This window comes from Aquarana catesbeiana, linkage group LG05 (genome assembly GCF_042186555.1).
Source record: "Aquarana catesbeiana isolate 2022-GZ linkage group LG05, ASM4218655v1, whole genome shotgun sequence".
In the NCBI taxonomy this organism is placed as follows: domain Eukaryota; kingdom Metazoa; phylum Chordata; class Amphibia; order Anura; family Ranidae; genus Aquarana; species Aquarana catesbeiana.
The window spans coordinates 91,499,932-91,626,260 of record NC_133328.1 but is presented as its reverse complement, the minus strand read 5'-3'; the positions used below and the strand labels follow the sequence as shown (position 1 = coordinate 91,626,260).

At 42.6% G+C, this 126,329-nt stretch overlaps 1 protein-coding gene across 1 annotated transcript; it reads right to left on the bottom strand.

Annotated features, from left to right (window-relative positions):
* Positions 1-4,720: 4,720 nt before the first annotated feature.
* PAXIP1 (PAX interacting protein 1) lies at positions 4,721-89,082 on the bottom strand. The gene is made up of 21 exons (XM_073629962.1): positions 88,685-89,082; positions 70,688-70,822; positions 60,817-60,860; positions 57,789-57,852; positions 54,293-54,406; positions 51,837-52,493; positions 42,966-44,664; positions 40,408-40,502; positions 33,106-33,201; positions 32,666-32,803; positions 28,544-28,665; positions 28,023-28,207; positions 26,880-26,923; positions 25,190-25,251; positions 22,793-22,895; positions 22,452-22,620; positions 19,219-19,319; positions 14,019-14,153; positions 10,688-10,763; positions 10,544-10,603; positions 4,721-5,107 (listed from the first exon to the last, which is right to left on the bottom strand). Exons 1-21 carry the CDS (start codon positions 88,763-88,765, stop codon positions 5,091-5,093), a joined length of 4,197 nt encoding a protein of 1,398 aa, XP_073486063.1. The 5' UTR covers positions 88,766-89,082; the 3' UTR covers positions 4,721-5,090.
* Positions 89,083-126,329: the final 37,247 nt, after the last annotated feature.

Here is a 126,329-nt window from a genome sequence, read left to right as displayed (position 1 = left end):
TCTAGTCTTTTCTATTAGAATTCGATTTCATTCTATTTCATTCCGTTTCTGTATAACCATTTTCAGAAATTCAAATTTCGTATAGAATGATTTCGCATTCAAATAGAAAAGATTAGAATAAAATAGAAAAGAATAGAAAAGAATAGAAAAACAATAGACCAGCATAGAAAAAAATAAAATAAAAAAAATAAAAAAAATAAATAAATAAAATATATATATATATATATATATATATATATATATATATATATATATATATATTTATTTATTTATTTTATTTTTTTTATTTTATTTTTTTCTATGCTGGTCTATTGTTTTTCTATTCTTTTCTATTCTTTTCTATTTTATTCTAATCTTTTCTATTTGAATGCGAAATCATTCTATACGAAATTTGAATTTCTGAAAATGGTTATACAGAAACGGAATGAAATAGAATGAAATCGAATTCTAATAGAAAAGACTAGAACAGAAAAACAATAGAACAGAATAGAAAAAAATGTTATATATATATATATATATATATATATATATATATATATATATATATATATATATATATCTATATCTCTATCTCTAAAACCATCTTCCGAAATTGGAATTTGGACAGAATGAATGCAAATAGAAAAGATTAGAATAGAACAGAAAATAATATAAAAGAATAGCATAGAACAGAATAGAAAAAAATATAATAAAAAAAAAAAAAAAAATATATATAACCATCTTCCAAAATTTGAATTTCTTATAAAATGAATTGGAATAGAAAAGATTAGAATAGAGTAGAAGAGAAAAGACTAGAAAAACAATAGAACAGAATAGAATAAAATATATATATTATATTTTATTCTGTTCTGTTCTATTGTTTGTCTAGTCTATTATTTTCTATTCTAATCTTTTCTATTCAAATTCATTCTATATGAAATTCCACTTTCAGAAGCCATCTTCCGAAATTCGAATTTCGTATAGAATGAATTCAAATTCTAATAGAAAAGTTTAGAATAGAATAGAAAAGAATAGCATAAAAAAACAATGAAACAGAATAGAAAAAATGTGTATAATATAATATATATATATATATATATATATATATATATATATATATATATATATATATATATATATATATATAAAAACATCTTCCAAAATTCGAATTTCATATAGACCGAAATCAAATTTGAATATAAAAGATTAGAATAGAAAAGAATAGACTAGAAAAACAATAGAACAGAATAGAAGAAAATATAATATATATATTATATTTTCTTCTATTCTGTTCTATTGTTTTTCTAGTCTATTCTTTTCTATTATTTTCTGTTCTAATCTTTTCTATTCAAATTCGAATTCATTCTATACGAAATGCAAACTTCAGAAGCCATGTTCCGAAATTCGAATTTCGTACAGAATTAATTTGAATTGAAAAGACTATTATAGAATATAAAATAATAGAAAAGAAAAGCATAAAAAAAAACAATAGAAGAGAATAAAAAAAATTATTATATATATATATATATATATATATATATATATATATATATATATATATATATATATATATATATATATACATATACACACACACACACATATATATATATATATATTTATTTATTTCTATTGCTTTATTATTTTATATTCTATCTTGTTTTTTTTAGAAAAACGTTTTCTATTTTTTTCGAATATGTTTTCGAATTTCGTTCATTTTTTTTCGGATTCATTTAAATTCTTTACTTTTGTAATTTGGAAATTCGGATGCATCCGAATTTCCGAATAATGAAAAATTCGTCCGAATTTCGATTTGGAATGAAACGGGATGCACATGCCTAGTCACCAGTGTCACCAAGTGCAAATGGCTTAACCACTTCAGCCCGGAAGATTTGGCTGCGGAATAACCAGGCCATTTTTTGCGATTCAGCACTGCGTCGCTTTAACTGACAATTGCGCGGTCGTGAGACACTGCACCCAAACAAAATTGGCGGGGGTTTTTTTTGCCACAAATAGAGCTTTCTTTTGGCGGCATTTAATAGCCTCTGCGGTTTTTATTTTTTGTGCTATAAAACAAAAAAAAACCATCGATTTTGACAAAAAAAAAAAAAAAAATATTTTGTACTTTTTGCTATAATAAATATCACCATTTAAAAAAAAATAAAAAAAAAAAAGTTTATTTTTTTCTGTTTAGGCCGATATGTATTCTACATATTTTTGGAAAAAACATAAAAAAAAAAAAAATAGCAATAAGCATATATTGATTGGTTTGCGCAAAAGTTATAGCGTCTACAAAATAGGGGATAGATTTATAGCATTTTTATTATTTATTTTTTTTACTAGTAATGGCGGCGATCTGCGATTTTTAATCACGACTGCGACATTATGGCGGACACATCGGACACTTTTGACACATTTTTGGGACCATTGGCATTTATACAGCAATCAGTGCTATAAAAATGCACGGATTACTGTAAAAATGTCACTGGCAGGGAAGGGGTTAACACTAGGGGTGATCAAGGGGTTAACTGTGTTCCCTGCTATGTGTTTCTAACTGAAGGGGGAGGGGACTGACTAGTCAGTCCCCTCCCCCTTCAGTTCTGCCTCTCGTGCTCGCTTGTGGCCGGCAGTCATCTCGACCGCCGGCCACGAGCATCGGCATCCCCGCAGTGCAGCTGGCACGTACGCGCGCATTAAGAATTTATCAGGTAATGTATCAAGCTGAAGATGTGTGTAGCGCCCTCCTCTGGTGAAGCTGTTGGGTAGATTTTTTTTTTTTTGGCTTCATTGTGGTGAATGGAGTAGTGATTGATTGTATTGGTCTGCACAGGGTTTCCTGGGCCTGGTTTGATTACTCCCATCTGCCTCTGGAAGACGTTTCCAGAACATATGGCCAGGAGATTCAAATGATCAGTTGAACATGCATTATGCCACAGCCAATCCCTGGAAGGAGGCATCCAGGTGGTGGCTGGGGAGATGATAAAGTTGCAGGAGGCCCGAGTAGAGGGTTCTTTACCCTCCAGGGAAGGTTGCGGTTCTCTTGGGGCTGCTACCTTTGAAGGCAGGCCGCTATGCTGAGGGCTTGGGGACAATTGCCTGAGGATTACATTTACTGGAAGGCACTGCGCTGAAGTAATTTCCACTTAGAATCTACCTGTGGATCCTGGGTGGCAGACAGCTCCTGGGACATGGAGTAAAGACCTTGCTGGGGACTGTTAGCTGTGCAAGTGCCAAAAGAGAACCAAGGTCCGGAGGTTGCAATATATACTGCTGCAGTAGGATCCTAGATATACTGGCCATTCCCTACTTCTACCTCTAGACTGCTGCTATTAAAAAATTAAAGAGAAGTTTGTCCTCCTTCCGCTGTTACTGATCATTTTGGAGTATCCTGTGACCCTAAAGCCCTCTCCTGTCAAAGTTATCCAGCAAAATATACTAAGACACCCACTAGACTGAGCCTGAATTGTCGGTGTGCGTGGGACTGCGCTTGTCTTGTGTGACTGGCAGCCTCTGTACTACTTGTGAGAACCTATTGTTACCAGACCTTCAGGGTGAGCACTACAATTCGTATGTAAAATGACAGATGCCTATAAGTGCGTACTGCACTGCAAGCGACCCACAACTGTACGTGACTTCCTCAATCATGCCAGGATCTCTCTCTTAGCTAAGCTTACATATGTTTGGTTTCTGCGTGCCATGTTTGCACAGGCACAACAGCCTATTTGAATTCATTGTCATCTCCTGCGCACAAAAACATGCATCATTTTCAGATGTGTCGGGATGCCATTAGGAACTAATTGCACCCCAGCTATATAGCACCACATTTTGCCCGTGGGTACGGGAATTAATGCGATTTACACATTCTAGCATCCGCATATTTAAGAACCTAGCTTTATATCTAATGGAAGAAGTACTAGAAAAAACATTTTCCAACTGGTGTAAAAGGTTACGATTTTGCTCAAGAAGGCACTGGAAGCACACTGACAGTATGATATCCAATAACAGGATTTTTTTTTTTTTTTTAGTTCATTGAGGGACATGGGAAGTTATTACCTGTATACTGCCTTTAATAGAACAATTAGAAAACAGCACAAAATTGTAGGTCAGACCAGGATAGCCCCTCTTATCCCCAAGCATGCCTCATAGCAAGCAGGACCAAGTGCAGGATCATAAACAAGAGGGGTGGGACCTGTGTCACTCAATGGATGCGAAGAAATTTTACATTGAGTACATGAGGGACACAAGCGGTCATTAACCATTGGCCCAAAAATGCTGACAGGACCACCGAATAATACAGAACTGGGGACTGCCAGCAGCTCAGAGAACTACCTGGAGGACCGTATGCCTGACTGTGGCATCAGATGTGGCCTGGCAGAACATGTAAAACGTGTGAACAGAAAACCAGGTGGCAGCCTTGCAGATCTGGGAAACAGTAAATGGATGCTGAAAAACCCAAGAAGCACTCACAGATCTAATAGTGAATGGCTTGACAGGAAAGGGGTCGAACTCGATCCTTGACAATATACACTTGGATGATGGTCTGTCTGTGATCCACCAAGAGATGCTGGAACAAGAACCTTCATGGGGACCATCTGGAGCAACAAAGTGGAAGAGCACTAGTCCCAACACTTTTTTTTTTTTAAATATCCTTAGGGCAAAGGAAAACTCAGGCACACAAATACTACAACTAAAGCACATTTAATAGAAATTTTGAAAACGGCAATATAAAAATGAACTCTGGTTTAGAAATATAAAATACAAAAGGTTTATTTTCCTCAGTTATTTAACAAACATTTGCCTCTTGACAAAAATAGTTTAGGTACCTTCATTATTTTACATTACAAACAAAACATGAAAATAATTTTTATAAACCCTTTAGACGGGCTTTAAAACCATATTATAATACAACATAATTATTTATGCTTCCTTTTAAGAAAATTCACATCCTAAGAAAAGATGCAGATAAACTTTTCTTCCTTGTTCACCGAAGAACAGCCATCAAGGAAATCTTTACATGAAGATAGTGAAAGACTATTTTTGTGGCCTTTCAGCATGACCAATACACTGCAGCATCCAAAAGATCCATGGGGGCCTTGTGTAGTTATAAACATTCATGTAAACTTATATGTGTGCTGGTTAAGGAAAACAGTGCAAGGAAAAGAAAACAAACCCTGTAGCGCAACATTTTTTGAAAAGATGAACAGATTCTGACCTCAGTTGTGGGTCTACTTATGATGTAGCTGAGTCAGGGCAAAGCCAAAGAAATTAAAAACTAATGCCATCACTGATATCAGCCAACATGACATGTAATAAACTGGTGCAGATATTACAAAACAGCTTGTCAAGCTACATATGTTACAGAAAAACTGCAACTGATCGCACACAGGACACCGACTCACTGAGACCACAATGAAACCAGGTAATGAAAGATGGCTTCAGCTCTGCTCACCACTTTGAGAGGTTCCTCAGATGCATTTCTCCCCTAGAGGACTTAATTGTTGAGGTCAGCCTCAACAATTAAGCCCACTAAGTCACGAAACGCATCTGAGGGACCTTTTCTGCGGGTGGAGAGCAAAGCCGAAGCCATCTTACATTACCTGGTTTCATTTTGGTCACAGGGAGTCGGCATCCTGTGTGCGATCGGTTGCTATTTTTCTAGGGCAAAAGGCAAGATTTGAGGGGAGACCGGGAACAGACCTTCATTAGAACATATAAGTTTTTTTTTGTTCCCAGAAATGATGTCTGATAAATCTTTCCTACTCCACTGCAGTCTTCATCCTATCAGTACCCTATTAGTTAAGTTACATATTACCCGACCTGTATTTGAAGGGAGGGCTGCCCTTATAACCATCGGAGGGGATGGGGTAATTTTTTAGGAATAACCGTCCACCTAGGGGTGGCATGTATAACAGGTTCAATTCGAGAGGAGGGTATCACCCTAACCAATATTCACAATCTGGATGGAGGGATGATCCCTACATGGAAGCTCCTATTCCTGTAGCCAATCTTTTTCAGCCCTTATGCAATAGACAAGAGCAGGCTGGCGATTTTTTAGGGAGCCCCAACCCCCAATGATAGGGCCCAACAGCTCATTCACCTTCAGGAAACAAACCTGGGGAGAGAAAAAAAACTGAGAGGAAGACACGCAGGGAGGAGAAAAAAAAGGTATAAGTGGCTCAGTTCTTTCTGAGGACGAACTTAAGAGTCCTTGACAAGGCTCTCAAGTTTGCGCCAGTAGGTAATTTTAGTCAATTTCATACATGTCAACCTTCAAAAATTTGTTAGGAATTTGAACATTAAAAAGCATTTTCTAACCAAGCCTGCAGAAAGGGCCTCCTTAGTCCCTTCGGGGACGCACTCTAATTTGGATAATAAATCTGTTTTCAATCCTCTTAATGTTAACACGAAACATATAGATGTATTCAGGAATATGGTAATAAGTGATTTAGAAAATATGAAGGTAAAGAACGTTAAGAGATCCTTCTTTTATAAAAAAAAGGGCATTTCCTCATTGAAACCTAAAAAAGAATTAGTGATCCGCCCTGCAGATAAGGGGGGCGGACTAGTGGTAATGAGTAAATCCTTTTACAAGGATGAAATGCAACGACTGTTGGGAGACCGTAACATACCAAATGCTGAAGAGCGATCCGATTTTTCAGCATAAAGAGAAGTTATCTATATTGGCCCATACGGGTTTGAAACATAAGCTTCTTGCTAAGAAGTAAGCTATCTATTTAGATCCAAGTGTGTGTAGGACACCGATAATTTATCGCCTACCTAATATTCACAAGGATGCCCAGTCTCCCCCTGGGAGTTCCTTTGTTAATGGCATTGAATCGGTGTCCTCCTGCCTTGGAGAATATAGATTTTTTTTTTCTAAAACTCTTAGTATGCGACACTCCAGCCTCTTAGAGATACTAAGCACATCAAACAGACTACAGACACTATTATTGGCCATCGGGAGGCTATAGCTTCTGTTAGATGGGCTTTAAATAATTTGACTCTTAATGGCATGCATAAGAAGTTTTTTGCTCCAGTGTTTAGAATTTTGCCTCACCAAAAACTATTTCTGGTATGATGGGCAGTTTTTCCTCCAAATCATGGGCATAGCCATGGGGGGCTAAATTTGCCCTGGTGTAGCAAACTTATTTATGGCTCTGTGGGAGGAGTCGTCTATTTTTCATGACTGTCCTGGGTAACGAGTTTTCTACAAACGCTACATTGATGACTTGATTATGGTTTGGGATGGTGACTTGCACAGTCTTGAAGCAATTTTGCTTAGGCTGAATAATAACACCAAAAATATTTTTCTCCCTTGGAGCATTGACACCGAGCACATGGTGTTCTTAGATTTGGAAATTTTTAAGGAGGGAGATCATTATAAAACACGCAATTACTTTAAGCCCACAGATAGGAATGGGTACATCCCACTTAACAGCTGTCATCATAGCACTTGGTTGTGTAACATCCCTAGGGTCCAATTTATTCACCTATGGCGCAATTGTGCCTTGGATTCGGATTATCAGGATCAATCACAAATCCTGGCGAATAAGTTCCCCCAAAAGGGTTATCAAATTGAGCAGGTCAACTCAGACAGGTATAAGATAGGGAGTCTTGACAGACAAGCACTAGTTGCAGATTCCAATGCAGGGAAGTATAAAAATAAACCTGAACGTAAAATTGTTCTTGATTACAATGTGCAATTTAGGCAGTTTGAGCGGATTGTTTTAAAACATTGGGAGGTTCTTAGGAAAGATAGGGTGTTGGGTGCAGTTCTTCCCAATCGTCCCCAATTTATCTATAGATGAGCACTGATATTAAGAGATGTCATTGCTCCTGGAGTGATTGATCCACCTATCATTAGGGAAAATAGGATTTGTTTTCATTCCGGTCTGGTTTTTATGCCTGTGGTAAGTGTCCAGCATGCAAACAATGTAAATGCAACATTAAAAAAAAAAAGTTTGTTTCCACCTCTACCAGTCAGAAGTATCAGATAAAATGTTTTATAACATGTAGCACACAAGGGGTAGTGTATATATATGCTGGAGTGCAATTGTGGACTCCAGTATATTGGTAGAACATCTAGGTCCCTTAGTGTGCGCATTGGGGAACATGTGAATAACATAAAAAAGGGATTAAGATACCATAGTGTTTTGAAACATTTCAGAGTTTGTCATGATAGGGATTAGAGGTGCGCATCTTCACTAATCTCACGATTTGATTACGATTATCTGGTCAACGATTCGATTCCGCGATGCATCACAATTACTAACGATGGTTTCCATAAAAAAAAAATCCGAGCATTTAGAAGAACTCCATTTTAAAAATTTTATCTGCTTTTTTTTTAAAAAGAAACGGGACACTCCCTGCATATAGCAGGACAAGGACATGGAAGAGTCCAGGATATGGGGGAGGGGTAGGAACTGAAGGATGAAAGAATCCATGAATAAGAAAGGAAGGATGGAAGAGTCTGGGGATGGGGGAATCCATGGATAGAGAATGGGAGGAGTCTGGAGATAGGAACTGAATGATGGAAAAAGCATGGGGATGGAGGAATCCATAGATAAGAACAGAAGGATGGAAAAGTCTGGGGATGGAGATGGAGGAATCCATTGATAGGAACAGAAGGATGGAAGAGTGCAAAGATAAAAATGGTGGTGGTGAGGGGGGGGACTGAAGGATGGAAGAGTCGAAAGGAGGAATGTTAAGACTGATATGCGTTGCACCCCTCTTTATACAACATTCCATTAGTGGCAGCTCTGTTCCACTCCTATCTGTTGCCTTATCCTCCTCACTATGAAGCAGGGCCACACTCCGACCTATAGTACTGCAATCAGCAAAGCTTGCACTATGTGCTAATTGGAGAGCTCTGGATGTGCAGGGGGCATGTCAGGCATCTGCAGAAAAACCACTGCTTCCACACATGGAGCAAGGGTCTTTTCTCTGTAGCACAATGGAAGGGGAAAAATGTTTCTACTAAGGCTGTGGCTGCTTTCTAAAGACAAACAATACTAAGATTTTGTACAACTCTTGTTTTGATGTACCTGGAAAGTACTTAGCCAATTTAAACAAAGTTCAATTGAGATCTAAAGCTTAACCACTTATGGACCGAGCCTGTTTTTCAGACTTGGTGTTTACAAGTTATAAACAAGCTTTTTTGCTAGAAAATTACTTCGAACTCCCCAAACATTATACATTTTTTTCTAACACCCTAGAGAAATAAATGGCGGTCATTGCAATACTTTTTGTCACACCGTATTTGCGCAGTGGTCTTACAAGCGCACCTTTTTTGGAAAAAATTCACTTTTTTTTAATAAAAAAAAGACAAAAGTAAAGTTTTTTTTTTATATTGTGAAAGATAATGTTACACCAAGTAAATTGATACCCAACATGTCACGCTTCAATATTGCGCCCGCTCGTGGAATGGCGTGAAACTTTTTCCCTTAAAAATCTCCAGGCGACGTTTAAAAAAATTCTACAGGTTGCAGGTTTTGAATTACAGAGGAGGTCTAGGGCTAGAATTATTGCTCTCGCTCTAACGATCACGGCGATACCTCACGTGTGGTTTGAACACCGTTTTCATATGCGGGCGCTGCTCACCTATGCGCTCGCTTCTGCGTGTGAGCTCGTCGGGACGGGGCGCTTTAAAAAAAAAAAAATTTTCTTATTTTATCGATTTAAAAAAAAAAAATTGGGTCACTTTTATTCCTATTACAAGGGATGTAAACATCCCTTGTAATAGAAAAAAAGCATGATAGGTCTTTTTAAATATGAAATCTGGGGTCAAAAAGACCTCCGATCTCATATTTGGACTTAAATACAATAAAAAAAAAAAAATTATCATTTGAATAAATGACAAAAAAAAAAAAAAAAGTCCCTTTAAGAGGTATCGGTGGAAGTGACGTTTTGACGTCACTTCCGCCCTGCTATGGTATGGAGATGGGTGGGGGCCATCTTGCCCTCACCCCTATCCATACTCAGCTAGAAAGAGGACCCGATCGTCTCTGCCGCTACCGACGACTTCGGTAAGTGGCAGAGGGCGCGGGAGGGGGGGAGCCCCTCTCCCGCCGCCGATAACGGTGATCTCGCGGCGAATCCGCTGCAGTCACCACCATTATTGTAAACCGGACCGCCCACTGATGAGATGGATATCTCAGTTATGGCAGCAGCTGCTGCAGTTACCGAGAAATTTATGTGCCGACGGACATATACAGTGGGCGGTCCGGAAGTGGTTACGGGGCCCCCAATTGCTGGTATTGGGTGGAAGAAAAAAAAAGCCCCATCTAAATGCTGTTTTTACTTACCTAATTCCACAGTGCCATGATGCTTCAGTCTTGGGTCTTTTCTTCTGTTTACAGGAGGTAGATTCCTTTTACATAAACAGCAAATTGCTGGGACTACCCAGCACACCTGCATCACTGGATTACTGGTCCTATAGGGCCAGCGAGGGACAGGGACCACCCATATAGCAGACCTGGAGAGTATAACGTGCTTAAGAAGTTGATTTAATTTTTTCATGCAGATGGGCTTTAAGCTAATTTTCACATTATTTTAGAAGGATATGACTCATAATCCAATGTCTGTGTCAGAACTCCAGTGAGAACAAATTCCGCATTATGGACATCTATAAAAGATAGAAACAACAATCATCAGACCTCAAAAAAGATCAGTAAGACTAACACTAAACTACCCAAATGAGAATATTTACCTATACTACCAGCAAAATACTCTCTGCAAAGATGAAGATCATTTTCACATGAAATCAAGATAATTTCTGCCAAGCTCTATAAAAAAAAAAAAAAAAAAAGAAAAAGTTATTTAATGAAACCATATTATTCTCTTGTAATATGTTAAGGTGTTCAAGAAAAGGATAACATATCATTCTAAAAGATTCCTTAACGAATATAAAAAAAAAAAAGGGGGGGGGGGGGGGGTTGCAGCTTAAAAGGCTACATTCACCTTTTAAAAAAAAAATTTATGAATGCGCATCTTTTTGCGGGTAAAAAAGTATGCATGCACAAAATGTGATTAGCAGATTGTAGGTGCAATGCTTAAATTCTGCTCTCAGTACACGGTCTGCCCGTACCTCCAATACATGCAGGCAGTTATTGAATAGCAGGAAGAATCAATGGACTACAAGAGTGCTCATCAGTACCTTCGTAGTTCATTGAGAACTGCAAGCAGGAATCAATTGGCCCTAGACCAGCGGTTTTCAACCTGGCGGTCGATTGCCGATTTGCCAGGGGGTCGCGAATGCTGGACGAGACAGACCTGAAGTTATTACTGTGTTACGCCGGAGTCTGTCCGTCTCGGCCAGCGAGATGTCGTTTCGGGAGAGAAGAGAGACCGCACGGAAGTGACGTTCCGTCACCACCATCTTGGTACTCTCGTCCGCAGTTAGGCTACACTTAAGTAGTCGGCAAGTGGACATCTTTTTACACCCACTGAAGTCCGCTTGCTGAGGACGAGTCTAACCAAGATGGTGGCGACGAAACGTCACTTCCAGTTAACACAGACTGCTTGCTGATTCCGACAGAACACCAGTGACTTTGGCAAGTCAGAGATACTAATAAAAGCATTTTTGTACATCAAACACAGCCACTGTGCCAAACGCCGCCACTGTGCCCATCAAACGCCGCCACTGTGCCCATCAAACGCCGCCACTGTGCCCATCAAACGCCGCCACTGTGCCCATCAAACGCCGCCACTGTGCCCATCAATTGCCGCCACTGTGCCATATCAAATGCTGCCCCCGTACCATATCAATGCTCCCACTGTGGCACCCCCCCCACCCGGCACTTACCCTGTCTCTCGGTGGGGCATTTTATTCATTTGTAACTTATATGTTAACTTTAAATAAATATTATGCGCTGTATATGACAGATTGTTTTTGTGATTGATTACTACGCTTTAAGATGTTAAATTTGTAAGAATGAAAATACATCCTGCATATCAGATATTTATATTTCGATTCATAACAGTCACAAAATTACAGCAATGAAATGACCAACGAAAATAATTTTACTGTTAGGGGTCCCCACAACTTGGGAAAATTTTATCAAGGGGTCACGGCACTAGAAAGGTGGAGAACCACTACCCTAACAAATAATATTAGTACAGAAAACTTGAATAATAAATGATGAGCTCAAAAATACTACAAGCAGTCCTCTATTATGACATGTGATGTCTATAAACAGAGTAACTTGGACGCGTGATGTCCAAAAAAGAAAAAAAAGTCAGTGACAAGCTTCAGTCATGTGTGATGATAATCCTCAACCACATGTGGATATAATATAGTGACAGTCTTTAACTTCAAATATGTATGATGTAATAACAGTTAATAGTGGGTCCACCACCAAAGACACCAGAAGCTGCTTACCAGAGGGATTGAACTCAAATAGGTGTACACCTAGTGAGTCAATCAAGCTTTGTGGTATAATATACCAAGGGGATCAGATGCTCTATCCAGATATGACCTCCAGATGGACCTCCGAACAAGTGTAAGGTATGGATGGACTCAGTAGATATAGGCAGTCAGCCCCATAATTAAAAGAAAGAGGAAGGCATATAGTGTAACTCCGTATGGAAATTTTAATACATAAAAAGCAAAGGAAATACACTCACGTGTTAAGCAGTAAAATCAAGCGCTTGTATAAAAGAAGACAGTGGTCTCAGCATATCCTTCCGACGCGTTTCGACTTAGAAGTCATCATGGGGCTGACTGCCTATATCTACTGAGTCCATCCATACCTTACACTTGTTCGGAGGTCCATCTGGAGGTCATATCTGGATAGAGCATCTGATCCCCTTGGTATATTATACCACAAAGCTTGATTGACTCACTAGGTGTACACCTATTTGAGTTCAATCCCTCTGGTAAGCAGCTTCTGGTGTCTTTGGTGGTGGACCCACTATTAACTGTTATTACATCATACATATTTGAAGTTAAAGACTGTCACTATACTATATCCACATGTGGTTGAGGATTATCATCACACATGACTGAAGCTTGTCACTGACTTTTTTCTTTTTTGGACATCACACGTCCAAGTTACTCTGTTTATAGACATCACATGTCATAATAGAGGACTGCTTGGAGTATTTTTGAGCACATCATTTATTATTCAAGTTTTCTGTACTAATATTATTTGTTATGGTTTATATGATCACATAAGCGCTGCACATTTCACCCTATTTGTCATTTTTGCAACTTTATCCACTGCTGTGCTGGCTGCTTTAGTTTTTTTTTTTTTTTTTGAGACAGCGCGGTATATATTTGTTTATAACCACTACCCTAGACACAGACTGCCTGCGTTCAGGGCTGATCACTTACATGTGACTATTGCTTGAATGATTACATGCAAGTGGGCGCAATTAGCTGTAAGAGCCGTCAGCCTCCCATTGCCTTCAATAGGACTGCCTACTTGCAGCTAATCGGGGGAACCGCACTGGGGATCTTGCAGCTGATAACACACAGGGTGCATTTGCAAGTGTGAAGGAACCCTAATCTAGTTTACACCCACAATCAATACTAGAAGGTTAAATGGTCAAATTGGCTCCAAGTGTGTTTCTATGACTGATCTATTCTATTGGGTAAGGTTATGAGATTATAGCAATGTAAATATTAATGTAGCTGTGAAATAATGAGTGTGTCAAAGCTGTATAAAGCCCAACAAAAGGGTTTTAATTTTTCAATTTTTTTTTAATTTTATTTTTTTATACCTGCCCATGTCCCAATTGAAATCCCCCTTCCCTATTAGCCATGTGTAAAAAGAGCAAGAAATAAGGGGACAGACAGCAAAAGACACGTCACATGTTCTAACTATTCTAAACACTAAAAGAGAGCCAGTATCTGTCACCAATAGTGAGATTCCCCATCACTTCCTGTCCCTTTGACCCACTTACTAGGGAAGGAAACTGAAGGGGAATCGTCACAACCATAACATAGCAATAACACCTTCCCTCTCAATTCAGATGGAATTTCTTATTAGAAGACATTCTTGAGGGCAGGGGCTCTGAAAAATGTGAATATCCCTTACCTTATTTTGTTTGTGCTCCATAATTTTTCGAAAGGAGGGTGGTTTCGTTAAGATTTTGCCACCTGCACACTCAACAATAGATTTCATTGTTGACAAACTGGGACAGATCCCTGGAGTAATGTAGAAATACTTTCCCTGGGGTAAAAAAAAAAAAAAAAAAAAAAGAAAAGCATATACATTAAATTGCTATCGTCACAGAAATTGGTTTCATCAAACTGAACCTGTATTAAGGAAAACACTTGTATAGTGAGACTAAAGCCACACAGCAAGCACCAAAAAGTTATCTTAACCACTTAAGGACCGGGCCTATTTTTTACACTTGGTGTTTACAAGTTAAAATAATTTTCTTTTTGCTAGATTACTTAGTACCCCCAAACAGTATATATATATTTTTTCCCCAGACACCCTAGAGAATAAAATGGCGGTTGTTGCAATACTTTGTCACACCGTATTTGTGCAGCGGTCTTCCAATGCATTTATTTTGGAAAAAAAATACACTTTTTAAAATAAAAAAATAAGAAAACAGTAAAGTTAGCCCATTTTTTTTATATTGTGAAAGATAAATGTTACACCGAGTAAACTGATACCCAACATGTCACGCTTCAAAATTGCATCAGCTCGTGAAATGGCGACAAACTTTGACACTTAAAAATCTCCATAGGCGAAGTTTAAAAATCTCTACAGGTTACCAGTTTTCAGTTGCAGAGGTGGTCTTTTGCTAGAATTATTGCTCTCACTCTAACGATCGGGGCGATACCTCACATGTGTGGTTTGAAGACCGTTTACATACGTGGGCGCGACTTGCGTACGTGTTGGCTTCTGCGCGCAAGCACGGTGGGACAGGGCGCTTTAGAAATTACGAACGGATATTCAAACCAAGTTTAAGGGAAACTACCAAGAGCTTTTTGCATGGCACTTCAGCTGACCATCTTTCAACCATAGGATAGCGTCACTGTAAAACAGAACGCTTCTGATATGCCGGCCAACCCTTGCCCTGCTGATCAGGAATAACTGAATACCTCTATAAACTGATCCTTTAAGGACTGAGATACTCTTAACGCCAGCGCAGGTTTGAATGACTTAACCTGCGAGCGAAATCTCTTTTTTTTTTTTTTTTTTTTTAAAAGGAACTCCAACATCTTATCTGTTGGACCCTTTAGCATATGACCATTGTCTACTGGACAAGTCAGGTTTTTGTTTACAGAGAATATAGCATCGTTAATTGCTGGAACTCCCCATAAAACCCTTCCTCCATAGAATAAAGTATTGAGAACTTTTTCAGAGGAAAAAAAAAAAACTTTATCTGGGTGCTCTCACTCAGAATACATACGCTTTCTTAGCTATGAATGGATAGAAAAAGCATGAACAGATGGGGGGGGCTTTTAGTGAACCCAAAGCAGAAGTGGGCTCATTGACTGACTGCGCTACTAGCAGTAAACATGTGGAGTGGACCAATTTAGTGAGCGACTGTAAACAACCTTTCCTGCGAGCTTGATACTTCGCATCATCTTCAGAAGAGGAGACATCAGCCTTTTCCTGGTCCTAGAGAGAAATTTGCCATCTCTCACTCCTTGTTCCACAGCATGAGAGTCCTGAGCAATGGACGGGGACCTGTTATGCTTAGTCCCACTCTGGGATACAATTAAAGCATCAAACTTTTACTTCAAGCTTAAAATGGTTGAAGAAAAAACTTCCTTAGTAATATACACAGGGCCTGCAGTGTTTAAGAGCAGCTGCAACACTTGCCCCTCGTGATGGCTCACCGTGACCAGCCATATTACTCCCAGGGGAGGGTGCCATCTTACTGGGATGGATCTAGGCTTCTGTGTGACTAAATAAGTCTTTCTAGAGCCCTTTATTGAGGTGTTTTTACCCCCCTTCTGCCATAACCCGATGCATAAAGCAGAGGTACTACCAGGAGGAATGCATATACTGCTTGAGCTATAGTCCGGCACAGTTGCTATTAATGCCCAGCCTGATGCAGCAGTAAAAATGTGTCAAAGGAAATGCCTGTGTCACCAAACCTCTTAAAGCCACCTTTTGCTTTTGTGTCCCTCCACAGCCTGCAGCAACACAAAAGGTGCTTTTAAAACCTTGCCTCCTCGTGTTGGGCGTTGGAGGATGCCGCTAAGCCCCACCCCCCCGTGTTGCCTACAGCTCTCTCCCCCCCCCCCCCCCTTTTTTAAATGAAAACGTTATCCCGCGTGAGCGGCGGACTACAGGTCCTCTGGGACCTACGGGACGGAGCAGCATGGTGCGGGGGGGTTTGTAAGCCCCCGAGCAGCACACTGATGGCGCTAGTTTTCTTTCTTGTGTCCCTCCCTTCACTCGTGACCAACACCTTAGACACTGGCAAAAAAACTGAGGTACTGAGGGGTAATATAGGGAGTGCACTTTTTAGTTTAAGGTGTGCCAGTGTCCACCACCTGAAGGTGGCCTATAACCCACATACTAACTACTATGGCTCTGTGTCCCGTGATGTACGATAAGAAAAAATGACGGTCGTTGCAATACTTTGTCAAATTGTATTTGCGCAGTGATCTTACAAACGCATTTTTATTGGAAAAAAAATACACTTTTTAAAATAAAAAAAAATAAGAAAATAGTAAAGTTAGCCCGACCTTTTTTATATTGTGAAAGATAATTGTTACACCGAGTAAATTGATACCCAACATGTCACGCTTCAAAATTGCGTCAGCTCGTTGAATGGCGACAAATTTTGACACTTACAAATCTCCATAAGCGAAGTTTAAAAATCTCTAGAGGTTACCAGTTTTCAGTTGTAGAGGAGGTCTTTTGCTAGAATTATTGCTCTCACTCTAACGATCGGGGTGATACCTCACATGTGTGGTTTGAAGACCGTTTACATATGTGGGCGCGACTTGAGTATGTGTTGGCTTCTGCGCGTGAGCACGGTGGGACAGGGCGCTTTAAAAATTTTTCTTATATATTTTACTTTTTATTTTTACACTGTCCCTTTTATTTCTATTACAAGGAATGTAAACATAAGGAATAGAAAAAAAGCATGACAGGACCTCTTTAATGCGAGATTTGGGGGTCAAAAAGACCTCAAATCTCACATTTACACTTGAATGCAATAAAAAAAAATTTCCCCTTTAAGACCATTGGGCGGTTGGGACGTTTGACATCCCTTCCGTCATCCGATGGTATGAATCGAGTGGGGGCCATCATTCCCTCACATGACTTCATGCCTGTGTCGGGAAAGGTTTAGATCGACTCCGCCGCTACTGACGGCTCCGGTAAGCAGCAGAGATGACCGATAAAAGTGATTTAGTGGCGAATCTGCTGCAGAGGCCACATTTATCCGAAAGCGGACCACCTACCGTTTTTAAAAATAGCGGGGTTATGACAGCTTTCTGCTGCCACAACAACAGTATTTAACGTCAAATTACCAACATATAAAAGCGCCAGGCGGTCTGTAAGTGGTTAAAGTGTTACCAAACCCACAACAGTAAACTCAGTCTGTATATGCAGTAAAGCATGCTTGTTATACTCACTATGGAGAACCTAAGGGGTTATTCCTCTACATGTGCAAAAAAGGCTGTTTGATCCTGTCTTCTCTGATCCTCCTCTTCCACAGTCCCCAATCCATCTCCTTATAGTACAGAGTCTTGGAGGCAACTCTGCACATACTCAGTTTGGTGTGTATTGCTAGAGTTTATTTATAGGAGGGTACATGTGATCCAGACAGAGGATATGTCAGCAGGGTACATGTGATCCAGACAGAGGGTCAGGGGTCATGCAGCCTCATAGGTCAGAAAAGAATGAAACTGCCTCCTGCACGCTTTAACCAGTGCTCGGTCGGACACCGGTAGAAGTCACAAGACTGCTGTATACTGCTGATGAAAAAAGGTATTTAGCAGTTTATATTTACAAAAATAATTGCATTTCCACGTTCTGTGTACTGTGGGAGACCAGATATAGCGCATGCAGGGTCCTGGGTTTAGTAACACTTTAACATTGCCTCCTAATAAACCATTGCAGTGAATGTCCTTGGGCTAGTTAACTGGCTGCCCAGGCACCCAGCACGTATATACAGTATATGTGAAGTGGTGTGTATACATGTGCCCCATATCCAGCTTTACTCAGTTTTCCTGAGACCTTTAGTGCTGATGAACATGGTTTCAGTAAGTGTGGAAATACCTTTTGGTGTATAAAAAAAAGCTTTAAAAGTGGAGTTCCACCCAAAAATGGAACTTCCGCTTTAAGTACTTGTGACCCCCTGACATGCCACATTTGGCATGTCATTTTTTGGGAGGGGGAGCGGGTACCTAGTTTTCACAACACCGAGTGGAATTTCACCTCAACCCTCTCCCTCCCTGCAATCTTCCGGGACATGTTACAGGTCCCAGAAGATTGCCCGGCCATTCACAACGCACAGCGCGGCTCGCCCGGCTGTGAAGAAAGGCTTCGGGTGGTCGCATCGCTGGATTGTGGGACAGGTGAGTGTGTTTATTACAAGTCAGCAGCTACACTTTTTGTAGCTGCTGACTTTTAAATGGGTGGAACTCCGCTTTAATCTTGCTTTACATTTTCTTTTTTGAGCTAATACAAGTTTGCTTTATAATCATAATTATACTTTTTAGAATACATAAATGTAATCATGCAAATATGTTTATAAAACTGGTTATCCCTTAGTTTAACAGATCTGTGTGCAAGTATGTACAGAAAGTCATACTATAATTGGGTTGACCCACCCCTGACACCACACAATTTCCTGAAAGCCTACTCTTTTATACCAAGCAATCTGCACTGCTAAAAACAGCAGGTGATAAGTAGAGAGTGGAAGTTTTGCAAAGTCTGGGAGCAAAATGTTCACTCTGTTTTTTTTTACAAGCTTTTATTAATGGAAAGCAAACTGGACCAGTTGAAGTCACACTGAATGATTCACACCCCAGGCTTTCCTTCTTGCAAGCTAAATTTAAAAAAACAGTACAATGCTGGCAGTATTTTGTCACATTCAACTAGAATAGTTTTGTAATAACAAAGATGTTTCTCTGCTCATCCAAGCTGCTTCTTTCACTCTGAGTGTTTTCAACACTGGAGAATAAGGCCAATAAGCATTACTACTGCTCGCTATATACCAAGTACTGGATAAAAGAAAGCCTTCAGCGTCAAAACAGTAAAACATTTTGAAAACCGCTCTGTAAAGCTTTCCAATAACTGGAAGTGCCCTTACCTTGAAGAGTGGAATCACCCGTGCTCTTTTCAGGGACTCTTCCAAGCTAAAGCAAAACAACACTTCAGCTTCAGCATCCCGAAGTATGTAGCTCTGTTCCTCTAAATAAGAAAAAAAAAAAAAAAAGGATGTACAAAAATGAAAAACCTTTATTGTGGTGTGGGAAATGGAATTCTACAGCAATATTTTAAATATGATAATGTTCTATGCACTACAATGTAAAATGTGACTGTAGTAGAATACTTCCTCCGTAGGCAAAGTCTACCATTATTTCTTATAGTACTCTAAGTAGAAGGTTTGAGAATTCTGCAAACCTTAAGGCTGGGTTCACGCTGCAGACTGATGCGGCTGACAGCAGGGGTCCAGTGCATCCCTATCCTCTGTTTCAGGGACGAAACGGGCCTGAATTTTTGCCTAAATTCAGACATGAAACTGAGCCAAAGAGGCACAGGGCTCCTGTGCAATTCGCTCCGTAGAGGTGTGAACTGGCTCCATCGAGAGCCAGTCACAATCTCCTGTCATGCGAATTTGGTGAGGGGAAACCCACATCCACATCGCACTAGTGTGAACCCAGTTACCTATCATTTAAATTAAAAGCACACTCACAATACTATGAAAAAAAGGTGAATTGTTTTGAGGGTGTCACTGTTGAATCCTTCTTCAGAAAACAGATAAATCATAGTAAAACATTTCCTTTATACAATACTGACCACATTTTTCTGTACACAGTAGCATGGCAACCCTGCCTGTAAAAAGGTGTTGTGTGGGCATATGCGGGCAAAATGTATGAACACAGGGCACGCAGCAGCTCTAAATTCTAGCTGCTTTTTGCAACACTGCCTGAGCCTTGGGGAGAGCAACCTGGGCGGCCATATCTGAGTGGGCATTTTGTATATCGAACACCCGTCCTCCTCTTTTCCCCATATTTACCTCTCATCCTGACTGCTGAATGCTACATTCTGTGTTTTATGTTACTTACTCTTGACCTCTGAACTTTATACTCTTCTCAGTATTTTACATTTTTATTACCAGTGTTCATTGTCTCAAAAACATTGCTGGTTTTAATGATCTTCTTTAACCACTTGCCGAATGGCTCTCGCCGATACTCGTTGCCAGATGGCAGGACTGGGCGAAATCCCGTATGGGTACGTTGTCCTCTTTAAGAGCCGCCAGGGGGTGCACCCGCTGCACGACAGGGGGCACAATGCACGTAGCCGGCAGGCGCAATCGCGGGCACGAGAGCCAGGACAGGGATGTGTGTGTGTGTAAACACACACACATCCCTGTTCTGTCAGAGGAGACATATCGTTTGTTCCTACTAAGTAGGAACAGCGATATGTCTCCTCCCCCATGCAGTCCTATTCCCATACAGTTAGAAACACCAACTAGGGAACACAGTTAACCCCTTGATCGCCCCCCTAGTGTTAACCCCCCTTCCAAATTTCATTTGGGTACAGCATTTCATGACCACGCAATTGTCAGGTAAATCGACGCAGTGCCAAATTGCAAAAAGTGCTCTGGTCAGGAAGGGGGATAAAACCTTCCGGGGCTGAAGCGGTTAACCACTTCCCGTCCAGCCTATAGCAGAATGACAGCTGGGAAGTGGTTCAGTTATGACTGGGAGTCACATGACGTCCAACAGGATAACAAGCCAGGGGGTGCGCAGCGCGGCGATCGGTGGTGTGGTGTGTCAGTCTGACACACCGCAACTCCGATCTAGGTAAAGAGCCTCTGATGGAGGCTCTTTACCACGTGATCAGCTGTGTCCAATCACAGCTGAGCACAGTATAAACAGATATACGACTTTTCCTCTATTGTGACAGACACAAGTAGAAGAGAGCCGATCGGTTGCTCTCCTGACAGTGCAGCCCCCCCCAGGACCACCAGAGATGCCCACCCATGACCACCAGGTATGCCCACCCATGATCACCAGGGATACCAATCAGTGCCCATAAATCATGCCAATAATTGCCCAAAATAAATGCCTGCCAGTGCCGCCTATGAGTGCCCATCAGTGCCGCCTTTAAATGCCGCCCATCAGTGCTGCCTAGCTGCACATCAGTGCTGCATATTAGTGCCCCTCATTGGTGCCACCTTATCAGTGCCCGTCAGTGTAGCCTCATCAGTGCTCATCATTGAAGGAGGAAAAAAAACGTACTTATTTACAACATTTTATAACAGAAACAAAGAAAAACTTTTTCCCAAAATTTTCGGTCTTTTGTTATTTGTTTAGCAAAAGATAGAAACCCCAGTGGTGATCAGATACCACCAAAATAAAGCTCTATTTGTGGGAACAAAATGATAAAAATTTTGTTTGGGTACAGTGGTGTATGACTGCGCAATGGTTATTTAAAAAGTGACAACGCTGAAAATTGGTTTGGGCAGCAAGAGGGGAACTGCCCTGAATTGAAGTGGTTAAGGTAGGAATAGTCACATGAAGAAGCGATATAATTGTGCGTGCAAAAAAAAGTAAATGTAATTAAAAAATGTAATTTTTAAAAAAAAACAATCCTTTGTCCTTAGGTTTATGTGTGTCTGTGAGACGGTCACTTGTGACACTGTAGTCAGGAGTATTTTGTGGGCAGAAAGACTGGCATAGGTGTATAATGTGTACATGAAATAGACTAAGGTTTGGTGTAACCATCCCCCTTTAAGTCATTCCCACTGCTAGGTGCAAATTGACCGTGACCACAATTTACCATGGCACTACACAGGACTCGTTTTTGTGCTTCACCACAAGGTCCCCCAGGCTTTCATAATCTTAGTCATTCTTACAATTAGTCATGCTGTTTTGAACTGAAAGAAGAATGGGTTAACATTACAATAACTCGAAACTGGTACTGTAATGATGTGTAGTAATACATACATAGAAGTCATAGGTCATATTTCATTAGTGAAGGAAAGATACTATACCAAAAAGAGGCAAAGAGAAAAGATGCCACATATAGGGCCACAGAGATATAGTGTCTGAAAAATTGTACTAATCAATTACAACAAAATAGAAATGTATTAATTGTATGAATAAACAATGATCAATTACACTAAAGTATAAAATCAAGGTATCTTAGTATTGCAGCTAAAAGCACCATTCTCATTTAAATCATTTTCCTATCCATAAGACCTACATTGTCATATATCTGGTTGGCCGAACCAGATGTGAATGGGCAACTTAACTACTGGAGCACACACACAGAAAAATTAACCAATCTGTCCATTATAAGATGATTCCTTACCAACAAATTTTTGGCACTTGAAGCTTTCATCCAGCCACTCTGGAGTAACAATGTGCTTTGCTACGGAAATCGCAGTGAGAAACTTGACAGTTCTTGTTACTTTACCAGCAATTAAATGAGTGCATCTTTGTGCAGAGTCTACCACTTCTCCTCCAAGTATATATAGTTTCTGAAAACAAGTTTTTTGAAAATCCAACATTAAACATTTAAAGGAAAATAAATGTAAACATACTAAACGTCATGCCTATTTTAAATATGGTTCATGCTGCTAGCATTGTGTAAATGTTTCATTGTGAAAGCAGCAGTTACTTCAGTGCTCACATTTGGGAAAAGGTCCTTACCTTAACATACTGCTGAGCTTGGGTGGGATCAAACCCTGTAAACAATACATGAGGAGTCATGTCTGGGGATAATTTCTTAGTTGGAGGTGGAAGATCTTCAATTCTGAAAAAGACCAACAAGTAAAGAGACATCTAACATAAGTAAAATAGACTGTATTCAACGCTATGACTGCTTTGTTTACATAAGTAATGTTTGGTACAGGTACTCTCACATGGAGGAAATGGGGGTGGCAGCTGGGGAGCCATAAAGCAAGGGCCCAGTAAGAAAAATGAAAGAGGAAAACAGAGGAGGCTTTTCAGTGACATAAAGTTAAGAGCAGACATCTTTTGTCTATACTGAAGAAATATATATGTGGACCGTTACTAAAAATGCAGGTTGCCTGGCTGTTATGCTGAACCAATATATTAAATAATATGAGCCACTGGCTGAGAAAAAGCATGCAAATCAGGACTTCAGACTTCTCATGCAACATAATGGTTTGGGGTCAGCAACTAAAAGTATTAAAAAAAAAAAACACACAACATTTGCAGCCATGTAACTAGCATTATCTGAAGGTGATCAGTAATGACAACGACAATGTTTTTGAAAGTTTCAAATGCAGCAAATGTTAACTTTAACTTTGCGTAATAAAACAAATCTGTATGCATTAAAGTAACGCTTTTCTAACATCTCCGGTATTTTAGCACTTGATCCACTAGTGATGTTAAAGGGTAAGTTCACCTTTTGCAAAAATAAATGCATCTGTAGTAAAAAAAAAAAAAAAAAAAAAAAGGGCATGTAATTGTTTTATTGTTTTTTGTATAGTAGCATGGAAAGCACTGCAACTATGACCAGCAGATCGTGGGTACAAAGCTCTGGCTTCTTAAGAATCTCTCTGCAGAGGAGGTTCAATGGACCATAAGTGCAGTGATGGCACCGCACTAGTGCTCTATTTAGAGCTACAAGTCCATCTGCCACCCTGGAATGACTAATGCACTGTAACAATTTCAAATTTGACAGGAGCTGACAGAGAAGCACCCCACCCATCCCTGTAAGAGGGGGTGGTATGGGTTGTAGACTGTGACCATGCTTCATGTTATTCCCGAAATATGGATGCAACATAAAACATGCTCAGGAAGATGAAGTTAGCCTTTGAATTAATCTCACTTTACTTTTTGTTGCCCTGGTCCTCCAGGATACAAAGCACTTGGTCCCATCTTTCTGTGTATTATAGAAGCTGAGATTTTATGGCTGACCCCGACAACAACTGACAGTGCTTCTCTCTGGCTTTGAGAGCTTGCCAGGGGCAAGTGCAGTAACAAGAAATGCAGGGGTGGAAGTTAAAGAGGAGCTCCAATCTCCCAAAAAAAACCCCATAAAAGTCAGCAGCTACAAATACTGTAGCTGCTGATTTTTAATACAAGATTAATTTTTAATATAAGATTTTTAATATAAGGACACTTACCTGTCCAGGGATCCAGCAATGTCGGCACCTGAGCCGATTCTTCAATCGGCTTTGGGAGCAGGCGCTGGCATCTCCACTAAGAGAAACCGGTAGTGAAGCCTTAAGGCCTCACAGCCGGTTTCCCAATGTGCATGCATGAGTTGCGCTGTGCTTTGTGAATGGTCCGGCTGTCTTTTGGGTCCTGTGGGCGTCCCAGAAGGAGGGGGGGGGGGTTTGGGGGTGGAGGAGAGGCCAGACATACTCAGAGTGCTGCAGTGATCTTACCGGGAAGTGGGAGCAGGTATCTGTCAACCCCCCCCCAAAAAAGTGCCAAACATGGCAGTGGAGGGTGCAAACAAGCGGAGCTTCCCCTCAGAGTTAAACTCTCCCTACACTGCATAATGACTGTTGCTGGGGAAAGTCAGCTCAAAAGTCCAGATTCCCAGATTTGTTTCGTTGAGCAATGTCTGCTCTCTTTGCGGCCTGACAAAATTATCGGCACATGTCTGAGGTCTCATGTCTAAGACTGAGCAGAGCATATAAATCTAGGAAGAAAGCCCCTTCTATGCAGTCTGAGGCAATGCAAATATTCACTGGATATAATCCTATGCGGAGAATGGGGACCACATGTACAACAAAGACTGGAGAGCAAGTGATCATAATGAAAGCTAGACAGCTCAGTGAGTTTTTAATATGCATTAACTTCTTTATGACTGTCTAATACAATATGAGCGGAGGCAAAGTGTTGCGCTTTAACTCCTAAACAGTGCACATATGCTTTGCTGGGTGGCTGATGTTTATGGGCAGAGAGCAAGCTCACAGTATGCTCCTAGTACCACCCCCCCCAGCATTCTGAACCCTTTTAAGGGATGCTGGTGCAAGCGAGGACAAGTTAAATTGTCTAAACCTGTCAAAATTTACATTAATATTAGAATTTATTCATCAAATATCACCATCTACAAATATTTTTTACCTTGGTCGCTTTGGCTGTACAGCTGGTTCATTTTGCTTGGGTTTGAGGGGAACTCTTATACTCTGAAAACAGGTAAAATACAAAAATATTACAACAGGAAAAAGCAGATGCAAAATGAAGCTTCATATTCATCCTTCAAGCTGCTTCATAGTTTCAGGGTCCCCAAAACAGTCAAAATTGTAACAACATAAACAGAAGGAAACTTTTGCATATGGGTTCAGACAACATGAGCTGGTTAGGCTTATAACAAAAGACAGTCCACAGGAGACATGCTCACTAAAAGCTTATATGGCAAATATTACATAAACAGTTCATCACCTAGGTTAAAGTTGACCAGTCATCAATGAGTTTTCAAGTGCAGCATGTCAAGTAATGTGCAACGCTTGCAGGTATTCAAGAGCTGTTGCACAACGGATAAATCAGACTTCCACATTTATTGTAGCACATCCACAAACACTGCAATGACAGTCCTCACCCTAGGATCGACCCCCTAGGACAGAGCATGGACTGTCATTGCCGTGTGTGGATGTGCTACACTAAAGGTGAATTCTGATTTATCCGGTGTGCGGCTGCTGCATGGATGGCAGCTTGGCATCAGCACCCAGGGCTCAAACGGTGGTGGGGAGAAGCTACTCTCAGGGGAGAGTTTCTTCAGCTCTGTAACTTGCACTTATTACCTTTCAAAGAGATTACAGTACTCCACCCAACAATGCCTATATCTACTTTTCTCTCCAGGACTGCACTATTTTTGTTCAGGCATCATACAGGGTCACCATCTGCTTCCTGGACCGAAATACTTCCTCCTGCCTGCCGCAGACTAAATTCGATTACCTAAAATTTAAGGATTTTTTAACCCCTTCCCGCCGACCGCATACATATATGTGGCCTTATGGTAGTGGGCTTTTTTTCGTGGGGCCGCATATGTGTGTATCTTTATGCTGGGAGCGTGCTGCACAGAGCCTGGGCTCTCACCGTACTAATGATCGGGCCTCCCGAACGTGGGTCACCTGATCGCTGTGATAGCCTCCGATTGACTATCACAGTGATCAGTCACTGTGAGCCTGACCCTGTTTCTTCTTACTCTTCTGAATGGAGAGGATGATACATAGCTTGCAGGAGATGTAATAAAAAAAAAAATAAATACAGTAAAAAGGGTTAGTGTTGTGGGCAAGGTCGGGGTCATATTTTGGGTAGAATTAAAAAAAAAAAAAAAAAAAAAAAAAGTTTAAATTAGTATCAGCGTGTTTTAGGTAGGATAAAAAAAAATGGTCATGTGACTGCCGTGATTGGCTGTCACATGATCGGAAAGCTCCCGATTGCAAGCAGAGATTGTGAGCTTTCCATTAGCTGCCGGTAACTGTTCCGGCTGCGTGATCTCAGCACAGCTGTATTTGTACTAATGCACTCAAATACGCGCCCGCTTAGCGCCAAGGCCCACCTGCCGAGAGGATGTATATTTGCATCCGGCCAGCTCCAAGAGGCTAATCAGAGCGAGCTTACTTTTATAAGTGTAAGAGATCACAATGCATTGTCTGCAGAGTTTCCAAAACAAAATTACCCATTTTGATTGCACACCATACACAGACTTACATGACTGCATTTAAATGGCATGTATAGTGTAATTCTCTTTTTCACTTATAAGTACACAAAAGGGTAATTAGCTGTAAAAAAAAAAAAAAAAAAAACCCACCATTAGCACATCTGTTGAAACTTTTAAAGGTATTCTCCATGCATCTATGAAAATAAATAAAATTTTGTCAGAGTTTTACAGCATAAGAAAAAACACAATATAAAAAGCATCAAAATAACCGACACTGAACTAAAAACAACTTATGACTACTCCTCAGGGTGCTAAATTTACCTGGCAGAGTACCCCCTGGTCCTTACAGTATGCAAAAAGTGGCAATGAGTATGGTTGCATTTTAAAGCGGAGTTTCAGGTATTTTAGACCCCCCCCCCGCGTGCGTGATCACTTCCTCCTCTATTCTCATCGCATTTTTTTACTTTTTTCCGAGCAGTGCAAATAACTTTTTTTTTTGTTGTAATCCCCCACTTCCGCAGTACCTCACCGCAGCAAGGTACATTATGTCCGTCCGCCCACCCATTGCCTCCGGGGATAAGAGTTGATATAATATGGGATATCAAATCCCAGGAGTCATAGTGCCTCCTCTTGTAGCATCGTGCCGCGCTTTGTTGTTTATGCGCATGTGTGAGATTGGAAGGTGCATGCTGGGTAGCCAGCAGGGCCGCACTGCGGAACTTAATACCCAGTGGCTTCAGCTTCAGCTGCCCAAACTGAAGATGGGAGCGCACTGGGGGGTGGGGTTTGCAAAGTACGTTTTTTAAAAATACATAACATTTCCAAAAGCTAGATTAACTAATAATAATCGGATTATGTGCAAACACTGGGGTGTTTAAAAAAAAAAAAAAAAAAAACCTGGAACGCCGCTTTAACCAATGTCCTCCCACACCTCTCTGCTAGTAGATGATTATTCATCTGCCTACTGATGTGATCCGAGCAAAAAGGATTGTGGTTTAATTAGAACTGGAACCCAAAAGGTCAATAGGGGCCTACCACAGCTGCCACTGAAGGATAGGTTCACCTCTTGAAGAATGTTACATAAATATGGGTGTAACATATTTCAGGTCCTGCCCACCCCCCCCCACCCCCCAATACCCACTTTAAAATGGACGGCTGCACAGCTACGTCATCCATTCAAAGAAATCTGGCTAAAGAAACAAGTCCTGATGAGCGTCTTTGGCATTCATTCACACTTGCCCTAGCTTTGTAACTGAAAGGGGAGTATAGTAATAAGATGAAGATATGTCATACCAAGGAGGTTTGAAACCATATTTGGTGAAGGAGCGAGGGCATCCTGAAGGTTGAACACTGTATACCGGCTGTTTTGAATCTGACGCAAAGCTTCAAAATTTCCCAAAAGGATGTCACAGAGCCATAACGCATTTACACATGGTATCCTCCACTCTTTTGCCTTTTCATACTTCATACCATTAGGCCTAAACATAAAACATTAACTTTGTTAAGACAAGCCAAACAAGCATTACAGAAATACAAAAGAAATTAACTACTAATCCTGCAAAACAGTTACCCAATTTCCTCTGAATAGTTAAATGTAAGTTTTAAAATCCCTGTACCCGCAATTTGCTTTGCTAATGCAGCAGCTGCCATATTTGTCAGTGAAGAGCCACTGCCTACGTCCTATTTAAGAGCACAGACCATGACGATAAAATTGCTCATCTACGTCAAAGCTAGATGATTTAAGAGCCATCTGCAAAAGTCTGGATATGAAATGCACAGACAGGGATGAGAATGTATGAAGAGCCGTCACTTACTCTTTACAGATGAGAACTGTATTGCTGCGACAAAGATACCCAGTGTACTTGGCGCCTGCCAAGTAGGCCATTAGCTTAAGGTCATCTCTATCACTATCAACAAACCCCGTCACCGAAATAATCTAGAAGAAGAACAAAGGTGTTACATCATTTACATATACTTTTCTACTTGAAGAAAACAGTTCAGCATTTAAAGTGCACTAGTTATCCTGCAGCAAAAATATGCTGCATAAGAGACACATAGGGGAGGAAGAACAGATTCTTTTCTCACTCGTATGATGCAGGTTTTCATAAAGATAACGGTATGCCCCACACACTGACAAAACTACATTAAGGAGGTAAAGCTGAATAAGAATTTAGAGTCACTTGTAGTGGTGTTAAAAGGTACTAGATAACAAATGAGACTGTAACCCTTAAAATAACCATCAACCAGACAAAAATCTCGTACCTTTTTTTATTAGAGCTGACAGTTCACTCTCTTGTTAAAGCAATCCTAGAGTCAGCCGCCCCCACCTCCTCCCATGGTTTTACCAGGATCTCCCATCCCACTGGGAGTCCCGATCGGCCAGCCTGCACTTCCGACAGTTGATCAGAGAGCCGAACAAAGGCCTGGATCAGCTTTGTTCGGCTCCTGGCTATGGTAACCCAAAACAATGCTTTGACATGACTTCCGATTTACCCAGATGTCATCGTGCCATTTTCAAAAAATCAAAAGCATTCAAACACACTGATCTAGGGGGGGTTAAATTGCTTAAGGGCATAGGAGGGATTTAGGGCCTTATAGACCTCAGATCTCTCCATAAATAGTACCTTTCACATGCATTGTGACAGCAATAAAAGTGATAGAAAAAAAAAATATATTTATAGTTTCCCCGTGCTCACGTGCAAGGGTGAACGCACGTGTCAGTCCCACACGCAAGCAAATAGCGATCATCTTACACATGTGAGGTATCACTGTGAACGTCAGATCATGGGCAGTAATTCTAGCCTCAGACCTCCCATGTAAAGCTAAAGCGATAACATGTAAAGGCTTTTAAAGCGTCACCTGTGGATAGTAAAATATACATAATTTATCGCCGTTACACAGGTGTGCGAAATTGTAAAGCATGACATGCTTGGTAGCTATTTATTTGGAGTAACATCTTTTATATTTTATCAAACAATTGGGTTATGTATTGTGTTTCTTTGCATAAAAAAAAAAAAAAAAAAAAAAGCAATGTTTACCATTTTATTCTCTAGGGCCTCGGCTTTAAAACAATATATAATGTTTGGGTGTTCTAACAAATTTTCTAGCAAAAAATGCTAGAAAAAAATTGGATATCTTTGCTCAAGCGGTCACACTATAGAGATTTAAAGTTAAAATGGAAGTTCTGCCTAAAACTAAAATCTGTAAATCTACAGGCAGTCACAATCTAAGAATAACTTATCTAGCCCTGTAAAGCAAGAATCGCTATACAGTGGATATAAAGTCTACACACCCCTATTAAAATGTCAGGTTTCTGAGATGTAAAAAAAATATGAGACAAAGATAAATCACTTCAGAACTTTTTACACCTTTAATATGACCTATAAACTGTACAACTCAATTGAAAAACAAAAACGAAAATCTTTTGGGGGAGAAAAAAAAACAAAAATAAGGCTACTTATACATTGTATATGCGCCATGTTAGCGGTAAAGCGCAGCTTTTAACCCCCGCTAGCAGCCAAATAAAGGGTTAAAACCAATGGGCAGGGGCGGTTTAGGAGCGCCCCAAAGACGCTGCTTGCAGGACTTTTTGTAATGTTCCGCAAGCGCATCGCCCTAGTGTGAAAGCACTCTGGCTTTCACACTGGGGAGGCATGGGAGGGGGTTTTTAGGCGCTTTACAGGCGCTATTTCTAGCGCTAAAACCCCTGAAAACCGCCTTTAGTGTGAAAGGTGTCCAAGTGTGCACACCCTATTATAACTGGGGATGTAGCTGTGTTTATAATTAAGCAATCACATTCAAACTCATGTTAGGAGTCAGTACACACCTGCCATCATTTAAAGTGCTCTGATTAACCCCAAATAAAGTTCAGCTGTTCCAGAAGGTCTTTCCTGACATTTAGTCACACCCTACAGTAAAAGCCATGGTCCGCAGAGAGCTTCCAAAGCATCAAAGGGATCTCATTGTTAAAAAGGTATCAGTCAGGAGAAGGGAACAAAATCATTTCCAAGGCATAGATAAGATACACCATGGAACACAGTGAAGACAGTCATTATCAAGTGAAGAAAATATGGCACAACAGTGACATTACCAAGAACTGGAGGTCACTCAAAAATTGATGAAAAGACGAGAAGAAAACTGGTCAGGGAGGCTGCCAAGAGGCCTACAGCAACACTAAACGAGCTGCAGGAATATCTGGCAAGTACTGCCTGTGTGGTACATGTGACAATCTCCTGTGTTCTTCATATGTCTGGGCTATGGGGTGGAGTGGGAAGACGGAAGCCTTTTCTTACAAAGAAAAACATCCAAGCCCGGCTAAATTTTGCAAACACACATCGGAAGTCTCCCAAAAACAGGTGGAAAAATGTGTTATGGTCCGATGAAACCAAGGTTGAACTTTTTGGCAATAATTCCAAAAGATAGGTTTGGCGCAAAAACAACACTTCACATCACCAAACACCACCATACCCACTGTGAAGCATGGTGGTGGCAGCATCATGCTTTGGGACTGTTTTTCTTCAGCTGGAGCAGGGACCTTAGTCAAGGTAGAGGGAATTATGAACAGTTCAGAAAAGGTTCCAAATACCAGTCAATATTGGCACAAAACCTTCAGGCTTCTGCTAGAAAGCTGAACATGAAGAGGAACTTCATCTTTCAGCATGACAACGACCCAAAGCATTCATCCAAATCCACAAAGGGATGGCTTCACCAGAAGAAAATTAAAGTTTTGGAATGGCCCAGCCAGAGCCCAGATCTGAATCCAATTGCGAATCTGTGGGGTGATCTGAAGAGCTGTGCACAGAAGAAGCCCCCTGCAATTTGACAGATTTGGAGTGTTTTTGCAAAGAAGAACGGCCAAATATTGCCAAGTCAAGATGTTCCATGCTGATGGACTCATACCCAAAAAGACTGAGTACTGTAATAAAATCAAAAGGTTCTTCAACAAAGTATTAGTTTAAGGGTGTGCACACCTATGCAGCCATATTTTATTTTTTATTTTTACTTCCCTCCACCAAAAAGATTTCAGTTTGTTGTTCAACTGAGTTGTACAGTTTATAGGTCACATTAAAGGTGGAAAAAGTTCTGAAATGAATCTCATTTTTTTTACATCAGAGAAACCTGAAATTTTAAGGAGGGGTGTGTAGACTTTATATCCACTGTACATACCTTTTCTGAAGCCACTTCAGTCCGGTCTCCAGCAGCAGAAGCTGTGTGCAGGAGACAGCTGGCTGGGAAATGAATGGGAAGTGACATCACCCATAGAGTTATTATGGGGCTTCCGTTGTCGGCTGCCTCTTCTGCATCCGCCTACACAAAGAAGCCGCTGACAGCTCAGCGCAGGATCGGACTGGACCGGCTTCAGAAAAGGTAAATAGCTATTTTTGCTTTACAGGGCTAGATAGATTAGTCTTAGATTGTGGCTGCAAGTAGATTTAAAGATTTTAGTTTTGGGCTGAACTTCTATTTTAACTATGTTCACTTCCATTAAAAATCCTGACGGGAGAACTGGACTCAAGGCTGGTACACACTAAGAAAATTGGACGAACGATTATCCAGAGATCCTCAATGTTAAACAGCAAGTCGAAACCAGGAAGGAAATAACGTACAAAAAAATCTCATATGGCTTTTTTTTGTTGTTTATGATCATGCGCAGTCTGTCATAAGAAAATCGCAGGAAAATGGAACACATTAAACGAAAATCATTCGTTCTGTTCATGTACGAGAAAAATTGTGGAGTTTGCCCCCTTCGGAAATTTTCATTTGCAAAGTCCGAATCAGATGTCGAAAGTTGTGTATACAAAAACCGAAAGATAGTGTCTCGTACAGAATTTTTCTTCCAATTTACTCATAGTGTGTACTCCGCTTTAAACAAAACACACTGCTGCATGAAAACAAAAACTTATGCAGTTAATATTATTATTATATTGCTTTCTTACATGTTGAGAGCATGGCTTCCCTCCAGGAGGAAATGCTACAGGAAAATGTAGAGCACGATGTGGCGGCACCATCTTCTTTTTTTTCAGCACTGTGTTGAGCCAATGAGCAGTGATACAACGTTTTCGTTCCTTCATAGCCTATTTATGAGGGAATGAAAAAAAAAAAAAACAAAGCTTTATAAAAGAGTAGGATTTTAAAGAATTTTAATGGACTAGGTTAAAGAGGGCAATTATGGAGCTTCTAACAGCTAGATATTTTATGGCATATAATCAAAATAAATCAGCTGGTTATGAAAAAAATGACAACTTAGAAAAAGTTAAGGCTTTTAAATAAGGAAGATTTAAAGGTCTCTAAACAGAACTTTATAGACAAACCGATAAAACAAACAAAAAAAAGGCAGTTTTTGAAGAACACCATTTTCAGCCACATCAGAACTCACCTGGGCATACATACTACTGACTTGGCTTTCACATAAAAGATGGGTACAACGACTGGTGAGTGTAGGGTCCACTGTACCTCCATGCGTTTGTATTATCTTTGAGAAGATTGAAAAAAATATATTAGAAAGGTACAAACGGAGCAGTATAGAAGCGGTTTTGGCCTTGTGCATCTTGCTTAAAATGTCAACTTTCTCAAATTTCAGCAATGAAAAGATTAGTTTGTGTTACAGGATGACAATGCTCTGTCCCTGACTCTTAAAAGGTTCTCCTGTCATGTCACCCTGTCACATGCTTTCACAATATTAAAACATGTCTACTGGGTATATGTCAGGGTTTACAACCACTTTTAAAGTGAAGAGCCTCAGATGATACAAAGATTAAACAAATCCTCATACATAGGTTTTACGTGTTTATTTGCAGTCTTCTCTTCCCTACACCTTTTCAGAAGTGCAGATCGTATTAAAAAATCTTTCTTCAGGAGGCAGGAGGCGGAGCCTAGCGGAGCAGAAATGCATTGTTAGAGCTCCACACCGCTGAGGAGAGAAGAGAAGGACAAAGCGGAGCCTGCAGACTCAAAAGGTATCCATTTGAACCTTTTTGCCCCTGGGAACAAACTGAAAGTTTGGGCAGGAAATATGGTACTGGGAGGAAACCGTGGCAGAAATAAAAATCACCTCACAAAGAGCTCACAGGCACTCACTGCAGCTGAAGCAGCTCCAGTCACCTCACAAGATACAGCATCAGGGCGCTCTCACAGACAGAAAATGTCACAGCAAGACTCTCCATTTGAGTCAGATACAGAACAAATCCTCTCACAAACTTCTCCACAAGCCTCCTCAGTATCCCCAGTAATATTATTACAATTTGAAAAGATGCTTCATAAGGCTTTAAAACAAACCTCAGACCAAATAACAAAAAGCCTAACCAAAGAAATAAGAGAGCTGGGAAACCGCACCGCAGCCTTAGAAATAAAAATGGATGAAATTGAAATTACAACCCAAGAAAATATAACAGAATTGGAACAATTAAAAAAAGAGAATTTAATACTTCAAACTAAGCTCGAAGATTACGAAAATAGAGCCAGACGTTCAAACTTGCGCATAAGGGGAATACCTGAAACTGTGACAGACCTGCAATCTACTATTACTGCTCTATTACAAGAACTAAAGCCAGATATCCCTATTGAACGTTTAGAACTGGACAGAGTACACAGAGCCCTCACAGCCAAAAAGAAAGATGGACCCCCACGTGATATAATCACAAAATTTCATTATTACAGAACGAAAGAACAAATACTAATTGCTGCAAGAGAAAAAAAGGAACTTAATTTTCAAGGACACAATTATCAAATTTTTGCTGACCTATCCCAACTTACTATTACTAAAAGACGATCCATGAAACCCCAACTAATGGAACTGCAACGCCACAACATTATGTATCAATGGGGCTTCCCCTTTTCAGTCAGATTTAACTACCAAGGTACAATTTACAGAAGCAGATCAGCAGATGAACTACAACAAACCCTTTTAAAATTAAATCTGACAGAACCCACAAGCAGCAACACTCCCACACGCAGAAGAATGGCATCATCTTCACCTTCAGGCAGCACCCAGAAAATTTCAGAACAAAATGAGAATCATCATTCTCACAAAAGAGGCCGTTATGCCACATCATCCATGGACCAAGAAGATTCAATGGACTGACATCCTAATTCCTGATATCTCTTCATTTATTATACTAAGAGATGGTTCTCTATAAAAAACCTATATTTATAACTGAATGTAACTGCATTCTGATAGTCACACACTGTGTGGGATCATGTTACATTCCAGTTATATTTCTTATTACTTCTGATTCATATAGCCTTAGAATATATAAGTGAAATAAGGAAATTCTTGTTCAGTTATATATTATCAGGTAATAACAATAGATTTATTACTTTTTAGGACAAATATGTTCAATAACCCAGAAGTAATGGAAGCTTTTTCTTTCTTTTCTTAAAACAAATATATTATCACCTAACTAGTTCCTAGAATTATGTTTTTGTTTATTCTAATCTGAAGCAATACAACCTCAATTTTATGAGTTAACATATCTAAACAGTTACATATGAATAAAATATGTAATTGTTTACTCTAAAAGGGTTAAAATCCCAAAATAATTCAAACTATCTTCATCAATACCAAAGTTATTAACAGTACCTTTCTAACTGAATTATTTAGCCTAGGGCAAGACTAACCATATACAACCACCCTGGAATAAATAATTTCAACAAAAACTATATTCTGCACTCCAATTAATGAATCATCATTTTGATGTCTTTTGACATAGCACTTCTCTCCTGTAAGCGGAAGATCCGTGTACCCCCATTAGCCCTCCTCATTCTCCCAACCATATTATGTGGGAGTGTGACGAAGGCACTTATTCCCCTGAGAGAGATATTTATTCTCTTTCACGGGTAAATTGTGATTACTTGCAAAAAATAATTTATACAATGTATCATCTAATCTCATATGTTTTTTGTTTACTCTTTACGCCAGAATTCACTGGTTTCTTTTCTATCTATTCATCTCTTCAGTCCACACAGGTTGATCTGCGCAGTCAGCTCTGCATAACAAAAAGTAAGTCAAAACTATTTGATCTATTGCCATGGCACCACTGAATATACTTTCCCTGAATGTTCAGGGAATAAATGTCCCTCAAAAAAGGACCAAAGCCTTCCGTACTTTCCATAACAAGAAGGCTCACATAGTATGCCTCCAAGAAACACACTTCACCAAAGATTCTACTCCAAAATATATTTCTCCTTTTTATCAACAAATTTACACGGCTTCTGCCTGTACCAAGCAAAGGGGAACTCTAATTGCATTTCACCGATCCACACCATTCACCTTATCATCAGAAATTAAAGACCCAGAAGGTAGATACCTGATACTCATGGGTTATATAATGGATACAGCAATCACGGTGATTTCCTACTACGCTCCTAACAAACAACCTACACCATTCCTCTCACATATATTACAAGTGATTAATACACACAAAATAGGAACAGTGATAATGTGTGGGGATTCGAACCAGGTCCTCCTCCCATTTCTAGATAAATCACCTTTTACACCATCCAAAATAACCTCTAGATTACCTTTTTCTCAACTTCTTTCCAAATACAATCTGGTAGATTCATGGAGAGAAAGTAACCCAATGAAAAAGAAATTCACTTATTTCTCGCACCCTCATCAAACCTTCACCAGAATAGATCATATTTTTCTAACAATAGGAATGATACCAGAAATTATTGCATCAGATATAATTCCGATTCCGTGGTCTGACCATAATGCAGTATACACTACTATAGCCTCAGCCATACCAAAAGCGCATGACCCAACGTGGTACTTACCGGACATAATGCTCAAACACCCACTACATCAGATGGCCATTGAACAAGCTTTAAAGGAATACATATCAATTAATAATACAGCAGACATCTCCCCAATAACACTGTGGGAAGCTCATAAGCCTGTCTTGCGTGGTACAATACAAAGACAAATGGCACTATTTAAACGGGAACGCAAAAATCTAGCAAAAAAACTAGAACTCAATTTTAATGCAGCCTACATATCATTTCAAGATAATCCATCTCAAAGTACAAAATCTCATCTGGAAAAATCTAGATTGGAATACGATCTATTTCTCACTGAGTCAGTTGATAAATCCCTCAAACGCTCCAAACACAATTTCTACATGAATACAAACAAACCAGGTACATATTTGGCTCGGGCATTAAATTCAACTAACAAATCTTTCAAACCAATACGTTTGAAATTATCAAAAAATGTTTACACTTGTAATCCAGTTAAAATAGTCCATAAATTTCACTCACATCTCGCAACTTTATACAAGACAAACAATGAATTTAATCCTACAGAAGCTGAATCCTTCTTCTCAAAAATAACCTTACCTGAGTTATCTCAGAATCAAAAAAGCAGTTTGGATGAGCCTATAACTATAGATGAAGTTGCTAACGCCATAAAAGACCTAAAACTTAACAAAAGACCAGGCCCAGACGGCTACTCTGCTTTATACTATAAAACATTCTCAGAAATACTCTCTCCCATTCTCACTGAAACTTTTAACAAACCTCTGGATGGACATTCTTTTCGGCAAGAAACACTAATGGCAATTGTTTGTATGATCCCAAAACCCCTTTCTGATGATACTTCCTTTGTGAATTATCGGCCTATCTCTCTGTTAAACCTCGATATTAAATTATTAGCAAAAATAATAGCAAAACGCCTCAATAGCATTATAGGAAAATTAATACATAGAGATCAAGTAGGCTTCATGCCAAATAGACAGGCAGGCGATGGTATACGCAGGGCAGTGTTATTGGCACATATTGCTAAAAAACGGAAAATCCCTTTATGTTTTCTATCTCTCGATATTAAGAGGGCATTTGACACAGTATCCTGGCAATATATGCAATATTCATTACAAAAATGGGGTTTTGGACCCCACTTTTTAACATGGATCAAAGCATTATATAATAAACCCAAAGCCTATATAAAATATGCTGGATACAAATCTGAAGCCTTTAATATCGAAAGAGGTACCCGACAGGGTTGCCCATTATCTCCCTTATTATTTGCCCTTATACTCGAACCCATGGCCCAATACATCAGAACAAACCAAACTATAACTGGCATTGAAGTAGGAGGTATTACACACAAATTATGTATATTTGCAGACGATATATTACTTTTTCTATCATCACCACAGGTCTCTGGTCCTAACTTAATACCAGCTCTTGATGGATTTGCAGCCCTATCCGGCCTTATGATTAATCCTAAGAAATGCCTACTGCTTAATATTTCACTCACAAACATGGGATTGATCCCGGCTAGGGCTGCACTCCCATTCACATGGGCAGAAAAATCAATCCCATATCTTGGAATTCATTTAACAGCATCTCATTCTGACTTATTCTCAACCAATTATCCTCCTGTATTAAGACAGATCACAAATCTAATAAAACAATGGTCGCAACTTCCTTTATCCTGGATAGGGAAGATTAATGCAATCAAAATGACTATTCTACCCAAATTTCTTTATCTATTCAGAGTCCTCCCTATTCCAATTCCTTCCTATTTTTTGAGAATAGTACAAAAAAGAGCAACTTCGTTTATATGGGGCTCTTCTAAACCACGTATACCTATACACACACTACATCTTCCCAAAAATAAAGGAGGCCTGGGATACCCTAATTTTACTAACTACTACAGAGCAGCACATTTGGCCAGTCTGTCCAAATACCATGCAAAACAGGAAATCCCATTATGGGTATTTATAGAGGCTTCAGAAAATGACCCTCTATTAATATCAAATTTATTATGGCTTGATCCTAAAGACCGCTTTAAAATTCATAATCCCATAACTAAACACTTCTTATCTCTCTGGGATAAACTAAAAACCAAATATCAGTTACAATCTCCACACAATCCTCTCCTTTCTTTTATCAGAAATCCGGCCTTTTATCCGGCATGGATCTACCCAAATTCTTTTAAAGCTTGGACAACATCAGGCATTCAGACACTAAATGACTTCATAGCATCTAAATCATTCCTTTCATTCCCATCGCTTAGAGAAAAATATGATCTACCAAACTCTGAGATATTTAGATATCTCCAAATCAAAAATTTCTATACACCATTCCTAAAGGGGGATACACCATTATCCCAATTATCCATTTTTGAATCAATCTGTACAAAAGATCCATTTGCTAAAAGGTACAATTTCATCACTTTATAATCAATTATATGGAGTAGCAAATCTTAATAGACCCTCTTACGTTCAGAGGTGGGAGGAGGACCTGGGACGAACTTTAGAAGACACGGACTGGTCTAACATATGGCTCACATCTAAGTCATCTTCACCCAACATCTTAGCACTGGAGACAAATTATAAAGTCCTAACTCGCTGGTACCTTGTACCCGCTAGAGTGGCAAAATATTCACCTAATACCTCAACTCTTTGTTTTCGAGGATGCCCAGAAATAGGCACATATTTACACATATGGTGGACGTGCCCAGTAATCCAAACCTTCTGGAAGGAAGTCTTCGTGATTGCATCTAAAATATTTAAAAAAATAGTACAACCAGATCCATATTTAACTTTACTTAATCTAAAACCGGAATGGTTAACACTCTCTCAATTCAAACTTATGATCCAACTAATAACGGCTGCAAAACAAACAGTGGCCAAGGCATGGAAATCTCCTACATTGGTACTAGCAGAAACAATTCACAGAATGAATAATACAATGTCTCATGCTAAGATGGTAGCCATCGATCAAAATCAAATTCCAAAATTTGAAAAACTTTGGCATCCTTGGATAAAACAACAGTTCCTGTCAAACTTCAATGACTCTGTCCTGTTGCCATGGTAACAGATTAAAGACTTACAGAGACACCCATTCTAAGGCTTCAAAGAGAACTAAAAAGAATAATAAACTGACGAGCAAGGACAACCTTGTGGACCATACCTCTACCTTTCAACCCTTTTTCTTCTTTCTCTTTCCTTTTCTCCACCTTACGATTAAAGCTCATTATCAGAATTTATTTGACCTATGTACACTCTACTTGTAAACAATATGTATAGTAGGTATAAATCATTTAAATACCTACAAAAGTAACTAAGGAAATGATATATATCTTAAATTTAGGTTTACGTGAACCCAATGTTTAATATTTGAAATTTCATGATATTTACCTATATAAACGCTACTGTAAAACAATGAGCTTACTTTATAGATCCTTGTAAACTTACTTTATGTATCTTTATAACATTGTATACTCAATAAACTTCTTTTGACAAGGAAAAAATCTTTCTTCATCTGTCGGGGGGGGGGGGTAGAGAGGCTGCAGTTACAGTGTGTGAGAGCTGATTGGAGGAAGGGGACACACACACTCCCATCACACAGAAGAACTGTGTTGTGAATACACAAGCTAAGCTCAGTTCTGTTCTGAGCCTCCCCAAGTAGAAAAGAAGCACCAGCGAGAAACAACAGGGCTTTGGAGAGAGAATTAAATACTACAGATATACAGTATGTGCTTTACTCAGGATTCCATGACAGAGGTTTGCAGACGCTTTAAGATACACAGTACTTTGGAAACCTAAATGCCAAACATTAAGTGTTCACGTGTACATTAAATAGGGATGTACAACGCAGTCTTAGGAGGGTAATAAGGATTCTCTCACATAACTTAAGGGGCAAGAACTAAAACGCAAAGAAAAACAAAACATACTCGTTTCCATGTTGCAAGAAGCTGTTTATCAGACATCTGTTCTGGGTAGTCAGCAATTGAAAACACACAGCCAGCCAAAAAGTAGTCTTCAGGAACTAAGATCAGACAAGAGAAAGAGACAATATATTTGCAATGTTAAAAAAAAATCCCAGTTTACCACTTATTTGTAAAACCCATAATCTTGGAATCAAACTAATCAAATGAATCTTTTAAGCAGTGCTCGCTCTTTTTTTATAAAGGTACAGTGTTACTCACAAATTGGAGTACCTACCTTACAGCATAAAACACAGGGTAATCAACTATCAAATAAGGACACGATAATACATTTAAAATAAATAAAATAAATGTAGCCACAATAGACCACACTTTGCAATGGATTGCTTTTAATCTATCAGACTCGCGGCCATGGAGCTCTGTTGGATATTGCAGCAGATACACCCCGAGAGTGATGCCCTCCTGCCTTAAACGACAAAACCACAAGGCTTTCTGTGATTGGCGGTGGTGTCGAGTGAAAGAACCAGTTTTCAGTATGTAGTGAGGCAGCTGCTTGACAGAGGACCCAGAAAAACCACAGCGCTCACTGTAGTAAAGCAACCTACTATAAAAAGATTACCGTATATACTCGAGTATAAGTCGACCCGAATATAAGCCGAGGCACCTAATTTTACCACAAAAAACTGGGAAAACTTATTGACTCGAGTATAAGCCTAGGGTGAGAAATGCGCAGCTACTGTAGGTGGAAAAGAAGGTCAACAATGCCCATTTGCAGCCTCACTGTGCCCATTTGCATAACCAAAAAATGTGCTGAAAAACTTGGCTTATACTCGAGTATATACGGTATTCACTTTAACAGCAGATTCTCAGGTTATGAGATATGCATACTTACATTAGTCTAAGTCAGACCAATGTTAAAGAGTAATTCCACTTTTGTTGGGAATTTTATTTATTTTTTATTTGGGGGATCAATGTACATTGCAGGGGTTTTAAACTTTGTGGCCGATGTCTACCTGTTTCTGCTCTAAAAAGTTGTCTGTTCCACTTTGTATTTTTGATACTGAATAGGAGTAACCAATACATTTAAAATCAGCTGGTGCACATTCTATGTTCTAGTGGAAAAGTTGCAGTGTCTGCATCCCTTTAGAAGTAATTACGCTTGGGGAGTATGTCACCAAACAAAACATATTTTCATTGTACGGGATGCCTAAACCCTGACTCGTATTTTAGAGCAAAGTTCTTTACACAAACTGAAAATAACATTTCTGGGGCTGTTCTGTACACCAACTGTGTACAGAACAGCTTCAGGTTGCCATGCTGCATTGAATTTTAAAGAAAATAAAAGTGCTGCAGTTTGAAAAGGGAAGGTCATTTTTATTAGCATTAAATTGCAATACAGCTTGCATAGCAGTTGTATAAGCAATATGAAAGTGAAACTAAAGGCAAAATTATTTTTTTCCTCATTTTGGATAGAGTAAGGGAGGGTTATAACCCCTGTGAGGTTGTTTTTTTTTTGCCATCTGTGTCCCATTGGGGAGATTTCCCTTCACTTTCTGTCCCATAGCCACAAGACAAAGCAGGGGAATCCCAGGGTGTCACCTGAGCTAATGTCCCCATTGGAAGATCTCCCCCCTCCATTACTGTTCTGGTGTCATCCCCAAATTTGGGATTTTCTTTTTCTTTCAATGAAAACGGTAAACAGGACAAAATAGAGAAGGTGAAGCTCCCTAATGGTAGCACAGTCAGCTATAAAACCTGACAGGTGTTCTAAAAAAAAAAAAAAAAAAAAAAAAAAAAAAAAAAAGAAAAAAGCACAACACATGTACTTTACAGAGACCATGATCGAACCTAATCATATGAAATTCTAACAATATTGACAAATTGGCTTTAAAGCGGAGTTCCACCCAAAAGTGGAGAGAGTGGGTACCTTCTTTTTAGGAGGGACTTCCTGTCTAATTTCTTTCTTCCGCTTCTTGGATGCCTAGGTGACTCCACCTCTCCCCCTAGGCGGCCCCTCCCTCCCTGCAATCTTCTGGGACACGTCACATATCCTAGAAGATTGCCTAGCCAATAGCAGAGCGCAGTGCACGCCCAGCCGTGAAGCCATAAGCTGTCACGTCCGGGTGCCCACAGTTGCTATGACAGTGCCACGGAGAGGAGGGGGAGAAGAGCGAGGCTCTGGGTGGCCGCAGTGCTGGACAGGCGAGTGTCTGTTTATTAAAAGTCAGCAACTACACTTTTTGGGGCTGCTGACTTTTAATAAACTAAAAAACATGTGGAACTCTGCTTTATAAGAAGACAGTGATGTGTAAAGTGCTTTAAACGCAGTAAACAATTAGCAATCCTCTTGGATGTGGGGACACTTTTACAGGTTAGAAAATTGAAATCTGACTGGCTAAGCTTTGATTGTCATTGCTATTTGTAAATCTTCACCTCATGAATGTGCTGTTCATCAAGCACAAATCCTCTTTTGCAAAAATGTTCAAAATTGTCAAAATAAAGAAAAACATTTATTCAGTAAAATAAACCAAAAATGTTGCCATGAATATACATGTTCAACTTACTTTCCAGAGATGGGTCGTGGCCGTGCAACTGCTGAGTCTGGGGCGGTTGTTGACTAGTAGCTTGAGGCTGCACCTGCTGACCTAGTTGTTGCTGGGTTTGATTTTGCATTTGCCGTTGTTGTAACCGTTGCATTTGCTGCTGCTGGATCTGCTGCTGAATCTGCTGGAGATTGTGTTTCTGTTGCTGAACTGCTTGGTTCTGCAGTGGAGGCTGCTGAAGAGCTGCCTGTTGCATTGAAGGCTGCTGCAATGTTGCCTGCTGGGCTTGCTGCGGTTGGAGTGCTGTCTGCTGTATTTGTGATGTTTGCGACTGCTGCATTTGCTGCTGCTGTAAGCTTGCTTGCTGTATCTGTTGCTGCTGCTGCAGGGTTTGTTGTTGAATTTGTTGCTGCAGTAGTGTCTGTTGCTGCATTTGCTGCTGTTTCATTTGCTGCTGCTGAAGCTGTAGAGTTTGTTGTTGCAGCTGCTGTTGTTGGGCAAGTGTCTGCTGTTGCAACATTTGTGAAGGTATCTGGTGTTGCTGATGGCCCTGTGTTTGAATTTGGTGTTGAAGCTGAATGTTATGTGACTGGAGCTGATGCTGCTGAAGAGTCTGTGGTTGCATCTGATGCTGCTGTTGAAGTGTTTGTGGTTGTGCATGATGTTGCTGTTGCGACAGTGTTTGTGCTTGTATTTGATGCTGTGACTGAGTCTGGATTTGCTGCTGCTGCAAAGTCTGGGCCTGCATCTGATGCTGCTGTGCCTGAAGTCCCTGTGGTTGTATCTGCTGCTGAAGTGTTTGCGACTGAATCTGTTGCTGTTGTAGAGCTTGGTTTTGAATTTGCTGCTGCTGTTGCAGTGTATGTGATGACATTTGCTGCTGTAAAGCATGGGGCTGAATCTGCTGCTGCTGCTGCTGTTGAAGAGCATGCTGCTGTAATTGTTGCTTTTGCTGAAGAGTCAGGTGCTGTATCTGCATATTCTGCTGCTGAATCTGCTGAATGCTCTGTTGAAGATTCTGCTGCAAGACCTGACCCTGCTGTTGTTGTTGCACACCTGGTGGGAGAGCCTGTTGAATGCTTGTTTGAAGGGTCTGTTGCTGAAGTGTTTGCTGCTGCATGTTCTGCTGAAGAGTCTGTTGCTGCTGTATAGCTGGCTGCAGTGACTGTTGCTGCTGCTGTAGTGCCTGTTGCTGTGAAGGAGTCTGCTGACGCTGAAGGATCTGCTGTATATTCTGCTGTTGCAAGGTTTGCTGTAGAGACTGCTGCTGTTGTTGCTGCTGCTGCTGAAGATGTTGCTGCTGCTGTAATTGTTGAAGCTGCTGCTGCAGAACATGCTGCTGCTGAAAGCGCTGCATGGTTTGCTGCTGTGGTCGATGGAGCTGTTGCTGAGAAAACTGCAGCTGAGTAAAGTGATGCTGTTGGTTCACTTGTGAAAACTGATGTTGTGGGAAAACTTGCTGAGTTACTTGTTGATGCTGCTGTTGCTGCTGCTGTTGTTGCTGCAATTGCATAAGCTGTTGAGGCTGAAGTTGCACCAGAGGATGATGTTGTTGTTGTTGCGGTTGTGTTTGATGGGATTGTTGTTGTAACAAATGTTGTTGCGCTTCTGGTGTTAAGGATTTTACTTGACTGAACAACATTGCGTTTGGATGACCTTGCTGCGGATGGTTACCTTGTTGCTCTAAACTTTTGGTAGAGGCCGACAGGGTTTGTAAAATCTATATGAGAATATACAAGATAAAAAAAGGCCTAAGACCAAAGCTGTGAAACTTTCCACTTTCCTTACAACAGCAGACAGACATGCTACAAACATCTTCCCCAAATTGAAAGGATATGTTCACCTTTGGGAAAAAGTTACACATTTCAAATTCCACTTGTTTTTAGGGTGGAACATGTAACATGTTTCCCGCCCGCTCCCCTCCCTGTGGCAGCGGGCCAGGGATCTTCTCCCCACACCCGCTGTCACTATTAAAAAAGAGTGCGGCCTTACAAGGCTCCACCCACATTGCCACGTCATTCATTCAAAGGGTTCTGTGAATAAATAAACTACAAGTACCAACAGCCTTTGAGGCTAAGGGAATGTAGTTCTCAATGAACTACCAGCTGTTGAGAGCTGTAGTAGTTCATTGATACCTTCTGTCATTGTGACTAATGTGGAGCTCCAGTCGAATGTGTTTATTAAAAATTTTAATAAACACACACTCACCTGTCCCAGGATCCAGCAATGTGGTCACCTGAACCGTCGCTTCTCTCCCGCTCCAGCATTTAATTGTGGGTACCTGGCTGACAGCTTGCAGCTTCCCAGCTGGGTGCGCATCGTGCCACGCCTGCTAAATGGTCTTGCAATCTTCTAGGACTGCAGAGGAAGGGAGAGAGAAGAACTTTCGCTCGGATCGCCTAGGCACAATTTTGATTCATTTTTTTAATATACAAACCAAACTCCCTATCCATCCACGTCTCCATGCTTTTTTTTTTTTGCTGAGAAATCACTTTGAACAACACTCCCTAGCATTTATAGCCACAGCCATCTTCAGTACGGGCAGATGATCTATGTAGCATTTACTTCATGGAATCCATTCACCCCTAGCTCAGGCATGCAGCAGGAGGGTGTGCTTAGCTAAGAAAACCCCACCTCCCCTTCTGAAGGCTGACGGGGATGTGTGTTATTTGTCTAGGCCAGAAACCAAGAAGTAACTGAACAAACGTGTAAATAAAAAAAAAAAAAAAAAAAAAAAAAGTTTAAAACAAGAAACTATAATATACTTTTTATTTACTAATGTTAGTAGCATTAGGATTAAAATAATGAAATAATGTGGATTGAGAAAGTGAAGTTCCACTTGAATTTTCAAGTAATCAGTTCGCCGTTCTGATTTGGCTATGCCAGACAGCACAGAAACAGGAAAGATGGACCCTGCAGGCTCTGCTTGTGCAGTTTGATCACTGCCGACAGCTCACTTTCCATACCCCATCTCTAAGCTGGTGTGGATCTACTGCTGTGTTCTCCGTTTATTAGGTGCCGACCCTACACTAGTTTCTATTTCGCTCTGAAAGAGAAACTAGTGCAGAAGGACCTGAAACAGGTCTATCTGCTTAGTTAAAGCAGAGATATATATAGATATATATCTATATATATATACACATATACACACACACACACACATATATATACATACACACACATACATACATATATATATAAAAATACAATATCACTTTCTTTCTCAAAATAATAAACATGTTATGGCTACCTGCTCTGTGCAAAGATATTGAACGGAGCAGCCTTGAACCTCCCCTTTTGGGGTCCCCCGCTAGCTCTGTCTGCTACTCCTCTTCTCTAAGTGCCCCCCTAACAAGTCGCTTACCAGGTAAGTATTTGGGGGGGAATTGTTCTAAGAAGTTATTTTACAAATACTCACGCCCTTAGAACCACTTTAAAGTGGCGCATGCCAATCCTGACAGTTTTGTGCACCATTCTAATGGTGCAGGAAGCTTAAAGTGGTTGTAAACCCTTATATATACCCAGTGAAGTGACTCGCCTCAGGTGATACAGAGATGAAACAAATCCTCCTACATAAGTACCTGTTTATCTGGGGCCCTCTTCTCTCTACATCTGTTAAAAATGCATTTATAAAGCTTGTCTGAGCTGTCAGAAAACAAGGAGTGCAAAAATACAAACTGCAGAGCTCAGCGAGGAGAGCGCTGAAGTTTTTGGGGGGGAAATAATAAATGAAATTAAGAACAAAAAAAAATATATAAAAATAAGCAACCCCCCCACCCCTCCCCAGCAACAGATCTGAGGCTGTCAATCAACTGTAGCTCCATCCTCCTCACCTTTTTTCTCTTGGTGTCAGGAAAACCTGTCAGGATGCTCTGGACTGAGACAAGTACATATTATAGAGGGATATGCTTTGTTCATATTTCATGTTTGAGGTTTACAACCATTTTAATTCCCTGGCAATTCCACAAAGTACGTTTAACATACACCGTCCATTCTACGCCATCCTTTGTTAGAAAGGCCACCCCCTTTAGGACATTTGAGAAGGAATAATTGCCATGACATACTCATACAACGTAAGGCAGTGAAAGAAAGAATATAAAAATTACAGTAAACCATAAAAGCCAGCATCTAGTTTAACCACTTCCATAGCAGGCCTATTCTGGCACTTTTCTCCTACATGTAAAAATCATCTTTTGCTAGAAAATTACTCAGAATCCCGAAACATTATATATGTTTTTTTAGCAGAGACGATAGGGATTAAAATGGTGGTCACTTTTTTAACTTTTTAAGTTACACGATATTTGAGCAACAATTTTTGAAATGCTTTTTTTTTTTTTTTTTTACAGGAATTAAACCAAAGTTACGCCGAGTAAATAGATACCAAACATGTTAAGCTTTAAAATTGTGCACACTCGTGGAATGGCGCCAAACAGGTGCTTGTTTTACAGGTTACCTGTTTAGAGTTACAGAGTAGGTCTTGGGCTAGAAATATTGCTCTCGCTCTAACGTTCTCGAAGATACCTCACATGTGGTTTAAACACTGTTTACATATGCAGGCCCAACGTACGTATGCATTCGCTTCTGTATGCGAGCACTTTCAATTTTTTCATTTATTGTTATTTTGACACATTCTCTTTATTTTTTTAAAAAACTTTTATTCCCATTACAAGGAATGTAAATATCCCTTGTAATAGGAGTAGGGCATGACAGGTTCTCTTTGCAGAGAGATCTCGCCTCTAGGCTGAGAACCTGAAATTAAAAAAAAGAACAAAAAAAAAAAAAAAACACGATCTCTGCGTCCCTGCAACAGCAGGCTTTACATCTGCCAAGGCCGGAAATTACATCATAACGTCGCGCCCGGCCTCCGAAGGTCATGGAGGCTGCTGTGGACCATCTGGTCCGCGGTATTCTCTATGGTAATCGGCCAATTCATTCTCTGGCTCGCCTCCCAAGTCCCGACGTCCCCACCCACCGCCTGTAAAAACAATTGAATAGCTGAACAGCCACTATGATTGTTTTTACACTATAGGGAAATGCCGGCAGAAAAAGAAGATCTCTGAATGATGACTGCACTGCCATCATTCAGATTTAACCACTTAGGCCCCTTTCACACGATAGGCCTGCTCAGATCCGCCTATCCATTTTTCAGGCATATCCAACTGGGCAACCACCCACTCCTATGGGCAAGCGGATTTCAGCAGAGATATGTCCGCTGACACCTGCCTGCCATCCGATCAAGACAGACGTATGGCGATACGTTCAGCCATGCTTCTGGCGGATCGAATGAGATCTTATGAAAAACGGACACGCTGTTCGTTTTCACCCAATCTCCCCATAGAAATCAGCGGCTCAGTGAGCAGAGATGGACCTGTCATCTGCCGGTTCAGTGGAGATCCGTGTGAAAGGAGCCTTAAACTCCAGGATGTCATATGTCCACCTAAGGAGAAGTGGTTAATAAAGAGATGTGTAAATGTCTGTGTACGTGCATCACTTAGGCGTGAGACTTTCGGGTTTACAGTGTAGTTCAGCAACATAAGCAAGACCAAAAGTGGACTTAAAATGTTGCTTTAAAAAAAAAAAAAAAAAAAACCATAGGTCATATCTGAACACCTGGAACTTTTTATTTAATTCATTTTTAATTAAACTTAATGAAAAAAAATTTGCAAAATGCAGCATGTATTTTTTTTAAATAAGCCTTTCCTGACTGACAAGGAAGTTGCTAATTGCCTGGCGGTTATACCTATCCAAATTGGTTCAATGCTTGAAAGTGTATTTCCGCTTTTGCAGCCATTTTTTTTTTATATTTAATGGAAACATCAGTATTGAAGTTCCACTTAAAGCTGACCATAGATGGTTCAGGTTTTTTTTTTTGTTCAACCAATTCCCCCATCCATATATTCGAGGGAATCCCCCGCTGTGTCATTGTATTATGACAGTATGCCGACTTCCCGCCATCAGAATACAGATCAGCGATGCAGTCTATAGCCGGCAGTGCTGATCAAGAAGAAATTTTCCATCGGGGTGGTTATACAGAAGTCAATAAGTAGATCAACTTCTGTACAACCACAGTGATCATACTCCATGAACATGGATTGAAATTTGGCCAGTGACCGTTGAACCAGCTGAATTTGGACCCATCTATGGGCAGCTTTTGTTCTTTCTTGTTTAGCTGGAAATGGGGAGCGTCATTTGCCATATTTAACCCAATCTGTACGCAGGCAGATCTCATCAAATCTAGTTTACAGCTGATAAGGAAACTGTCTCTCCAAATAAAGGGTTAAATATTTAGAAGCCAGCCTCATGCAATGTATGTTAATGAGAGTTGGACTCAGCCTGTCCCAGGTCTTTCCATTTGGACAGATCACACTAAACTTGCTGTCAGCCACCTTCTCCTAGGACATCTTAGGTGCACTGAATCACACCTAAGGAAAGGACACAAAGAGATGAAGAGTGGCGCTACCCCTCTAATGTGGGCTTGCGGTGAGTACTGACACCCCCTCGCGGTGTCTTTTCCTTAGGGGTGATTCAGTTTTTCCATATATAAATTTTAAAGTGGCAGCTTTGATTGGGTTACTATTCACCATACAGAGCGCAGTGGTGGTAGAACGGGATTTGGCGTTTTTTTTTCTTGTCCACTCAGAGTTTTATATCTTAGGTGCACTGAATAGAAATTTTACTGCCGAAACCGAAAATGCAGGATGCAAAACGTCAGTTTTTAAAAAATTATATTTTAATATAGAATTGTATTATATGCAACGTATTTATTAATATCTTCAATTTAAATTAATATGAATTTATTTGTGGCCATTATTGGCACATTTAGTGCAGGAAAAGCTCAAGAAAAATGCAGTCTTCAGTCTCTGACCATCTCTTGTATGTCTGCAATCTCTTACTTTAACTAACACATTGCTAATAGTATTAGTATAATTTCCATTCAGTGCGCCTGCAGACATGATACAAGAGATCAATGCAGCCCCGCCAGTGTCTGTCAGATGCCGCAGCCCCCCACCAGTGCCTGTCAGATGCCGCAGCCCCCCACCAGTGCCTGCCAGATGCCGCAGCCCCCCACCAGTGCCTGCCAGATGCCGCAGCCCCCCACCAGTGCCTGCCAGATGCCGCAGCCCCCCACCAGTGCCTGCCAGATGCCGCAGCCCCCCACCAGTGCCTGCCAGATGCCGCACCCCCCCACCTGTATGTTTTGTAAATGGGAACACGAACATATTGCAGGATTCTCTCAAATATGACTGCAAAAGTGGAAACACACTTTAACAATGGGGCAAAAAGTATGCAGATCGATCAAGTCTTAAAGTGGAGTTCCACCCAAAAGTGGAACTTCCGCTCATTTGTCTTCTCTTCCCCTCCGGTGCCACAAATGGCACCTTTCGGGGGGAGGGGGGGGGGGTGACAGGATACCTGTCTGACAGGTATCCCGTTCCCACTTCCAGGAGTCACGGGACCTCCGCGGCCCATGACATCACTACGGGGCTCCCTCCTCCTCCTCTCCCTGTCGCTGGGCCAGTAGGAGAGAGGAGCAGGGCCTTGCGCATGTGCAGTAGGGTTCCCGGCATGAAACCGTAAGGCTACACTGACGGGTACCCTTACCCCCAATGGCGGCGGCAGCACCCGACAGCTGATGGAAACATCTGCTGCAGTGCCGACATCGCTGGACTCCAGGACAGGTAAGTGTCCTATTGTTAAAAGCCAGCAGCTGCAGTATGTGTAGCTGCTGGCTTTTAATTTTTTTTGGGCGGAACGCTGTTTTAAGTCATTAAAGGATTGGTTCACCTTTACCAATAAACTGCTTATAGAAATAAAGGGCATTTCTAGATAGAAATAAACTCTGCAACTTTAACTAAAGTTAAATAATGCCCTTGCTAAAAGTGTAGGCCATTTACGTACCTCATGAAGCCTGACAAGAAAACTTACAGGATGGACCTTTTTTTGTTTAATCAGCCAGGCGGCTGACACAAAAAACATGAACAGATTCCCTCATTCACACATTTGAGGTGGATGAAGGAATCCTCCATGCAGCGCTACTGTATTTTGACAATGGAGACTCCACTGTCAGAATACACTGATCAGTGCTGCAGATTTTTGGCTGTAGCACTGATCGTATGAAAAATTTGTCGTATGCCTGTTTGAAAGAAGCAGATCGCCATATCAATGTTTCTCTAGTGGGTAGGCCATAAATTGATACAAATTTTGCCGGTCCTTGCTGAACCTCGACCCATCTATGTTTACCTTCAACATCACAGGGGCAAGTTCTCAAAACGGCAAGCTCAGAGCTGCTGCATCAGGGAGAGAAAGCACATGCGAAGGGCTTTGAATCAGAGAAAAAGCTCACTCCTGTGGTGAACAGTAACAGCTAGACTTCTCTTAGCAACATCCTTTACAACATTTTGGGAGTTTTCCAGTCACGCTTCATGGGGTACTTATATCAAGGGTATTCAATTTTGGTCATATAGCTGACAGCTTGTTTTTATCTACAGATGTCCCTTATCTGCAAAGGCAGTTTTTTGGTAAAGGTGAACTAACCCTTTAAATGCATAGCAATGAGAAGTCAGAAACTGGTTGCGCCTCTATGTTGCTCTGTCTCTGAAAACTCTGAAAGTTTACCTTTAAGCACTCCTCAAAACCAAGTTATCTTGTATGCAAACCTGCATAATACTATGCGGTTGAAAATGTAGTGTACTTTTTACACCTCATATAGCACATTTCTGCTAAAAACAAGTAGAAAAATGTAGAACTACACAACTAGTTAAAAAAAAACAAAAAAAACAAAAACAAAACATAACCTTAGACTAATACACTGTAGATATTCATTATGCTAATCACAAGTGTTCAGAATTAACATACAAAAACTTGTAATGAAAAAAAAAAATGAATACTTACATGAGCTACATTTGAGGGTCTATTGATTTGCTGTATCTCTGCACTGTTTGTAATGTTTCTAAGTGTTCTCACTGCCGGACTTCTGAAAGGCATCATGTCTGGTCTTTCAGAACCTGCAGTTCCAGTGATGGACGTGAGCAAATTACTCCGAGCTTCAGGTGGCAAAATGTTCCCTGGTACAGGTGGTACATTTGCACACAAATTAATCAGTCCTGAATCTTTTCCCTGGTGGAGCCTTCGCTTTGTAGACGACACCTGTGGAACTTCTGCTGGAGTCCAGTTCAGGTTTCTGTCCTGCTTTTCAGGGGAGGAATCATCGGAGTCATCAAACATCAGCTCCTCTTTAATTTTCACTGTGCCACTGCGTTTTGGTGAGCGTTCTTGGTTTGGTGTAGGAGATTGCTCCCGTGAGGACGCTGGACTAGATTTTGAAGAATATCTATCCTCATCTGCACTGGCATTTTGGGAGTCCTGATCTTCTACCTCTTCCTCCTCTTCGTCCTCCTCTTCTTCCTCCTCCTCCTCCTCTTCATAGATTATAAGACGTGGGTGATAAGGTGCTTCATCTTTCCTGTTCTTCTCAGATATTGAATCCAAAACCCAGTCCGGAGCAACTATTTTAATGTTCTCTCTCTGATAAGCATATTCATACTTGGTCTACAGATACAAATAAGAAAATAAGACTAAGGCCTACATAATCCACAGCTCAAAAAAAGATAAAAGTTTAAATAAATGTACGTCAGCCCCAATAAGATACAGTATTTTATTTTATAGCATGCACTAGTGTCAATACACCAGGAATCCATTTAGTTCCTATAAAAGCTCCTATAGCTCCCCTATTAGCTAAATCCCTTTAGCTGTATCTTAATCTTATGAATCTGAAAAAGCATAATGCAGGCCAGTGCTCTTCATGGTTCAGCCATCACTATCTAAGATCACTACAGCCTGTTCTTAAATAAGAGCCCACCTATAAAAGACTATAGAAAGCCTGCTGGATACTCTGAATTTGATAAATCTTAGATTAACCACTTAAGGACCAGAAGGATTTGCCCCTTAATGACCAGGCCATTTTTGCGATACAGCACTGCGTCGCTTTAACTGACAATATTTTTTTTTTTTGCTATAGTAAACATCCCAAAAAAAAAAAAAAAAAATGTAAAAAGACAAATATTTCTTCATCAGTTTAGGTCGATAAATATTCTACAAATTTTTGGTTTAAAAAACAAACCAACACAATAAGCTATATTGATTGGTTTGTGCAAAAGTTATAGCGTCTACAAAATAGGGAATAGATTTATGGCATTTTTAGTATTTTTTTACTAGTAATGGCGGCGATCAGCGATTTTTAGTGGGGCTGCGACATTGCGGCGGGCAGATCGGACACGTAATACTTTTTTGGGACCATTGACATTTATACAGCGATCAGAGCTAAAAATAGCCACTGATTACTGTATAAATGTCACTGGCAGGGAAGGGGTTAACACTAGGGGCGATCAAGGGGTTAAATGTGTTTCCTCATGTGTGTTCTAACTGTGGGGGGATGGCACTGCCTGGAGGAGACGGATCGTTGTTCCTAATCTTTAGGAGCAGCAGATCTGCCTCTCCTCCCCTGACAGAACGGAGATCTGTCTGTTTACATTGACAGATCTCCGTTCTGTCTGTCAGGAGCGATCGCGGATGGCCGGCGGGCATCGGCGTCACACGTGCGCCCCCCCTAGAGCTCTTAAAGTGGCCGATGTGCCATGACGGTGAATTCGCCCAGGTAAACCAACCTGCTGCAGTATAACTGCGGCGGCTGGTCCTTAAGTGGTTAACTTTATCTTAGTGGACTTCTTGACTTTAGCACAGTTGCAATGATTTCTGGATAACAGTAGAAGAAATATTCATTAAATTTATAGCCAAGTGGTGTGTGTTTCACAACAGTGCTTCTCAAACTTTTGTCTTGCGGCGCACCAAAAAATTTTTACGGCACACCTGAAAAAAGATTTAACAGTTAACAAAAGAACTTATTTATTTTTAATTTAATGTGAAGGCTGTGCCCTGCTTTGGAGAGCAAATCAGATTGAAGCGAGGCTTCAAAGTCGACAAACAAGCGGCGTGCATTTTCAGACTTAAGTATTTCTCCATCGCTAAACAATGAACAAACTTTATTTATAGGCATCAACGTTGGAATGGAACGGTCTCTATTATAATATAATTAGAGAAAATTGACAGACTGAAAAAGACAATATATATATATATATATATATATATATATATATATATATATATATATATATATATATATACACACACACACACACACACACACACACATACACATACACACACACACACACACGGCACAGTTTGAGAATCACTGTACAACATGTTAACTACCAATTACTTGAAGTTAAATTACACAAACCCCCATATTTCCATATTTTACACATTGAAGTAGTTTGCATGGCACTTACCCCTTTTGGTTCAGGAACAATTAAATGAGTGCACTTTTTATTGAGGCTTAGCTGACAGTCACCACCATAAAAAGTAATAAGAGCCCAAAGAGCATTTCTGTCGTCAGGTGATATCTAAACAAAGGAAGTAGAATGATGGAGATTGGTGCAAAACTTTTACATGAAGATGGCAAAAGACAATAAAAGCTTTCTTTTAGAGTGTTGCAGTTCATTCCGCTATTTGAAGAGACAACAAAAGCTGACAACTATTGCTAGACATAAAGTAAATGTAATACTAATGAAACATTATGGACTAGGTGGTAGAGGAGATAAAAACAAAATTACCAACATATTCTGCTTGGAACAAACCCCTGAAGAAAAACATAGGCCAACAGGTTTGATATAGATGCAGCTAGCTTTAAAAAGTAATAAAGCCTATATGAAGAACCTGGATACAGTGATTCTAGGCCATGCACTGCATACACCCCGCCCCCCCATTTCTTCCTTTATATGTTATGTTCACTACTCTACCTGTTATTCATCCTCCATACTACAAAACCAAAATGTATCTTCAATAATCATTTTTTTTTCAATCAAGCACATAATACACAGTATACTACTACCTTTCTTTCTATATTTTCCTAATAATATACACCTTCTATTAAATTATATTTAACCGCTTCAGCCCGGAAGGATTTAACCCCTTCCTGACCAGGCCATTTTTTGCGATACGGCACTGCGTCGCTTTAACTGACAATTGCGCAGACGTGCCACGCTGTACCCAAACAAAATGTATGTCCTTTTTTTACCCCACAAATAGAGCTTTCTTTTGGTGGTATTTGATCACCTCTGCAGTTATTTTTTGCGCTATCAACAAAAAAAAAGACCAACAATAAAAAAAAAAAAAAAAAAAAAAAGTATATATTTTGTACTTTGTTTTGTTTGTTTTTTGAATATTTTTTTTTATAGCAAAGTTCCTTCATCAGTTTAGGTCAATATGTATTCTACATATTTTTGGTAAAAATCGAAACAAGCATATATTGACTGGTTTTAGCAAAAGTTATAGCGTCTACAAAATAGGGGATAGATTTATAGCATTTTTATTGCTTTTTTTTTTTTTTAATACTTGTAACGGCGGGGATTTAAAAATTTTTAAATCGAGACTGCAACATCGCGACGGACACATCGAAAACTTTTTTGGGACCATTGACATTTATACAGCGATCAGAGCTAAAATAGCCACTGATTACTGTATAAACATCACTGGCAGGGAAGGGGTTAACACTAGGGGATGATCAAGGGGTTAACCGTGGGGGAATGTGGCTGACTTGGAGGAGAGAGATCGTTGTGCCTTAGAACCCGTATTCTGTCTCCTCTCCCCTGACAGAACCGGGATCTGTGTGTGTTTACACACACACACAGATCCCAGGTTTTTGCTCTGTCAAGAGCGATTGCAGGTGCCCGGCGGTCATTGCTCCCGCCATCGGCTGCGGGCGCACGCGCACCTGCTACAGCGTCTTAAAGAGCAGACATACAGCTATGATGGCTCGTTCAGCTGTGCCAACCTGCTGCTATATAACTGCGGCGGCTGGTCAGGAAGGGGTTAAAATGATTACATTTTAACTGAAACCGCCATTTTCATTTGCTCCTTAAAGTAGAACTATGAGAAGTGTCTAAAAAGTTTGGTGAATGGTCTGATCTCAAACACCAACATGGGCCAGGTGCGCATGCATGCACATGGCTATTCAGAAACACGTTGAGAAGTGCCACCTAGTGTGGCGTACATGTGACCATCAGGGTAAACCCACTGCGGGCAGTCGAATGTAGTCAATGTGAGAGGTAGGGCCACAGTGCAATTCAGCAACGAGTGCACATCAATTTCTGCTACAAAATTGAGGAAAGTAGCAACCGAGATACATTAAATTTTGGTGCAAGGGACGGAAGCCGTGAGCAGAAAAGGTGTTTATGACTAGTTCAAACATTTACACAACAGGAAGGAAACGACTGAGGATGTGCCCCGTTCGAGTCAGTCGTCAACAAGCAGAACCCCAAACATGATTGAGCGAGTGCGACAAATACTGGCATGAGTTTGGCAACTGACTCTACGATTGATGGCAGAGGAATTGGGCATTAGCAAGTAAACGATGTGCACCATCGTCAGTGAAGATTTGGGCAAGAGCAAGATCTGTCTGTAAACTTACAGACGAATAGAAAGCAAAATGGATGGAAACCTCTGGAGTTTTCATTGTCATGTGTGACCAGAATCCATCCTTTCTGCAAACCATCTTCAAGGGGGATGAGACTTGGTGCTACCAGTTCGATACAGTTCCAAGCAGCAATAGGTGGAACGGGTTCAAGGTCTTTCATACTTTTTTCTGTTTCCCCACCTGAAGAGTGTCATGAAAGGCACACATTTTGCGAACATGGCGGCAATCCAAGAATGTGCGACAATGGTTCTGTGATCGATTCCTAAAGAGCCCTTTGCTGACAGTTTCCAGAAGCTTTATGAACATTGCCAAAAGTGTGTTGTGCAGGATGGCAATTTTTAAAAAGGTAAATAAAGGCATCAGTTTTGTTTGTTTTCTGATATCAGTCACCAAACTTTTTAGACACAATTCGTATAGTCAAAATTTTTTGGATAAAGTAAGGGAGGGTTATAACCCGTCAGATTTTTTTTTTTCCCCCCACTATGTGTCCCATTGTGAAGATTTCCCTTCACTCCATGTCCCATAGCCAAACAGGGAGTGAGAGAAAATCCCTGCAACTGAAAAGGGAATTGTGAACCCCGATGTCACCAGAACTAGTGTCCCCATTGGAAGATTTCCCCTTTATTACTGGTGACAACCAAAAATGTGGGATTTTCTTTTACTTTCACTTCAATGAGAATGGCAATCAGGACAAATAGAGAGGGTGAATCTCCCTAAAGGGGGTACAGACAGCAATAAAACCTGACAAGCGTTCTAATCCTTCTCCACTCTATTCAACACAAAAAAAAAAAAAAAGTTTTGTTTTTAGTTATATTTTAAGCTAAAGTGCATTCATAAGCATTTCAGACAAGTTGTACGAGTGTTCTTCAAGCACCTCGTTTGATGTGTGTGTGTGATATATGTATATATTTATTTATTTTTTTTACAATGCTAAAATGTGAAAATCACTTTTGGACACTTTGCAACAGCACCTCTAACTTCTTAGGCACATTTACAGTGCGTTTCAATGGAAGTGAACGGAGGTGGCTGCATATATCTGCAGGTAGCTTTATTTTTGCCTTACTGCAAATCAAGGCAATGCCAATGCTGCTGTGTGTACACCTCCTTCTGGTTCCTGTTTTAATAACTAAGTGGCTTTGATTGGCAATCCAGAAGCAGTAAAAAAAGCCACCCAACTGCCTACTTAACGGTTGTGTGAACAACAGGTGAATAAAAAGTGTGCCCTTGGCTGGATTAACTCCCAGATTCTACATTTATTTGTACGCCTTCAGGTAAATGCATCATCTAAAGTCATTTGTTTTGAAACATACTTGTGAAAGGCAAGCAGTCACGCCAAAAAATATTTGATCAGACTCTGGAGAAAATCCATTTTCTCTGAGAATTTCTTGTTAAGGAAAGCTTTAAATAGGGTATAAATATTTTATTATTTCAACAAGAGACATGCAAAACTTTACAAAACCTTATGCATAAGTAAGCCGTATACAGAATACTGTCTTGATACCAAAATGTATGGTACTACCACATTTGGGAAAAGCAAAAGCACACTTCTAGGCATTTTTGTTTGTTTTTCACCCCCACCTGGAAAGGGAAAAGTAATCAGGCTGCCACCAGAAACCAGTCAGCCCACACTTCACCATAACAATCTAAAAAAAAACTGAACCTTGCACTAGCATTCAATTTCCTGCGAGCCACAGGTTGTGGGCAATACTTGACAAGCTGCATTAACATGCAGCTCTCATCTGGCAACGTCCACCAATGACATCGATATTCCCTTGTGGTGCTAAAGATTACAAGTACGTCTGACAGCCAAACGCTGATGGATTGCTTAGATGTAGACCTTACAGTGTCCAAAAAAGGAGTGGTTTGCATTAAAATGCAGAGCAAACATGTGTACAGAGTGAGAGGAATCGGAAGTAAAAAAACAATATTTCTTAACATGGCATTGCACAAGGTATGTTCTTCGAGTACAAAGGACTCTAGTTCAGCCTGTAAAGAATACTAAAAAAAATAAATAGGTTATTTATGGTACAGTATTAAGGTTTGAACACGCACTACAGATTTAGTCATAACATCTTTAAAAGGGGTTGTAAAGGTTTGTGTTTTTTTCACCTTAATGCATCCTACGCATTAAGGTGAAAAAACACCTCGCAGTGACCGGCCCCCCAGCCCCCCCGCTTTACTTACCTGAACCCTCGAACTTGTCCCACAGGGACACGCTCTCTCTTTGCCCAGGGTTCTCAGCTCTTGACTGGATAGATTGATAGCAGTGCAGCCATTGGCTCCTGCTGCTGTCAATCAAATCCAATGATGTGGCTGCCGGGGGGCAGGGCAGAGTCCTGCATTCGGCGTCTATGGACAAAATTGATTTTTGTTTTAAGCATGGGTGCAAAAACAGATTTGGCAGCAAAAGGATTAATCCTGCACAGATCAGACAGTGCGCTGCTCTCCCGTAATGGACAAGCTGCAAAGCCTATTGACAAAGAAGACCTTTCTATATAGCAGTATGAAAAGGTGTCCACAGAAAGCAGAGAGCCCACAGTCCTTGTAAGGAGATCAGTGTGATCAGATCACTCTGTCTTCCGTGACACACAGCCCTTGCCTCACTGGACTAGTAGAGATCCAATCAGCCCTGCAGGCATGTATCTACAGAGGCAGTGTGTGAGAGGGCCAACTACACAGCCAAGCCCCCGCCATCCTAATAGAACATCCCCCTTCAGGCTGCAGATAACAGCCATTGATGGCCTAACCATCTGCTCGGACAGCCTCCTATCTACAAATGCCGGTGTTCTGACATATAGTGTCCTCCTATCAGATAGTGTCCGCCCCGTACTGCGCAGGCGCAGCGCCTGCGCAGTACGGAGCAGCAGGAGATGCCGAAAATGTCCGAAGTTGATCAGCTGACCATCAGCTGTACACGGCGCTCGGGCACCTGTTAGCGATGGCTGTGTAAGAGGGCCCCTCGCGGGCTCGCTTCGCTCGCCGCGCTTCGGGCACGGCCTCGCTGCGCTCGGCAACTATTTATTCTAACTCTATGTCCACTTGGATAGTAGGGAATGATCCTGGACATAGGGTAAGAATAAATGCGCAGGCGCCGTGTACAGCTGACGATCAGCTGTTGAACTTCAGAGACTTTCGGCGTCTCGTTTGTCCTCCGTACTGCGCCTGCGCAGTATAGGACGGACACTTCTGGATAGGGGACTGTATTCGACAAGACACCGGGCTCCATCCAGAGGAAGCAGGCGGAGCTCTGTGGAAACCGGAAATGCCGAGGGTAAAAGTCCCTGCCTCACATTTTAGTTTGTTAACGAAAACGGAATTGATTTCCGTCAGTGGACGAAAATGTGGTGTACTTTTCGTTTAGTTTTAGTCACTGCAAAGATGCCACTGACAAAAACATTTTGTCAACGAACACTGACTGGGACTAATGTAATGATTGTTCAGAATCAATACAGACAACATGACTAAGGCCCAAAATAGCCACTGTATGCTATAACAGTTTCTCAACATCAGTTCTGCAAGGTCTTTTGGCAAAGACTATCACCAGACTAATACAGTATTCACCTTATTAAGCACATTTTTCATTTGTTTTATTAAATGTTACTAAACCCACAACAGTAAAATCAGTCTGTATTTTCAGTAAAGCATGCTTGTTATACTCACTGTGGAACCTAAAGGGTTAATACTTACTCATTTTGCACATGCTGGGTTTGATGCGTATTGCAAGTTTTTTTTTCTTTTCTTGGGAAAGTGCATGTGATCAACACAGGACCAATCAGCACTGTTCAGACAGAGGGTCAGGGGTCATACAGCCTCATAGGACAGTCAGAAGAGAATGAAAACTCCTCGTACAAGCTTTAATAGGCATTCATAGAAGTCACAAGACTGCTATATACTGCTGATGAGAAAAGGTATTTAGCAGTTTATATTTACTAAAATTGCATTTCCATGTTCACTGTACTGTGGGAGAGCGGATATAGTGAGTGCAGGGTCCTGGGTTTAGTAACACTAACTGCAAGCCTAATAAAAAGTTCTGAATCCGTTTGGTATTTACAAGAAAAAAAAAAAAAAAGAATCACCCAGAAAATGCCTCAGCAACTAGTTACATTCCAGTTTTTATTTGCTCAGTTTAGAAGTAGAGCAAGGACCTGACTTAACACTATATTGAAAAGCAGTATGTACAGTCAAACAATCTTAACAAGTATTTTATACTTTTAAGCACCTTGTAATACAGCCTACATGTCAAACATGTGTGAGCACTGAAAGGAGATACTAAATTAAAAGTAAAGTAGAGAAAAACCAAAACTATATAAAATTGGAGAACAGCAATTTCAAGGATACGGAAGACGGACTCCACATCGAACGGATAATATGACCCAGGAGGGCTGTGAAAAAGGGAAAAAAAAAAAAAAAGTTTAATTAGATTTTCAGCAGAACTCAGAATACAAAGTTCATTAAAGCAGTGGAAATCTATACTGCAGCATTGAAAGTTTTAAACCAAAATAGAAGAGCAAGTAAAATGTACAGTATACCCATAGTCTAAGAAAACACATCATAAAAGAAACATATATGTCACCAATGTGAGAATTAAGGCTGGCGTCACACCTGTTTCAGTAATGGATGTTGTTACTGCAACACTCAACTCACATGGTGCCATTCATTTAGAATTACATCCCACCACACAAGCACATTAGGTGCAGAGCAGCAGCTCTATAATGTTTAAAAGTGGATCACTAAAATTCACACTTAGCACAAATAAAGAATTAAATGGTCCCTGAATACCCCTGTGGGTTATTAACATCAACTAGTACTACATAAAGTCTACCTTTCCCATCAAACAGAATGGAGTTAAGCACTGAGAAAACTGACTTTAGCACAACTGCTTGCTTTTATTTGCCACCTTAAACTGCAATTTAATAAATTCAAGGCAAAAATGTTATTACATCGATTTATCACACAGGTCCAACACTATGGGGTTGATTTACTAATGGCAAACCTACAAGTACAGTATTTGATCACCTGCTGATTTTGTACGTTTGCCCACCGACAAAGAAATGATCAGTCTATAATTTTAATGGTAGGTTTAACAATGAAAGACAGAATAACAAAAATATCTAGAAAAACACATTTTAAAAAAGTTATAAATTGAATTGCATTTTAATGAGTGAAATAAGTATTTGACCCCTTCACAAAACATGACTTCGTACTTGGTGGCAAAACCCTTGTTGGCAATCAGAGGTCAGACATTTCTTGTAGTTGGCCACCAGGTTTGGACACGTCTCAGGAGGGATTTTGTCCCACTCCTCTTTGCAGATCCTCTAAATTTGCAGATGTTATAAATTTCTAACAGGCCCAAGAAAAAAACAGAGCTGGGGATTGCCTGGACCTTAAAGACAAAGCTAAAAAGGACATTATGCCAGAAACTGGCATTAGATGAGGCTGCAACATGCACTTATTACAACTTTGAAAATGTGTTGACAGAAGATAGGTGCAGCCTTACCAATCTGGAAACAAATTGCTTGATACCAGAAAACCTAAGCAGCACTCACAGATCTAGAAGAGTGTCCCCTGACAGGAAAGGGTGGAATCCAATCCTTGAGACCATAAGCTTGGACCCTCACGGGGTCACATCAAGCATAGGAAAAAAAAAAAAAGCTAGTCTCTTAAAGTGGGGTTCCACCCAAAAAACAAAAATACCTGGAGAAATTCTAACAAAAAAACATTTGGATATTTTTTTTTTTTTTCCACTTACCTCTAAATGCCTGTTGCTAGGTGGTCCCTCGTAGTCTGCCTGTTCCTTTGCCTGGGCTGATGACATCACTTCCCCCCCAGGCACAGGAAGGGCTCCGCTCTGCTCCCTCCCTCCTGTCAATCATCTGGGACCCATTACAGGTCCCAGGTGATTGAGCGGTCAATCACGGCGCGCGGCGCCGCTCGCGCATGCGCAGTGGGTGCCAGGCTGTGAAGCCACAGCCCGGCGCCCACAGTTGAAATGCCGGCGCCGACGAGCGGAGGGGGGGGGGGGGGGACGAGCGGGGCTTCGATCCCCCGCATCACTGGACCCAGGGACAGGTGAGTGCCCAATTAAAAGTCAGCAGCTGCAGTATTTGTAGCTGCTGACTTTTAATTTTTTTTTTTTTTTTGACGGCCCCCCTGGGTGGAACACCTCTTTAAGAAAGCACTGGCATAGAGAGAGGCTGACTGACTGACTGAACCCGACCCACCCCCAGACAATGAAGAAAAATTTCCTTTTGATGAGCCGGACCGAGAGATGGAGATTTGAAAGCTGTGGTCTTCTTCCTTTAAAGTAGAACTATGGGCAAAACTTTTTTTTTTTCATTTTGGATTGAGCAAAAAGGAGTAATAATTCCTGTCAAATTTTTTTAGCCATCTGTGCCCCTTTGCAAAGATTTCCCTTCACTTCCTGTCCCATAGCCAAACAGGAAGTGAGAGGAAATCCCTGTAAATGAAGGGAATTCCTTAGGGACCCCAAGGTCACCAAAACTAATGTTTCCGTTGGAAGATTTCTCCTCTTAATTTTCTGGGAACAACCCAGAATTTGGGATTTTTTTACTTTCACTGATAATGGTAAACAGAACAAATAGAGGGGGTGAATCTCCCTAACAGGGACAAAGACAGGTGTTCTAATCCACTCTATTCAAAATTTTTTTAAAAAGTTTTGCCTTTAATTATACTTTAAGGATGATGCCAGGATGGATCAGGGAGATTTTGATTGGTCAAGGCAGTCACGTTAGCATGTGACAAATTAGAATCACTCTGATCCATCTCAGGAGAACACCAAGGCTTTTGAATCCCTGGAACCTTACATTGGCTGTTTGGACAGTAAAAGCTAATCTTCCACAGAGGTCAGTGCAGCAGGGACGAGGGGGGGGAAGAGAGTGTACAGTGTTAGTTCACCTTTTCATTTTTAGTGAACTGCTCTAGAAACTGGGCGAGTACCTTCATGCTATGAGCCCTAGAAAGTGTCTCAGAAGGCAGCGGGGGGGAGAGAGGAGGAGGGGCGAACTTCTGGCCCAGTTCACCGAAGGCAGACAAGCAGAGCTTCCACTTTTGGGTGGAGCTCCGCTTTAAGGTAAAAAAGCTGAGTTAGACTTACCGGTAACTCCTTTTCTGAGAGTCTTCCAGGACAGCCCATGAGACCTTGGGCTCCTCCTACCAGGACAGGAAACATGTCACCCCCACCAGATAAAAGGGCGGTCCTCCAGGCCCATGTCAGTATTCTCAAGAACCGTAGGACCCTGCAAAACATATGCATAATACACATAACTTCAGACAATACCGGGTGGGAATCCAGCTGTCCTGGAAGACTCTCAGAAAAGGAGTTACCGGTAAGTCTAACTCAGCTTTTCTCCAAGCGTCTTCCATGACAGCCCATGAGACGATGAGCCAGAACTTACCAGTCTAGGGAGGGACAACTGCCTGAAGGACCTTACGACCAAACGCCTGCTCCTGAGCTGATAGGAGATCCAGGCGATAATGTTTAATGAAGGTCGAGTAACTGGACCAAGTGGCAGCCCTGCAAATTTGTTCCGGTGAGGCACCAGCCCTCTCAGCCCAAGACGTAGACAAGGCTCTAGTTGAGTGCGCAGTAACAAAAGGTGTAGGGACCTCCCTAATTTTGTAAGCTTCCAAGATGGCTTGCTTTATCCATCTAGCCAATGTGGCTTTAGATGCACTATTCCCCTTGTGAACTCCAGAAAAGAGGACAAACAAGGCATCAGTTTTCCTAAAGGTCTTCGTGACCTCAAGATAGACCAAGAGAATCCTTCTTACATCTAGAAAACTACATTTTCTTTCTAAGTCGCCCTGTGGCAAACTACAAAAGGTTGGCAATACAATGTTCTGAGATCGGTGGAATGTACTTGCCACCTTGGGCAAAAAACCTGGATCGGTTCGTAACACAACTCGATCCTCAAAAATCGTGAGGAAGGGCTCCCTTACTGATAGGGCCTGCAACTCACTTACCCTACGAGCTGAGGTAACAGCTAGAAGGAACACAGTTTTTAATGTAAGTAAGTTAACTGACATACTTCCCAGGGGTTCAAATGGAAATTCTACCAGAGTTTGAAGTACTAGGGACAGATCCCACGTTGGACAACTTCTCACTACTACTGGTCTGGCCCTAGAGATAGATTTGAAAAATCTGGCTATAGTGGGATTTTCCAGGAGAGAAAACTGGAGGAACACACTAATAGCTGCCGCCTGTAATTTTAAGGTACAGACAGAAAGACCTTTGTCGACACCCTCTTGGAAAAATTCCAAAATAGACGGAATATCATGAGTTAATCTATCATTTTCAGATAGCCATGAGTTAAATATTTTCCAAACTTTGGAATATAAGGCTCTAGTAACCGGCTTCCTGCAATTAACGAGAGTCCTGACTACTTTGTCAGAGAACCCTTGGGCGCTCAGTATCTTTTCTTCAGATACCAGGCCGTCAAGTTTAAGGAAACCACCTGAGGGTGTGATACTGGAACGTGCAATAATAGGTCTTCCCTTTTCGGAAGACTCCACGGAGGCTCTGAAACCAGAGACTGTAGCAGGGAAAACCATGGCCTCTTGGGCCAAAACGGGGCAATTAGAATCAGATCTGTCTCTTCCAGCCGAAACTTCCGGAGGACTTCTGGAATCAGTCTGATTGGCGGAAAGGCATAACAATGGCCTGGAGGCCACGGGTTTGCCAGAGCATCGATCCCCAAGGCTTGGTCTGCTGGGTTCATGGAAAAGAATATCTCCGTCTTGCGGTTGTTTCGGTTTGCGAACAAATCCGCTACGGGATAACCCCATCTCTTGGTGAGGTCTGCAAAGACTTCGGGATGAAGGGACCAGTTGTCTCGGTCTATCCTGTGACGGCTGAGATAATCTGCCAGGCAATTGTTTGTCCCCTTCAGGTGTACAGCAGAAATAGAGGCTAGATTCCCCTCTGCCCATGAAAGGATCTCCTGGGCAATGGACTGAAGCCTCCGGCTTCTCGTGCCTCCCTGCTTGTTGATATACGCGACTGTCGCTATATTGTCTGACAGAATTTGGAGGTTGTGACCCCTGATCTCCATCTGAAAAGACTGGAGGGCTCTCTGGACTGCAAGCAGCTCTCTTTGATTGGATGAGGCCCTTGCCTCCTCTGGGGACCACTCTCCTTGTGCTACTGCATTGCTGAGGTGGGCCCCCCATCCCCAGGAACTCGCATCCGTGGTAATCCTTCGGGAAATGGGAAAGGACCATGGGAGACCTCCTGCTAGGTGCTGACCAGCTCTCCACCGCCACAGGCTTCTTTTTATCCTGTCGGGAAGCCAGATCCTTGACTCCAGGGACCTTACGTCCCCGTCCCAGTTTCTTAAAAGAAACCTTTGTAACGGACGCTGACGGAGTCTCGCCCATGGTACTGCGGGAAAACATGAGGTCATAAGACCCACTGCCCTCGACACCTGTCTCAGAGAGACCGACTGGTTGGTCTGCAATGCTGACATAGTCTGGAACACTTTGGTAATCTTCTCCTGAGGAAGGAAAACTCTTTGGTTCACTGAGCAAAAATCGTAACCCAGATAAGTTACTTTCTGGGCCGGAATCAAGGACGATTTTTCTTTGTTTATTAGCCAGCCTAGGGACTGTAAGAAGTCCTGTACAGCCTGGAGATCCTCCAACAGCCTTTGGTATGATTTTGCCACTATCAGGAGGTCGTCTAAGTAAGGGATAACCGTTATTGCCTTTAATCTTAGTGGAGCCAGCGATTCCCCCAACACTTTCGTAAAGATGCGTGGGGCTGAGGAAAGACCGAAGGGGAGGGCCTGAAATTGAAAATGTCGGGTCCCCATACCAGTCTTCACTGCCAATCTCAAAAACTTTTGGAAGGCTGGATGGATAGGGATGTGAAGATAAGCATCCCTTAAGTCCAACGTGGCCATAAAGCAGTTTGGGTATAGTAGGTTTTTGATTGTAAAAACCGTCTCCATACGGAAATGCTTGTATCTGATGGACTTGTTTAAGGTCCGGAGATTCAGGATAAGTCAAAACTTTCCTGCCGGCTTTCTGATCACAAATACATGGGACTAGAATCCCTTGCCCTGCTCCAATCGAGGAACAGGAATCAGTACTTTTTGATCTAATAAGTCTCCGATCTGGAGACCCAGAGCCCTCGCTTTCTCCCGATCTTGTGGAGGAAATGTGACCAACAAACGTTCTGGTGGTTGGTGAACAAACTCCAGCCTGTACCCGTTGGTCACTAGGTCCAGGATGAAGGGGCTCAGAGTGACTGCTGCCCACTGTGGGATGAAGGCCCTCAATCTCCCTCCCACCGGGGAACACAAGTCACTGCGGCTTGGCGGGCTGTTGAGGAGGGTTAAACAGCACTCCCCCTTTGCCTCTGCCTTTGTGCCCAGTCCAATGCTTTTTCGGCCTGCTGTCCTTTTCTCTAGGACTCTGTTGCCTGCTTTGGCCACGAAAAAAATTTCTGGCTGTCTGAACTTTCTTTTTCTCTGGAAACGCCTTTTTCTTATCAGCCATGCGTTCCAGTGCCTCCTGTAGACCTGGGCCAAATAAATGATCGCCAGTTAAAGGAAGGCCACAAAGGCGCAACTTGGAGGCCGAGTCCCCTGACCAGGTCTTAAGCCAAAGGCTTCTCCTGGCCGAGTTCACTAGAGCAGAAGTCCTGGCTGACATTCTTACCGACTCAGCGGAAGAATCTGCCAAAAAACCCACTGCCTGAAATAGGAGAGGAAAAGACTTTAAAATTTGCTCTATGGGAGGTACCTGCTGACAGATGTAACTGAATCTGAGTCAACCAAACCTCCAGATTTCTGGCCACACAAGTGGAAGCCAGAGCTGGTTTCAGGTTTCCAACTGCTGAGTCCCAGGCTCTGTGGAGAAGGATATCCCCCCTCTTGTCCATCGGATCCTTAAGCGTACCCATGTCATCGAACGCCAGGTCCGAGTTTTTTTAAACCTTTGAAAGAGGTGCGTCTAACTTGGGATTCTTATTCCATGGCTGCGCAGTGTCCTCATCAAAAGGAAACCTCCTTTTTAGGTTACTAGAGAAGAATGGTTTTCTCTCAGGATTATCCCATTCCAGTTTAATAGTATCAACCAAAGAACTATGAACTGGAAAAACTCTCGATTTTCTCTTATGCAATCCTTTATACATAAGATCATGTTTGGATAACTGAACCTCTTCCTCTTTTAATTCAAGGGTAGTATAGATAGCCTTTAATAAGTCATCTACATCCTCAACAGATAACTTAAATCTTGAGCCTCGAGTGGATTCTCTATCTCTGGGCTCTGTATCTGACCCTGATTCTTCCAGAGAAGAACGGGTAGATCTGACCTCAGCCTCAGAGTCCTCACTCTCTGCCTGCTGCGGAGTGCTTACTGACGCCTTCAGTGAAGACGGACTCTGCTGGAGTCTTGAGCTTGTCAATAAGCGTTCTAAAGGAACTGAAGGTGGACGCAAGCTCATCCCTAACAGAAGTAAGCATCTTCTGGCAAGAGGCAACCGGGTCATCCTTTACTAGGCATTCTATACAGGAGCGACAAACTGCTTTGCTCCATGAGGAGCTCAATTTGTTTGCGCAAACCGCACATTTCCTTTTAAGTGGCTGCGCTTGGGCCTTGTCCTGAGTCTTGGTCTGCAAGACAAAAATAAATGACCCACAATGTAATTAAAGCCACCCAATCACTCCGTAACACCACGTGCAGGAGGGAGGAAATGTGTCCCCTTACACCCACTACTACAGAGGGGGGAGGGGGAGGGAACACTCACAGGGATAGCAAGGTGGTGACAGAACACCCCAGGCTTACCTGTGAGGTGCTGGTGTTGGGAACTGCATCCGCTGCCTGTGCAGGTACTGCAGGAGGATCCATTCTGCCCCTCTTGGTCATCCACAGCCTGGCTGCTTAACACCAAGAAACACCAGCAGCCAGCGTTCTCTGTTCGCGCCGTTTATGAAGACTGGAACCTCGTCTCCGACGCCCGATGATGAGGTCATATGCCCCGGAAGTAACCCTCTCCAGGCACTTCCTGTGGGCCAGCTTGGAGCGCAATAGCTCCGACCCCTCGAGCGCTGCTGCTTCCTCCATTCCCTGCTCAGATCAGCCACGCTGTCGGCAGGGAAGGACAACCGAAGCTCAGCTGAGCTATAGTGCAATGCACTGCGCTAGGGGCACGACCTCACACCGGTCCTGGCCCTCTCCAGGCACTGAGGACAGGGAACAGCAGCACAGCCAACCTCCCCAGCGGTGTGCTGCTTCTGGCAGAGGAAGAGGTAAGTGATATGCCCCAGAAAATAGTCATACAAAGCCCCTGCTTATAAGGCCTATGGGAGCAGGTTCCATGAACATGTTACCCCCCGTCCGGAGGAAACACAAATAACTGACATGGGCCTGGAGGACCGCCCTTTTATCTGGTGGGGGTGACGTGTTTCCTGTCCTGGTAGGAGGAGCCCAAGGTCTCATGGGCTGTCCTGGAAGACGCTTGGAGAAAAAACCTTAAGGCTTTAGAACCACTTTAACTAAAAACCTAGGCTTTAAAGAGGAATTTCAGGTATGGATATTTTATAGAATGGTCCAAGCTGCACCAATATACCCATATCACTAAGCATATACCATACCTGGCCGATGTGCCCCTGGAAGCTGGAAATCACTGAAGTAGTAGTAGTCCAGTGATCCCCACTTGCTTCTGGATTCCGCACAGAGCAGCTGCCCTGCTGCTTTCTGAACACAGTAGATTGGCCGTTTGGCACGGGTGCCATTCAGAGAATGCAAAGCATTCCCCGAGTGAGCGAGGTGAAGAGGCTGGATGGTGACATCACTCTCCACAGCTATTTTGACCGACGGGAATGGCCAGAAAAGGTGGGCGAGGAAGGAGGCACTGTTGGGGGCAGGACGACCATTCTACTACCAAGGCTTTAAATGCAGCAAGTTAAAGCTACTTCGCAGAATTTAGAGACCGAACAGCTTGTAACGTATTAAAGAAGCCCAGCAGGGTCCTTATACAGCCTAAAGCCCGCTGTCAGCTGACGTCACTCATCCGGTCCAGGCTCTAGAGAGATCCTAACTTTAATAATGAGATCCACTCAAATGCCTGGACCAGCAGCTGGCTAAGCCTCTCAGTGAGCCACTGGGAGAATGAGCCAGCCTCTCCTGCCTCCTCCACAGCATTGCGCTCCGGTGCTTTTTTTGCTAAACAAACTAAAAAGAATCAAAAATGGGGCAGAGAAAGACAGGAGAAGAGCAGTATACACAGTGAGGGAGCAGTCTGTACAGACAGGCTCCCTCACTTGCCGGTGCTGACTGCCACTGTCAGCTTAATTGATTTGCTCTTTTTCTTCTAAACTTCATAGTGCCGGGAAGGAGCTGTCAATCGGTCCCGCCACTAAATTAAATTAAACAAAGGGACAGGGTCACCGGGTGATGTCACTGGGTGAACCCGCCCCTTTGTTTAACATAGCTACTTCCCCGTGCTATTAGGTATAAAAGAAAAAGCCGTCAATAACATTTAAAAGCTGACAGTCAGTGTCAGCAAGTGAGGGAGCCTGTCTGTACAGAATGCCCCCTCACTGTGTATACTGCTCTTCTCCTGCCCCTTTCCTTGCACACAGAGTTGATCAGTTAAAGTAATTCTTAAGGAAAGATTAAAAACCACACATATACCTGCTCGTTGCAATGCTTTTGTACAGAGCAGCCCCAATCCTCTTCTTTTTGCCCCCCCCCCCCCAAATAGCAAGCCTCTTGCTATTAGTGCACTCCCAAGCCGAACGCTGTGTCCCCATTCACACACAAAGCATGTCTTGGCCCTGCCCCCCGTTCTCTCCTCATTGTCCCTCTGGATGCAATTGACAGCAGCAGGATCCAATGAGGAGAGACCCAGGAGAGCCGCTGCTCTCCTGCACATCGCTGAATCAAGATGGGGCTCAAGTTTAAGTGGGATACACCCAGAAGGTTTTTTACCTTAAAGCATTAGGGGAGAAAAACCTTGAGCCTCTAGAACTACTTTAAGCTTTAAAATTGAAAGATAGAAGCTTACTGGTTGCTAAGCACAGCTCCTTCAGATTCTATCTGCTACCATTTTGATAAAGTCTCCTCCTCTGAATGGTTTAAAGCAGCTAAATGATTGTTTATCATCCAAGTGACAAATGATTGGATCCAGTGTTTATTTTTACAAAAGATCTAATGAACGCCAAAGTTACTTCATATAACTTACCTTTACAATGGGGAGATCAAATACTTCTCTGGCTTCTCCAACCTCAGGATTGTCTCCATCTTCTGCAATTATGTGTGTAGCTAGAGCATTATATGACACTTCTTTTGCTCTTCCTGCTTTTAGCATCTGCACAATCTGTAAAATAAAAGGCATTAAAAAGACAGTTACTAAAAGCATCACTCAGTCTGTTCAGTGAATATTATTACAAATACAAATGTGGTTTCCAGACCAAAGATGGCAATGTTTACTTCACTTGGGGATTGATGTCTAAAAGGAAATACATGGATATATTTGTGATTATAATTAGCAAGATATGAATATCAGTGTGCGAATGTTACAAAAATGTAACTTGGCAGTGGATCACTTTTCAGAGGGCAGTTAACAGGGATTGAGGAGATGTTGTGTAGTCTGTTTTAACATCCTCATATTTTATACAATACTTGCTTTGCAGTGGGCTTTACTACAATCTCTCTGGGATTATGCACTGTTGGGCAGTGTTCCCTGCACCTTACTTTTTATAAAGATTGTAACTTTAAATCAATACAGCATAATCATATTTGCTTTCAGACATGTAAGCATTTGACACTTCTTGTTTTCCAACAATTGTGTCACATATATCTCCGTTCAATTTAATGGATCAGCGCAGAGCAATAGCGATGCAAGGCCTTTTTACACTTTCGTGCTGCGGCAATGCGCCAAAATGTGTTCATTTTAAATGGCACCCCAACGCAACTTGTGGTACTGCATTGCAGTGCGTTGTGTTAGAAAAAACAAAAAAAAGGGTCTTTACAAACTCATGCTTATGCTTTAAGGGGCTATATCTAAGCAACTGTGAAACAACGTTAACGGATGTGTCTTAACATACAAATAAGAAGGCAAGTCTTTATGGGGGGGGGGGCGCTTTTAACCCCTGCTAGCGGCCAAAGAAAGGGTTAAAAGCGCCCATGTTACTGTCATTTCAATGGGCAGGGGCGGTGTAGGAGCACTGTATACACTGCTCCAGCACTGCCCCAAAGATGCTGCTTGCAGGGCTTTTTTTCCCCATCCTGCAAGTACACCGCCCCAGTGTGAAAGCACTCAGACTTTCACACTGGGAAGGCATGAGAGGCACTTTTCAGGCACTATTTTTAAAACACCTGAAAAGCGCCCCAGTGTGAAAGTGGTCTAAAAGTAGTTCTTCGACTTAAGGTAGAACATGAAAGACCGGGTCACTTATTGACCATATAGTACAGAACATCACTCCAGTGTGCAGACGTGGTACAACTCAATCGAAAAGAGCCCTCTACCTGTAGGTTTTTCTTAAATCCTGCATTATCCTACAGGGGTCTTAGAATCACATTATTTTCTCCTGGCATAGAGGCTTTTACTGCTCCATAACCCAAGGTCAATGTTTACAGCAGTATTAAGCCTAAAAGCAAACATTATATTGCATCTTACCAATTCTGAGATGTAGTGTCTGAATTTGTTTTCTTTATGATTTTCTTTTATAATTTTCCCCTGCGAACTAGCCAGTAAGGCCGGCCATACACAGAGCAAAAATTTCTTACTTGCAACTATAGGTTGCAGGAAAGAAATTCACTGATTCAGACAGTGTTGATGCAGGAAACCCTCCATTGGGCCATTGTCTTCTTCCGAGGGGGGGTCCCACTGGGAGAAGACAGTCGCTAGCAATAATGGCAGGTAAAACCTGGCATGCTGGTTGTTGATTGATCATTTAACTTGGTACATTGAGCCTGCCCATACACAATTCGAATCTCGACCGGTTCCTGCTGAACCGGCCAAGATTGAACAGTGTACGGCCGGCCTAAGTTTGCAAGGATGTGCAAATCATATCACCCAAGACATGCAGTTCCGGAAAGCAGGCAGGTATTTTTTTTTTTTATATTTTTACATATAGCCAAGCAATAGGGTTTACTTTATGCGGTGCAATTTTTATGTCAGTTTTCAGATTATCAAAAAGGTAGCTGTTCAGCGATTCAGATGCAATTCTGATAAGATTCAGGAATGCGGTTGTGAATACCTTTTTGTTCAAGGCGAATTTAGCACTGCTGCAATTTTCAATCTGCTTTCATTTGCTAGAAATGCTGTCCACCCTTTCTCTACAAAACTGCCTTCTACCCACTTCTATGCAAGACTGGCTGTGAATTGCACCCTATGTGAACAGTTATCTTAGAATGGCATCCTCCAAACTCACACAGGACCCTTTTTTAACTGGATCAAAAAATAAATAAATAAATAAAATCGCACCGCATAGATGTGAACATCCTTCATAGAAAACAAGGTATTTTCAGATGCCATGCCTTTCGGATCGCAACTGATCCGCATCAGTGTGGACCGGGACTAAGGCTCCAATTACACCTGGGCATTTTGCAATCTCAAAACTCACTACAAATCGCAAAATGCAGGTTCAAGTGCAGCAATCGTGGCAAATAGCACTGCGTGAAGCTGGGTCACCCAAAAAGGAGCAGAATCTTCTTTTGGGTGACCAGCTTCACGCAATGCTATTTGCCGCACAATAAATCATGCAGCAAAACTGCACCGCAATTTAGGTGCCACTGAAAAAAATGGAACCAGAACCTGCATTTTGCAGTTGTAGTGCATTTGAGAAAGTGGGCAGAATTGAAGCGATTCTGACGCAATCCCAAAATGCTCAGGTGTCAATAGAGCCTCATGGAGTGGACACCAGAGCTTGATTTGGCTGCTCAGCATGCACTTGTAAAGAGCACCCAAGTGCTTCAATGTTTAACAAAACAAGCTGTTCTACAAATGTATCGGTTAAGAGTATTGAGACAAACCATTTACCACTTACAGAGGTGCTGACAATGATCAGCTTTTATGTACAGTATGTAAAACGTTCATCCCAAAAAAAAAAAAAAAAATTGCTGTGATTGCAGTGCAAGTTGGAAATCGACTTCAATCTGTTAGTGTATGAAAATCTGCTAATCCATCTTACACTCCCCTCCCCCAGAATGACAATACTGCTGTCTAAAAAGTGCCCCTGTGCTCCTTCATCCATAATGGAGACACTCTACAGGAGGTGTGTTACTGGCCACATCACCATGGGGAAAACAGAAGGGAAAAAGCCTAAAACCGAAAACTTATGGAGGTAATCACATCTAATGATTGGTAAGCTGTAATATACAGTGGGTAAATAAAGTATTGAACATGTCACCATTTTTCTAGGTAGACAAAAACCTTTGTTGGTAATGACAGCTTCAAGACACCTCCTGCATGAAGAAACTAGTCACATTGCTCAGGTGTGATTTTGGCCCATTCTTACACACACACACACACACACACACACACAGTCTTCAAATCTTGAAGGTTCCGTGGGCCTCTTCTATGAACTCTGATCTTTAGTTCTTTCCATAGATCTTCTATTGGATTCAAGTCAGGAGATTGGCTGGGCCATTCTAGCAGCTTTATTTTCTCTTTGAAACCAATTGAGAGTTTCCTTGGCTTTGTGTTTGGGATCATTGTCTTGCTGAAATGTCCACCTTTGTTTCATCTTCATCATCCTGGTAGATGCCAACAGAGTTTTATCAGGAATGTCTTGGTACATTTTTCCATTCATACTTCCTTCAAATGACATGAAGTTTACCATTACCATATGCTAAAAAACTAGAATTAAACTTACTGGTAACTCTGTTTCTCGGAGCTAGGAGTTGTCCAGGACAGCACTAGAGAGAGATAGGCTCAACCTCCGGAGGCAGGAAACACAACATTCAGATCCATAAAGGGCGGCTTCCGTCCCTCTTCCCCAGTCTTTAACCGATAACTTCCTTGGAACAGCTTCTGAAAAAACCATGTTGCTGCTCCAGCTCGCTCCACCCAAGAGTGAGCCATGGGGGGAAAAAGGACATTCCTTTTTTAATAATCTTGTAAGCTTCCACAATAGCTTGTTTAATCCACCTTGCGATTGTGCCTTTCAAAGCTTGAAACCCCAATTGTTTTCTCGAATGCAAAATGAATAGAGCATTGGATTTTCTAATGCTTTTCGAGAATTCCAGACACCGCAAGACACAGGCTCTCACATCCAGTTGCTGGAAGTCTGTTTCCTTTGGATTGGTTGGGGACCCACAGAAAGAGGGTAGGTAAAACCATTACCTGAGTCCTGTGGAATTTTGAAACCACTTTAGGAAAAAAAGCTGGGTCTGTACGCAATACCAGTCTGTCTTCAAAAATTTGCAGGAAAGGCTCCTTAATGGAAAGTGCCTGCAGCTAAAGTTCATAGCCATCCTATGCCATTTGAAACTAAAGTTTTGAGCGTGACCCATTTTAAGGAAAGCTCTTCCTTCTGAGACTATGTTATCCAACCTTGCAATACTGTCAAAGGGTCCCATTTTGGCAGAATTTTGAACGAAACAGGTCTAATCCTAGCTAATCCCTTAAAGAACACGCTAACTAGTGGGTCTAACACCAGGGGTTACTCCAAAAAAAAAAAAAACAGACAAGGCGGATACCTGTACTTTTAATGTACCAAAGACCAGTCCTTGAGCCACACCATCTTGTAAAAACTCCAAGACGGCTGGAATACCTGCAGACACCTTCTTGGTATCCAACCATGAATAGAAAACTTTCCAACTTTGCTTGGGTTACCTACCTCAGACTTCAGGAGGCTTTCTTCAGACACCAAGCTGACAATTTCAGGGTCTGTATTTTTGGTAATAGAACTGGGCAATGGGATAGCAGATCCTTCCTCTAGGGCAGCATGAGGGGAGGCTCCTCTGTCAGGCGTAGCAGCATGTAAAACCACGGCCTCTTCGGCCAATAGGGGACCACTAGCATCATTGTGGTGCGTTCTTGAATAAACTTCCTCAGGACCAGAGGAATAGGTTTGAACGGGGGGGGGGGGCCAAGGGGCGTAGAAAATGCGAAACGCCCACCTCTGGGCCAAGGCGTCTATCCCCATGGCCCCTACTTCTCTTTCCAGCGAGAAGTACACTGGAATCATGGCATTTGATGGCGAACAAATCCACCTCTGGAAGGCCCCATTTCTCTACCATTAGCTGGAAGAGTTCCCTGTTTAGTGACCATTCTGACTCGTAAACTTGGTGTCAGCTCAGAAAGTCCACCAGATGATTGTCCACTCCCTTTAGATGAACTGCGCATATTGACTTCAGGTTCCTCTCGGCCCAAGAAAAGATGGGGCTCGCTAGTCCGATTAAGGACACGCACCTTGTTCCCCTTTGTTTGTTTAAATAAGGGACTGCTACCACACTGTCCGAGAGGACTTGTATGTGGTGACTTTTAGCTCTGGCAAATGCCCTTAGCGCTTCCCAGACCGCTTGAAACTCCCTCCAGTTGGCTGATCTTTGGGACTGTGCTTTCTCCCAGTGCCCTTGGGCTACTCGACCCCCAGTGGGCCCCCCAGGCACTGGAAGAGACCATAATAGACCCCGCACAAAAGATTCTCTTCGTCCCTCCACAACCAGAGACCTCTTGGTCTTAGGAGATAGGCGGAAAGTCGTGTCCAGCAATTCCTGCGCCCCGTCCCAGCTGTTCAGGATATTGATCTGGAGACACCTGAAATGAGCCCATGGTACTGTAGGGATTGTTGCTGCCAGGAGACCCAGACCCGACATAGCTGAATGGATGGAAACTGCTAGATTGTTCTGAAAAAAAGGCTATTGTCGCCTTCACCTTTTCTACTTTCTCCTCTGAGATAGATCTTCTGCATCACTGAGTTCACCAAGAACCCCAAGTACTGTAAGACCTGTGTTGGGGTTAGGTTTGACTTCTTCCTGTTTATCAACCACCCCAGCTTTTCCAGAAAGGAAATGGCCACCCGCAGATCTTGTAATTGGAGTGTGGAGGGTGCAAAAAAATAAAAGGTCGTCTAAGTATGGGATGACCGATCTTCCTTTCAGTCTCAGGGGGGCCAGTACCTCCGCCAGGATTTTCATAGAAATCCTGGGGAATGACGACAGGCCGAATGGCAGGGCTCTGAATTGAAAATGTTGGACCTGCTTTCACTACTTGATTGCCACCCTCAAAAATTTTTGAGAAAATCATGGATCGGAACGTGTAAATAGGCGTCCCTCAGATCAAGGGAAGCCATGAAGCAATCCGGGGGAAGAATTGACTTCACTGTAAAGATTGCTTCCATCCGAAATTTCTTGTAGGTCACCCATTTGTTCAGGGACTTCAAGTTCAATATTAGGCGGAATTTGCCCGATGGTTTCCTTACTACGAAAACATGAAAGTAGAAACCGTGGTTTATTTCTCACTGTGACACTGTAATAGGAACCTGCTGGTCTACCAAGTTGCCAATCTGTGACAGCAAGGCTGTCATCTTCTGAGGATCCCTGGGAGGCGTGGTTACAAACGTCCTTGCAGGCGGAGTTCCCTTGAACTGGATTTAATAGCCTTCCCTGATTATCCTAAATCTCCATGACTGTACTCTTCGCTGGTTCTCTTCCTACTTATCCAGCCGCACCTTTAGCGTTTCTTACAACTCTACTGTCTCCTCTCCCTTTCTCTGTTGGGGTGCCCCAAGGATCTGTTCTTGGACCTCTCCTATTTTCAATCTACACCTCCTCCCTGGGTCAGCTAATAGCCTCCCATGGCTTCCAATACCACCTCTACGCTGACGACACCCAAATCTATTCCTCTAGCCCTCAGCGCACTGCTCACGTATCACTAATTTACTATCAGATATATCAGTCTGGATGTCACACCACTTTCTCAAAAACTCAAACTATCCAAAACCGAACTTATAATTTTTCTTGCCCCATATGCCCCTTTCCCTTCCCCTGATCTCTCTGTCAAAATCGATGGCACAACTATAAGCCCATCCCCGCATGCCAAGGTTTTAGGCGTAGTCCTGGACTCTGAACTCTCCTTTAAGCACCACGTCCAATCACTGTCTAAATCTTGCCGCCTCAACCTCCGCAACATCTCCAAAATGTGCCCCTTTTTAATCAACGACACAACAAAGCTCCTAATTCACTCGCTGGTCATCTCTCGCCTCGACTACAGCAAATCCCTTCTCGTTGGCTTACCTCTACACAATCTATCACCTCTTCAATCCATCATGAATGCTGCTGCCAGACTCATGCACCTTACCAATCGCCCTGTGTCTGCTACCCCTCCACTAGCTTCCACTCACCCAACAAATTCAATTCAAAATACTAACAACTACTTACAAAGCCATCCACAATTTAGCCCCCAGCTACATCACTAGCCTAGTCTCTAACTACCAACTTACTCATTCCCTTCGTTCCTCTCAAGACCTTCTGCTCTCTAGCTCCCTCGTCACCTCCTCCCATGCTCCCCTCCAGGACTTTTCCAAAACATCTCCAATCCTACGGAATGCCTTACCCCATTCTGTCCACTTATCTCCTACTCTATTAGCTTTTAGACGATCCCTGAAAACCCTTCTCTTCAGAGAAGCCTAGCCTACACTACCCACACCTAACAACTGTATTTGCATTTTCTCCATCAGCTCACCCCCCACAGTTATTACCATTTGTTCCACTTGACCCTCCCTTCTAGATTGTAAGCTCTAACGAGCAGGGTCCTCTGATCCCTCCTGTATTGATTTGTATTGTAAGTGTACTGTCTGCCCTCATGTTGTAAAGCGCTACACAAACTGTTGGCGCTATATAAATCTTGTATAATAATAATAATAATAATAATAATAATAATAATAATAATAATAGGGAATCCTTTTGGTCCTGTAAATGTAATTTTTATATGTTAACATGGTTGTAAACACTTACATATACCCAGTAAACTAACAGGTGAAAAAAACCCTGCTACTTAACTTAAGTTGTATTTATTTATATGCAGTCTTTTTATCTCAACAGCCGTTCAAAGTAGCTTGTCTGAGTGGTCAGAAAACAGGGCAGAGAGCTGAAGTTACACTCTGAAGAGCGCAGTGAGGAGAGCTCTGAGAGCTGTTTGGAGGAAGGAGTTAGATCACGCCAGTTTATATTGCACTACAGAACATGCATATGTGCGTTTCCTTAATGTGTGAAGAGGTAATTTATTTTTATTTCAGTTACTTCTATAGCGCCGTCAATTTACGCAGCACTTTACATATACATTCACATCAGTCCCTACTCTCGAGGAGCTTACAATCTAAGGTCCCTGACTGACATTCATACATACTAGGGACAATTTAGACAGGATCCAATTAACCTACCAGCATGTCTTTGGAGTGTGGGAGGAAACCGGACTACCCGGAGGAAACCCACGCAGGCACAGGGAGAACATGCAAACTCCAGGCAGGTAGTGTCGTGGTTGGGATTCGAACCAGTGACCATTCTTACTGCTAGGCGAAAGTGCTATCCACTACACCACTGTGCCGTCCATGTAATGTATATTATATTACCCAATTGAATGTGTATGTGAACAGACCCTTGAAGCAAAGCTCAGTAATCCCATCATAGCCTGGAAAAGCCAAGCTTCTCCCAGCTTGCTCACAAGCCTCCCCAATGGTCCTATAATGTGACCAATGACCTTGCAGGCCAAAAGGAAGCCCAGGAAAGGCGAGGCCAATTCCAGCTTACCTAGGAATAGTTGAGAAGGTCCCTTGCCTTGATCTCTGTACCCATCAACTCTGCTGACACAGTTTTCTCAGTGGCTAACCTCTGGATAACAAATGTTCAGGATAGTGTGAGTTACTTTAAAGTGTTTGTGTAAACCATGGCAAATGTCTCTTATTTGCTCCCTTTTGGTCTGTTATATATAATATTGAAAGTGATTTGTTACATGCGTTTGGAAAGTGCAAAATATACCCGTTGATCATGCCAAAAATTCATAGCCATCCTATGCCATTTCAAGCATCTCTTTACCCCTTCTCGTCCCTCTATCTATCCCTCCTCTTATCTTGGAATACAAGTAAATTAGTCCCTTTGCTGTGGAGAAGATGACAGTGGGATGGAATGAGTATTACAACAAAGTAATAGTACAACAAAAATGCTTGTGTTGTCAGCCCACAATAGGAAATTAAGAAGAGGCCTTCAATTAAAAATAAAACTTTTCAGCATTCTAATCCAACCTCTCCACTTAAATATAAAAAAAAATATCCATTCCGCCTAGGCGAAAATAATGTTTTAATCTCTCCCCGCAGCCTCCTGTGATACTAATTTCAGATTATCTCAGGAGGCATTGCTTTCCACCCATGTAATTAGAAGTGGCGGTAGATCTTGTTTATGCATGGAGATCCAGTATCATGTTGGTTTACATACTGTTCTATGAATGGAGAAAAGTAATACCTCCTGTAATATGTGACATCATCATTCCGGGAGGCATTACACTCCTCCATTCATAGCACCGCACGTCAACAGACATGGTGCTGGATCGGTCTACACATGTGCAAGACTTGCTGCATCACTGGCTGCAAAAACCAACAAGAGACAGCTGGCTCCCCATAATGTAAAAAGGAAGATGGTGGCGTGGTACAGAACCTTGAGTAGGCAACTCCAAAACAAAGCATCAAAGCCAAGTTGGGGGGGGGGGGGGGTAGGAAATTAAATTTCATTAGGAGGGTGAAGTTCGTCTTTAGGACAGCCTGCAATTCTAACAATCAACAGGTTATTGTAAATATGTCAGCAAATACTCATGCAATGTAGAGTGTACTTTGCGTGTGTTTATTTATTTTTTGCCCTGACATATGCTGAAAGGCCTGAGTCAATGGGCTTTAGTTCCCTTGATTCACCTTGAAGTGGAACAGATAGCAGCGATGATGTAATTACATCTCCCTGCATGAGTAAGAACCGCTCAGGCTGCAAATATGCAAGAAGGATCTTGCAGCATCACTTACCTCAGGACATAAGAAAAGGTAAGTATAAAATACAAGCTAGGGGACCTTCTTGGACATACAGAAGGAGGGGTGTGGAGCAGCAAGGAGTTGGGCCATAAGCCAATTAACTGGTAAAATAACAGCAAGGCAATGTTGCACTAAGGCCTGGTTCACACCTATGCGTTTTAAGTGTGTTTTTATTTTTGCAGAAATGCAATTATAGAACTGTGTGTGAGCAGACATGGTGGTGGATCTGTCTGCACATGTGCAAGATCTGCTGCATCGCTGACTGAAAATACCAGTAAGAAGACAGCTGGCTCCCTGTAATGTAAAAAGGAAGATGGTGGCATGGTTCAGGGCCTGAAGTAGGCGACTCCAAACCAAAACAAACTGCAAGCTCAGATCGCCGCAGCACATCTGACTGGAAATGGGAGACGGTACTTGTCAAAGTCAGGAACTCGTTCCCCCTCTACACTACCAAAAAAAAAAAAAGTGTCACCTTTTGGGTGAAGTTCCACTTTAAAGTCAGGATCTCACCAGAGCTTGGACTGAATGAACACAGGTCACATGAGGGCAGAATGAAGTGCACTCCTGTACCCACGGAAAAGTTTGGCCAAAAGACTTTTAGCCCTCGTTTACGTTGCATCCTATTCCCGGCAATCACACTGTTAAAATTGGCGCAATGCCGACTTTGCGGGCCGCATTGCTTTGAAAAAGTAGTTCCTGCACTATTATTGGCAATTTTGGGTGCAACTTGCATAGACACCTGTGCATGAAACCGCACAGATGTACTCCAAGTCGCTAGGGTTATCTCTAGGGGTGCAACGGATCAAAAATCTCACGAATCGGATCGATCCTCGGATCAGAGTCACGGATCGGATTATTTTCGGATCAGAAAAAAAAAACCCCACACAAATCTACACCCACTGGAGTTTTAGATTTAAAAGCTATTTTCAACACAAAACCGAGCTTATATGCATAAATACAGTATTTGTGCATATAAGCTCAGTTTTGTGTTGAAAATGGCTTTTAAATCTAAAACTCCGGTGGGTGTAACAAGATGTCCGCTTGCCCCCTTCTCACTCTATCATTATTGTACTGTGCAGGAGTATGGGGTGTAGCAAGATGGCGGTGACGAAATGTCACTTCCTGTCGAGACAGCGGCCGCTTCCGGGTGTACTAAGATGGCCGCCGGCTCCGGAGCTAGGCCGAAGCCGCGGCCTTTCCTATGGCTGAGGCCGAAAAGTGCTTCGCGGATCGCGGGTGTGCCGATCCGCGGAGGGTGATCCGTACGGATCACGGATCGGCAACGATCCGTTGCACCCCTAGTTATCTCCGATACCACTTTTTAAAGACCAAGTACAAATACTGATACTTTTTTTTCTCTAGTACTTGCCGATACCGATTCTTTTTTTTTTTTAATGTCATGGGACAGTGGCACTAATATGCAGCACTGATGAGGCGTAGACTGTGTCAGTAGTTTGCTATTTTTTACAACAATTTTCTTTTCTTTTTTTTTATTATTTTACAATTTTACCTTCAAAATATTAAGTTTCTTTTTTTTTTTTTTTTCAACCCTGTTGGGGTCTGTTTAAACAGACCCCTGACATGGGAAAGAGACTGAGGACACAGATTCCCCAGTCCCTTTCTCTGCAGCCTCAGCTGCACTGAAGATGAATGGAGAGGAGACAGAGGCTCCACTCCATTCATAAACTGAAACATCGTAAACAAAGTTTACAATGCTCAGTTATGAATGGATGGAGTCAGTGATCACGGACTCTGTGCATTCAAAAAAGGAAGGATCTGGTAAATTACATATTTTCTCGGCTCCTTCCTGAAAGATCGGGGGGCGGGGGACCAGGGGAGCACAAAGGAGGACACAGGGGACACTCAGAAAATGATCCGTACGGCAGCGGGGGAAGCTTTACTGAAGACCACGCAGGGAGATTGGTGATTATAACTTCCTCCGCACCGATCATCCCTGAGTGCCCAGCTATCAGATTAGGCTTCGGGAGCAAATGCTCGGTATCAGTGCGACTTGTAGGATTGTACCGATACTAGTATCTGGACACCCCTACAAGTCACACTGACATGCAGCTTTGAAATCATGCGACTTCAAATCAAGTTGCATGATTTTAAAGCCACAGTCAATGTGAATGAGGGCTAAGCCCTACTTCTCCTTTAAACACACATGAAAGCAACGGTAACAGTAACTGTGAGCGCAAGGTACAGTGTAGTAGAAAGGAGAATAATAGTAATATTAAAATCACTATTAATAGGTGTGTCATAAGGAGATCATTAGTCCAAGGATGAGGTGACAAGGGTGGCTGCTGTCCTCAGAGAGCTGACTGTACACAGAACTAGAAAGGGAGAACACTGGAAGCGCCACCTAAGTGCAGTATTAAAATCTGATTTTAATGGCAGGGCATACAAGTACACTTACAAGAGGTAAGAAAAACATAGGCTCATCTGCATTAGTAGTCCCGGGGGCTCCTCATGTCCGGAAGTGTTGCGGACCTGCTATCAACACAGCCACGCACCAGGAACCCCTTCCGGACATGAGGAGCCCCCGGGACTACTAATACAGACGAGCCTATGTTTTTCTTACCTCTTGTAAGTGTACTTCTATGCCTTGCCATTAAAATCAGCTTTTAATACTGCACTTAGGTGGAGCTTCCAGTTGTTCTCCCTTTCTACACATGAAAGCAATCCAATGGTGTAAACTCAGCTCATTGCAATACGTGAATTTTTCTTGCATGCTTCTGTACTGCGTTTTTGCTGCATTAAAAAAAAAATAAAAAATAAAAAAAATCACACCTGAACAAATCTGATGTAAACAAGCATTTAGGGCCGGCTCACAGCGCACTTGTGTGTTCCCATGCATTTTGACATCCCATTTATTTAGGGCTGCAACTAACAAATATTTTCATAATCGATTAGTTGGCCGATTATTGTTTCGATTAATCGGTTAATAACCTTAAAAAAAAAAAATAAAAAAAAATGTAGTGTATAATCTAGTTAATATGTAAAGTTTTAAAAAAAGGCAATTTATTCTTACATATCTCTATGCAGTGGTAAATAAAAATAGCCAACTATATGGTTAGGGAGCAAAATATCGAATCCACTGAGAATAACAGACAGAAGAGATATACTGTATACACTATAAGAGGAGATATACTATTAGAGGAGAGATAAGAACGTTCGTTCGATTTTCTAAACGTTAGTGGGGTCAAATCAACGTTCATTTTCAACCAGAGTGATGGGAAAATTTGGAAGATAATAAAAAACTTCTTGGTGAAAGGAATTTTCAGACAGCGTATGTGGTTTTCGTTCAGAAATTACAATTATTTTAAAAAAAGAATGTTAAAAACAAGTGAAAATTTCAAACATTTTTTCATTCATTGAATGTACAAAGATTTTTCGTCTGAATATTCTCATCTGAAAATTGATCGGTGTGGCCAGCATAAGGCTTAGTACACACCTATGCAGTTTGCTTTTGATCTGTTTCTGCAGTGCTTTTTGCTGTGTGTTTTGATTTTTGCGCATGTGATTTTGCTGCGATTTGCGTTTTTGCATTTTTTTGGCCAATTTGCCAAAGCATAGATGTGAACGTGTCCCATAGGAAACCATGTAAATGAACTGTAGTCCATTTCTGCAAAAAGCACAAAAAAAAACACATAGATGTGAACCAGGTGTAAGACATTTAGTAACATAATGGGGTTAAAAAAAAATGAATATTAGCCCTTTATAGTACAAAAATAAGCAAATAATCACTACAGTAAGGGGTTCATTTTTTTACTATAGAACTGTGAAAGAAATAGTTACAGTAGCGATTATTTGCTCTTTTTGTACCGTAAAGGGCTCATTTTAGTTTTTTTTTAATCACATTGTTACTGGCCGATTAATCGATTATGAAAATAGTAATTGATTAATTTCATAATCGATTAGTTGTTTCAGCCCTACATTTATTACAATTGGCTGCCAAGTGTCCTGGAACATGGTAATAATTGTGCTACTTTTTCAGGTTTTGATGCACCAAAACCACATCGTACTGCAGTTTAGGGGCTGCATTTGCAACATGCGTTTTGGGGTGCCATTAAGGCCCCTTTCACACTGGGGCGGTGGGGGCGTCGGCGGTACAACAGTGCTATTTTTAGCGCTGCTGTACCGTCGTTCTTGCAGCTGTATTCGGCCGCTAGCGGTGCGGTTTTAACCCCCGCTGGCGTCCGAAAAAGGGTTAAAATCACTCGTACAGCGCGGCTATAGCCGCGGTATTGCCGTGGTATAGCCGTGCTGTCCCATTGATTTCAATGGGCAGGAGCGGTTTAGGAGCGGTAAATACACCGCTCCTTCCCCGCTCCAAAGAAGCGGTTTGCAGGACTTTTTTCACCGTCCTGCCAGCGCACCACTTCAGTGTGAAAGCCCTCGGGCTTTCACACTGAACAAACAGCGGAGGCTGTTTAGGGGCGGTTTGCAGGCGGTATTTTTAGCGCAATACCGCCTGCAAACCGCCTCAGTGTGAAAGGGGCCTTACAATAAATGTGCACCTCTGTGTGTCTGAAAAGAGCAGTGCATTCATGTGCGGTGCAAGAAACTGACGCACAGAACGCAGCTTTCCTGTGCAGCGCCCCCCTAAAGCCGGCCAAGCGGAGGTCAGCTGTGGGTCAGACATATATGTCTGGATGATGTCACTGCGATAGAACACTAAATCAGACCCTCCCTGACCTATACAATGTGTGCTATACATTTGATGGTAAGCTCTTCTGCCATCACTCTATGGTGATCAGACGTGCACAGGGATGTGAGGCCTGACTGTACATAGATGTCAGGGTGGGGGGGTAATCAGAGATATCTCTCTGGATGGGGGAGTGATCAAAGAAATTCCCCATGGGTGGGTGAGTGATCAGAGATTCTTCTCGGTTGGGGGGGGGGTAATCAGAGATTCTTCTCGGTTGGGGGGGGGGGGTAATCAGAGATTCTTCTCGGTTGGGGGGGGGGGGGTAATCAGAGATTCTTCTCGGTTGGGGGGGGTAATCAGAGATTCTTCTCGGTTGGGGGGGGGTAATCAGAGATTCTTCTCGGTTGGGGGGGGGTAATCAGAGATTCTTCTCGGTTGGGGGGGTAATCAGAGATTCTTCTCGGTTGGGGGGGGGTAATCAGAGATTCTTCTCGGTTGGGGGGGGTAATCAGAGATTCTTCTCGGTTGGGGGGGGGGTAATCAGAGATTCTTCTCGGTTGGGGGGGGTAATCAGAGATTCTTCTCGGTTGGGGGGGGGTAATCAGAGATTCTTCTCGGTTGGGGGGGGTAATCAGAGATTCTTCTCGGTTGGGGGGCGATCAGAGATTCTTCTCGGTTGGGGGGCGATCAGAGATTCTTCTCGGTTGGGGGGCGATCAGAGATTCCTCTGGTGGGGGGGCGATCAGAGATTCCTCTGCTGGGGGGGCGATCAGAGATTCCTCTGGTGGGGGGGCGATCAGAGATTCCTCTGGTGGGGGGGCGATCAGAGATTCCTCTGGTGGGGGGGCGATCAGAGATTCCTCTGGTGGGGGGGCGATCAGAGATTCCTCTGGTGGGGGGGCGATCAGAGATTCCTCTGGTGGGGGGGCGATCAGAGATTCCTCTGGTGGGGGGGCGATCAGAGATTCCTCTGGCGGGGGGGCGATCAGAGATTCCTCTGGCGGAGGGGCGATCAGAGATTCCTCTGGCGGAGGGAGGGGGGCGATCAGAGATTCCTCTGGCGGAGGGAGGGGGGCGATCAGAGATTCCTCTGGCGGAGGGAGGGGGGCGATCAGAGATTCCTCTGGCGGAGGGAGGGGGGCGATCAGAGATTCCTCTGGCGGAGGGAGGGGGGCGATCAGAGATTCCTCTGGCGGAGGGAGGGGGGCGATCAGAGATTCCTCTGGCGGAGGGAGGGGGGCGATCAGAGATTCCTCTGGCGGAGGGAGGGGGGCGATCAGAGATTCCTCTGGCGGAGGGAGGGGGGCGATCAGAGATTCCTCTGGCGGAGGGAGGGGGGCGATCAGAGATTCCTCTGGTGGAGGGAGGGGGGCGATCAGAGATTCCTCTGGGTGGGGGGGAGAGAGATCAGAGATTCCTCTGGGTGGGGGGAGAGAGATCAGAGATTCCTCTGGGTGGGGGGAGAGAGATCAGAGATTCCTCTGGGTGGGGGGAGAGAGATCAGAGATTCCTCTGGGTGGGGGGAGAGAGATCAGAGATTCCTCTGGGTGGGGGGAGAGAGATCAGAGATTCCTCTGGGTGGGGGGAGAGAGATCAGAGATTCCTCTGGGTGGGGGGAGAGAGATCAGAGATTCCTCTGGGTGGGGGGAGAGAGATCAGAGATTCCTCTGGGTGGGGGGAGAGAGATCAGAGATTCCTCTGGGTGGGGGGAGAGAGATCAGAGATTCCTCTGGGTGGGGGGAGAGAGATCAGAGATTCCTCTGGGTGGGGGGAGAGAGATCAGAGATTCCTCTGGGTGGGGGGGGCGATCAGAGATTCCTCTGGTGGGGGGGGCGATCAGAGATTCCTCTGGTGGGGGGGGCGATCAGAGATTCCTCTGGTGGGGGGGGCGATCAGAGATTCCTCTGGTGGGGGGGGCGATCAGAGATTCCTCTGGTGTGGGGGGCGATCAGAGATTCCTCTGGTGGGGGGCGATCAGAGATTCCTCTGGTGGGGGGCGATCAGAGATTCCTCTGGTGGGGGGGGCGATCAGAGATTCCTCTGGTGGGGGGGGCGATCAGAGATTCCTCTGGTGGGGGGGGCGATCAGAGATTCCTCTGGTGGGGGGGGCGATCAGAGATTCCTCTGGTGGGGGGGCGATCAGAGATTCCTCTGGTGGGGGGGGCGATCAGAGATTCCTCTGGTGGGGGGGGCGATCAGAGATTCCTCTGGTGGGGGGGGCGATCAGAGATTCCTCTGGAGGGGGGCGATCAGAGATTCCTCTGGGTGGGGGGGGGTGATCAGAGATTCCTCTGGGTGGGGGGGGATGATCAGAGATACCTCTGGGTGGGTGATCAGAGATTCCTCTGGGTGGGGGGGGTGATCAGAGATTCCTCTGGGTGGGGGGGTGTGATCAGAGATTCCTCTGGGTGGGGGGGGTGTGATCAGAGATTCCTCTGGGTGGGGGGGGGTGATCAGAGATTCCTCTGGGTGGGGGGGGGTGATCAGAGATTCCTCTGGGTGGGGGGGTGATCAGAGATTCCTCTGGGTGGGGGGGGCGATCAGAGATTCCTCTGGGTGGGGGGGGCGATCAGAGATTCCTCTGGGTGGGGGGGCGATCAGAGATTCCTCTGGTGGGGGGGGCGATCAGAGATTCCTCTGGTGGGGGGGGCGATCAGAGATTCCTCTGGAGGGGGGTGATCAGAGATTCCTCTGGGTGGGGGGGTGATCAGAGATTCCTCTGGGTGGGGGGGGGGGGTGATCATAGATTCCTCTGGGTGGGGGGGGTGATCAGAGATTCCTCTGGGTGGGTGATCAGAGATTCCTCTGGGTGGGTGATCAGAGATTCCTCTGGGTGGGTGATCAGAGATTCCTCTGGGTGGGTGATCAGAGATTCCTCTGGGTGGGTGATCAGAGATTCCTCTGGGTGGGTGGGGGGGGGGTGATCAGAGATTCCTCTGGGGGGGGGGGTGATCAGAGATTCCTCTGGGTGGGTGGGGGTGATCAGAGATTCCTCTGGGTGGGGGGGGTGATCAGAGATTCCTCTGGGTGGGGGGGGGTGATCAGAGATTCCTCTGGGTGGGGGGGGGGGTGATCAGAGATTCCTCTGGGTGGGGGGGGGGTGATCAGAGATTCCTCTGGGTGGGGGGGGGTGATCAGAGATTCCTCTGGGTGGGGGGGGGTGATCAGAGATTCCTCTGGGTGGGGGGGGGGTGATCAGAGATTCCTCTGGGTGTGGGGGGGGGGGGTGATCAGAGATTCCTGTGGGTAGGTTGTAGTCAGGACACCCGGTGTGTTGATGATCTCCCTCCCCATGTCAGGCTCACTATTTGGCAGGAAGTGGTGTGTCCGCCATCCGGCTCAGGCTGACCCTATGCTCACTATTTGGTAGTGGGGACCCCTCATATACTCGGGGCGCTGAGTCCGGCCACTCCTCTGGCGGCCCCCCGCGGACATCCGATGAACTACAAATCCCAGCACGGCCCACACTCCACAGGCTTCCTCACCCCGGACAGCGGCAGGGCCGCACATTGCTGGAGCTCCGGGCCTACAGTGCACTTCCCCCCCGGTGTCCCCTCCTCCGCCTCACCTGAGGGTCCAGGTCCCCCACCAGGTAGAACTTCACATCTTTGAACATGTCCTCCGGAACTTTCATCTCGCTGTCCGCCATTGCGGCGGCCGGTGAGGTGACGGGCCGCTCCGAGGTCTCTGCACCGCCGGGCTCCGCTCACTGACACATCCCCCCTGAGAGGACACTTTCCGGCGGGAATCAATGAGGGGTCAGGCCCGGCTCCACACGGTCACCAAGATGCGGAGAGCGCGCCGCGGCTCCTACCATCCCAGAGCGGGGGGGGGCGGGGGGGCAGGAGTCCGTATCACCGGGAACGTACGGAGGATTGACGGCTCTGAACTATAGAAGAAAAGATGTGGCTGTTCCGTGGTCGCAGAGTAGTCAGCTTGTCTCAGAGAAATGTCATGAAGAATGCGACTTCGGTGTCACGTTGGATAGGGCACCCCTGGTGTAGACATGGTATGTTCCGGGACGTGGGCGGGGCCCGGAGAGGCTGTCCTATAAACAAACAGAACAGAGCGGGGAAAAGGCGCCGGAAAGGCAAATGAGGGGGAGGAGCTGTGTGTAGAGGGGTGTGTCAGCGAATGTCAGAGCGCGGAAAAAGTGCCGGGATAGGATGGGCGAGGAAAGTGTGTGGGGAGGAGCTTTGTGTACGGGGAGGAGCTCAATGTACAGAGATGAGTTGAGTATACAGGGAGGAGCTTGGTGTAGGGGCGGGGATCTGCGTACAGGGGAGTGCCTGATGTCAGAGCGGGCTGCTACGGTTACGTGATTGGTCCTGGCATTAGCTGGGTAGAAGTGAGAGTCCTTTAAGACCCAACGCCCTCCATCAGTTTGTTTTTGTCATGACTGACTCCATAGATCAAAACATAATCTTTTCACAGCTCTTCACACTTTCAATGAGATGAAACACTGTGCTGTACCCATATGACATTTTTATCTTTTATTTAGACTAGTGTACTTTCTTGTGGTATTTAACCACCTGACCACTGGGCACTTAAATCCCCCTCCTGCCCAGACCAATTTTCAGCATTCAGCGCTCTCACACTTTGAATGACAATTACTCAGTCATGTAATACTGTACCCAAATGAATTTTTTGTCCTTTTTTTCATACAAATAGAGCTTTCTTTTGGTGGTATTTGATCACCTCTGGGTTTTTTATTTTTTGCGCTATAAATGAAAAAAGACCGAAAATTTAAAAAAAAACTAATTTTTCTTAGTTTCTGTGATAAAATTTTGCAAATTATGAATTTTTCTACATTCATTTTGGCCACAATTTATACTGCTACATATCTTTGGTAAAAAATAACCCAAATTAGTGGATATTATTTGGTCTGTGTGAAAGTTAGAGAGTGTACAAGCTGTGGTGCAAATCATAAAAAATTAATTACACCTGATGTATTGACGGCCTACCTCATTTCTTGCAACCCGAACAAGTCAGGAACGTACAAATACCCCCCAAATGACCCCTTTTTTTAAAGTAGACATTCCAAGGTATTTAGAAAGATGCATGGTGAGGTTTTTGATGTTGTAATTTTTTCCCACAATTCTTTGCAAAATGAATATATTTTTTTTCCACAAAATTGTAATAGGTTATTCCTCTCACATGGCATGTGTATACCACAAATGACACCCCAAAATACATTCTGCTACTCCTCCCGAGTATGGCGATACCACATGTGTGGGACTTTTTCACAGCCTGGCCACTTAGAGAGGCCCAACATGCAGGGAGCGCCATCACATGTTCTAGGAGCATAAATTACACATCTAACTTATTGACTACCTATTACACTTTTGAAGGCCCTGGAGCACCAGGACAATGACACGTGACACTGATGTGGCACTGATGACAGATGGCACTGATAAGTGGCACCGATGGCACGTGACACTGATGTGGCACAGATGACAAATGGCACTAATACGTGGCACTGATGACACGTGACACTGATGACAGATGGCACTGATATGTGGCACTGATGACAGATGGCACTAATATGTGGTACTGATGACAGATGGCACTAATATTTGGTACTGATGACAGATGGCACTAATACCTGGCACTGATGACAGATGGCACTAATATGTGGCACTGATGACACTGATGACAGATGACACTGATGACAGATGGCACTAATATGTGGCACTGATGACACATGACACTGATGACAGATGGCACTGATGACACATGGCACTGATGACACGTGGCACTGATGACACGTGACACTGATGACAGATGCACTAATATGTGGCTTTGATGACACATGACATGTTTACATATAAGATCATCTCTTATTTGACACTCAGATCGAGTACTAAATGGCCGCTGTGATTGGCCATTTAGCACGATCTGTGATTGGCTGTGTCCAAGGGACACGGCCAATATACAAAAACATATTTGGGGGGCACACCCTAAAATGCGTTTAGATTCAAGATGGTGCTGCTATAAGACCAACAAACAATACAAAACATATTACAGCGCACACATTCAAGAATGACATTTCCTGCAAGGCTAGTTAAAAGCACCTGAACATATCCAAAAAAATACGGCGGTTTGGTCACACTATATGGTCATATAGTGCTAAGCCCACTTACTGCGACAAAGTACCCCAAGGGACACGGCCAACACAGAATTTCCCAGATGCACGCCCGTGGGCGCGCGCATCACGGAAGTAAACAGGGGGATGTCTAGGGACGCCCTCCCGGCAATTGGAGTCCGCGCTGTAGCCCTCTTTTGGTTATAGCGCGGACGCCTAGTGGTTAATCACCACAGGGCTGTATATTTTTTTGCTAAACAAATGAAAAAAGACCAAAACATTTGAAAAAACCAAGAAATTTTTCTTTGTTTTTGTTATCAAATTTTGCAAATATGTAATTTTTCTTCTTCACTGATGGGCACTGATAAGCTGCACTGATAAGCTGAGGCTGCACTGATGGGCACTAATGAGGCAACACTGATAAGCTGTACTGATGAGGCGGCATTGATAAGCTGTGGCGACACTGATAAGCTGCACTAGACATGTGTATTTTGTTCCGAATCGAAATTCAGCCAAATTTTTCATTATTTGGAAATTTGTATGCATCCGAATTTCCGAATTACATAAGTAACTAATTTAAACGAATCCGAAAAAAAACGAACGAATTTGAAAACAAATTCGAATCGAATTAGAAAAAATAGAAAACGATTTTCTAAAAAATACAGTAACATAGAATATAAAATAATAAAGCAATAGAATATATATATAATATTTTTTTATTATTCTGTTCTATTGTTTTTCTATGCTTTTCTTTTCTATTATTTTCTATTCTATAATAGTCTTTTCTATTCAAATTCAAATTCATTCTATACGAAATTCAAATTTCGGAACATGGCTTCTGAAGTTTGAATTTCGTATAGAATGAATTTGAATTTGAATAGAAAAGATTAGAATAGAAAACAATAGAAAAGAATAGATTAGACAAACAATAGAACAGAACAGAATAAAATATAATATAATATATATATATTTTATTCTATTCTGTTCTATTGTTTTTCTAGTCTATTCTTTTCTACTCTATTCTAATCTTTTCTATTCAAATTCATTTTATACGAAATTCGAATTTCGGAAGATATATATATTATATTATATTATATTATATTATATTATATTATATTATATTTTATTATATTATATTGTATTTTTTTTCTATTCTGTTCTATTGTTTTTCTATTATTTTCTATTCTAATCTTTTCTATTTGAATTCAAATTCATTCTATATGAAATTCGAATTTTGGAAGATGAGATATATATATATATATATATATATATATATTTATTATATTTTTTCTATGTTGGTCTATTGTTTTTCTATGCTATTCTTTTCTATTATTTTCTATTTTAGTCTAATCTTTTCTATTTGAATGCAAAATCATTCTATATGAAATTTGAATTTCGGAAAATGGTTATACAGAAATAGAATGAAATCGAATTCTAACAGAAAAGACTAGAACAGAAAAACAATAGAACAGAAAAAAAAAAAAAGATAGATAGATATATATAGAGAGAGAGAGAGAGAGAGAGAGAGAGAGAGAGAGAGAGAGATATCTATATATATCTATATATATATAGATATAGATATATATATATATCTATATCTATATATATAGATATATATATAAAATATATACAGTAAAACCATCTTCTGAAATTAGAATTTGGTACAGAATGAATTTGAATAGAAAAGATTAGAATAGAATATATTATATTTTTTTATATTCTGTTCTATTGTTTTTCTATGCTATTCTTTTATATATTCTATTCTAATCTTTTCTATTGGAATTTCGATTTCATTCTATTCGAATTTCGCAAAATGGTTATATATAGTTTACTTTTTCAAATTTGGTTAAATTTTTTTCGAATGTGGTAGAATTTTTTTGAATTTGATAGTTTTTCGAATGCGGTTGAATTTTTTCGAATGCAGGCAAATTTTTTCGAATACGAAACTAAACGAATGTAACAAATGCAACAAATTTAACTAAATGAATTTAGTTAAATAACAAATCGAAACGAAACTAAACACATTTTTTCATGCTGCACATGTCTAGACAGCGCCGGTCCAGGAATGACAGCACTTGTGACATCTCATACATGTCACTTCCTGGTCTGGGCACAGGAGGAGGGTTCAGTGGAGAGATGTGTGTTGAGCTTCCGCCACCCTTGCCAGCGACACCTGCCCCGTGCCTGCAGGTGGAACAGCGGAACACAGTAAAGATGATGAGGTCTGATGGGGGCTGGGTGTGTCTTCATCTCTGGGGCTGCGATGTGCGGCAGTCCGTTCCTCCCCCTCACTTTACGTTGGGGCGGGGTCCGGCCTCCTGCGCATCGAGGTGTCACTGATGTCTCCAACGCTCTACTACCATCTGTGGCTGTGGGCGGAACAGGTAAGAGCAGGCTGTATGGCGGCTCCGCCGTGCGCAGTGGGGTTCTCTCTTCCCGCCTCCCTCGTGCTGTATGGCTAATCAGGCATGACGTTGATGGGGCCCCGCCTCAGACGGGGAGTACAAGGTGACCTGGGATATTTGGTGGTTCATTTGCTTACTTCATTCACAAGACAGCACATGAAGACCTGAGCCGGCTTACACATAACATGTGAACCACAGTCGGATTATTTTTTCCTCCATGTACATTCTACCGTGAGTTCTGTTTTTTTGGCACGTTTTATTTCGGTTTCATCACACATTCACATTATCCCCCTGTGGGAATATATAGAGACATTTTTACACTCTTATGCCCTGTACACACAATCGGACATTCCGATGACAAAATCCATGTTTTTTTTCCAACGGATGTTGGCTCAAAGTTGTCTTGCATACACACGGTCACACAAATGTTGTCGGAAATTCCGAATGTCAAGAATGCGGTGACGTACAACACTTACGACAAGCTGAGAAAAATGAAGTTCAATAGCCAGTGCGGCTCTTCTTCTTGATTCCGAGCATGCGTGGAACTTTGTGCGTCTGAATTGTGTACACACGATCTGAATTTCGAGAATGGATTTTGTTGTCGGAAAATTTGAGATCCAGATCTCAAATTTTGTGTGACGGAAATTCCGATGGAAAATGTTCGATGGAGAATATACACGGTCAGAATTTCCGACAACAAGCTCCCATCGAACATTTTCCGCCAGAAAATCCGACCGTGTGTACGGGGCATTATACTTCCACACCTTCACTAACCAACACCTTATCATTGATATTCTCCCACTTATTTTTTACAGATCACGATGCACGTTACCTGCACACACACCACATTGGATCACGCTATGACCACCTTGCGGTCCCTTGTCTTCTTTCCCCGGTCCTTGGGGGGGGTTCCCCGTCTCAGCCCCGGGGGAGATATCCCACCCAGGATCCCCACTCTCTTGTGCAGATGTCGGGTCCAGCCTTGAGACTGTGCAAATCTTCTTTTTTCCAGAGGACATCTTTAACTATCAATATCTATTTTTCTTTATAGTATATTACATCATTACACTCCTGATGAATGGCTGAAATGCCAAGAAACGCGTTGAGTGCTACCAGATGTCAAGCGATATTTGGTTATATTATTTATATTAATATTTATTGCATGTATATTGTTTATACCTAGTCGGCAATTGTATTGTATGTTATGAGCAGTATTTTTTAGTGTAAGTCATGTGACTATCTAAATACTTGATAAAAAGTTTCTCTTTAGAATGCGGTATGAACTTGTATATGCAACAATAAATCTTGCATTGTAATTTTATTTATGTATTGATCCTATTTTGACATGGCGTGCCTCATATAAAGTCCCAGCTTGCTTTCCTTTCCCACATGACGAGGGAGCGGCAGATTGGCAGTTGTGGAAGTGATCGGCAGCTTCAAAGTCGCTTGTATCACTTCCACATTGAAAGCTGACAGTTGGCTTTACAAAAGTACATACACTTCCGACCGGGAGTGTGTTAAAAAACACATGTCTGCAGCACAGTTAAAAATCTGAATTCCCAGAAAAATGTACTGCCCCCTCTTTTCCTATCATTGCGCCCTAAGGTGGCTGCCTAAGAAGCCTTATGCTGGCGCTGGATGTAGGAGAGCTTACAGGTTCAGGTCTGGTCACTGGCCTGCACTATTCAATGGAAATAAGATACACCTGTGGTCAAATCCAAATGGCATATATATATATATATATACACGGTATATCACAAAAGTGAGTACACCCCTCACATTTTTGTAAATATTTTATTATATCTTTTCATGTGACAACACTGAAGAAATTACACTTTGCTACAATGTAAAGTAGTGAGTGTACTGCTTGTATAACAGTGTAAATTTGCTGTCCCCTCAAAATAACTCAACACATAGCCATTAATGCCTAAACTGCTGGCAACAAAAGTGAGTACACCCCTAAGTGAAAATGTCCAAATTGGGCCCAAATAGCCATTTTCCCTCCCCGGTGTCATGTGACTCGTTAGTGTTACAAGGTCTTAGGTGTGAATGGGGATCAGGTGTGTTAAATTTGGTGTTATCGCTCTCACTCTCTCATACTGGTCACTGGAAGTTCAACATGGCACCTCATGGCAAAGAACTCTCTGAGGATCTGAAAAAAAGAATTGTTGCTCTACATAAAGATGGCCTAGGCTATAAGAAGATTGCCAAGACCCTGAAACTGAGCTGCAGCACGGTGGCCAAGACCATACAGCGGCATAACAGTACAGGTTCCATTCAGAACAGGCCTCGGCATGGTCGACCAAAGAAGTTGAGTGCATGTTCTCAGCATCATATCCAGAGGTTGTCTTTGGGAAATAGACGTATGAGTGCTGCCAGCATAGCTGCAGAGGTTGAAGGGGTGGGGGGTCAGCCTGTCAGTGCTCAGACCATACGCCACACGCTGCATCAAATTGGTCTGCACGGCTGTTGTCCCAGAAGGAAGCCTCTTCTAAAGATGATGCACAAGAAAGCCTGCAAACAGTTTGCTGAAGACAAGCAGACTAAGGACATGGATTACTGGAACCATGTCCTGTGGTCTGATGAGACCAAGATAAACTTATTTGGTTCAGATGGTGTCAAGCGTGTGTGGCGGCAACCAGGTGAGGAGTACAAAGACAAGTGTGTCTTGCCTACAGTCAAGCATGGTGGTGGAAGTGTCATGGTTTGGGGCTGCATGAGCACTGCCTTGCTAAAGAAGCTTGGGGTAAAGGTGATGGACTGGCCAAGCATGCCTCCAGACCTAAACCTTATTGAGCATCTGTGGGGCATCCTCAAACGGAAGGTGGAGGAGTGCAAGGTCTCTAACATCCACCAGCTCCGTGATGTCATCGCAGTCAAGTGGAAGAGGACTCCAGTTGCAACCTGTTAAGCTCTGGTGAACTCCATGCCCAAGAGGGATAAGGCAGTGCTGGAGAATAATGGTGGCCACACAAAATATTGACACTTTGGGCCCAATTTGGACATTTTCACTTAGTGGTGTACTCACTTTTGTTGCCAGCGATTTAGACATTAATGGCTGTGTGTTGAGTTATTTTGAGGGGACAGCAAATTTACACTGTTATCCCCTTCCCGCCGACCGTACGCAGATATGCGTACTCGGCTTTCCGGGGTTATACCGGGATGATGCCCGCAGCTGCAGGCATCATCCCGGTACCGTTGTTTCCAGCGGGCGATCGGCTACCCGAGTATAACAACCGATGCAGCTAAAAGCCGCTCGGTTGTTATACTGGAGGAGCGGGAGGGGACATCCCCCCCCTCCCGCCGCCTCCCGCCGCTGTTACCGGGCCTCCCATGCGATCGGGAGGCCCGGTGTCCGATCGGGTACCTTCGGCGGCTGGGGACGGGCTGGAACGAAGCTGTGGGCGGCTTCATTCCAGCCTTCTCATTGTAAACGCGGAAGCGACGTCATGACGTCTTTTAGACCCCCCCATCCCTCCATAAAGAGTACCTGTCACCACCTATTACTGTCACAAAGGATGTTTACATTCCTTGTGACAGCAATAAAAGTAAAAAAAAAAAAATTTTTTTTTAAAACACAATTTATAAAGTAAAAAAATAAATAAAATAAATAAAAAAAAAAAATTTTTTTAAAGTGCCCCTGGCCCCGCGAGCTCGCGCAGCGAAGAAAACGCATACGGAAGTCGCGCACGCATATGTAAACGGTGTTCAAATCACACATGTGAGGTATCGCCGCGATCGTCAGAGCAAGAGCAATAATTCTAGCCCTAGACCTCCTCTGTAACTCAAACCTGGTAACCGTAAAAATTTTTTAAAGCGTCGCCTATGGAAATTCATAGGTACCGTAGTTTGTTGCCATTCCACGAGTGCGTGCAATTATAAAGGGTGACATGTTTGGTATCTATTTACTCGGCGTAACATCATCTTTCACATTATACAAAAAAATTGGGTTAACTTTACTGTTTGGATTTTTTAAAATTCATGAAAGTGTCCTTTTTCCAAAAATTTGCGTTTAAAACACCGCTGCACAAATACAGTGTGAAAAAAAAATATTGCAACAATCGCCATTTTATTCTCTAGATTCTCTGCTAAAAAAAATATATATATAATGTTTGGGTACTCTAATTAATTTTCTAGCAAAAAATACGGATTTTAACTTGTAAACACTAAATTTCAAAAATAGGCTTAGTCATGAAAGGGTTAAACAAGCTATACACTCACTACTTTACATTGTAGCAAAGTGTCATTTCTTCAGTGTTGTCACATGAAAAGATAGAATAAAATATTTACAAAAATGTGAGTGGTGTACTCACTTTTGTGAGATACTATATACAGTGGAACCTCGGTTTGCGAGTAATGCGGTTAACGAGCGTTTCGCAAACCGAGCACTGTATTTCTAAAATTCCTAAGGATTCCCAGGATTCAGGCCAAAAGCAGTGCGCAGTACCGCTTTTGGCCTGAGGTGGGGGGCGCCAGAGCTGAGCAGAGCCGAAAGTCGCTGATCGGCGCCGTTTGGAAATGCATGGAAAGGCCCGAGGACAGTTCGGCTGACCTCGGCAAACCTTGGAAAGGCTCGTGAATGGAGTCTTTTCGAGGTTTGCCGAGGTCCGCCTAAGTGTCCCTTGGGCCTTTTCGGCCATTTCTGAGGCTCTCCGGCGCCCCCCGCCTCTGGCCGCATGCGGTATTGCATCCCATTGAAGTCAATGTGGAACAAAATATTTTCGTTTCCATTGACTTCAATGGGAACACTCGATTTGATATGCGAGTACATTGGATTATGAGCATACTCCTGGAACGGATTATGCTCGTAATCCGAGGTTCCACTAATATATATCTCTCAGGTGATAAAGGGGTGTGACCACGTTAACACTGAAAATTCTGAATGAACACTCTGCACACTGCTATACACCCTTTCTAATACACTTTGCATAAAAACAGGTATTTTTAGTTCACACACACATTGCAATGTATGTTTAAGATGGCCAACTGCGTCAAAGTAATCCCTCTCTGGCCAGTCCCTACTCTAACCTATTCTAATCATTCACCATACGATTTAAAACATGTCTTTGGGTGTAGAAGGAAACCGGAGTGCCTGGCGAAAAACCCCCTCAAGCACAGGGAGAACATGCAAACTCCATGCAGGTAATATCCCGGTTGGAATAGGAAACCAAGGACCCAGTGCTGCAAGGCATGAGTGCTAACCACTATGCCACTGTGCTGCCCGTATTTAATGATTACCAAACACACATACCGCAAACCACACACACACCGCAAACCACACACACATACCGCAAACCACACACACACCGCAAACCACACACACACCGCAAACCACACACACATACCGCAAACCACACACACACCGCAAACCACACACACACCGCAAACCACACACACACCGCAAACACACACACACCGCAAACACACGCACACCGCAAACACACGCACACCGCAAACACACACACTCTGCAAACCACACACACACCGCACACCACACACACACCGCAAACCACACACACCGCAAACCACACACACCGCAAACCACACACACCGCAAAAACACACACACCGCAAACACACACACTGCAAACACACACAACAAACACACACACACAACAAACAAACACGCAACAAACACACTATCTATATATCTAGCAATCTATCTATGAAAACGAATGGTTTGGTCCGCAGTGATTATGATCTGTTGATCTGTCCACAATTCAGCAGTTGTATCTGTGGGGAGAGAAGAAACATGTATTAAGGATTTCATAAAAGAAGTATAAATAACCAGCAAAAGAAATATTCTAAATAATTATACCAGCTAACAAAACAATCACTGTTACCCAACAATGGTCAAGGAGGCTGTTTTGGGAGAAAAGACACAAATCGAAATTAGCCAAGTAACCCTCTGCCGTCACAGTGGACAGGTTCTTGTCTCTTGTATTCATATTCTGATTCAGCCACAGCAACTAATGAATCATCCAATAAAATATTTTCTTTTTTTGTTTTCCATAGAGCAGAGAAAGCTCTGTTAGGTTTTATTGCTTCCTGGGAAACGAATGAGTTCTACACATGTCCATCTCGGTGACACCAGGAGCTTCACTCGTACCTCCACCATTTAGAGCCCTTTCACACTGGGGCGGGGGCGGCGTCGGCAGTAAAACGCCGCTATTATTAGCGGCGTGTTACCATTGGTATTCGGCCGCTAGCGGGGCGGTTTTACCCCCCGCTAGCGGCCGAGAAAGGGTTAAATACCACCGCAAAGCGCCTCTGCAGAGGCGTTTTGCTGGCGGTATAGCCGCGCTGTCCCATTGATTTCAATGGGCAGGAGCGGTGAAGGAGCGGTATACATTCCTCTCCTTCACTGCTCCGAAGATGCTGCTAGCAGGACTTTTTTTTCCGTCCTGCCAGTGCATCGCTCCAGTGTGAAAGCCCTCTGGGTCGGTTTGCAGGCGCTATTATTATCGCAATAGCGCCTGCAAACCGCCCCAGTGTGAAAGGGCTCTTACTAACAATTGAGGTATCAAATTTAAGTGAATTAGCCCTGTAAGAGCTTTATAGCCTTTGGCAGCTAAGCAGACAATCCAAATCAGTTTGTGGACATGATTCTGAGCAAATACAAAGCTAATGTTCATTTTGTAACTACCCAAACTTCCTTCACAGAGTAGAAGGCTTTATTTATCTGATTCACCAATTTATTGATAGATTTTATCAATCTAATCGCTCTGTAACAAGGATCTGCATTATAGCAAACCTCATAGATTACATTCACTATAATGGGATTCGGAGTCAGTAGGCTCTATTCAGAAAACTATCACACAAGGATAAGGATCCCTATTTTCCAATAAGTGATCATTTTGTTAGTTGGAAAGAAAACTATTGTAATGGGGGAAATCTATCCTTCTATCAGGCATGGCTTACCTGCTGCTGCTGAAATTGTTCCCTTATTTATCTCTGGTGGGTGTATGAATTCGTAAAGTTAGTGCTTCACGATCAAAGTCCATCCTAACTGTTGGCTGTAGAGATGATAATAGTCCAGGGATGATAACGGCCATCCTTCCATAATTTGGTAGATCAAACGCAGACTGTAGGTGAGAGAAGAAAAGTTGGATTTATCAAAGGGTTTCTTAAAGAAAATGTTCTTAATGAACAAAATAATTTCTAAATGTTTTTGCCAGATATTAAAAAACAATCACCTTTACTCAGAAATAGTAAAAGTGATAGAAAAGATTAACAGATGTAGGACACTTACCCATATATGATGATTGACCCCTTCCCGGCAGAGTGGACATGTTCTGCTCTATTCCATCCACCTGGTGATGCAGTCATTGTGGAATTGGTGGGAACAGGGTAGTCTAGAGGATTCGTCGTCCTCTTCTATTTCCAGCAAACAGACGCTGCCTTCAGGTAGCTCATCGCTGTGCTGGTTACAAGGAGGTGGAGTCTGGGCACTCCCCGGTTCTGCCTGGTTCTGGTCCACCGTAGAGCCGTTTCTGTCAGTGTTCTGGTCTCTTCTGGAACTCTGGAGCTCTTGTTCTTCAGGCCAACGAGCCCATATTAAAGTTTTGGATTCTCTGATATGATGTATGGGAGAATCTTGGCCTGCAAAAACAATGATGTTTAGTAAACTGGAGATGCTTCCCTCCTGTCTAATGCTAAAGACACATTCCAAATGTTATTTCTTTACTTTCAACCTTTTTTCATTTGTGAAAAGTCACAGCGGTGACCTTAGGACATTGGCCTCAGTAGCAGGAGAATGTCCAGGCTGAATGTCCTTCTATTATTTTCTGTATGTTATTAAATATATTTTGTATCCAATATGGAGAATATACCCCCCTCTGTAACCGCTGCTACAGATGTTTAGAGCAAGGAACTCCAGGGCAGGACAAACACAGGACAATTATCTGCAATTCTAACCTAATTTTCATAATAAATATGTTCATCAGCAGATGATATACTCATTTGTATATTTATATAGAAGATGCATTGATCACCATGTGTGTGGCGTTTTATTGCTTCTTGGGGAACCAATAGCGAGAATTCTACTCACTCCTCTTCACTTAGATATCAATTTTGTGTGAACTAGCCCTTTAACAGCTGCATGTTGTCTGGCAGCTAAGTAGACAATTTGAATAAAGCAGCAGACATGATTCTTATGCCTGGTACTCCATTTTTTTTTTTTTCATTCAACCCAGCAGGTTGAATGAAAAAATAAAAAAACTGACAGATTGCCGTACCAACACGAGCGACATTGGTGCGGCGACCTCCCCCACTGTGCTATTGTATTCTGCCATGGGGACTCCACCTCCCCCATCGGCAGAATACACTAATCAGCTGATTGGCTGTGAGGGCTATTGGATGCAGGTTTTCCAGAATGTCCCTTCGACAAAAGCCAGTCTAATAATCTGTAGGACAGACTGCTGTACACACTGACCGAATGTCAGTCGGTTCCTGCTGAATTATTACAAAGCTATTCTTCACTTTGTAACCAACCCAAGCTTCCTTTACACAGCAGAAGGCTTTTTTTCCCACTAAACCAACAAAAATTGTATTAATATTTTACCTGGCAGTCCTTGTATAGTTGGCTCTCTGTTGTCAAAGCCGATGGAAAATGAGGCCCGGCTGGCCCAGAGTGAGCCAGGGATCATTAACTTCAGGGTTCCATAATCCTCTATGACAATTGTACGCTGTATGTGAAAAGAGAGAAATTATATTTATTAAGAGTTTCCTAAAGGTAAAATTCTGAATCAACTAAATAAGTTTATATCATTTTATCCAGCTAATAAAAACAATCACCTTTAAAATGTGGGAGAAAAAAAAAAACAGATGTAAGACACTTACCGTCATATACCAAGGGAACCTTTCCTGGCAGATGAGACAAGTGGAATCCCTCTCTTGTGCCCATCTGAAGATGCAAAGGGCATGAAACTGGTGGGAACAGGATAGTCTGTGGATTTCTGCTCCCTCTTCTAATTGCTGTTGGCAGATTCTGCAAGTAGGATGCTCCTCCCTCTGCTGATCATAAAGATGGGGGCTCTGGATGCTCCCCGGATCTGGCTGGTTCCGATCAACCTCAGGAGGCATGAATTCCATTGGAACGTCAGGGTCCTGATGTCTCTGGCGCAGCTGATCTTCAGTCATGTTCGATGATTGAGTTCTGCATCTCTGGGTGATGCGATTGTGACATCTCCGGTGAAACTGATTTTCAGTCTCTCTGTCCCGCAGTGGGGATCTTGATCTTCTCCTTTGAGATATTGGAGAATATTGCCCTGCAATAACAATAAACAAGATAATAACAATTAAAAGACAAATTCCAAGTAATATTCTTTAAACTTCTTTTTTTCAATCCTATTGCAAGGTAAAGCAGTGCTAAACAGGAGCAATGAGATGAATCATACAAGGGATTTATTACAAGGTTACAGCCTAATGCCGTGTACACACAGGTGGACTTTTCAAAGGTCCGACGGTCTTTCCGACGTACTTTCGACGGACTTTTGGCGAACTTCCGACAGACTTTCAAACGAGCGGACTTGTCTACACACGATCACACCAAGGTCCGACAGATTCGTACATGATGACGTACAACCGGACTAAAATAAGGAAGTTGATAGCCAGTAGCCAATAGCTGCCCTAGCGTCAGTTTTCATCCGTCGGACTAGCATACAGACGAGCGGATTTTTCGACCGGGCTCGAGTCCGTCGGAAAGATTTGAAACATGTTCCAAATCTAAAGTCCGTCTGATTTTCCACCAAAAAAGTCCCCTGCGGGTCCGATGAAGCCCACACGCAGTCGGATTGTCGGACGGATTCGTCCCGTTGGACCAGTCCGGTCGAAAAGTCCGCCCGCATGTACACGGCATTAGTCCTAAACTTCTTTGGCTGCACTTGTGACTGCAGTAATCCTGACCCTGATCACTTCTTAATTATGTGTCTGTTTTTAGTGAAAATCTGTCTTATCTTCAGTAATAAATCTATCCGCGAACTTTGCAAACTGTTGCACTTGGCTGCCCAGGAATATAGTCACACAAGTCAATAAACCAGTCGCAGAGACTTTGCTGAAAGAGATGTAGCCTGATTTGTGACTAATTGTGTTCCCAATTTATTTGATAAATGTCCACCAATGTATTTAATATCCAAAACAGAGAATAACCCCCCTCAATAAATACCCCCCTGTAACTGCTTTCATAGAAGTGTGAAGGGAGGAGCTCCAGTGTAGGGACACTCCTGCAGAATCCCTAATACAAGACACACATGTGCCAATCTTCTATAATTCTAACCAGATTTCCATCATAAATACGATCGCCAGTAATATGTATATATATATATATATATATATATATATATATATATATATATATATATATATATATGAAGCTCTATCTATATGAAAGGTATGTTAGGAGGATGTATTTATCTGTATTGTTAGCAGAGGTTCCTTGAGACCTAAAGGTTACAGTATTTCAAGGCTACCTCTGGGGTAAAAATGCTGAGAATTGCCGATTTTAAATATGAAATAATTATTTCACCTATGTGATTGCTCTGTAATAAGGATCTGTATATCTTATATAAAAGATTACACCCATAGTATGTGGCTCCATTAGCCATAGGCTCCATTCACAAACCTAACACACCAGGATGTTTTCCAAGGATTGGCAGTTATTTAGTGGATCGGCTGAGTCATTCAGTGAGATTTTAAACTAAAAACCGTTACATGTCTAAAAATAGATTGCTTTCTGCTTGTGTTAAAGGTGAGTGAAATGAGCTTCTGAAGAAATCCATTCTTCCCACTAGTTTTACAGATTTAACGATTTAACCACTTGCCGACCACCTCACGCAGATATACTGCAGCAGAATGGCACGGGCGTCCGATCGGACCCCCCCGGTGCCCGAGGTGATCGGCTTCTGTCCGGGAGCGATGAGTGGTGAGGGAGAGGCCATCCATTCGTGGCCCCCCCTCGCGATCCCTCCCAGCCAATGGAATCCTTCCTCTGCTGCTGTATAGTAAACAGCAGCAGAGGAAGTGATGTCATCTCTCCTCGGCTTGGTATTTTCCGTTCCGGCGCCGAGGAGAGAAGATATCCGAGTGAGTGCACAAACACACACAGTAGAACACGCCAGGCATACTGTACACCCCCCCCCCATCACCCCCTGATCACCCCCCCCCCCCCCCCCCGTCACACTGACACCAAGCAGTTTTTTTTTTTTCTGATTACTGCATTGGTGTCAGTTTGTGACAGTTAGTGTGGTAGGGCAGTTAGTGTTAGCCCCTTTAGGTCTAGGGTACCCCCCTAACCCCCCCTAATAAAGTTTTAACCCCTTGATCACCCCCCGTCACCAGTGTCACTAAGCAATCATTTTTCTGATCGCTGTATTAGTGTCACTGGTGACGCTAGTTAGGGAGGTAAATATATAGGTTCGCCGTCAGCATTTTATAGCGTCAGGGACCCCCATATACGACCTAATAAAGGTTTTAACCCCTTGATTGCCCCCTAGTTAACCCTTTCACCAGTGATCACCGTATAATTGTTACGGGTGACGCTGGTTAGTTAGTTTATTTGTCAGGACACCCGCCGTTTATTACCGAATAAAGGTTTAGTCCCCTAATCGCCCGGCGGTGATATAAGTTAGGTTTTAGGGTCAGATAGGGTCTGCGTCGCCCCAGGCAGCGTCAGGTTAGCGCCAGTACTGCTAACATCCACGCACGCACCGTACACCTCCCTTAGTGGTATAGTATCTGAACAGATAAATATCTGATTCGATCAGATCTATACTAGTGTCCCCAGCAGTTTAGGGTTCCCAAAAACGCAGTGTTAGCGGGATCAGCCCAGATACCTGCTAGCACCAGCATTTTGCCCCTCCGCCCGGCCCAGCCCAGCCCACCCAAGTGCAGTATCGATCGATCACTGTCACAAAACACTAAACGCATAACTGCAGCGTTCGCAGAGTCAGGCCTGATCCCTGCGATCGCTAACAGTTTTTTTGGTAGTGTTTTGGTGAACTGGCAAGCACCAGCCCCCGGCAGCGTCAGGTTAGCACCAGTACCGCTAACACCCACGCACGCACCGTACACCTCCCTTAGTGGTATAGTATCTGAACGGATCAATATCTGATTTGATCAGATCTATACTAGCGTCCCCAGCAGTTTAGGGTTCCCAAAAACGCAGTGTTAGCAGGATCAGCCCAGATACCTGCTAGCACCTGCGTTTTGCCCCTCCGCCCGGCCCAGCCCAGTCCACCCAAGTGCAGTATCGATCAATCACTGTCACTTACAAAACACTAAACGCATAACTGCAGCGTTCGCAGAGTCAGGCCTGATCCCTGCGATCGCTAACAGTTTTTTTGGTAGCGTTTTGGTGAACTGGCAAGCACCAGCGGCCTAGTACACCCCGGTCGTAGTCAAACCAGCACTGCAGTAACATTTGGTGACGTGGCGAGTCCCATAAGTGCAGTTCAAGCTGGTGAGGTGGCAAGCACAAGTAGTGTCCCGCTGCCACCAAGAAGAAGACAAACACAGGCCCGTCGTGCCCATAATGACCTTCCTGCTGCATTCGCCAATCCTAATTAGGAACCCACCACTTCTGCAGCACCCGTACTTCCCCCATTCACATCCCCAATCAAATGCAGTCGGCTGCATGAGAGGCATTTTCTTTATGTCCTCCCGAGTACCCCTACCCAACGAACCCCCCCAAAAAAGATGTTGTGTCTGCAGCAAGCGCGGATATAGGCATGACACCCGCTATTATTGTCCCTCCTGTCCTGACAATCCTGGTCTTTGCATTGGTGAATGTTTTGAACGCTACCATACACTAGTTGAGTATTAGCGTAGGGTACAGCATTGCACAGACTAGGCACACTTTCACAGGGTCTCCCAAGATGCCATCGCATTTTGAGTGACTCAAACCTGGAACCGGTTACAGTTACAAAAGTTACAGTTACAAAACAAAGTGTAAAAAAAAAAAAAAAAAACACAAAAAAATATATAAAATAAAAAAAAATAGTTGTCGTTTTATTGTTCTCTCTCTCTCTCTCTATTCTGTCTCTATTGTTCTGCTCTTTTTTACTGTATTCTATTCTGCAATGTTTTATTGTTATTATGTTTTATCATGTTTGCTTTTCAGGTATGCAATTTTTTATACTTTACTGTTTACTGTGTTTTATTGTTAGCCATTTTTTTGTCTTCAGGTACGCCATTCAGCTGCAGCGCGGATTTATTTATCTTGACAGCAACAGCGTTTGCTCCCACGATATATAAAGCTGTGACTCCAGCGGAGGTGATATATGCCGAAGCATGGGGGCAGCAGGGGCGGAGGAGTGATTTGCTCCTACCCTTTGCGGGAGGATGCCCCCATGCTTCGGCATATATAAATGGTGCATCTATGCCCATCATTAGAAGTGGGTGGATGAAGGGAGGTATTCTAATGGTGGGCATACCCACCGATCAATTTCTTTTTTTTGTTCAGCCCACAGGCTGCATGAAAAAAAAAAGATTACAATATATGCCCAACAAGAACCAGCAACGTACTGGTATCGCTGATCGCGGCCGTTTACCATGTGATTGCTCCGTCAAATGACGGAGCGATCACATGTAAACAAACCGGCGTCATCTCATGACGCCGGTTCTTCTCCTCCCCTCTCTGTACCGATCGGTACACTGTGAGCGGAGAGGGGGGTGGATGGATGGCAGCAGCGCTGTGGGCACTACACATCCAGCCATCCATCCATCCATGCTCAGCCATCCCTAATGCTCTGCAATGCCCTGTAATACTCTGCAATGCCCCACAACACTGTGCAATACTCTGCAATGCCCCACAACACTGTGCAATACTCTGCAATGCCCCAGAATACTGTGCAATACTCTGCAATGCCCCAAAACACTGTGCAATACTCTGCAATGCCCCACAATACTGTGAAATACTCTGCAATGCCCCAGAATACTGTGCAATACTCTGCAATGCCCCGGAACACTGTGCAATACTCTGCAATGCCCCAGAATACTCTGCAATACTCTGCAATACCCCACAATACTGTGCAATACTCTGCAATGCCCCACAATACTGTGCAATACCCCACAATACTGTGCAATACTCTGCAATGCCCCACAATACTATGCAATACCCCACAACACTGTGCAATATCCTGAAATACTCTGTAATACCCCGCAATACCCTGCAATACTCCGCAATACTGTGCAATACCCCACAATACTGTGCAATACTCTGCAATACCCCACAACACTGTGCAATCCTCTGCAATACCCCAAAATACTCTGCAATACTGGCACCATAGCTTTTGGACTCTATAACTTTCACAAAGACCAAATAATATCCACCGATTTGGGTTATTTTTTACCAAAGATATGTAGCGGTATAAATTTTGGCCAAAATATATGAAGAAAAATTTCTAATTTGCTAAATTTTATAACAGAAATGAAGAAAATGCATTTTTTTACAGATTTTTCGGTCTTCTTTATTTTATAGCACAAAAAATAAAGAACCCAGCGGTGATTAAATACCACCAAAAGAAAGCTCTATTTGTGTGAAAAAAAGGACAAAAATTTCATATAGATACAGTGTTGCATGATTGAGTAATTGACATTCAAAATGTGAGAGCACCAAAAGCTGAAAATTGGTCTGGTTATTAAGGGGGTTTAAGTGCCCAGAGGTCAAGTGGTTAACAGAGATTTTTCAAATATGGATTTTGAATAGGCTCAGTTCACGCAACTAACATTATTATAGCAAAGAATTTTCTATTTTTTTTTTAATGGCACCAGTTTTTTTTATGGCAACAGTTTGCGCAGAGCCTTACAAAATAAAAAGGAGATGGTTACGGTTGCAATACAATTAGGGATAAGAGCGTTACACGAAAGGATTATTATTTTCTAAAAAAATAACCGTTATTTGCATTTTAGATTTGAAAATGGCAGTCTAAAAATAGAGAGTCTATGTGCTAAAACTATGTGAATTGAGGCTCATCAATGACCTGTAAAGATATTCTGACCACTAGATGAAAGGCCTGTGTCCATGGGATTTTGTTTGAGGTGTATTTCTTTACAAGTCTATCAGAATACAAACATGCCTAACATGTTCACACTATTCACACTTGTAAGAATAAAAAATGCAAGAAAAACTTACCGGTATTTGGAGGCACTTGCATTTACCTGCGCTTTTTAGCTACTTTTTTTCCTGTGAATTTTCTGACTATTTTGTAATAATTTCCTTTAAAAAAAAAAAAATTACAATAAAATTGTTATTAGTGGACACAAACACAACATACAGTAACTTACAAAATCCCTGCTAAATCTGAAAGATAAAGCCGCATTGAGTTAAATAAAGCTGCGTATGTGAGTGAGGTCATGGGGCTCATTCACATGGGTGCTGTAGCCTAATGGCAGCAATCACAGAATGCATTGTTTTTGTCTTTCAACCAATACAAGGTGATCTCTGATTGGTAGGAGGTGGAAAGGAAGGTTGGTTAGAAAAATACAAGACGTTCTGTAAATGTATGCATGGGGCAGTTGCTCAACACAGGACCTGGAATATTGTGACTATCACTATAATCATGCCAGATACTATAAAGATTGTCAGCTTCCACAGCAGTCTGTCAGGTATGAAATATGCATACTTTAATTGGTCCAAGATGGACCTAGATAAATATGCAATTAAGATCATACCTGGATTTTAGTTTTAATATATGTATTGCTGCCAAAACATCAAAATATAAATATCATAAAACTACCAAAATAGTGGCAGCACTAAAGAGAAGAGTTTCTCAATTAAATTGCTTGGTCTCAGTGTGATGTGGTACACACAGGTGTCTATGGGAAGCATGACGTTTCTGCAATCACGTGATTGTAGCTGGGAAGCTTGATTGGCTTCCTTTAGCATTTCCTCAGGGCGCAGAGCCATGCACCCCAACACTCCCACTATACAATTATTCTTTGTGATTGGCGGAGCCGTGAAGGACATAGGGCGGTGCTTTTAGCTGAGCTGCTTCACTTCAGGTCTCGCTGGTCAACTTTTCCCTGTCCCATGGTGGTGGAACACAAGGATTGAGCCTCTCTGAGTTGGCTGGCTGGCCATCAGACACTCCTGTACACCTCCCCGCCTGCTGCTACCTAGCCCATAGAACACAGGATTGGTCAGTGGAGTGCCCAGGGCAATTGTTGCCCAGCCTGCATACAGGTAGGTGGCCAACTGGCCATTCATCCAGTGCTCTATCCAGGGCTGCTGATAAGGGGGGACCCCTGGGCTGGGGGGGGCATAAGTTCATCGGGAGAGCTGGGAGATTGTAACCGGAGGGACTATTTTTTCTATTTCGGCTCCTATGCGGATTCACACTGGCCGCATTTGCCGATAATAAGTTTAACCACTTGCCGCCCGCCATATAGCAATATGACGTCGGCAAAGTGGTTTCAATATCCTGACTGGGCGTCATATGATGTCCAGCAGGATATCAAGCCGCTGCACGCCCCCCAGATCCTCTTACAGGGGTGTCTGTGCTGATTGATTATCAGCGCAGGCCCCCCCCTCGGATGCCCACACAGGACCACTAGGGACACCACTAGGACCACCAGGGATGTCACCACTAGGTATGCCACCCTAGACCACCAGAGATGCCAATCAGTGCCCACAATGGATGCCAATCAGTGCCCACAATGGGCATCACTGATTGGCAGGCATTATTGTTTGGCAGTGATTGGCATCCATCCATGCCATCAATAAGTGTACATCAGTGTCTCTATCAGTGCCTATCCATGCCCATCAGTGCCACCTATCAGTGCCCATCTGTGCCGCCTATCAGTGCCCATCTGTGCCGCCAATCAGTGCCCATCAGTACCACCCATGTTTACCATCTGTGCTGCATATCTGTGCCACCTATCAGTGCCCATCAGTGCCGCCTATCAGTGCTCCATCAGTGCTGCATATTAGTGCCCATCATCAGTGCCACCTCATCAGTGCCACCTCATCGGTGCCCATCAGTGCAGCCCCATCAGTGAAGGAGAAAACTTATTTACAAAGTTTTGTAGCAGAAACAAAAAAACTTTTTTTTTTCAAAATTTTCAGTCTTTTTTTTATTTGTTTAGCAGAAAATAAAAATCCTAGAGGTGATCAAATACCATCAAAAGAAAGCAATCCAATTGTGGGAACAAAATGAAAAAAAAGTTAGTTTGGGTACAGTGTTGTATGACCGTGCAATTGTCATTCAAAGTGCGACAGCGCTGAAAGCTGAAAATTGGTCTGGGTAGGAAGGTGTATAAGTGCCTGTATTGAAGTGGTTAAAGTCCCGACTCTCTCAGTCCCTGTGCTGCTGGCGGAGGAGTGAATCGGCTCACACACTGCCTGCCTCCTTCAGCAAGTAAGTGCTGAGGGAATCAGCAGGAGAAGAACGGTGGCAGGCTCAGGTCTGTGCAGTAGTCCATGTCCTCCATCCATCTCCCTGTGACAGACTTGGCAGCCAGCAGTGCAAACAGAGGGATCCCTGGAAACACACAGAGAAGGTACAGTACATGCAGGGCCAGGACTGGGGGGAGGAAGGGACACCTGCCATGCAATTGTCATTGTCCTGACTCCTGCTACAGCAACACCTTTCACCTCCAACTTTACTTCCCCCTCTCTCCGTGTAATGGAAGTCTGTACACCTTCCCAATCACACCAATCATCCCCTCTCCCCATTCCTCATTCCTTCACTTTCTGCCGTTTGCTCTCCCCTCCCAGACATCTCAAGTCTCCCACGATTCGCAGGATACTCCTGCATTTGACGGCGGGCTCACCCGCGAGTGCGGTATGATCTCTCGGCTGAGCCTGCACTGCCACTCAGCCTGGAGCAGGGCCGGGTACCACAGGATATGGACTATATCAGCTGCCTATCATCATACAGGACTTTGCACCATGTCACAGCTCAGAAAGAAAACTAATATGGACTCAAACAGGCTTCCATCCGCCAGAAACCTCCTAGCGATGGTAACAAAGCAGTAGAAAGAGCCGCATTGGCCCAAAGTCAGACTGGAGGCGTGGCCTAAACGCTGATTGGAGGGCAGGTGAGCAGGAGGCATTGGCTTTTGCCCCTGTACCCGGAAGTCGCTGTCAGTCGCTGAGCCGCTCTTGGGTTGTTGGTGTGGAGTGGCTTACGAGGCATGGTGGGTGTAATGCAAGGTAGATTCATGGATGCTAGACACTTTTTGGATGCAAAGATTTATTTTCTCTTAACAGAACCGTGGGAGAGAGGGTTTAGGGCCAGGACACCCTTTAGTAGTTGCAATGTTAATTGTCAGACTCCGAGACTTCTATTAGGTAGACAGCCATGCAGGGAAAAGCACCCAACCGGACATCACATCTGCATGTGTAGACACGTCTCCTATGGCAACAATCTTGAACAGTTCCTAACAAAAGGTTACAATGAACTATTTTACTTCCTCTACAATCTCCTTCTGTAGATCTTCACTCAACTGAGCTCCCAGTCTCTCTCACTAGACTTACTGATCCACTGCCACTGGTTCCCCTGAGCTCTTCCAACCTTCTCACTCAGTATCTTCCTCAAGCTTCAGCCCCGCATACCTGCTAGGTCCCTAGCTTGGCATCCAAGATACTTCTCAAGCGTCACCCCACTGGCCTGCTCGGTCCCTGGCTTGATACACAAGGCTGCTCTGCAAACATCACCTCTGCTGGCTGGGTAAATGGCTTGACACCTGCTGGAGTTTCCCAATTCGTCACTGTCCCCGGTTGGTGAGAATACTGCTCCTGTACCCGCTTCAGCTACTCAGTGGTCCCCGGTAACAAGGTTGATGGTCCCTTAGTGGCAACAGCTTCCCCTGTACCTCTGACAACGACATGTTCGCCAGCCAGCAGAAAAGGTCACTTATGGATGGACTGCAAGCCAGAGTCCCAACCCTACATTGCTCTCTTGCTTCTGGATAGACCCTCAGACAGCCTAGCAGCCAGATGTCCCTGGGATAGGCCCCAGGCTCCAGCCTAGCAGCCCGGGACAGTACAACAAAAGTCCACCCAGACAGCCGTCCAGGTGGCACAGAACCCCAATCATCTGACCTCACCCAAATAAATAGGCTCTTCCAGTAGGCTAAGGGACCCAAGAAGATCCCTGCCCATTGGCTGAGACACCCCATGTATTCCTAATCTATCCCTGCAATGCCCTTGTCTTATCCAATGCCACCAGATACCCAGCCATCTAGTGACAGAAGAGAGAAGTGCAGCAATTCCAGAATTAGGGTGGAATCAATTGATCCCCTATCAACTGGCCAAGGCAACTATACCTGGCAGGTAAATTTACTAGCAACCCTCCCTAAACATCAGGGTGCTACACACACAAAACAGTATTAACATTTAACAAAGTGTAACTATAAGTAATCAATACACATTTAAGATTTTACAATATATGACATTAATTGTATTGTTTAATAAGAAAATATACACACACTTGCATTTAGTTTAAAAAAAAAAAAAAAATTCATATTAAAAGTGCACATTCACCGGTATCAGGTGGGGCAGATGATGAGACAGCACAGCAAAGGTCAGAAAAGGAGCAGAGTGTGTCTGGAGGCAGAGTTGAGACTCTATGAAGAAACCTAAGTGCGTGAGTCTACAGAATAAAAAAAGACAGCCAAACTCGTGTGAGCATTGACGAAACAAAAACATGCATTAGAAACACAATAATATCTGTCCAATAAACCTTGTGTTGCTTTAGGTATGATGTTTTCAGATCATTGTAAATTGTGCATTATTCATCCATCTATTGCGTTCAGTACAAGCAGATTTTTTTTTCCCCGTTAGCTTTAGGAACAACTTTAATTTTTTTTTTGTCTGCATTTTACATGGCAGTCTATACATTTCTGTGCAGCTGGTATCCCTGGTAATAGCAGGCAATGAAAATACTGGCGATAATGTAATTCTATTTACAGGATTCAGTCAAACAAGCCCAGAGCAATATTACAGACCAAACGCTTGCGACTCAAACAATTTTAAGTTCGGATGAGCAGGAAACATTTTTATTAAAGAATTCAAGCTGTGCAAAAAAAAAAAAGTAAAATAAAAAAAGTTAAAAGCATGGTTGAGACAATTTTTGAAGGATAAAAACAAAAAACTTGAACAGCTGCCCATACCAACCTGATTCTTGCTTTTTCTTAATAGGCAAGCTAATTGGTTGTGATGGAAAGCTTTTGCAAATAAGTCGCTTATACACTATAAGACCAGTCATTTCTCTCTTTCAGCCCATAGAGTTAACAAGATAAATTCAATAGATTCCTCCATCCATGATAAACAATGTGGACAGAGAAATACATGGACGGCTATTGTAATCAGACAGCCACAGCACCTGCAGCTGTTTGAATACCCAAACAGTGATTGCTTCTGATAGGATGCAGTCACTGTCCAGCCATTCATTTTCCATCCAGTTTGGTGAAAGTGGTTGTAAACCACTGGCCTTTTTTTTTTTTTTTTTACAACCTGCAAGGTAAAGGCATAATGTGCTAGTATGCATTGCATACTAGCACATTGTTTAAAACTTAGCTTAAAACGAAGCCCTCCTGTGTCGAGAAGTCAGCGCTGCATTAGCTTCACTCTTCACCCTTTGGGGCTCGCGGACCCCTGCTCTGTGACTGTCTGAAGCCGTGATGATGTCACTGTCAGGTATGCGTGCGGGAGCCGCGGTTCGCGGCAAAGGACTCTGAAGGAATGGCACAGGTGGCCATTCCTTCAGAGTGCATGCGTCAGCGATGTCACTGGCTGCATGTAATGTAAATATCTCCTAAACGGTGCACGTTTAGAAGATATTTACACTACCTATAGGTAAGCCCTTTTACAGGCTGGTTGGAGCTTCTCTTGTATTCGATACGTCTGATTCTTACCAGTATCTGTGAGCAGAGCCAGACTTACAATTGGGCTTGACTGGGCTCAAGCCCATGGGCCCCGTCCAATAGGGGGCCCCGCGGGCAGGGCCGGATCCACGGCAAACTCCCGCCCGCTAGCCAGCCCTTTTTGTCAGTACCGCTGCTGATTTCACGGGGACCAATCAGGCTTGTGTTTACTTCCACTTCCTGATAGCGCTGGAACGCACCATAGGGCGGACGTGATGTCATCAGCCAGAAATGATGGCCGCGTTGCCTCCCATGTCTTGCATCATTTCCGACTGATTACATCACGTCCGCCCTATGGTGCGTTCCACCGCTACCAGGAAGTGGGAGTACACAAGCCCGATCGGTCGCCGTGAAATAAGCAGCGGTGCCGGCGAAACGGGCTTGCTAGCGGGCGGGAGTTTGCCGCCCCTCTGAATGTGCGCCTGAATGTTAGAAATCATGGGGCCCCCGTACATCCTACCTGACGGGGCCCCCTTCGACCCGGTGGCAGGCGACGTGGCAAGTGACACCCTGCATCCCCTGACAAGTGACACCTGCATCTGCCGACAAGTGACACCCTGCATCCGCTGACAAGTGACACCCTGCATCTGCTGACAAGTGACTAAAGTGACAAAAACTAAACGCGCCTCTTACTAAATACCTTGGAATGTCTACTTTCCAAAAAGGGGTTATTTGGGGGGTATTTGTACTTTCTTGGCTTGTTAGTGTCTCAAGAAATGAGTACATCAGGTGTGATCGGGTGTGATCAATTTTTGGTACCATAGCTTGTAGACGCTATAACTTTCACAAAGACTAAATAATTTACATGGATTTGGGTTATTCTTACCAAAGATATGTAGCAGTATAAATTTTGGCCAAAATTTATGAAGAAAAATTACTAATTTGCTAAATTTTTTTGCAAAAACAGAAACGAAGAAAAATGCATTTTTTTACAAAATTTTCGGTCTTTATTCATTTATAGCACAAAAAAATAAAAAACCCAGTGGTGATCAAATGCCACCAAAAGAAAGCTCTATCTGTGTGAAAAAAAAGGACAAACATTTCATGTGAGTACAGGGTTGCATGACTGAGTAATTGTCATTCAAAATGTGAGAGCACTGAAAGCTGAAAATAGGTCTGGTTGGGAAGGGGGATTAAGTGCCCAGTTATCAAGTGGTTAACAAGGGGACCCCTAGATCCCAGCACCCCCATATGAATGAGTATGGGTTACAATGTCCCCTGGAGTAAATCCAGCATCAATCACGATGAACGCCATCGCCGACCCGGAAAAAAAAAAAGAGGTTCGCTTAACAGTTCTTAAATAACTAAGGGGCAGGGCCACCCGATGACATCGCCCTGGGGCATGCCCTGCCCTTAGCTATTTAAGAACTGTCAGACCGCGGGAGCAGATCTTTTTATTTTTCAGGTTGGCGGTGGCGGCAGGCGTCATGATTGACGGTGGATCTACACCAGGGGATATTTTTTTGTTTTTGTTTTTAACCACTTCAATACTGGGCACTTTCATCCCCTTCCTTCCCAGGCCAATTTTCAGCTTTCAGCGCTCTTGCACTTTCAATAAGAATTGTGCGGTCATGCAACACTGTACCCAAATTAAATTTTTATCATTTTGTTCACACAAATGGAGCTTTCTTTTGGTGGTATTTATTCACAAATCAACTTTTTATTTTTTGCTATATAAGCGAAAAAAAGAGCGTAAATTTTGAAAAAAAAAAATATTTTCTACTTTCTGTTTTAAAAGAAATCCAATAAAATCTAATTTTGTCATAAATTTAAGCCAAAATGTATTCTGCTACATGTCTTTGGTAAAAAAAATCCTGTTAAGTGTATAATAATTGGTTTGTGTGATCACGGACAGATATTTACAGATGATAACGGACATATGTGTGCAGATGATCATTGGGACTTATGATTTTAGTGATACATATGTGGGGGACAGGTGTTTTTACTGTGTGGTGACATGTGTGTGGGGACAGTGTTTTGGGGACAGTGTTTTGGGGACACTATTTTGGGGACATTGTGTGTTTACATGTGTGGAGACACTGTGGCGGTGATCAGTGTGTAAAAAGCTGTAAAAAACAGCTCATACTCACTGATCATCTGCTGGCTGCAGCGACCTGCTCTCCTCTCCTTACTGACAACTTCTGTGTGAGGAGAGGAGAGCTGATCTCCTAGCAACCAGCTCTCTATTCACATCACATGATGGCTGTGATTGGACACAGCCGTCATGTGATCAGGAGGCCAATCAAAGAGCCCTCCCGCCGATTGGAGATGCACTGTGTCCAGGTGACACGAGCGCATCGGGATCATGCCACTGCATGGGCACGCGCGCACGTGATCCCCCTCCTTCTGAGGGACGTTCCTGAACGTCCACTCAGAAGGAGGAAGCACCCACCCAGCCGTATATGTGCAGTGGACGTGTGGGATGTGGTTAAAAAAAAGGACTTGTCAAGAACTGCCTACAGACTTTTTTTCTACTACACTTATTTTTGATGAACGAGTAGGGGGGTGCTATGTCCCCCCTACTCATTCACATGGGGGAGCAGGATCCGAGGGCCCCCTTATTAAAGGGGGCTTCCAGATTCTGATAAGACCCCCACCATTTTTCATTCCTGACATTCCTTTGTTTACATTTAGCTGTCAGTGGGAAAACCTGCTAACAGCTGACGAGTCATCGGTTGTTAAGGACGCGGCAGCTGGCTTCCCGCCCCGCTCCTTAACAACCAGCCATTCTTCACACAGAATTCAGATTGGCCGATCAATCTTCGCTGGAAAGTGTTAGAAAATTGAGTTCTTTAGAAAATTAAGAAACAAATTAAACAAAATACATTTTTCTGTTCTGCACATGTCTAGCGATTTTGTAGAACACAAACAAAACAATCACGTTGGTCAAAGCCAAAGATGTAACAAAGTCGCACTCATCCAGAGACGCACAAATTCGCAAAATAAAGTTGCAATGTAAATCGTGCAATTTTGAAGTTGCACAATGGGTTTTAAAAACAATGCTCTGAAATGCACATCACACTGCCACCTTACCACAGCACACTGCAAATAAAACTGACGTGCGGGCAATGTGAGCCCTTACACCACTGTTTTTCAGCAAACAGTAAAATGCATGTTTTACCATGAGTTGATGCAAAGCCTTGATGTAGTGCACTGACAGCCCATTCCAAACAAAGGGGCTTTCTTGCTGCAACATGCATTAACATGCAACATACAGCATGATTCTGTATAAAAAGTATAGCCCTACCCCTGGGGCACTTGGTTTGATCTTCTGGTCCTCTGTTCTGCCACAATTTGCTCTGCAAACTGACACACCTGGGTATAGATTGTGTGACTTAAGCGTTAGTATATTACCACTATATAACAGTTCACAGAAAATAGGCCAAAGGCAATTGATGATAGATAAAGTATATCGTAACAAAGTAGAATAGACACAATGCACATACCAATAAACAGGTTGAAGAATAATTTTAAAGATGCTGTACTAGATAATGTGAACCCTGGCCCATAGGATGGTAATCAACTAAACTGTACTAATGCTAAACCCATTTTTAACTGACGCAAACAGGATTAAAAGTATCAGTATTAACTAACCTAAAAATAAAGGTCCTCATGAGCACGTGTCACACACTGCATTCCTGACAAAGGGGTTCTCCTGGGAATGGCTGCAGAGTAACTGGTGCCTAATTGTCAATATTAGCCGACTATTATTGGGGCCTTTCTGTAAGGTGGTGCATGTAAAGATGTCTCTTTAATGCTGTCTGCAGTGGATGGCTGATGGGTTGTTAGGTAAGGATTAGTCTCTATTGGCATTAACTGTATGCAGCAAGGGATTCATCTTGGCAGTTCCACTCACCATTCCTGGAGTGCAACAAGTCTGGTTATACATGCTTGGTGGTCAGTTGTCCCAGAGGTCTCAGTTCCCAAGACCAGATCCTTGCAAGGTTCCTTCCCAGCATCAGACTCTCACCGGCTGTCTCTGGATCAGTCCCTCTGAAGGTGGGCACAGACAGGTAGGAACGGCAGGTCTGTGCCCTGCAGTCTGCATAACCAGAGGCTCTCAGTGGCTCAGTTCTCTGCCTCTGTAAATGCCACACAGAGCTATGACCCTCACCAAATCTCTCTCCCAGTATAGGCACACACAGCCCCAGGTCCGCACAGACTAGTTTCCCCACACTGTCTGTCTTATTTCATATTCTCTTCTATTTCATGTCCTCCCAGGTGCCTAGCCAAGCCATTTAGTCAACATCTAACATACTCCAGCACCCATCGACTGCGGAGCACTCCCCAATCCATTAACTGTCTTTAAGATAAAAGGCCATGCCAGCTAGTCTAACCTCCAAACCTGTGTAACTTATGTATATAGGTCAGTATTTAAAGGCAGCCTTGACAGTGTGGTCAACTTGTAAACTGAGAAATAGCACAAAGTCTCCAGAAGGACAGGTTCTGAAATGTATTGTCACCTTTCTTATGCTATAGAATCACATAGTACAACTGGTATTGACCTCACTTTCGTAACACTCCCAAAATACACCCCTCTTAACCAATGAAACCACCAAACTACTTATTAACTCCCTCTTTATCCCTTCAACTATTGCAACTTCATCCTCATAGGCTTACTTTTACACAGGCTATCCCTCGTTCAATCCACTATAAATACTGCTGCTAGACTCATCTACCTTAGTAACTGCTCATTGTCCGCCACCCTTTTCTGCCAGTCGTGCTACTGGCTTCCAATCACCCAACGAATACAATTTAAAATACTAACAATAACATACAAAGCTATTACTAACTCAGCTCCAAGCTAAATCACATTTCAAAGTATCACCCAAACCAAACTCTTCACTTCTCCCAAGACCTCCTGCTGTCTTGCTCCCTTGTCTCCTTCTTCCACGCTTGCCTCCAGGACTTCTCCAGACCTCTCTCATCCTCTGAAACTCCCTACCTTCATCTGTCCAACTATCTCCTACCCTGTCCACCTTTAGGTGATCACTAAAAATCCCATCTCTTTAGGGAAGCCTATCATTCCTCAATCAAACTACTCAACTTTTAATTCTTCTGCCAGCTCATTCCTCACAATTGTTACCCTTTGTGCCACTTTGCCTTCCCTATGTCAAGACCTGTATCACGTGCTTGTGACACTATGGTTCCTGGAGCTAAAGGGTGCATTTCCAATGTCCATTTCACCCTAATGCTGGATGTTAAGAAGATATATACACCTCCTGTGATTATCATCAGTGTTTCAGTGTTTTGCCTGTTAGCAATATACCTGCTTGCCGATCATCCTGCATCCTGCACCTTGCATCAAGTACCCTGTATCCTGTTACCCCATCTCTGCTCCCCTTGTTCTCAGTCCCAGTCCTGGTCATGCCTGGTTTATGTTAGCTTCCTTCCATTTGTATATAGTGTATTATAGTTAGGTTGTTGGTTTGGCTTTGAATCACATTTATTGTTCATGTTTGCAGTGTTTATGGTCTGTTAGTGTTGGATGGGTGTTGTGTGCATTAATAAACTTTATTTTAATCATGCTCACTTTAATTTTAGTTTCCTGAATTGTAGCCTGTTGATCTGGTCATCCCTGCTGCCCCTGGATACCTTTATTCAGCATCCCTTACACTAGGGATGTTTCTCCTTCGACCCACGGGTCGCATGCAGCCCAAGATGGCTATGAATGCACCCCAACACAAAATCGTTAACTTACTTAAAAATGTTGATTTGTTGGAGGATTTTTTTGCAAAAATGCATTTACTCTGAATAAACACATGTGGCTGAAGAAGGAATTGACAGGTTCTCTTTACTAGCCTTTTATAAGTTTTATCTTCCCAAAGAAAAATATCCCACTCATCACAATCATGCCTTATTCATGTCATCAGTTTTCAGCAGATTTATGTGCAATTATTTTCAAGGATGAAGCACATGAAGGGCAAAATTATAACCAAAATATCTGATGAGCACCTTAAGATTTCATTGAAAATTGCTACTACATCCATTGAACCAGATATTGATGTGTTCCTTTATCAAAAACAGTGTCAAATATACAGTATTGCCTACTTTTACTTATATATAAAAAAAATAAGTTGTATTACTCAGATAGGTGTATTATTGCCTGACTTTTTATGCTCAACAGCTATCCTTATTGTTAGTGGATTTTATGTCTGGCTCAAGACAATTCCTCTTTTTCCAATGTGCCCAGGAAGGTCAAAAGGTTGGACACCCCTGCCTTACACCCAGTTAGATTGTAAGCTCTCACAAGCAGGGCCCTTCTAACCCTCTTGTGTTTAAAGCGGGGGTCCACCTATCTATCGTTTTTTTTTTTTTTTAGTTCATTCACAAACTTTTCTTCTCAGCATTACATACTCACATATTGTGTGTAATATGTCCGCCTGTGTCAGATTTCGTCGGAAAGAATAACTTATATTATTCACTGCAGGCGGTTTCCATCTTCATTGTGGGCATTTGAAGCCCACAAGCATTTATTTCCTGGATGTGGTGAATGCTGTGCTCCCAGCATTCACTGCTCGTTCCCGCACATGCTCAGTGGCATCCTGGGAAGCCTGAGACTAGCTCCTAGGAGTCTGGGAGAGGCTAGAAACACGCCTACTCCCACGGGAGGAGAACCAGGAAGTGCAAAGAAGAATAGAAAAATAAAAGGTAATTACGGCGATTTAAATTTTTTTAAACGGCATGTTAGCATCTAGGCAAGGAAGAGAATACATACAGATATTGTTCAAAATTTGGGTGGAACCCCGCTTTAATTGTATTGTAACTGTACTGTCTTCCTTATATTGTAAAGCACTGTGCAAACTATTTGCATACCTCCCAATTTTTTTGAGATGGGGACACCTATTAGCAAAAGTATGTAGGCATAGGACACCCCCTCTTAAAGTAGAATTATACAAAAAAAATGATTAGTTAAATCCACAAGTGCATTTTTACCACTACTATTTATTTAAATTTGCTTTTGAAATTTGCAAAAGGTTTAGCACTGGGAAACACTTTTTGATAGATAAAAGGTGCATATTATATATAATTATATAGATCAGATCAAAATGAGGGACAAATAAGGAGGAAAGAGGGACAGAGGGACGGTCCCTCAAAATCAAGGACAGCTGGGAGCTATGTATTGGCACTATACACTCACCAGCCACTTTTTTAGGTACACCTTGATAGTACCGGGTTGGACCCCCTTTTGCCTTTAGAACTGCCTAATTCTCTGTGACATACTGTAGATTCAACAAGATGTTGGAAACATTCCTCAGAGATTTTGGTCCATATTGACATGATAGCTTCACGCAGTTGCTGCAGATTTGTCGGCTGCACATCCATGATGCGAATCTCCCGTTCTACCACATCCCAAAGTTGCTCTGTTGGATTGAGATCTGATGGCTGTGGAGGCCATTGGAGTACATTGAACTCATTGTCATGTTCAAGAAACCAGTTTGAGATGATTTGAGCTTTGTGACATGGTGCATTATCCTGTTGGAAGTAGCTATCAGAAGATGAGTACACTGTAGTCATAAAGGGTTTGACATGGTCAGCAACAATACTCAGGTAGGTGGTGGTGTTTAAACGAGGCTCAATTGGTACTAAGGGGCCCAAAGTGTGCCAAGAAAATATCCCCCACACCATTACACCACCACCACAAGCCTGTACCATTGAAACAAGGCAGGATGGATCCATGCTTTCATGTTGTTTACACCAAATTCTGACCCGGCCATCTAAATGTTGCAGCTAAAATCAAGACTCACCAGATCAGGCAACATTTTTCCAATCTTCCATTGTCCAATTTTGGTGAGCCTGTGTGAGTTGTAACCTCAGTTTCCTGTTCTTAGCTGACAGGAGTGGCACCTGGTGTGGTCTTCTGCTGCTGTAGTCCATCTGCTTCAAAGTTCAATGTGTTGTGCGTTCAGAGATGGTGTTCTGCATACCTTGTCTGCAACAAGTGGTTATTTGAGTTACTGTTGCCTTTCTATCATCTCGAACCAGTTTGCCCATTCTCCTCTGACATCAACAAGGCATTTTCCTCCACACGACTGCCACTCATTGGATATTTCCTCTTTTTCGGACCATTTTCTGTAAACCCTAGACATGGTTGTGCATGAAAATCCCAGTAGATCAGCAGTTTTTTAAATGCTCAGACCAGCCCATCTGGCACCAACAACCATGCCACGTTCAAAGTGTTTTCTTCCCCATTCTGATGCTCGGTTTGAACTTCAGCAAGTCATCTTCACCATGTCTAGTTGCCTAAATGCATTGAATTGCTGCCATGTGATTGGCTGATTAGCAATTTGTGTTATCAAACAATTGAACAGGTGTACCTATTAAAGTGGCCAGTGAGTATATAGATCCTGTATAATAATATTGAGCCACATAGTAAAACTGGTGTAGATGAATAACAAGAGCATGTACATTCATTTTTAAGTCAATTGGCACATACAAATGATAAAGTGAAACATAAAGTAATCTCCTGTGCAACAGCAAGCCAAGATGTTATATGCTGTTCTAGTTTGAATGACAGATGAAATGAGTATATTAAACTAACATTGTATTTTTATAATGTTTAAGATTTTAGTACATTGAAATAGTAACCCTTAGTTCAAAATGAACAGCATGCGGTATAAGCATCAACTCTAATAGGAATGATTAACACATACATTTTTAAAACCCTTTTTATCTTCAATAATGAAAAAAGTAGATTGAAATGCTCTGAAAAATTCTTTATTCTGATCTCAAAGGCTACTTCAAACACTTGGGGGGAATGTACCACCGGAAGGAGTGATATTAAATGGCAAAACTGAACTTAACAGCTTGAGGGATAAAAAAAATACTATATTTTCATAGGTTATTAAAGTAGTTCACAGTATTTGTTACACTAGAGAATTACCCTTTGATGTCCTTTGGAGAATATTTTCCGAGGTTATTTGATGAGTCTTATCTTACTAAAGATATCTTATAGAACATGCAATATTAAAAATATAAAAACGAACCTGTCTAGAGGACATTTCAATTTAAAGTCTCAATAAGAAACACATGGCTTAGAGAGGCATTGATGAGAAAATAGAAGACTTACTTAGGACGCATAATTAAATGTTTGCCTACAAAGAATATGAGCTTTTTTTTGCAGTTTTAGCCAAATTTGCTCATAATGTCATGTGTGGTTGAGACCCTCATTCCCTTTTGTTTCTGAGGGAACAATCAATGGAATAGGTTAGAAAACTAGTTTAAATGCCTATAGTTACCCCCTAAGCTAACAATCTAGAGACTCCCAAAATGTTCATTTCTTCCCTGCTTTTCTTCGAAAAAATATTGCTTAAGAAAAACTAGCTATTCAGATGACATCCAAGTACTGTGCTGGGCCAAAACAAAGATCTGTATTTCTGCATACAGCCGTCTAAAGAGGTAACTTCTTATATACATATATCTGATAATACACAATAAATGTAAACCTGATCTGTCTTAACATACTGTATTTGTAAGGTAAAATAAGTCACCTTGTGGTGCCTTCAAGTATCTTCCACCCTATATACAGTATATGTAGCCCCTTGTCCTAAACAGTAGCTACTATGTCCATTTCATTTTTGTCTGGGCTGTAGTTAGCGTAGACTGTCACCAGTAGATGTCACTGGTATCACTGGTCATAGTATGAGATTTCACAAATAAAACTAAGTTATGAATATTTATATTTACATGTGCTGAAGTGGTCCTAAAGCTGTTCTGCCTGGTCTGGAGGAAGCTATGCCAAGTAGGAGACCCAGGGGAGGCCCCTTGCTGGAGAGAGCAAGGAAAAAGGCTGGTCTCTCAGAAGGGCCTAGTGAATCACTTGGAGGACGCACTGAAATTTGGGAATTTTACAATGTTGCTTGGTTGACTTAAAGGTTCAAACACTGTGAATATAAACATTGATCTGGATTAGGAGAGTCTGTGAGTGATCTGCTACGGTATCTGGGACCCCTAACCCTCACCTCCTTAACCATTCTGCAATAAAACTTTAAAAAGGTGAAAGTGACTGGTGCACAATATCCTTTCTTGGTCCCCCAATTTTAGCCATGGACTCACTAGTCCGGCTAGTCTGGCCCTGGCATGTGAGTTTTATAATACATATAAAAGTTGAGTTAAAGTAGCACATAGGGCAACAAGGCCCAGGCCTAGGGCGGCACTTTGCAGGGGGGTGGCAAAAAAGCCACCCACCCCCCCGCAAAAAAAAACAGCCTCATTCCGGCTCTTGCACGAAAAGAGTCCCCGCCCGCTTGAGCTCACATTTTTAGTGTAGCGCCAGTCCTATGGTGCGGACTGAGCTAGGGGGCAGGGTCCAGGAGGCAAATCGGTTTGGCTCCCCCAAAAAGCGTCCGCACTGCTGCCGGTATGATAAGATCTGTGACTTATCTGCGCTTAATACAACTAGCGGCCGCCAATACTAGTAAGTGTGGCACTGGCAGGTCTTAGCAGTCTAATGCTCCACCTACCCTCCTCCCTGGGAGGAAGTTATCATATGTAATGTAACTTCCTCCCAGGGCTCTTTGTGTCAGTAGTGCAGAGAAGAGAGAAGGGAAGCCCCCAGGTATGACAACAGAGGGTTTTTTTCTTTGCATTCTCAATGACAGGGCATTTAGGTGGTTTCCTTCCTGCTTGATAACCTTGAAGAGATATATAAAGTGATTACAGGATTATTTCCTTGTGAGTCATAGTTTGAGCGCTAATGAATCTTACCTGTTGTCCTGGAATTGATAGAGTTAAATCTTGAGAGCTCTGGTGTTGGTGTAATGCTGTGGTGTTGCAACGTGTGTGGTGAGGTCCAGCAGGACCAGCGCAGTGTTGATGCACTGATACCAGTGCAGTGCACTGTTCTTTTTTATTTATTTATTTGCAAACAAACTTTATTGAATTGTCACATTTATAGAGTTCTGTCAGCTGCCATGCGGTGATCCGTGCTGCGATAGAAAAAAGTACTGCAAGCAGGACCTTTTTCAGTGCACACCACCTGCACACCACCGCAGTGCAGGCATAATTTTTCCTTGTCTTATGTTCCGGGTGCTGTGGGGCTGCATGGGAATAGCCACAAAACACACTCCCACTGCAGCTGGTGTGAAAGGACCCTTAAACAGGACGTAGATTATGCAATTCCTGCAACCCATGGTTGCAGGAAAGAAAATTGCTTGATTCCCTCATCAACACTGACTGTGGAGCTATCATGTTCACCAGGGGAGACGTCGCTGCTGTGAGAACACAGTGATTTACAGGTGACAGGGTGGGTCTTAAACAGGAAGGGGTATGACCTTGAGAGGAAGGGGTGGGTCATATTTAATTTAGAAGGTACACATGTTTAGTCAGGCCTAGGGCAGCACAAAACCTAAATACACCATTGACATAGTCGGATATAGTACTGTAAGATAGGTGGTAGAAGAGGAGAGGAGAGAAAAGGATAAAGAAAATGGAAAAAAAGGGGAGGACTAAAATGGATCCTAACTTCGCCTCCAAGTCTTTCAAAAGTTAGAAAAGATAGTTTTTCCTGTTATCAACTTTAAGTCACATCTCACATATATGTGGTGAAATTCAAATTAGTTGTCCAAAGCATTCAATACTGATCATGTGGTCTTGTTAGCATTTTCCCAGAAGACCATTTGTTCCATATGACACATGGAATCCATTTCAGGAGCCCATTCTGACATAGGTGGAGTTCTTGGTTTTCTCCAATGTCTACAAATAATGAGTGCGCTGAAGTTAGGAAATTGCAAAGTAGTTCCTTTTTGATTTGTTTTTTAAGAGCCATGGAAAGTAAAGTGATTTGAGGAACACTTGGGATCTTATCGCCCACAAGCTTGTGGTACCTCTTCAAGGCTTAATAAGGGTCATTGTGCCTGC

Coding starts and splice junctions, on each gene's coding strand:
- PAXIP1 (XM_073629962.1), bottom strand. CDS start 88,765: ATGGCGGACAGCGAGATGAAAGTTCCGGAGGACATGTTCAAAGATGTG. Junction 57,853..60,816: donor CGATGTGGAGTCCGTCTTCC/GTATCCTTGAAA, acceptor AGAAATTCTCAG/AGAAAATGGATTTTCTCCAG. Junction 14,154..19,218: donor GGGTGATTCCACTCTTCAAG/GTAAGGGCACTT, acceptor TTTTTACCCCAG/GGAAAGTATTTCTACATTAC.